The sequence below is a fragment of the Ictalurus furcatus genome, chromosome 6 (genome assembly GCF_023375685.1).
Source record: "Ictalurus furcatus strain D&B chromosome 6, Billie_1.0, whole genome shotgun sequence".
NCBI lineage: Eukaryota > Metazoa > Chordata > Actinopteri > Siluriformes > Ictaluridae > Ictalurus > Ictalurus furcatus.
Window position 1 is genome coordinate 13,938,391 of NC_071260.1, and position 144,179 is coordinate 14,082,569.

General features: G+C 37.7%; 3 protein-coding genes and 1 long non-coding RNA gene across 9 annotated transcripts; 2 read left to right on the top strand and 2 right to left on the bottom strand.

The window, feature by feature from the left end:
* The first annotated feature begins 4,745 nt into the window (after positions 1-4,745).
* On the top strand, positions 4,746-55,390 carry st6gal2a (ST6 beta-galactosamide alpha-2,6-sialyltranferase 2a). Its single transcript, XM_053626597.1, has 7 exons — positions 4,746-4,953; positions 32,221-32,273; positions 33,648-34,541; positions 45,386-45,483; positions 46,340-46,441; positions 52,428-52,602; positions 54,522-55,390. Exons 3-7 carry the CDS (start codon positions 33,695-33,697, stop codon positions 54,767-54,769), a joined length of 1,470 nt encoding a protein of 489 aa, XP_053482572.1. The 5' UTR covers positions 4,746-4,953; positions 32,221-32,273; positions 33,648-33,694; the 3' UTR covers positions 54,770-55,390.
* tmtops2b (teleost multiple tissue opsin 2b) lies at positions 52,620-66,868 on the bottom strand. Its single transcript, XM_053626600.1, has 4 exons — positions 66,529-66,868; positions 60,702-61,027; positions 59,777-60,007; positions 52,620-54,248 (listed from the first exon to the last, which is right to left on the bottom strand). The coding sequence occupies exons 1-4, from the start codon at positions 66,857-66,859 to the stop codon at positions 54,042-54,044; spliced, it is 1,095 nt and encodes a 364-aa protein (XP_053482575.1). The 5' UTR covers positions 66,860-66,868; the 3' UTR covers positions 52,620-54,041.
* A 9,636-nt stretch (positions 66,869-76,504) lies between these two features.
* Positions 76,505-107,532, top strand: uxs1 (UDP-glucuronate decarboxylase 1). 5 transcript variants are annotated; one of them, XM_053626607.1, is made up of 16 exons: positions 76,518-76,664; positions 78,125-78,361; positions 84,657-84,684; positions 85,479-85,527; positions 87,675-87,718; positions 88,398-88,458; positions 89,040-89,220; positions 91,651-91,755; positions 93,401-93,460; positions 94,068-94,189; positions 98,903-99,022; positions 99,162-99,205; positions 103,050-103,110; positions 104,244-104,301; positions 104,435-104,538; positions 105,801-107,531. In XM_053626607.1, exons 2-16 carry the CDS (start codon positions 78,274-78,276, stop codon positions 105,930-105,932), a joined length of 1,257 nt encoding a protein of 418 aa, XP_053482582.1. In that variant the 5' UTR covers positions 76,518-76,664; positions 78,125-78,273; the 3' UTR covers positions 105,933-107,531. The 5 variants fall into 5 exon arrangements, with proteins under 5 accessions (XP_053482584.1, XP_053482582.1, XP_053482583.1 ...); XM_053626608.1 differs by lacking the exon at positions 76,518-76,664 and adding an exon at positions 77,593-77,933; XM_053626609.1 differs by lacking the exon at positions 78,125-78,361 and having other exon boundaries at positions 76,505-76,664; positions 105,801-107,532.
* A 1,131-nt stretch (positions 107,533-108,663) lies between these two features.
* Positions 108,664-124,100, bottom strand: LOC128608691 (uncharacterized). Of its 2 annotated transcripts, none has more exons than XR_008386106.1 (5): positions 118,967-124,100; positions 109,902-109,971; positions 109,523-109,687; positions 109,096-109,132; positions 108,664-108,943 (listed from the first exon to the last, which is right to left on the bottom strand). It is a non-coding gene; the product is annotated as an uncharacterized LOC128608691 (long non-coding RNA). The 2 variants fall into 2 exon arrangements; XR_008386107.1 differs by lacking the exon at positions 118,967-124,100 and adding an exon at positions 115,500-115,566.
* Between the last annotated feature and the right edge of the window lie 20,079 nt (positions 124,101-144,179).

Genomic DNA, 144,179 nt, shown 5'->3' on the forward strand with positions numbered 1-144,179 from the left:
TCACACCAAAGGTATACTCAGAATTTGGCAAACATGCTTTTTCTTTTTATGCTCCCTGGGCCTGGAACGATCTGCAAAATGTAGATAAACTAGAGATATTGCCGCCTCTGACTACTTTTAAACGGCTTTTGCAAACAGTGTTAAAGGAGTCTTGTAAGTGCATTTCTTTATTTTACTCTTATTCATTGTTTTTTATGGGTATTGTTTTCTGTGATTATCTCTGTGGGAAACTGTGCTGCCGTCTTGAGCAGGTCTCCCTGGAAGAAGAGATTGTGATATCTCAATGGGATCTTCCTGGTTAAATAAAGAATAAATAAATAAAAGAAAGTGTATATATGCATTGTAAACATGAGACTTAATGTGCAATAAAAAGTAATATATGCAATGTAAACATGTGTAACGGCCTGTAGAGGTAAGCTCAGTAGTGGTCCATGATGTTGTTCTCATCTAAATTAGTGTATGGGTATGAAACAACTATTGGAGGGGATGAAACAACTATTGTTTTAATATATCACAATAGATTTACATTGTGAGTGGTATGTCTTTGCAATGTCTTTCAGTTAAGTGTGATAGCAAGTTTCAGCATACCTTCACCCCATTTTGTATTCTGCATTCACATAGCTCTAAATATAATCACATTAAAAAAAATATTTACAGATTAGTTAACATTACTCCAAACCAAACATGTTTTGACATAATACTTGATAATATATGATTAGTTTGATTCTAAATCTTAAATCAGAATTACAAAATAGTAAATCTTACAGCATGTTTTGTTCTTTGCTGTGTAAAATTACACCTCTTTGTTTAAAATGGTTTAAAATCAAACTACTCCTGTTTCATTACTGACCAGAATACTCGATAGACTTTTTACATTTTTATTTAGATCAGGTCATAGTAAGCTTGCATAAAATGTGTCTGACAAACCTGGGTGTGTGTGTGTGTGAGCGCATTTACAGTGTCTTGCGAAAGTATTAACCCCTCTTGGCAATTTTCCTATTTTGTTGCCTTACAACCTGGAATTAAAATGGATTTTTGGGGGGTTTGCATCATTTGATTTACACAACATGCCTACCACTTTGAAGATACAAAAAAAAATTTTTATTATGAAACAAACAAGAAACATGACAAAAAACAACAACAAAAAAAAAAAAAACAGAAAACTTGAGTGTGTTAACCCATTGTGTCTGTTGTGTGTATAGCATGATATATACACTGCCTTTCTTTGAATAAAAGATAGATCTTTTGAATTAGAACTTTGTGTTTGTGTGTCATTTGGCAAACTCTCCCAAGGTCTTGGTGTGGGAAGTATGTGACGGAGCAAGGGTGCCGTCTTCTTGTGTACGTTCGATTTCTCTTTTCCTAACATCGCAAACCTCTATTCACAAATCCTAACAGTTTTATGGTGGCTCGTCCGGGTTATCAATTCACAAATCCTAACAGTTTGTCATTGAAATTGATTGTTACACCCCTAGACAGTAATATGATGCAGTTAAGTCAAGTAAATAATGTTGCTTCCTATAAATATAGCTAAAATTATATAGCATCCAAAAAGCGAAATGTTACTGTTAGCCATTCCTGCTCCTGTGCGTAATCGGAAGTGCAGGGGAGATGTTTGCTAATGCTAACCACTTTTACTTTTCAACTCTCATTAGAACTGAATTTCTAGTTGAGGTTTTGCTTAGTGTCTGTGGAACATATGCTGGTATATGTGAATGTACTACAGAGTATATAAAAAATATTTATTTATTTATTTATTTTATTTCAGGTCATGTGGAAAGACTGTGCTTGTGGAGATCTACAGCAGATGCCCATGGTGTGGAAGAGTGTATATTTTTTAATCTGAAATCTGCATAGTCAAAGATGGACAAGTCTTCACATGATTGCTCTGAAAGTGGCAAAAAAATTAAATCTATACTGTATATCCATTTTCCAATAATATACATTATTATTTAACCATTTGATCCTTGTGGAGCCACTGTGGCTGCTCAAGGTTTGGTACTGCATCAGTAAGACCTCCATCTTGTGAGCTTTGGTTATAAGGAAGTAAATACAGTGCAAATCGAATTGATTTTCAGGAATTAGTGGATCAAATTTACTTTTTTTTTTCTACTTGCAGAGTGATTGCATGGTGTCAGAAGACTTGCATTATAATACAACCCGTATGGAGTCATTGTATGGACATTTGTTTTTTGAAGCTGAAGGGCTGGACTCCATTTACCGCAATTGTTTGGATGAAAGCTCCCTTGGCCTTAATTTTTGTCTGAATTATAACTTTAATCACAGTCATAGCCCCGTTCACTGTCCTGCCTAAAATTTTAATCTGACAGTCTGATGACATCTTCATTACCTTGTCTTCAGGCTTTTTATCTGTGACCTTCACTCATTGGTGAGCATAGCCTCATACCTTTGATTTAACATCTGGACCGGGCCACTTCCCTTAAAGTGATATTGAACTTTGTTGAAGTTTGGGTTGTGGAGTTTAGTGGCCATGACATGAGTCCAAATATTTATAGTCATCATCAGCTGCTCCTGTGCTAATCTTGTGAGAAGTTTGCAAAGGGATACTTTTAACAGAAGCCACCCAGTTTCTTTTACCTAGCTGTGGTGTGCAACAGCTGCTGGAGAAGATATTTTGGACTTGCAGCATAGACAGTACAACACAAAGTTTTACCAAGATTCAAGATCACTTGTGTAGTGTAATTTTGTATTTTACTTATTGTAAACATGGCCTGTGAAAAGAGGAAAAACTACATTGCTTTTCTATTACTAACAACTATGGTCCATTTTGCTACCACCAAAAATACTTTATGGACATACAAGTTACACATAACTTTATTTATGGACTTTAATGTTGTGAATTGTTTATATATCCGGATTTCTTGAGTTAAAACTGATGTCTTGTGAAAATTTCATGTGAATAGCCTCATAGGAAATATATTTACTGAAAGAAATGTTGACATGTCCAATACTTATTCCTCCCACTGTATGCTGAACAGCAAATAGCATGAATATGCTTGTTCATGTAATTTGACATACAATGCTTAGTTATCATTACAATTCTCTAAAATGACTAACTAATACTGTAACTGTGCACATTGCTTTGATTAAAAGTACATATTCTGTATTTATACATACAGTTGTAATTTTGTTTACTTGGAGAAACAGAAATCTTACAGGAAATAACTGTAGATAGTCAGAGCAGTTGCTTAAAGTAACTATAAAATACCTTGAATTTACAGAGATTGGCTGTAAATGTTTGTAATGTTTGTAAATATTTTTAATGTACTGTTTTAAAAATATAATAGTTCTGTAAAATGGCTGATTAATAGTATAATAATAATAATAATAATAGTATAATAGTATATCTAAAAACATTTGTCTTTGTTTTATATGGTTATTGTATTTTTATAAATATTTTAGTTATTGTACATGAAAAGAGTTATATTTTAAATGATTTTAGGTAGACAGGTCAGTTTCATAAAATAACTACTAAATACCTTTAATTTCTTAGTTATGGTACATGGAAAAAACCCCTATATTTTAAAAGTAAATTACTGTACATATACAGATCAGCTTCATAAAATTATGAATAAAAGCCTCTAAAATCTGCTCTGTATTTTTACACTTTGAGATGAATGAATGAATGAATGCTCTCTACCAGAAAATCCTAAAGGAGAATGTCTGGACTTCAGTCTGTAAACTGAATCTCAAGTGCAACTGGATTATGCAGCAATACAATGAACCAAAGCACAAGAGTAAATCCTAGTCCTAGAAGTAAGTGAAAGACTGATTTCCAGTTTGGTGTTTGGTTGCAGTTATTACTGCTAAAGGTGGCACATCCAGAATTTAAGTTTAAGTGGGCAACTAGCTTTTTCACATTGGTGATAGATGTTGGATATATATGTTGGATCAAAAAATATATTTTGATAGATGTTGTATATATATATATATATATATATATATATATATATATATATATATATATATATATATATATGGTCATTGTTGACAACTTGATGTAGTATACGTGGAATAGAAGACTTCGGGACATGCCGTTACAATAATATAAATCCTAGTCCTAGAAGTAAGTGAAAGACTGATTTCCAGTTTGGTGTTTGGTTGCAGTTATTACTGCTAAAGGTGGCACATCCAGAATTTAAGTTTAAGTGGGCAACTAGCTTTTTCACATTGGTGATAGATGTTGGATATATATGTTGGATCAAAAAATATATTTTGATAGATGTTGGATATATATATATATATATATATATATATATATATATATATATATATATATATATATATATATATATATATATATATGGTCATTGTTGACAACTTGATGTAGTATACGTGGAATAGAAGACTTCGGGACATGCCGTTACAATAATATACACAACTTCAGGGTGGTAATTGCATCACACCTCTCTGTCATTGATTATTTTACTCAAACGGATCTCCCTGTCATGGTTTATTCGTCATCTATGACTTAGAAACAGTCTCCCAGTCTATCAGTCCCCCTCCCCCCCCCCCCCCAATTTCTCCCTATAGGGCAGCAAAGTGGGTTAATGTCTGTGTAGAATTTCTGTGTGGTTCCTCTGGGTTCTCCAGAACTCTGGAGTACCAGAACTCCACCGCTGATAAAGCGGATATTGATGATGAAGGAAGGATTGAATCGATTTGTCCTCAATAACCTAGTGAGAAAAATTTGAGTCTGGCAACCCTTTATGTGCGGCGCAGAACTATGCCCTCTTCCGGCCGAACTGGGAGCGCCTGCAGCGTGTCCTCCCCCACAGCTGGATAACAGTGCGATAAAGGCTGGAAAACACACATGCCCGTCTCAGCATGCTTCTCACTCACTGTACCAGCACGCGCACGCAGTAACAGAGCGTGAAGGTGGAGGAGAGCTGCAAATACATTTAAAGGACAATGAACGCGGGCTGATTTCAGGTAAGAGGCGCGTCCATGGCGTTGGTACTGAGTCGTTCAAGGCCGGCCGATAACCGCTTTGTGCTCGCAAATTACAAACGAATTGCGGGGGGAAATGGACGCAAATCCACAGATACCAGATCCGTCGCGCGTGCACAGTGGCAAAGCAACGTGCTTAGAGTCTGGTCTGTTATCCATTAAGGGACATTGGGTAGATATTAGGAAACGTGCAGCCACGAATCCACGTCCTCTAATAACCAACTAACTGGATTGCGGCTGTATTACGGGCATTGTCTAAACCAGGTAGAGCATCGAGGCTTTAATTCGGAGCCAAAACAAACAAAGCAGGATGAGTTGCAGTCTGTGTTTCATTCATTCATGCATGTTTGTAAACGCTTGACTGATGGTACTGCATGTTCCGAGTTGTTTTGTGATAATCACTGTAACTTTACCATAAAGACGTCTAGCATTGTGTAGCGTTGTTGTTGTTTTTGTTGTTGTTGTTGTTGTGTTTTGTTTTTTACACTACTGTATTTTACTGCTTTTGGTATATGACCATACAGCATGCACAGTTCCCTGTAGACTGAAAGTGGGCGTTGTTGCAAGCAAGCGTCAATTAGGACATTTAAATTATATTGAGTCTGGATTTGAATTTCTGTCCAAAATGCACACCATGGAGCTGCTTTGAAAGTCATATTGGATAGTCTTTAAACAATAAATGTTTGTGGGGTTTTTTTTTGTTTGTTTTTTGCATTTTATAGAAACAGGATGTGATGGATCAAAGCAGCTTGTGTTATTAAACAAACAACATTAGATTGGAGGCCATAATCTTACATGCTCATGATGTGAAACTGAAACTGGTCTCTTGCTCATGACCATTTACTGGTTTTAACATGGAAAATTCAGCTTGGTCTGACCATCTGCTAGAACGTTAGCCAAGCTTGTCATCTAAACTGATCAATAAATGTTTGCTATTGCCTTATTGTTGTTATTTTCTTTAAAAATGATTTGTCTAGGATGTATTATCAGCGATAATTCAGAAGCTGTTTCTGTTCTAACAGCATGTACCAACTGGCAAAGAGGGTGTACTAGTCAAGATTTTTCAGTAGGGTTTCCAACATAATAATTGTGCGGTGTAGCACATTGATAGCCATCTTTCTCAGGTACTCACTTATTCTGATGACCGTTAATTTAATGAAAATAACATTTATTTCCCACTGAGTACTGTATGAGACTGTGGGGAAAGTTCATGGACATTCTGTGCTGTGCCGGTTTGGCCTGACTAAAATTAGCCCACTAAATACTTCAGTCAGTCATAATTAACTTTGTCATTGAAAACTAATTTTTTCTCTGTGAAATGTTCCATTAATGTCAACTAATGTGTGTTTAAAAAAAAAAAAAAAAATGATAAGGCATGCACACTCGATTACTCCAATGGGGCAAATAGTTGTAGAGAGTGGGTAAATAAATAAATAAATCCTTTCTCACTAAACATATGACTACTCTTGGATTACTGCAGTTGGTTTTATGCTGACAGGAGCTTACAGCTTGGCGTGTAGTGTAGACACGTCCATACACGTGTACAAGTTGCAGAAACTGTTGAAGTTTTCATAGTCAAAGTAAGTTATCAACAAGTTTGCTTTTGATGTTTAGTTTTCTCCTGAGAGAATTTGCAATGGAGGGAGTAACAGCAGTCATTATGAGAGAAATACTGGGCTATTTGTCCTGTTGTGCTGTTTTGTACGCTGCTCTAATTATTTCCAGAAGTGGGTTTGTGGTGGGAGCGGAGGAGAATTTTCAGGCTTCATTCAGAGTGGCCTATACTAGCTCCAATAATTGGACAGCCAATAATACTCCTTCATCAATATTTTGAGGTACTGGATTTTTGATTTCCATGAGCTGTTAGCCATAATCATCAAGATTAAAACAAAAAATTGCTTGAAATATTTCACATTATGTGTAATGAAGGTCGAATATATGAAATTTCCACTTTTTGAATTAAATTACAGGGGAAAAATGAACTTTTCCATGATATTCAAATTTTTTGAGATGCACATGTAGTTTTCCTTTGCAGTTAACATTTATTACTAAAGAAATGTGAGTTCTTTGCTCTTACAATATTCAGTTGTTTATGTCCCTTTTTATGTTTCCATACATCTAATTGTGAAGAGAACTTGGTGCTAATCATTCATCCAGACATGCCAGAGAGAAGTCTGGTGTGGTGTAGGTAGGACTGGAATAGACTTCTGTGTAGGCTGACGGGTTAAGGCCAACATCTGTAAGTCCTTGATGTCTTCAGCTGGGGCTCTGAAAACTTGCAATAAAAATAATACAATTCAAAAAAGTCATACCCATTACAAAGTATCTCATCTTGTCACTGGAGTATTCCCATCACTGTGACTCTTGTGATGCCTATAAACTCCAACAAAGGTTCTGAATATTCCTTTAACATGGCATGTTATGAGATGTTCACTGACCTTGACGTTTTAATTTACATGTCATTTTTGTTCCAAGAGTAGACAAATTCATATGCATCAGTTAATGCGCAGGAAACATATGTTTCATTTTCACTGACACCTGTTTTGAGGGTGTTATTCTGTACCATGTATGTTTCATGCATGCATTTGTAAATGCCACCTGAGTAGATACAAAAGCATACAAAGATGGAAAACTTTAATCAGTGTTATACATGTGAAAGCCTTTACCATTCAGTAATGTGCTGTGATGCGGCTCTGTTTGAGATTAAAAACACATTACAAGTTACTACAATGTAAAATATTTTCATCTACACTCACTGCCCACTTTATTAGGAACATCTGTACACCTGCACGTTCATGCAGTTCTCTAATCAGCCAATCATGCAGATACAGATCAAGGAGTTTAAGTTAATATTCAGATCAAACATCAGAATGGGGACAAAATGTGATCTCTATGATGTTAACCGTGGCATAGCCGTTGCTACTAGATGGGCTGGTTTGAGTACTTCAGAAACTTCTGATCTCCTGGGATTTGCACACACAACAGTCTCTAGAATTTGCACAGAATTGTGTGAAAAACATCCTGTGAGCGGAGGGTCTGCAGGCTGAAACACCTTGTTGATGAGAGAGATCAGAGAAGTCTATAGTAATTCAAATAACTACAACACCAGAAAACCACATCGGCTCCTGTCATCCAAGGACAAGAATCTGAGGCGATCATGGGCACAGACTCGCCAACAAATTTTTCAAATCTTCAGCTGTCCAGGTTCGGTGAGTCTCTGCCCATGATAGCCTGTTCTTGGCTGGCAGGAGTGGAACCCAATGTGAACGTTGTATGCGTTCATCTGAACTGATTTGCTGACATCAAAATGTAGACGGTGAGCGCTAGCCAATGGGAGTTCTGCTTGCGCATTAGTTCCGTTCGTTAGTTCCGGAGGCTTCTGCTTGGTCTTAAAGCCTTCGTTTTTCGCGAATGGCTACATTGCGATTAATCTAAATAAACTTTATTAAAATGTAATTATTATTTCTCTAAATGTGAGCGGGACATGCCTCCTCCAAGCTATAAAGGTTTCTACACCCCTGCCCATACACCATCGCAGCCTTGAGCGAGCGTCATTGAGCTTTTGATAAAGGCATTAACAGTTTTGTGGCTTATTTCTGCTTGAAATGACCTTACTGTCTTAAAGTTTAGAAAATAATAAAGCTATAAAGTCATCAATGTTACGTCTGTGGTGTTGAAGTTGCCAATTTAAATTGTTAAAATGAGTCCAAGATTTACCTCAGACTTACCTGCTGCTTTAGCTCACAGTGATAAATTACAACATTATGAAATAGAAACATTATAAAAGCTTCAAAATATAAAGCATTACCGCTCTAAAATGATATTTAACATTAAACGTGGGAACCACTAGCTGTATTATTGTGATGAACAAAACGTGGCAGTTGGCCGGACGTCTCTTTGCTATCTGGGATATGACAGCATGGCTGTGGCAGTATTCAGAAAATTACACACGAAGACACGTTCAATATTTCATTAATTTTTGCTGACTGACTACTTAGCAGGATTTGCAAGGAGTCTTCCAGGTGGTCCTCACCGTGGTGTTTCCTTGCTTGTTGCCACATGTTGGGGAGAGAGAGAAAAGCAGATTTCCATCTCTTTGTGCGTGATTGTTAATTGTGTCCACTTGCTCAATTTCTTAAGTTGTTGTTGTTAAAGATGAAGAATATTGATATGGAATGAGTAATAATTGTAGTTCTTGAAACTGATCAGTATAATTACTCCATTCTCAAATATTTTGATGGAAATTTACAAAAAAACTTAAAAATATAATTTGTTAGTCAAATGCTAATTTCTTTTTGTGAAATAAACTTAAATAATATATGTAAATTTTAGACAAAATTATCTGTACGATTTTTAGGCATTTATTTTGTTATGTCCAACTCAAAGAATCACTTAATTGATATTCAGAGATTTTATTAAGGTAGTATAGCTTTTTATTCTTGTGATATTTACAAAGCCACTAAATTATTTTTTTAGAGTGATGATGCTGCTAACAAAATGCTTCACCATGGGGATGGTGATCTTTTGGTGGGGCTTTTTTTTTTTTTTTTTTTTTTTTTTTGCACCATACCTTTTGGAATTATGGAATTATTATACCTTTTGGAATTGATCTCATCAGACCATAAGGTATGCCACATGGGTTGGGGTGATTTAGTTGAGCTTGGATATATATTTTTTTTTGTGAGAAAGGGCTTCCACCTAGCCATCCTACCCCATAACCTAAACATCTGAAGAATGAGATATTGTCACATGCAGAGAGTAATCAGTACTTGTCAGATATTCCTGCAACTCCATTAATGTTGCTGTAGGTCTCTTGGCAGCCTCCCTGGTAAGATTGTGTCTTGTCCTTTTTATATATATATATATATATATATATATATATATATATATATATATATATATATATAAGTATTGGTCACATCACTGTGGTGCTCCATTTTCTCTATGTGTTGATGATGGCCTTCAGTGTTCCATGGTACATCTAATGTTTTCGAAATTCTTTTATAACCCTCTCCTGATCGATACCTTTCAACAAGTGAGATACCATGCGCGATTTGTAAGCTCTTTGCAGACCATGGCTTCAGCATTTTGATGAAACCAAGAAGATGTGAAGAAACTCCTACAGAAACAGCTGATCTTGGCGTTAATCAGAATACTTTAATGACAGCAGTATGGTAATTACTTTTGAAAATGACATTGAATGTGATTGGTTCAACACAGCCACATCCCCAGTTATAACAGACTGTGAACACTTATGCAACCTGGTTATTGTAACTTTTTTACTTTTCATATTTTTCACAAAAAGGTTTCTGATTGTCCCACATTGAGGGTGGGAAATGTTATGGCATGATTTATCTTGGTTTTGTTTTTTTACATCACAAAAACCTGCCATTTTAACAGGGGTGTGTAGACTTTTTATATCAACTGTAGTTTTAGTATTGTTTTTATGAGTGTTGGTCTTTTTTAAATTTTGAAAAAGATGTCAGTTTGGGATCTTCTGAAAAAAGATACGTATGGATGTTGCATATTAAAAGAAAAGAATTAGAAGCCCCAGATTTTGACTATCATGTAAACAGTAATATGGTGAAACAGTCCTCCATTTCATGCCCATACCAGCTTGGATGCTGTTACCGATCAGTACGTTTCTATAACTGCCTTTTGTGTGCATGTAATCTCTTCTTTAATTTCCTCTCCTTCATAAATCAAAACAAACAAAGACAGTATCAATATAAATCTTAACACGGATGCAGTAAAGAAACTGTGTGACTCCACTCCTCTTATGTGTATGAGTGTCCTCTCAACTGTCCCCTGTTCTTAAAGGGCCAGTACCCAATTTTCCTTTGGTATCTATTTTAATGCAATAAATAAGGAATATTCATTTAAGCAATAAACGTGTAACAAAAATGGGGTTTACAAATGTAAACATTTAAAGGGCATTCATGTATTGTGAAATAGTCAAGCTTAACAAGCAGCTGAGCTTTGCAAATAGGCTCCTACAACTGCCTGTTTACTGGCTAATGTCTTCCACTTGTAATGTTCTTTAAAATAACATATATTAGAAGCCTGGAATGAGATTCAGAATGGCATTATAGCCCAAAGATGATCATACAATGGCAGATGGTGTAGTATTTGGAATACTTAACAGTGAACAGAGTGCGATATTTGATCTTGGGCTCTGTTTAAGAGTACATGGCACAAAAATGTGACAAAGCATGTGACAAATGTGGTGTTTTTTTATAGTGATTACAAGGTGTGGCAGTTACAATCAGCATGATTGAAGAGGGAGTCATCATGATACTGATTTCATACACTGTGGCCAAAAGTATGTGGACACCTGACCATCACACCCATATGCGGGCCTTCCCCAAGCTGTTGCCAAAAAGTTGGAAGCACTCAATTGTGTATATAATGTCTTTGTATGCTGTAGCATTAAGATTTCCCTTCACTGGTACAAAAGCGCTCAAACCTGTTTCAACGTGACATTGCCCCACGGACAAAGTGAGGTGCATGAAGACATAGTTTGCCAAAGTCCTTACCTCAACCCCACTGAACACCTTTGGGATGAATTGGAATGCAGACTGTGCACCAGGCTTACTCGCCTGACATCAGTGCCTGAATTCACTAATGCTCTTGTAGCTGAATGGACATAAATCCCCATAGACACATTCCCAAAGCCTTCCCAGAAGAGCGGGAGCTGTTATAACAGTGATTAGGGGATCAACTCCATTTTAATGCCCATGGTTTTGGAATAGACACATGTGGGTGTGATGGTCAGGTGCCCACATACTTTTGCCCATAAAGTGTAAGATACCCGTCACCCTCAGATCTGAGAGTGGTCATGGACATGTAGCATTGATGAGTGCCATTGTGCATGATAGAAGGGGTGTGAAAAGCACAAATCATTCTAGTGCGGTTCCCTCTAGACAACGATGATTCATTTGTTTAAAAGATTATTGCTTGACTAAAATTTATATAGTCACTCGCCTTGAACTTACTGATGTATTCTTTTGTATATTTACTTATTTTCTTTCTTTTTTTTTTTTTTTTACAAGTGAATTCAATTTAAATCGTATACAATTTCCCAAATCTAGCTAGTTTTAGATTGATCAGTCAATCATGTTATGGATAACTGACTGATGGCGACAAACACAAGCTCTTGCTCAGAAGTTATTTTTCTATATTTGAAACTCAATAACTGTGCCAGTTACAGTATTTTGCCCAATTAAGTTCTTTCGCATGTTGTGAGATATGAAAATCTAAGGAGATTAGAAGTTTCTGAAATATTCAGACCAGTCTGTCTGGAACTAATAACCATGCCATGTTCAAAGTCACTGAGCTCACATTTCTCTCTATTCTGAGATTTGATTATGAACATATAAAATTCCAATGTGCATATTTATGGATATAAATATTGTGTGTGTGTGTATAAATAGTATTTTGCATAGTGATCAATAAAACAATGACACAAATAAGAGAATAACAGATCACCTGTTCTAGAAATTTTTATAAAAGCCTTTTTTCTTCACCGGCCGTCTGTCTTCATTTTCGTTTGTTGTTCGTATTTGAGGGACACAGAGACACTCCAACTTATTTCTCCATTATCTCTTTGTTTATGTAATTTACCAAGCTGCTGTTATGGGTTTCACCAACCCTCAGTAGTCTCTATGATTTTCATGACAAAGAGGAGGTGTGTGCAGAGAAGCGGCAATTAATGAAAAGGTTATTAAGGATTTCAGTTTGATACAAAATACTGTAATTGTTTATAAAATCTACTTAATATGAAATGCCATGCTGCTATAGAAGCCAGTAATGAGACAACATTTGCTGAAGGCCATTCATAGCGTCCCTGTGTTTGTTGGGTGTGTGTAGAACTGCAGTCTCTTCTGTCATTGCAACTCAAAGACTGACACCTCAGACAGTCTTTGTATGCTGCTGCCTTCTCATTTCTTTCTCTCTCTCTTTTTTTTTTTTCCCTTCACTTTTTTTTTGTCTAATGGACTGTGTGGTATTAGGATAGTGTTTGGCATGCAGCACTGGGCAGACTGGCTGAGGCACAGAGAAACTTGAGATGGAGACTACAGAGCAGCCGCTATGAGCTTGGTACCACCAGGGTAAACTTATCCGTGCCTGCCGAAAGCCACGGTTCTCTGCCTTACACAGACTGAATGCACTTCAATTAGAGGCACACAAAGGAAGTTTAATGGAGTCTTACTAGAAACTTGTAAGCATTTGCCCTGGGTGTAATGCCAAGTCACACTACAGTTTTCACCGAACATCTTTAATTTTCTGAAAATATTTCATGCATCATCCAGCAGGAAGCTCTGTCATAACTTGTCTGTATCTGATTTCCTCTACCTTAGTGCTGACTGTTTATGTGGTTTATGTTTTAATGGCAGCTCTGCTCTTAAATTCTTTAAGTTTATCAAGATATTTATTTATCATTCATTCATATTCAGTAACTACTTTACTGGTACTGGTTAGGATCATGGTGGTTCTAAAGCCTGTCCCAGAAAAACACAACAGTAGTATAAAACAAACCTTGCTGACTGGACTCAGCCAGGGATTTAAAAGGTTTACCAGAGCCTATCATGTTGTATTCTGTTTGATGAAAGTCTGCTGCATGGCTCACAGTAAAGAACTAGTCTAAAGAGACCAAGCTCACTTTATCTGCAAATATTCTGCTGTAGATACCTTTGATGCAAGAGAAGAGCATGGGACTGTGGTGAAATCTGATAAATGACCTTTTGTCAGTATGAATAAAAAAAAGGTTGTCATGGAAGAATGACTTGGGGGGGGGGGATATATAGTGTGTCTTTGTACGTCAAGCCAAGTGTTTTTTTTATTTTATTTTATTGTCATTCCTCTATTATACATCCTCTTGTATACGTTGTAACGAAATGGCTTTTCTTCAGGACCACGGTACAACACGGAACAGTACGCAAGACTACATAAAGTGCAAATACACAACAGTGTGAGGCGAGTGTAAAACAATAAATACACAGGACATGGACTGTAATTGTAAACATGGACTGTACTACCCTCTGTACTGTACAAACACTTGATTACCCTAAAGGGGAATAAAAATTCATAACCATCAACATGATGTACACAAATCTGCAGATTTCTTGCTTGGTTGCAAGTACTTACATGCAGTTCACATGATAGCAAATCTCACACATTCTTAGTGGTCTAGTCTATTCACTGTTTTTATGGTAACTAAGGCGATAGAAATCCAATTTTTTCAAGGCTCATTACAACACCTAGTATACACTTTTTAGTTAAAACCATGACAGGAAAAAACAGGAACGAAGTCAAAACACAGGAACAAGGAAGTAACCACATGAAACCTCAGGTACTTTATTACATAGGGTTGACAATGAAGTTATTAAAATAAATTAAACCAGTTAATTAAAAGATGATGATGATAAAACCAATAACATAATTTTTTTAAATATTACATGCAATTACAGTCAATAAAATGTGTCTCTGACATACACACACACTATTTCTTTTTACACTTGGCTCCTTGCTCAAGAGTGGGGGAGTGAGCTGGGATTAGTAAGGTGAGATAGCTCAATCTAGGCTAGGACACAGTGCCCGATCTGGGCTTGAAGGGATATAAACGCAGCATGTCTATGTGTGTAATTATAGGCCTGGCTCTGAGTGCTGCAGTGCTGGGCAGCAGAGCTTACAGCCATCACTCCACTGTGTGTGTTCCAGCCAGGTGGCTGCTATAATAAGCCCTCATTTGGTGTATGGTGACCATGACGGTGGTGTAGTTGATTGTGTCTAGGCTGGTTTGTTCAACAGATGCTGATTTTGGTTGTTTGTGTTGGTTTTTGCCTGATCTATAAAACTGCGTGTGTCTGTATGTGTGCAGTTACCGTTTGAAGCAGGTTTCCCAATTTATTTGTACCTGGCTAGCCATTTATCCATTTTCAAGCTAGATGATGGAAAACATTTATAGTAATAACACAGTATGCACGTCACTTAAAAAAACAATAGATGCAAACAAATTAAAAAACAAACAATAATTATGGAGTAACATCCTGTCGAATATATTTTTGCTCAATACCTGAACACATTAAATACAGTAAAAATGAAATGGTTAACTTGCATTGGCCATGTAGAGGATGTAATCCAGGTATTCACAGCTCACTCCCCATGAGTCAGGGTTTCTGCTTGAGTATTTACTCATCACACAGTCAATGAATTGTTGGGTGAGGCTGCTGATAAAAATGAGGGAACTTCCATGAAGTTTGTTCCTGGCATGCAAAGCTAGCCACATATTTGAATTGTAAGCTGAATTTGACACTTTTTAAATACAGAAACCTCAATTAGGCTTTTTGTTTATTTTGATAGCAGTGTGTCACATGTCAGTTAACAGTTTTATTGTTAATTGGAAGTGCTGCATTTCTGTAGATACCCAGAGTGGAGACAGTTCTCATCATTGTCTGTGAAAATTATGTTTGTGTATATTTTGTACCACACCGAGAGCCAATAGCCAAGCTTCTGCGAGGCAGAGTGTATGAATGCCTTATCAATGTTCTGGGCGTGGGCTGTAATTAACTTATTCATTAAGAAGTTTATGTTCAGTGACTAAAGCCAGGTTAAGACAGTGCTATGACACTGGTCTTAGTCAAGTTTATTACTTGTCACACTGTATGAGATGATCCAATTCAAATCTGAAGCTGAATTCTATAACTGACTATGATGACGTGTTCTCCATGTAAGGTTCTATTATGAAGATCCTGTAACAATAGGGTTAGGCAGTATGATGATCTGCCTACGTCAGCATTCAGTGTGATCATGCAGATAATGTACCCACATATCGCAAACAAACATTTTTCAAAGGAAGCTTGAGGCAAGGCCGGATTAACAGTATATGGGATTGGGCAAGTGCCCTGGGGCACCAGCCAATGGGGGTCACCAAATGATTTCGATAACAACTAGACCTTTAAAATATTTGCCATACTTGTATGTAATATATTATTTGCAAACAGATACAAAATTAACAGTTAATACATATGTGAGAGAGAGACATGCTGTTGTCGATTTATTCTTTGTGGCATTTGTCTTTTAACTAGTTGCTCAGTTAGTGGTGCTTCTGCAGTGTAAGTTTCGCTGCTGTACGTCTCTGTGGTGCTGAATTCAGCTGTTGATATGTTGCTTGCAATAGTCTTTCCTGGGATTAGCTTATGTGGTACATGTGTGCAATGTTTTTTAAGACATACTCTTTAATGGTTTTGCATGTAGCCCTAAAACAGGCCATTTATGATGGAAATAATGCTATTTAGCATAACATGTTGCATTGGCATGTGAGTTGCATTCAGATTTGAGCATCAGTAATGGCTAGGATGCCAAAGGCTCATGTCTATGTGTGGTGCCATTGTTTTTGGTTGAGTCTTACATTTTTCTGTAGTATGTGTGGTGAGCCTGTACTTTAGCTATAAATTAATGTAAATCTATGGTCTTTATAGCCATAGTAAATTTAACTTTTTTACATGTAAAGTGGGCGGAGGGGGGGCAATTCAAGTGTGTTCACCCTAAGACACCACACTGTGTTAATCTGGGCCTGGCTTGAGGTAATTAGGATATTTTTTGTCAGTTAGCATGTTTCATATATATATTCGGTCATTGCCACTACTGTATTTGTATTTTGTGAGATTCGTGTAATCCTACAACCCCTGGCAAAAATTATGGAATCGCCACACTTAGAGAATGCTCACCCGGCTGTTTTTTTACTTCGTAGCAAATAAACAATTCACAGCTATGATGCAAAACAATTTTTGTTTAATAGCTGAACCTTCTGGCTTTTTGAAATATACCTCAAACAAATTAAATGAAATTATTTTAATTAATGGCAATGGCATTCTCTCATACCCCCCGATCAAGTACAGGAAATAATTATGGAATCACCTTGTAATTTGCGTTTCTAATACAAATACCAGCACAAGTCTAAAAATGCTAATTAGCGTGCAGTTAAAAAAGAGTGCTTACAGACCTTTACCTGGCCCCAACTAGAGTGGTCAATTGAAACCATGTGGCAAAAGTTGGTTGTTCCCAGCTAGCTGTGTCTAAAATAGGGGTTGTGAATAAAATCAGGGGCCGGACCTATATTTAGAGGATTCTTTAGTTTATAGAGGAAATATAAGTGTACTAGTATCTGTATAAAAAAACGCTCAATTCATTAAACAACATTTTCATCAAAATAACAAGGTTTTAACAAGGCTTCATCTGTCTACCTATTTATCTAATTTATGTACCTACCAGGATCTACCTAATGGTAATATTCCCAAATAAATAGCAACCTTCATCCATTTCCCAAATATCCATCTACCCATCTATCAATATATCTATCTAATTTCCTGTTGTCCTACCTCTCTATGTGGCTCTACCTAACGGTAATCTACCAATATAAATAGCAAACCCTATCTATCTGCCTATCTATGTATGCACCCGAATCTACCTAACGGCAATCTACCCATATAAATAGCAGCTATCATCTGTTTCCTATCTATCGATCGATCAGTCGCATGTATAATAGCAATTTCACTTAAATAATATAGCCCCCTCGATCTGTTCCACTAGGAGAAAAGTAAAAAGAGAGGGAAGGGGAAGAGAAAAGGAAAAAAGGTGAAGAAAGAGAAGGGAAGGGAGAGAGAAAAGAGGGAAGGAAAAAAAACACTAAGTCTCACAAATACTAATGATCTGCTGTCCAGCAGACACAAACACTCTATACCTTAAAACTACACAGAATAAAACACCCTGGTTATAAACATGACTGCCGTATATAAATTAACTGCACTGACATCTCATTCCTCTGCCAGTGTTCCCCAAAAAACACCACACCACCACCTTTTACCCTCTGTTGTTTATTGTGGTTCTTCTTCTTTTTTTTGTCCATGCCCTTGTTGTATGTTTTAGATACACATCACCATGCTTACATACAAAACCACCCAATAAAATAATACTAACAAGAAACCTAGTGGCTTCACAGCAACACCCACATAATTCCATTAGCATAACATCTGACATTTACACATCAACAAACAAGTATAGTACATCACTGATAAACACAGCAAGAAATCTCACAAAAACATGACATCAATCAAATTCCTGACTTGGAACATTTGTGGTATTGGCTCTCCAGTTAAAAAAACCCAAAGGACTACAGCATCTCACTACACTTAACACAGATATATGCTTACTTCAAGAAACGCATCTCTCAGAATCAGACAGTCACAAACTGCACACTCCACAATTCGACCACATTTTCTCTGCCCACTACAGCACCAAGAAAAGAGGTGTAGCAATCTTGATGAACAGAAAAATCATATTTAACCACAACACTACTATTAACATGACCCCGAGGGGAGTTGCATTATAATAAGCACCTCTATCAACAACACCCCAGTAACTGTAGTAAATATATATGGACCAAATATAGACAACCCCTCTGCCTTCTGTACCCTTTTCACACATATCGCCAACTTACTGGACTGCCCCATCATAAATGTTGGTGACTTTAACACAATCATCAATCTAGAATTAGACAAAACCACTATTATACAAAAGACACGGAACTGGCAGACCTCCGAAACAATGACAATATATGTCAGGCTTTGGACTTGTTGGTTGTTGGCAACTGCAACACCCAAAGGACTCCAAGGAATGCACATATTGCTCACCGTACGCACTCTCGCATTGATTACTTTCTACCCAGCAACTCATTAATACTAGCTGTATCAATCACACAAATTCACTCCATTACAATCAGTGATCATTACCCTGTATCCTTCACCTGGAATAGAAACTACCTTTAAAAGTTTTTAGATGCCGCTTTAACACATCACTGCTCAGAAATCTGGAAATTGATAGCTTCATCAAAAGAGAATGGGCGTCCTTCATAGAAATAAATGATTCACCAGAAACCCCAACAACACTACTATGGGAAACAGGGACAGCTGTTCTCAGAGGAAAAATTATATCCTATGCATCATATAAGAAAAAGAAAAACACTGAAAATGAAAAGAAGACAGAACAAAGAATTAAGGACAATTTAACAGCAATCAACCCGACAGAAAGCACAGGAATGGAATAAAGGAAATTCAAACTACAATATAATGACCACATAAATGGAAAAAAAAAAACCCCAATTCCTAATACAAAGATTCAGACACAAAAACTTTGAATATAATAATAAATCTGGAAAATTCCTAGCAAACCCTCATAAAACGAACAACTATCAAGAATTCAGTAGGAAAGACCATACAAACCCCAGAGGGAACTGATAATACATTTAGATCATTTTTTTCTAAACTTGTACTCATCACCTGCAGATCTGGACACAGAAGACATTAATAATTTCCTAAATAATATCAAATTACCAAAATTAACCAAAGAACAAACAATTTCTGTAGATAAACCAATAGAACCAGAAAAGATCTGTAACGCCTTTAACAGCATGTCTGATAATAAAGCACCAGGTCCTGACGGTTTTCTGGACAGTTCTGGACTATCCTGGCACCACTATTCAACAGATTAGTATGCGAAATTAAAAAGAATATGGCCCTATCGACAGAAATGAATACCACCAGTTCACCCAAAACCCAACAAAGACCCCACTTTACCCTCTAGTTACTGTCCTTTATCACTGATCAACACAGACACAAAAATAATAAGTAAGCCTATCTAAACCCTAGCTAATAGAAATGAAACAGTTATCCCTTCAATAATTAACCCAGATCAAACTGGATTGATTAAAAACAATCAACCACTAACATGTGTAGATTCCTTAACGTGATACATTGCACATTACATAAAAATCTAGACTCAGCAATAGTAACACTTGATTCAGAGAAAGCCTTTGACAGTGAACTGGAAATTTCTACTCACCATTCTTCATAAATTAGGTTTTGGTGAATCATTTATTTATTGGATAAAAATAGTCTACACATCACCAAAGGCCACAGTTATCACTAACGTAGTGATATCACAAAGTTTCACTCTACACAGAGGCACTAGTCAAGGATGCCCACTCTCTCCATCCCTGTCTGCCATTTTTATAGAACCACTAGCTGCAGCAATAAGACAAAATGCAAATATTAACTTGTCTTTTTAAATTAATATTGTCTTTTATAATTAATGTCTATAATTAATTAATTAATTATAATTAATGTCTTGTCTTGTCTACTCCATCTTGTAACTGACCTCTACATGCCCTGCACCCACCAGTCACCCATAATAACCGTTGAATACAAAGCATGAAAACATTAATAAAATAAATAAAGTCTTAATGGTCTTCCAAAGTGTGTGGGGGGCGGCGACGGGCCCAAAAACAATTGAAATACCTTTATCGAGTTTCGCATTTTAGTGATCAGCTGCTTTTTACCTTGGAGTTTTACATTAAAAGCACTGAGGTGCTCTGTTATGTCACAAAAAAATGCCAAGTTGCTCAGCCATTTTTCATCCTCAAGCTCGAGGATGACCTTTTGTTTGCTTTCCATGAAACGAGCAATCTCAATGCGGGTATCGTAAAATCTTCACAGTACTTTACCCTGACGTCTGTGTGTTATGGCACATCCTCATGCACAAAGTCTTCCTCCTCTAAAAGTGCCCTAAATTGCCGGTGATTGCCCTATGAACGAATAAAGTTTACTGCTTTCTTTACAACTGTCATTACATGTCCAATGCCCAACGCCTTTCCGTCAGGTTTTCTCCCATGTTGCCCCACCTTTACTCTAACTAAAATGACCAAACCACGGACCTCCCTGCACATCGCAGGTTCACCATTTGTTGTTAGCCCAACAACTTTATTCCACCGCAATTTCATGTCATTGATGCACTGCTCCACTTGTGAGAAAATGTCCTGTCTGGTTGTTGTCCCGTGAATCACTCTTAAATCCTAAAGTTCCTCAGTGATGGAAAACTGAGCGTCTACCCCTTGAATTAATATAGAGAGCTGGGCAGTGTCCGACCTGTCTGCACTCTCATCTACAGCCAGTGACTATGCAACAAATTCCTTAGCTTTATCTTTTTAGCTGGATCTGTAAGTCAGAGGTCAGCTCATCCACCCAACTAGCCACGGTGTTTTGAGAGGCTGATGTTAGTAAAGGCTTGCTTTTTGTCATACCTATTCAATACAGTTTTTAATAAATTCCCCCTCTGTGAACGGCTTGCGTGCTGTCTCCGCTGCAATTATGAAGCTTGTCTTCACAGCTCCCTCACTGTGACTGTTCATGTAAACATGTTTTGCTGTTGCTAAAGTTTGTTTGACTTTTAGCAGCCGCAGTTCCATGTCCATGCTTCCATATCCGTCATGATTCGTTTTGAAATGCCTCCTAAGATTATACTCTTTGAAAACTGCTAGTGACTCTTGACACATGAGATTCATTGGCTTTTCTTTGTATTCACAGAATTAATATTCTGTTTCCTATCTCTGTCGGAATTGTCTGTTCACTGTCCACAGATAGCATCTACAATGTATACAGTTATAGCCGTATTCTCTGATTAAAAATTAGTGAGTTAAGTTGAGTGGAGCACGACAGCGCCACCTGCATCTCAATGTTGTATTGTTGCGGACGTATATTTAAACAGCACACGGGCCACATTAAATTGATTACCAGAATTTGTTGGCATGCCTGATTAAATGTCGTGGCAGGCCTTGTAATTGGCATGTAGTCTAAAATGTGGCAGAAGTATGCACGAAATAGGAACGTTATAAAAGGAAAACATATGGGTAGGAAGGAAGACGTCAAAGTGTCAGGATAGAAAACTCCAAGCAATGTGCCTTGAAAATAGAAAATGCACAACAATACAAATGAAAAACAAATGGACGGAAACAGTAGTCGATGTTTGTGACAGAACTGTGAGAAATCGATTGAATGAAATGGGATTTACATATAGAAAAGCCAACTGAAAACCAGTACTAATACCTAAACAGAAGAAAATAAGGTTACAGTGAGTTAAAGAGAAGCAATGGAGTGTGGATTATTGGATGAAAGTGATATTCAGTGATGAAACATGAATCTGCATTGGCCAAGGAGAACTTTTGTCTGGTGCGGTTCTAATGAAACATATAAAGATTACTTCCTGAAGAAAACAATCAAATTTACAGCTTTATTTATTATATGGGGTTGCTTGTCAAATAAAGGACCAGGGGAGACCTCAACAGTCAATGCACTGGTACATTGAAATTTTGGAAACTTTTCACACTCCATCTATAGAATATAGGTTTGGTGATGGTCATTTTTCAGAATGATAATGCATCTTGCCACGGAGCAAAGAGTGTTAAAGCTTATCTTCAGGAAAGGCATATCAACTCCATGACATGGCCAGCAAACAGTCTGGATCTAAATCTGACTGTAAATTTGTGATGGCAATTTTAAAGAATTGGTCCATGACAAGGATCCATCCTTGTAATCGAGAAAGTTGGAACCAGCTTGATGGAGCATATTGTTTTTTCATTCATAATATCCATGCCTCAAAGAATTCAGGCCATCATAAAAGCCTGAGGAGGAGTAACAAGGTACTAATTATGTTGATTTCCATAATATTTTCCTCAACATTGAGTGATCCATAATTTTGAATTATGTTTCACGAAGCCAGAATGTTCGGCTATTAAAAAATATATAGTTTTGTGTCATATCTGTGATTTGTTTATTTGCTACGAAGTTAAAAAGCCGGGTGAGCATCCTCTAATTGTGGTGATTCCATAATTTTTGCCAGGGGGTTGTATGATGTCATCCTGTGGGTTACCTTTAAACGAGCTTTGTAGCCATGTTTTACACATACAGGTTTTGATCAGAAGTTTCGTACATTGCCAGAACTTTGTTGTCAGCTGTCAACTTTGTTTTCATAAAACTTACAACAATAAAATCATGCCAAAAAGTTTATAGCATAAATCCAGCTTGAGGGGAATATTAGTTGGAAATAACATGACCTATGTAGTTGAGAGTAATGAAAACAGCTGCACACATGATTAGACCACACTCAGACTTGCAGTAGAATATTTTACTACTGGATATATGCTAATGTGAGAAACTATCCATCCATCTTCTACAACTTACTCCTTCTTCAGGGTCGCAGGGGAACCTGGAGCCTATCCCAGGGAGCATCGGGCACAAGGCAGGGTACACCCTGGACAAGGTGCCAGTCCATCGCAGGGCACACTCACATACACACTCACATTCATACACTACAGACACGCCAATCAGCCTACCATGCATGTCTCTGGACTGGGGGAGGGAACCGGAGTACCCAGAGGAAACGGGGAGAACATGCAAACTCCGCACATAATGGGGAATCGAACCCCAGACCCTGGAGGCGTGAGGCGAATGTGCTAACCACTAAGCCACCGTGTGCCCTCATGTGAGGAAACTACTGCTTTTGAAATTACTACTACTCAATTTAATCTATCTGAGGGTGTAAGGCACATTGACTGTTTACTGTCTTGACCCAGAGTGTGGTAAAAAGCAAATAAGTTCCAAATATCCTATATATTTATTTGCAACAACAAAGATCAAACCACAAACCTTCACTGATTCAACTTTCTTTTTCTTCTTTTCCTTTTATGGTTCTAAATGATGCCTGACCATGATTCATTTACCATTTGAGTAAGTTTGAATGATGTTTTATGTAATTGAGTGGGTTTTCAGGTACTATTGCTATTGATTTTGAAGAGGGCAGTATGGTAGGAATTTAAATGCGAGTGCAATTATCTCTGTGACGCATATCCCCCATATCCCTGTTCTGCATTATCCTTTCCTGCAGTGTCGTTTACTTGTGAATGAGCACTCAACTGAAGGGAAATATTTAGCTCTGAACATTTTGCATCCTTTTTGCAACCTTTCTCTACCCTTTTCACATATACATCATCATCTTCCATATATTCACCAGGTTTATTACATGCAATTTTGCCAAAAAGTGTCAATTCAAACTTTATACTGCATCGAAAGGCTTGATGTGCTAGATGAGATTGCAAAAAATAAATCGTGCTATTTTTTTTTCAACTTTATGAACGATTCTTGATTTTGATTTCTATTTTTTTTAATTTATTTGATGTGTATTTATTACAAGTTTTGTATTTGTTAGAATGGACTTTGGAAAAATAGTAACAGCCCCATCTATAGCAAATAGTACAAACAAAGGTTCTTTTTAAATAAAGATTTTTTTTTTTTTTTTTTTTTTGTTTTTTTAGTCTAGTTGGTTGACCATGTGCTAATTTTGTTTCCTTCTAGAGTTTGTTGCAATGGTGTCATTTTGTTTGTTTTATTTCATTGCAGTTCAGTGTAGCCTTCAGGTTTGTGAGTTTTTATGCTTCTTGCTATGCCTTCCACATAAAGCTTCTTCACTAACTGACAGAAACATTTTGCTGCATTGACGTCAAAATTTTGTTTGGCATTAAACCTCACTTATAAGGGATTACTGCATTTCATGCTCAAGTTGCAAGGTAAAATCAGTACCGTGAGCCAGTACTTTACTAGAAGGAAAGAACAGAGAGATCATTTCATGCAGAGTCAGGCTGCATTTTCAAAACTAATTCCACTCTTCGAATGCTTTTTCTATTTGGAAAATGTATATTTCTAATCGAATATTTGCATATTTGTAGGAAGACATCCACATCCGCATGTTTAGAATTCTGCTTTACCTTCTGCTTTACCTTCAAAATCTGTAGACACAGACACACACTCAAACTTTTTGGTTAAGTGACCTTAAGTGACTGACTGAGAAAACCACCTCCTATTAGCACCTTCTATGATTCTGAAAACTGTGTCAGAACTCTTGCTCTCATTATACTCAAACTGAACACCTATCAACACAAAATGTAGTCATTCATAAAAGAAAGTGTCATTTCTCATCTTCACCTGCATAATGAAACAATTTATAATCCCACTATCAAGTGCCACCCAGAAGAGGATGAGTTCTCTTTTAAACCTGATGCCACTCAAGGCTTCTTCATGTTGAGGAAGAGTTTTTGCTGTCTCTGACTACGTTTACATGGAAAGCAGTAATCTAATTATTGACCTTACTCTGAGTAAGATAATAATGTGATTAAGGTGTGTACATGAGTTGCTTTTAGAATACTCCTTTCATGTACCCGTTTTACATGTTCTAGAACATAATTTGATTAACGGCACACGTCATTGCGTCACCGCGCCTCGACGTCCTCCAGAATTTCAAGTATCAACATACAGTTCGTCTTCGTTATGGTACCGTATACAGTTTTGGGTGTTTTTATTTAATTTTTTTACGAACGCTTTAAGTGCAGTTAATTATTTGTCATGCTATACGTGCAAATAGACAACTGCTTGAAGTCTTGGGCTGCGTCCCAAACCGCGTACTTACCGTCTATATATTAGCTGAGATACATGTATTTTTCCCCCACTACAGGCCTATAGTAGGCAAGTATGCGGTTTGGGACGTACCCGTACTCTCTTGTTCACCGTGAAATATTGAGCACTGCCGTGTGTGATCGTGTCGTGTCGCAAAATGCAGTGAAAACTCACACGACGTTAATAATGTGATTAAGGTGTTTACATGTCTATCATACACGTAGATAATGCGACTAAAACAGGAATACTCCACCTGTCTTAATTTGATTTGTGTTTACTTGGAGTATGACTTTAATCGGATTAAGGTAATAAAAAATGTCTGTTTACATGCTAGTTTCTTAATCAGAGTATTGTCTTAATCGGGTTCATATTGGATTATTGTTGTCCATGTAAATGTACTGAATGTTGCTTCTGTCTTGTTCATTCAGGATTCAAATTTAAATACAGATTTCTGTAAAGCTGCTTTACAAAAATTACTTATTATACTTAGTATTACACAAAATTAGATTAAATTCATAATTTATGGCAAATATTTTTTTCATGCATTTTTAAAGTATGTATAAATTAATTAAAGAAAAAACAACAACAATGACCATATGGGTATGCGAAACTGGTCTAATAGTTGTGTCAGAGGCAATTATTAGCTTGAAACTGCACCAAGTCACTTCGAACAGCATTGAACCAAAGCCTTCTGCAAAACCCCTAGAAAGTATACATTTAGACTATAATGTTTTATCTAGAATTCTGTTTTGGATCGTTATCATTTTGCAATCCATTATCTTTTGCCTGAAGGTTGTATTTCAAGGTCTCTATCATTTTAAGCTGCAGGACCAGGTGTAATAATCATATTGCCCATCTCTGTCACTCTGTCACCTGTAATGCGGCACAACCTCTTTGGCCCGACCCGTTTCCTGGAATGAGAAGATGGTGTGCGGCTTTCTGAGGAGTTTTAGGTGTCTCGTCCACCATTCTATCAGCATATAGGTACTTGACAAGCAAGGAAGTAAATGCTTAACTATACTACTTTAAGAGAGTTCTGTCTAATTGCCTCTAAAAGCTCACAGGTTGCTTATGCCCATGGTTTTCAATCGTCCTCTGAACAGATTGGTAAGCTCTTTAAATATTTGCTCCACCACCTTTTATTTCTGTGTCAAAATTAAAAATCAATACCTGTTTATGTCCTCTGAAGCAAATCGCTGTCTTGTCACGATGAAATTATTCAGCCTCTTAAACCTTTGTTGTGGCCTAAATCAAGGAAACCTAGTGCATGCACAATTAATTGATTTGTTTCTCTGGGCTGGGGTTTTCAGATTCAGCCAGTGTTTGTCTCCATATATTATTCCATTTACTGTTTGGACAGTCAGACCAAAAGGGATGAATAATGGATGTGCTGAAATGGGCTTGTTGCTAATGGAGGTGTGAATTCAGCCTTGGAGCTGATAACTTTCACAAGCTGCTGCTCTCCCACCCTCCATACATTCACAGCCACTTCATCCCACTAGTTTTATTTTCACTCTGGCTCTTCTTCCCTCTCTCTCTCTAAATCACTGGTAAGTTCCTCTGAGACACCTTTTTCACTGGGATACTCAAAAGGCACTACTGCAGCTCTGCATTCCCGCTGGCATATCCTTGTATCTCCTCCTTACTGACTCTGGCTTAAATTATAGGCAGTGCTTTGTTTAATTTAACATTTTATTCTAGCGTAATAAGAGGTTGTGCACTGCACTGTGTGTATCTACCAGACATGTTAAGAAGTCCCTGAGGTCCACGTCAAGTCTCAAGTCTTTGTTCTATTTTTAGCAATAGTTCTTTCATTTTACCCTCCACTATGAGAGCTTTTGAGGACTAAAAGGTGTGGCATTCAAAAATAATGGTCACTCAGAATGAAATTTTTGTGTCATTTTTATTGGAAATTCAGTTCGGTGCAATCTTATAGCATGACTAGCTTGATTACTCTCCCTTCAAAGCGCCCTTCGGTGGGGATTTATACCATTTGGAGTGCAGAGACTGTCACCACGAGAAAAACAACCAATGGGTGATGAACACGCGCCTTCAGATGCGTCACGCATGTATATAATAATGCTGGTTTGGTGTTTTTAGAGATTAATTGGTGTGATATTTGCTGCTGCATCACAAAGGCTACTGATAGGGAATGAATGAATGAGGAATGTGGTGTTTGATGCTGTCATGTGGGGTAGTAAGGAGCGAAGGAATCAGGAATGCCAAACCAAAATGACTTGTGTTTTTCACAAGTCTTTGTCTTGATGTCCAAGTTAAGTCGCAAGTCTTTATTTATTTATTTATTTATTTATTTATTTATTTATTTATTTATTTAAATTTTTTGGGTGACTTAAGTGTGACTCAAGCCCAAGTTGCAGACTCGAGTTTCCATCTCTGGTATCTACTATGTGTTAAGTTGGTTTGTTGTGTGCCTCTCTGCTGTCAACACGGTGCATGGCTTCATTAATTACAGAAGGGTGGCCCTCTGTTAGAAATAACAGAAACTAGAAGGAAAGGAATTGAGGAAATAAATCTGGGGAATTTGGACAGACATTAGGCGGAATAATACTATAATGTTTTTCAGTGGGTTACTCAGGTTTACTAAAAGTATTATGTTATTAAAGCAGAGTAATGGAGAGGCTGGAGTCTTTAAGACCCTCTCCAACCTCTATTGGTATACCATTTACAAGAATATGCCCCTATTTTTCCAGCCTGGTAACAAAATGGAAGGTGCCAGTTATGGTCATTTTCCAGGTTGTTCAAGGAAGCCTTTTATCTCTTTAGTTTTTCTCCCTTCTATAATTTGCATTGGGACCTTTTTTTTTTCCCCAAAGAGCTTTTAGTGCATTGAACATTTGAGTAAAATGGAAAATTTAAGAACCAATGTACATGATTTAGGGGCAAGAATATTCTATATAGTCCTTTTATATTAATGTAGCAATTCCCATAAAATGCAATGTTCATATTCCCATGGCTGTTTTAAGAATAGTAATAAAGCTGTGTGTGTGTGTGTGTGTGTGTGTGTGTGTGTGTGTGTGGATAAAGAGTAATGTGTGCATGTGACTGGGTTTGGGGTTTTGTGATGGTTGTGTGCTTGTGTGAACGACTTGCATAACGATCAAGAACAGCCTCACACAACACTTCCCATGCAGTGTGAAGCTTTCTTCTAACTACATAAATAATAGAGTGCTAGCCTCTTACATCCTCTTTTTTTCTCTTCTGCTCTTGCAGCATCCTGCTGCTTGTCACATCTTTTTCACACGTTGTGTGTGATTGGTTGTGTCTGTGGTTATGGCTACCTCACACCTGTGATGGAGGATCAGTTACATAATATAATGTGTAAAGCAGTAAATCCATGTCAGATCACTGGAGATATTAATTTCCTGTTCTTGTCACCCAGGAGTATTTAAAAATGTTAAATATCAATGGGAATATACTTTGTGTGTGTATGTATAAATGTCTGTGTGTGTGTGTGTGTGTGTGTGTGTGTGTGTGTGTGTGTCTGTGTGAAACCCTCTTTTACATTAGGTATCAAGTGATCGTGATTTTCATATGTGATTTGTGCTTGCTATTTAATGCACTGTGAACACCTCTGAGACAAGAAGCAAATCTGTTGTTTTCAGGCCACCAGCTTCGTCATGAAACTTACCTTTGTACTACTTAATCCTTTTCCCTAAGGGGATTTTTCTTATCTGCCCATCTTGCCATCTGTGGCCTTCATTTTAGTAGTCACTGAAATGGAAAATCCCCCACCACCTGTGCATAGCCATTCCACCACGCGACACACGCACGTATGCCAAAAATGAAAGTTAATGCTTATATAAGAGGTTCTTTTTTGAACCTAATCAAATATAATTCTCAAGCTTAAAAGAGCATCCACATATGAATAAAGCTGGGAAGATGAGCTAGTTACAGGTTGTTGAGTACACACAGCAATGTTGGCATGTAGATATAAAATGTGCATATCCTGCTGTCTACAATTTGTAAAGTGGTTTTCTGAGCTTTGTGTAGGCAAAAGATACTAATTCAAGCATGCCTAAAGTACTCATGGTTAATATGTACTTCAGTGAGTATTTTTGTTTCCTAACCAATGCTAAGTAATTAATTCATTAATTCTATGCCATAATGTATTTATTTTATAGCTTGAAACTGTCACTTTTATCTGTCAGGATTTTGACTGGTGCATCAACCTGATTACATTATTATTATGCCTTATTCACTATGGATGCACTTGGGATAAATGTGTACAATATTTACAAGATTTGCTTAAACAGACAGAATATTGCATACAAAGTTTATATTTTGAAGTAAAAATTATGATGCTCAGAGAAAAGATCACCTGCTTTTTAGGAGGAAATTTTTACACCAGCTGTTACAGTGTATGGGGTCAGCCCTATTCTTATTGCAACCATAGGTAATGCTAAGCAACTATAGTAAAGGGTGGTAAAAGCAAATAAACAGCTATTATGTCAACTTAAATTATTTATGGTTTAAATCCTAATTGTTCCCAATGTGAAAAATGACAAATTAATCAATTTTATCAATTTAAATTAGGGCTGCAACTAACGAATATTTTCTTAATCGATTATTTGGCTGATTTGTTTTTTTTTGTTTGTTTTGTTTTTTGTCCCCCCCCCCCGATTAATCACATTTTTTGACATTTGATTGTTGGTGTGACATTTAATTTGGCTCTCTGAATTATCTTTTGTTTATTTTATCCATCAATGCAACACTTGAACTTCTCTATCACTCATAGGTTTTGGCAAATTATCATTTCATTGGTAAATAAATTAAAAAAATCAATCCATCAATGAATGATCATCAGCTCAGAAACCCCAAAACTTCATGAGACCATGAGTAAGCAAAAATCACATTGAACTGATCTTAAATGGTTGAATCATAATCATGGAAAATAAGGAAAAATATTTCGCACTGAAAATCATGTAATTACCATCCAATGTCAAATGAACTGTCAGAATAATGCACTACACAGCAACAAGAGAGCAAACTTGCAGATCCACAATGATGTCATTTAGTGTTTATAATATTAACAATATAATTAAAATATGCCTATATAATATTGATATAATTTGTGTTGTTGCAATAGATAAAGCAGTACTGAAGGACAACCCCAATTCCAAAAAAGTTGGGATGCTGTGTAAAAATTTAAATAAAAACAGAATGCAATGATTTTGCAAATCTCATAAACCCATATGTTATTCACAATAGAACATAGAAAACATATCAAATATTTAAACTGAGTAAATGTACCATTTTAAGAAAAAAAATAAGGTCATTTTGAATTTGATGGCTGCAACATATCTTGAAAAAGTTGGGACGGGGCAACAAAAGGCTGGAAAATAAATACTTCTGCAAAAGGGCACAATCAATTTGTTTGTTTTACATGTATATTGATTTGTACAGTATGTCACCACTCTTTCGATCATGAAAAATGCAATATTGGATGGATTTGATTCAAATCAATTGAGTAACTTGAAACTTGAATTGATTAAAACCAAAGACAAACCAGATACTGATTAAATACTTCATATGCAATAAAAAGGGGGTAAAAGTGGTTTTCTGTTCATGGTGCTTGGCTGGGATTTTTTTTTTCTTTTTTATTCTGTCTTTCTGCACCTCATTTCACCTTTTCTGTCCTCCACCTCTGTGTGGACTATCGTAAACAGACGTGGATGACTGAAAACATTGCAAAACCTGTAGGGATGCACCGAAATGAAAATTCTTGTCCGAAGCCGAAGCCAAATATAATGAAAAACTTGGCCGAAAGCCGAAGGCCAAATACGGTTACGTTTTTTCACGTTTTTTCTATTTATTTTGCCATTTTTTTCACCATTGCATAAATTAAATAGTCAAAATGTGCTTTTTACTGTTTTGTCTTGCTTTTCAAAGAAAAAAATCAATTACAAAACTACAGTTTCAAAATATTTATTTAACACTGAACATTTTTTTTTCATTCCAGCAGGCATAGGCTACCAACAAGGCACAATATAACATTAAATAAATAAATGAGTAAAATAAAATGAATAGCCTATGTTAGGCCTATAACTGACTGCTGAAAGAACTTAACACTCTGTAGCCTACAACAAAAAGAGCATTAAAAAGTGCATTGACAAGAGTGCAAAAAATGTTTTTATTCTGTTATATACGGCTGATTATATTGGGGATATTTACCACTCGCTCCCCTGTACACCTCGCGGAGTATTATAGTAGATATAGTATAGTTAGATACGTTGTTAATGTTATGTTCCTTTATAGATTTAGTTAGTTTAAACTATAGATTAGTTCATTTAGTCCCCGCTGGTTTTTCCGCTCCCAGTCCATAGTACTAGTTCACGTTTTGTGTTTTGATCCTGCTTTCTGTGACCGTGACACTGATTCCTGCTTTGCCCCGTTTATGCCCGTTTGCCGATAGCCCGATAACCCTTTGCCTGTCCTGGCTACGTTTTTTGGATTACGATTTGTCTGCCTGCCTTTAAATAAATACGTCTTTACCTGCTTCCGTACTCTACTCCCTTACGTCTCGCGACGTGCCAGAAACATGCTCCGGAACAGAAACAAAATAAACGCACATGTCCACAGTAAACATCCGGAGAGCACGTAGCTCGTGCATGCGCGCGCCCCCTCATCAAGGTCTCACTCTGGTTGCTAGGCTATTTTGTCATCGCGTCATCAAACACGTCATTGTTCGGTCAAATTTATTCAGCTTTTTCACTTATTCGGCCGAACACCGAAAATGCTTTTTTTGCTAATTTTGGTTGCTGAACATTCGGTGCATCCCTAAAAACCTGTGTATATACATTTATATTTACTGAAAGTTACGAGCATTTAAAGTTTTCTTTAATTAGGTCAGTACGGTTTCAAACCTCCTAACTGGATCCATTTTAATTTTCAGAGCCTGACTGTATGACAAAGGGATGGCATCAAGCCAATAGGATATCAGCTGAGGTGAGAATTGTACTCTTCTGTAATGTTCTTTATTCTTTCTTTTTCTTGTCACCTCTGTTTCCTTGCTCTATTTTGCATGCCAGAAAAATTTGAAAAGAGCTTTTAAAAAGCTATAGAAACAGTAGAGTGCACTGTACAACAACAGAGGATAAGACTAACCATTGATCTGTAGTGGTTTGCGTTTTATACAAAAGTTCCTGTTTTGAATAAAGCTGTATCAGTTACAATCCAGAATAGTTGTACGTGTCAGACCACTGCATTATAGGAAACTCGGAGCATAACAAAGAGACAGTGACTCCTCCATTACCTCCATTCAGATCTCATATGTTTACCCAAGTCCCCTCCAAAAGTATTGGAACGACAAAGCTAATTCTTTTTCTTTTGCTATACACTGAAGACATTTGGGTTTGAGATCAAAAGCTGAAATTAAGATGATAGATCAGAATGTCAGCTTTCATTTCCTGATGTATGAATCTAGATGTATTAAACAACTTTGCAGCTTTTGTTTGAACCCACCCATTTTTCAAGTGATCAAAAAATATTGCAACATGTGTTTGACAGGTGTTTCTTGTTGCCCAGGTGTGCGCTGTTAGATTGATTGTTTAAACAATTAATAGCTCTGAATGTCTAGTCTTAGTTTGACCTCTGGGTTTTGTCTGTGAAGACAGTATTTGTTCTTGTTAGAAATGATAAACCAACATGAAGACCAGAGAGCTGTCTTTGGGAGAATAGCAAGCTATTTTGAAGCTGAGTAAAGAGGGAAAATCTGAGCTATTGCACAAGCATTGGGCGTAGCCAATGCAACTATCTGGAATGTCCTGGAAAAGAAAGAAACCACTGGTTGTGAGAGTTATGAAGAAAAACAAAACAAACAAACAAAAAAAACAATTCGGTGACATCAACCTGATTTAAACCTGTATTCTGTGGGTTATTTGTGATATTAACATAACAGTTGATGTGAGACACTGTTTCATTTAAAGGTGGAATTGCATTTTGTCCCTGTCCCCTTTAAAGCCTATTGTAAAAAAAAAAAAAAAAAAAAAATCAAATATAAGATTACTGTTAAATCCAGTATTAAATTATGAAATCTGTGTCGTTGTCCTTGATAAGACCGAGACAAAACATATCTAAACCACTTTATAAAAGGCATGCCGTTACATTTGTCTTTAACTTATCTTTCATCTGTCCATTTTGCCCTCGAGCATTACTATTCTTTTTATGTGTGAATTATTTTATCTTATAAATGGAGCACAAAAGCCATTCTCACTGTTGCAATGTGATTAACAGCGACTAACAGCACTTTCTAAGAATGTATCATTCCAGATGTGCCTTAAGTCAATCACTTTAACCAAACAAACCTGTCTTTTTAATCAGGCCCCCTGCTGAGCTCTCTCCTGTTGGGAACAGAGGGCTCCTGGGAAATGAAGGCCAGCATGAAGCAGTGGCGTCTGGCGCTGGGGCTCATGCTCACCTGGGCGCTGCTCTTCCTTGCCCTCTTCTCCTACTTCATGGAGTCACGTGTGGATGAGGCCATGGCGCTCTCGCATGCCGATACGCGCCGCCTCACCTCTGTGCAGGGCAACACTCGCAGTGCTATGATGATCCCTCGCCAGACTTTGCCTGCCACCTCAGCATCCACAACCTCCAGAGCTCAAAAGGAGCGGATACCCAACAGCGAGCAGGAGGCCTACGTTTACCCTGATGAACATAACCTAGCAACCTGGTCTGTAAGATCACGCTCAGGCACTGCAATTCACACTGTTGAAAAACAGGAAAGCAACCAAACCTTTTCTCAACTGGTAGAAGAGGAGGACGAGGAAGAGGTGGTGGAAATGATTGATGAGGAAGACAGGAGCAGAAGGAATCAAAGAAAAACCAACAATTGGTTTGATTCCAATCCAGAGGAGTTTTACACTATTAAGTCAACGTCAGTGGTGCAGCGTTTGTGGCAGGGCAGGGCCTCACTGGACATGCTCAGTCCACGCTTGCAGAAGGCTGTAAAAGACTACATGAACGTTAATAAACATGGAGTGTCCTACAAGGGCCGACGGTCAGCAGGGATGAGTAGGACACGCCTTCTGTGTGAGATGAAGAGGAAGGCCAAAGTGAAGACACTGAATGGGGAAGAGCGACCCTTCTCTTCACTGGGCTGGCAGAAGATCGTACCTGCTTTGCCCCTTGAGCGCCTCTATGGCCCAGGTTTCGGCTCCTGTGCTGTAGTCACCTCAGCTGGTGCCATCCTCCACTCCGGACTGGGAAAGGAGATTGGTGAGTAGACGGATGTCTTATAATTAATGTTAACACTACTACTAACTAATATCTATACTGGTGAAACTTGTTTGTTTGTGTACTTAGTTACTTACTGACTGGGGCCTTTCCCACATATTTTTTGAAAACATAGTTTTTGCAATTCTGTTTTCATGGAAGTGAGAAATTCATTGGAATTTAGTGCACATGACAAAGTGACTTGACTCATAAATATTAATAGCTGCATATTGAGTAGAAAAGGTGAAATTCATCTTCAGTAGCTGTCAGGGTCAGGGTTGGACAAACACAGGATTTATGCGTGACCTGACAATGATGTGGAACTACTGCTTAATGTTAGACTTGGATCGTACCCGAAATATCCGTTCACAGAACGAGTTGTAGCACCAGAGCTCCACTAATATTGGCACCCTTGGTAAATATGAGCAAAGAAGGCTGTGAAAAATTGTCTTTATTGTTTATCCTTTTGATCTTTTTGTTTAAAAAATTCACAAAAATACTCTGCTCTCATGGATATCAAACAGTTGCAAACAACACACAGGTGTATATAAAAAAAATCTTTGTTAAATATAGGTGTGCCACAATTATTGGCACCCTCTTAGTCAATACTTTGTGCTATCTCCCAGATAACAGCTCGGAGTCTTCTCCTGTAATGCCTGGATATGAGCTTTCTTTGCTCATATTTACCAAGGGTGCCAATATTAGTGGAGAGCACTGTATCATATTCTGGCACTTTAGCACAAGGGTGTAATATTACAAAAAAGTTTGATTAAATTACAATCACATTATCAAATAAAAAATTACAGCCCACAAAGTAACAACTTTATCAGCAGGCAAGGTTAAGTAAAAAAATCCTAATGCTTTCATAAAATGTAAAACCGCAATGGGCGTGTGCAGGTTCATGCTGTGACATCAGTGGTTTTAAAATATGCATTTTACATCTACATAAAAATGGAGTTTTAACAATTCTGCCCCTTAGAGGGTGGTTTGGAAAGTTTTGTGTGGCTGGGAGGTTTTTTTTGTTTATTGTTTTCAAAAATATCTATATAAGTGTGGACTTTCTAACTGACTTACTTGTGACTTATTGACTGTCTGACTGAATGTTTGACTTGCATATGTAAGGAATTATGTACAGATATATTTACTGAATTACTTATGTACTGACTTACTATCTTACTTTCAGAGTTATGCCTGGTTTACATATACTCCGTTTGCAGTGCATATTGCAGTACGTATACGGTGCAGAAGCAGCAATCACCATTGTGCTTTCACATAAGACGCGTTTGCAGTGCACTACTGATCTGCGGCGGAATACATTCAGAAAAGGAGATGAAGGTGAAGGAGATGAAGGTGGAGGGTGACAGGACTTGTGAATGAAGTTTAGAGCAACACAGTACAGTAATACAATCTTTCATAGATGAATTGATATTTAAACACAATAAATATAAATAACATAATATTCCATTCATTACATCTATGTATATTGCATTGCTCAAGCAAATGGCAAAACATTTAAACATGGTACTTCTCTTAAGTGAGCAGGTAGTATTATAAACATTTTAATATGAAAACTTACCATCCACACAAACAGCTGAGGAAACTGCCTCCCATGTCTTTACTTTTGCATTTAAATCTTTATTCAGGAAATCCTGTGCATGAATCCTGTGCATGTCAAACGCAACTTTCTCCCTTGATTGACGCTTTCTGCTGAGATGCAAGTGATTCTCACCCCCTGCTCCCCACCTACGCACAATATAAAAAATACAAAAAAATCTATTTCACATTAAAATATATACTTTAGCTCTAATTTCGCATTACTTATTTTTGCAACTCCTGGTCAGCGTTTTGGTTTTCTTTGCTTTACCCCGGGCTTAAAGTAATAAGATGCCTGTGAAAAACAGTAGTATACTGTAATTATATGCATTTATGGTGAAATGACTACATTTTCGTGTCAGTCCGTGTTCATTTTGACCACCAGCACAGCAAAAATAGACTTGGTGAGGAAACGATTGTAGCATCCGTGTGCAGTGTGAATGCTCTAACCTTTTAACATGGGCACGGGGGGGAACACACCGCAAACGGAGTATGTGTGAACTTACGGATTTACTTCCTGACTGACTGATTTACTAGTTTATTACCTTTAAAACTCTTGGTATCGAAGTCAAAATTCTGGTGTCATGATCGCCCCAGAGAAAGAGATGAAATTTGCTTGTTTGTTAGCTCTGCTGCTGTTCTGTAAACACAGGTGTGTCTGTTTATTAAGAATTCTTGTAAAGAGAATTAGGCAATGGAAAGGACTTTTTTCCAGGCCTTGCAGTAAACCAGTATTGATAAACATGAAACAGTGTTGATTCACATAAAACAAACATGCAGGCCTGTGGTATGCAGGATGGTTTTAGTAACAACGTAACCTATTTCCTTGTTTTGAATTAAAAGTTTTGAACATTGTGAGCAAATGTTTTCTGACATACAGTATCTCACAAAAGTGAGTACACCCCTCACATTTTTGTAAATATTTGATTATATCTTTTCATGTGACAACACTGAAGAAATGACACTTTGCTACAATGTAAAGTAGTGAGTGTACAGCTTGTGTAACAGTGTAAATTTACAGTCCCCTCAAAATAACTCAACACACAGCCATTAATGTCTAAACCACTGGCAACAAAAGTGAGTACACCCCTAAGTAAAAATGTCCAAATTGGGCCCAAACTGTCACTATTTTGTGTGGCCACCATTATTTTCCAGCACTGCCTTAACCCTCTTGGGCATGGAGTTCACCAGAGCTTCACAGGTTGCCACTGGAGTCCTCTTCCACCTCTCCATGATGACATCACGGAGCTGGTGGATGTTAGAGACCTTGTGCTCCTCCACCATCCGTTTGAGGATGCCCCACAGATGCTCAATAGGGTTTAGGCCTGGAGACATGCTTGGCCAGTCCATCACCTTCACCCTCAGCTTCTTTAGCAAGGCAGTGGTCATCTTGGAGGTGTGTTTGGGGTCGTTATCATGCTGGAATAATGCATACTGATCATGCTCTGCTTCAGTATGTCACAGTTCATGTTGGGATTCATGGTTCCCTCAATGAATAGCCGTATGAGTGCTGCCAGTATTGCTGCAGAGGTTGAAGGGGTGGGGGGTCAGCCTGTCAGTGCTCAGACCATACGCCGCACACTGCATCAAATTGGTCTGCATGGCTGTCGTCCCAGAAGGAAGCCTCTTCTAAAGATGATGCACAAGAAAGCTGGCATACAGTTTGCTGAAGACAAGTAGACTAAGGACATGGATTATGAGACCAAGATAATCTTATTTGGTTCAGATGGTGACAAGTGTGTTTGGCGGCAACCAGGTGAGGAGTACAAAGACAAGTGTGTCTTGCCTACAGTCAAGCATGGTGGTGGGAGTGTCATGGTCTGGGGCTGCATGAATGCTGCCGGCACTGAGGAGCTACAGTTCATTGAGGGAACCATGAATGCCAACATGTACTGTGACATACTGAAGCAGAGCATGATCCCCTCCCTTCGGTTACTTGGCCGCAGTCCAGTATTCCAGCATGATAACAACCCCAAACACACCTCCAAAACGACCACTGCCTTGCTAAAGAAGCTGAGGGTGAAGGTGATGGTCTAAACCCTATTGAGCATCTGTGGGGCATTCTCAAATGGAAGGTGGAGGAGCACAAGGTCTCTAACATCCACCGACTCCGTGATGTCGTCATGGAGGAGTGGAAGAGGACTCCAGTGGCAACCTGTGAAGCTCTGGTGAACTCCATGCCCAAGAGGGTTAAGGCAGTGCTGGAAAATAATGGTGGCCACACAAAATATTGACACTTTGGGCCCAATTTGGACATTTTCACTTAGGGGTGTACTCACTTTTGTTGCCAGCGGTTTAGACATTAATGGCTGTGTGTTGAGTTATTTTGAGGGGACAGCAAATGTACACTGTTACACAAACTGTACACTCACTACTTTACATTGTAGCAAAGTGTCATTTCTTCAGTGGTTTCACATGAAAAGTTATAATGAAATATTTACAAAAATGTGAGGGGTGTACTCACTTTTGTGAGATACTGTATAAACATTATTTAAATTTTTTTAAATGTATACAGTGATTGCTCAGTGGTTAAGGCACTTAACGATCTCTACTCCAGTATGTAACTATACTGTACTTGTATATACACTCACAGAGCACTTTATTAAGAACTCTATACTAATACTGGGTAGGGCCTCCCTTTGCTCTCAAAACAGCCTCAGTTCATCGTGGCACGGGTTCCACAAGATTTTGGAAACATTCGTTTGAGATTCTGGTCCATGTTGACATGATTGCATCACACAAATCCTGCAGATCTTTTTAGTTTATTTTTTAGACATGCTGTGACCTTTCTACCACATCCCAAAGCTGTTCTACTGGATTCAGATCCAGTGACGGGGAAAGGCACTGAAGAACACCGAGCTCATTGTCATGTTCATGAAACCAGTTTGAAAAGAATTTGGCTTTATGACATGGTGCTTTATCATACTGGAAATGGTCATTTCCAGTGCTCAATGCTCAAATAGGCTTTGGCATTCATGTGATGATTGATTGGTCATAAATGGCCCAAAGTGTGTCAAGAAAACATTCCTCACACCATTACACCACCTCCCCCAGCCTGGACTGGTGACATAAGGCAGGCTTGGTCGATGGATTCATGCTGTTGGCGCCAAATTCTGACCCTACCATCTGCCTCAGCAGAAATTGAGATTCATCAGACCAAGCTATGTTTTTCCAGTCTTCAACTGTCCAGTTTTGGTGAGCCTGTGCCCACTGCAGCTTCAGCTTTCTGTTCTTAGCTGACAGAAGTGGAACCTGATGAGGTCATCCAGTTGTTGTAGCCAATCCGCTTCAAGGTTCAACTAGTTGTGCATTCTGAGATACTTTTCTGCTCACCACAATTGTACAGAGTGGTTATCTGTCAGCTCGAACAAGTTTGGCCATTCTCCGTTGATCTCTCTCATCAACAAGGCGTTTCCGTCTGCATGAAAATCCCAGATGATCAGCAGTTATAGAAATACTCAGTACCAGCCCATCTGGCACCAACAATCTGATGGTTGATGTGAGTATTACCCGAAGCTGCTGGCCTGTTTCTGCATGATTTTATGCATTGAATTGCTGCCACACATTTGGCTGATTTAGAGAATTGCATGAATGAGTATATGTAAAGGTGTTCCTAATAAAGTGCTCAGTGAATGTATGATATTAAAGCTTACATTTTCCCAGCATTTTGCTTTATATACATTATAATCTGAGCTAGTCTTAAAGTTTTGTTTAGTAAATCTAACACTTTTCACAATTTCCATCTTCAGCACCAGTCCTTCAATGTGACATTATACAATGTACAATGTAACATTATAACCAATGAAATTATTTTTTTTAAAAATGCAGATAAAATTTCAGAATTACTTTGGTGTATAAATGCCTAGATAATGTTTTTAAAAGTGCAGCAATTCATTTTCATCCAAATGATTTGAAACCTGCTTTATTGAGTATAGTGTTTAATACCTATATCTCAAAAATGTAACACTGTAACACTGTCTGTGACACTGATGACAGGAATTCATTATGGAAACTTAAAATTTAAAAACACAAATCTGGACAGAGACTGTTGCATGTTTATTTTGTTTTCAGCAAAAGTTTAATGGTAGGGTGAAACTGATTCAAATTTTGGCATCACCACTATTCATTCATTCATTCATATTCAGTAACCACTTTATCCTCATGGTAGATCCAGAGCCTATCCCAGGAATAATGAGTACAAGGTGGGTGAATTTGCCCCAGATGGGATGTCAGACCATAATATTACTGTACAATAATATGTACCGGCTGATATTGCGACACTGAGTAACAAAGCAGGGGAAGCGGGCATAGCTGAAGGCATGTCTGCTTTCCATGAAGGTGTCCAAAATTTAAGGAAGTCCTAATTAAATAGAGAGTTAAATGGTTTGTTGTTAATTGTTATGATCTAATTCTGTCTGTGTGTGTTAGTGTTCTTTTGATGGCATTTTCAGCTATGTGACATAGACCTACTATTCTATTGTTACAGTATACTTAAGAGTGGCCTATGAGGCATTCCTCATATTTGGGAATCTACAATGCCAGTTTTTTGTGATGTTTTTTTTTTTTAAAAAAACTTTTTCTTGAAAATCTTTACATACAGCATGGAGTCTTCTTCTGTCATGCTTGATGAGATTGGAGAATACAAAGGAAGGAATCTGAAAACACTCTTCAATACACAATCTCTCCAGATCCTTCAGGATCCCCTCTGGTAGACACTCCTCTTTAAATCACTCCACAGGTTTTCACTGAGGTTTAATTCAGGAGACTGGGATGGTCATGGCCAAAGCTTGAATCTTGTGGTCATTGTGGATGTTTGGATCAGTGTCTAGATGGAAGATCCCACCATGACTTATAACTTCCTGTGAAAGGCTAAATCATAAATTAACCCAACATCCCAACCCCACTAACAGTGGGTATTACTGCTATTTTCTGTTTTGACCATCCTTCTTTTTACAGTTTCATCTTTATCTGGGGTGGCAATCATTCTGGAGCTGACTGTAACTAAACGTGTCCATTTGAGATCAAGTTAACATTTTAGCATAATTTCAGGCAAATGTGTAATGACTGAAGTATGCAGTTTTAATAAACTATGACCATGAACTTTTATTTGTTCACTGCATTGGCCTGTAAACTGAAGGCAAATTTTAATGCAAACTGAATGCAAATCTAATTCACCAAACATGTCTAGCCTGAAAGGTTATAATGCAGTTAAGGGGAAATAATGTGAGTTTCTATTAAATGTTTTCAGTTATCTTTCTGTGGAAGCAGGGAGCTTGAGAAACTGTAGAACTGTCTTACTGACCTCTTTTCTTGACTGAATTTGGCTTTGCTCTCCTTTGCCTGCTTACGTTAGTGTTTCAGATTGTGGGATCCTCATGCCCTTTGCTATTATCCTGGGGCCTTTGGGTGCATGGTGCCAGCCTTGGCACCCACAGTAGCAGAGCGACATTTCAATGGGCAATGGAAGTGAAATTGTTTCCATGACAACGGCCCAACTCTCTTTGTTCCTCCCTTAAACATGTAGTGTGCCATTTCAGGAGTCACTCCATATTGATATTCCAACTTCATCATGACCCTTTACATAAAGAGATGAACGAGAATGTATGTCTGTCAGCCAGTCACTCCTTATACTTTTAAGCAGCAAGTTAATTTGTGCTGCGCTTCATGGATTTCCATGTGTCTCTTTCTATTAGTATACTAACTGTTTAGGATTTGTGCAGTGTTCTCTGAATCAAGTTTGTTTACAGTACATATTCTATTGCCATTAATGACATGTCCTGAATATGTGTGCACTGTATATTTATGAAGAGCTGATAGGCCTGTGGTTCTCTTAAGCCTATTAGACCTGCTCACATCTCAAAATAATTCCTATGCCATGCTTGGCTTTTCCTCCCTCCTTTCTCGGTGGCTTAAACCACTTAAGAATAATGAGGAAAGCCATCAACAGCACAGCCAAGAGTAGACATGAGAGGGCTTCCAATGAGGGCAAAGATACATGCAGAGAGCAACACTGAATCTAATATATTTCTGCAGACTGATAAATTGAGCAACAGTCTAGTTCAGTGAAGTATCATTGGCAGTGATTTTAATCAATATTAGCCCTCGTTGCCTCAAACATTGGCTCTAAACATCATTTGAGTATCCACAGAAAAAAGGTGTTTTTCTGCCACTTAGTGGTCATAAATTTGTGTTTAATAGCATTGCTCTTCTATGAACTCTCCTTTTACTTTGGGCTTTTTGCTTTTAAGGAAAAAAACAGTAAATACCTCCATGTCCGAGTAGGAAAGGTTTGTAATGGCCCACTAACTCTCAAAATTGCTCACACAACACCAGTACATCTGCCCTACATTACTCCACACTCCTGTATTACAACCATTAACTCTATCTGCACTGCTGACAAATGAGAAAACAAAATATAGCCCAATCATTTCATGTTCAGCCTGAGAAAAATGGACCATGCATTTTATTTTTTATTTTTATTTTATTTATTTATTTATTTATATTGCCCCAGCAGTTGTGAAGCTGCTGGTCTTCATATACAGTCGGGTCCATAAGTATTTGGACAGTGACTCAATTTTCATAATTTGCCCTCTGAACACCACCATAATGTATTTGAAATGGATCACTGAAGATGTGATTGAAATGTAGACTTTCAGCTTTATTTCAAAGGATTTAAAACTGTTTAGGAATTTCAGCCATTTGTTTACATGGTCCCTCCATTTTCACAGGCTCAAACGTAATTGAACAGTCGACTGATAAGCAGTTTCATGGCCTGTTTCTTTGTTATTTCATGACAAATTAAGGAGATAAAAGGTCTGGAGTTGATTCCAAGCATTGCATTTGTATTTTGTAGCTGTTCATAGGAACTATGTGGGCCAAAATGGTGTTGATTTCAAGTGAAGGATAAAACAAAACAGACCTATCAGAGAGATGGCAGAAACTTTAGGAGTGGCCAAATCAACAATTTAGTACATTCTTAAAAAGAAGGAATGAACTGACATGCTCAGCAACAGCAAAAGGTCTGGAAGACCACAGAGGACAACTAAAGTCTTTCCTTGGTGCAGAAAAACCCCTACACAACATCTAGGCAAATCAAGAACACTCGAGGAGGTAGGTGTATCAAAGTTTACAATCAAGAGATGCCTTCATGAATATAAATACAGAGAGATTACCCGAAGAGTATAGAGCTATGCTTTCTGCTCAGATTCAGTCAAATGCTGCAAAACTGATAGGACAGCGCTTTACAGTACAGATGGATAATGACCCAAAACATAACATGAACACAAACCCAAGAGCTTCTTAAGGCAAAGAAATAGAAACTTCTTAAATGGCTGAGTCCGACACCTAACCTCAACCCAACTGAGCATGCTTTTCATTTACTGAAGACAAAACTGAAGGCAGAAAGACCCACAAACAAGCAGCAACTGAAGGCAGCTGCAGTAAAGGCCTGGCAAAGCATCAAAGCAAATAATGAGGAGGAAACTCATCATTTGGTGATGCCCAAGGGTTTCAGACTTCAGGCAGCCACTGAGTGCAAAAGATTTGCATCCAAGTATTAAAAATAATACTGAAATCTGTGTTAAAACCCGTCTGTATTGGCATTCACCACTATTTCTTCAATTTCAGTGTTTGATCACTAGAGGGAACCGTTGTCTATTTAGTCTACATAGGATTGAGCGTTTGAACATGGCATTACTGTGTATTTCAGATGTAAAGTGTGCAAACCCAGAAATTAATGAAAAATGGTGGGGAAGCGCATCTCTACTTTCATCTCTTTGTCTGAATCATGGCCACTCTAAACATGATGAATGTGGCATGTTCACTGAATAGCAATACATTGGTTAACATCCCACATTCATCATGTTTATATTGACTCTGAAGATCACCTTCCAATAACTCACCTATTAGTCATTCATACGTCATTTGTTTTTTTCCCTGCCTCTTTGGTATTTTAATTTGTTCAAAGGTAAAAACAGTAAAAGCCTGGCCCACTTTATTGCTGGAAATTGAATGAGGCAAACTTGCTGATTTAGAGTAAGGCAGGAATATCCGTGCCTTACTCTAAACATCTGAATATCTGTGCAGCCGTGTGGTTATGTGCTCGTCTTGATCAGGTTTGAATGAGACTTTGAAATGGAAAAAACTACTTTTAAATGAGCTTCCCTGCAGGTGATGATGGTGAAGTCTCTGCCTTACATATCCTAATTAATAAGTCCTAATTTTTTTGCCCCATCTATTTGTCACATTGTAATGTTGTTCTATAGATTATTCTCTACTGTAGCAGTAGAAAAGACGCCTTACTTATGGAGTATATTTTACATTTTGAGCTCAAACATACAGGTACATTGATGGTTTTATTTATTTATTTTTTAATGTAAATAGGGCAATCCTTTCTACAACACACTGATTTGAAAATTATCAGCACCCTTACGATTAATATTTTGTGTTGTCTGTCCTGGCAGAACTCTTCAAGTCTCTTCGTGTGATGTCTAACAAGGTTGGAGACGCATGTCTTATGAACTTGGTCCACTCCTTCAGGACATTAAATCAGTCTTTTGTATTCTTAGCTTTGTATATGTGGACTTTGTGTTTCTTTAACAATTTCTGTGTTGATGTGGAAGTAAGTTTGGCCTATCATCTTATTGAAACGTTCTAACTATGGCCATGTCTGAAGCTCCTGGCAGAGGCAACCAAGGTTTGATCGGTAATGTCCTGGTAGTTAGCAGAATTCATAATGCCATCATAAACACTGAACCTCCAGCGAGGTGCTAGATATTTGCACTGACTCATTTGCATGTGTTTGGAAAACTGACATTTTGTACTGATGACACAAGGATCTTTTTATTTCATTTTGTTTAAGTCTATTGGTCCAAACTCTTTATAACGTGGTCCGTCTGAATACTCGATTCTGGTTGGCTGGAAGGTGTGCATTCAAACCGTATAATATACAGGTAGTTCCAGTCAGTTTAATCACAAGGGCTTACATATAGGCTCTACTGTCGACATATTGCCACTAAAGTAGTGTTTTAAAGTAGACTGGAAAATTCACACAAGAACCTGAAATAAAAACATTTTTTTTTTAAACTTCTGAATCACTTTTTAAAAATTTTGCGGCTTTAAAACACCACGATTCATTAAGGTGCTGTACATGTTTTATGAGGGAGTTTAAAATACAACACATGCTCAAACGTGTGGGTATATAACACTTAATTAAAATAAAATAAGGGATTATTATATGGATTTTGCTTTTCTAGATTCCCATGATGCTGTTCTGAGGTTTAATTCAGCCCCTACCAAAGGTTATGAAAGAGACGTTGGGAATAAGACTACCATTCGTGTAATCAACTCCCAGGTAAGATCATGCTTACACTTGTTGGTTTCACTGGGTTTGTTTTTTTTTAAATGTGTGTTGTTGTTTTTTTAAATTCACAAAATAGAATGTTATTGTTCTGTGATAGACATTCCAGAAGCACAAGTATATAAGGAATAAAACACACTGGGGTGTTGTGATGTCCCAAAGTGTTTTTTTCCTCTTTACATCACAGCAATTGAGCCATTCAAGGTTACGGAACACCAGTGAGACAAGTTATTTTCCGTTATTGCTTGCCTTATAGCAGCTATATACACTCGTTCCCTCACCATCTTCTCTTTTTCCTCTCTTAAAGTTAATAAGACACAATACACAGCTTGTCAGGTTCCCAAGAAACCAGAATGTGCCACCTCGTCTGTACTGAAGACTCCAGTGTTGGGAAAACATTGTTGCAAGGCATTGACATCTGAGACCCCTTCCATAAATGTCAAATAAATGTCTCCTAAGTGAAAACTTCCCCACATCAATGTTTATACATTTCTCGTTGTTAAATTACAAATTGTTTATTAAATATAACATTAAAATGAGCATATTAATAGATGATTTGAGTCACAGCCTGTTAGAGCTGTCCTGTGATGAATCAACAACTTCTGACCAATCAGTTTGGATGATTCAGCAGCACTGTGGTATAAGTGATTTCAGTGGTTTTGCCTTTATCATAGTGTATGATGTGCAGTTATTTTGTGCAAACAACTGAGGCTTGTATGGAGACTGGATATGATTAATTAAACACATGCTTTATATGGGTTTTTATTTTGAGATGAATTTTTTTTTTTTTTTTTTTTTTTAATCTTTTTAATATTACATGTACACTGTGTTTCTTCTCTTTGCTGTATAGATCCTGGCTAACTCCAGGCACCAGTTCAACATCAGCTCACTGTACAAGAATATGACACTGGTGGCCTGGGACCCTGCGCCCTACACTGTCAACCTGCATAAAGTGAGTACTGATGTTGCTTCCATGTCACAATTTTGATCCACTAAAATAAAAGGTTTGGAAGAAATGTACCTGACATTTCTGAATTTGTTCTAAGTAAGAGACTTGAAATTCATTAATATCTTATTCTGTCTTTGGTGTCTCTCTCTTATCACATGCACACTAAAGCCTGATTGTGATATTAATCATTTTAACAGTTAGTTGAAGACGGAGATTTTCTATTTTTTATACTTCCAAGAAGGAAATGTAATGAAACTGTACTTGTTTGTATGCGTTGTGTGTGTGTGTGTGTGTGTGTGTGTGTGTGTGTGTGTGTGTGTGTGTGTGTGTGTGTAAGCTCAAGGCTACATAATGTTATGTTTTGATGATGATGTAGACATGGTGCAGTTTGTAAATCCATACTTTACTGACGAGGAAAACAATAGAAACAGCTATTTAAAGGTATGGGTTAATACTATAGAACTTGGTGCTTTTCTCACTCTTATATTCTCTCTTTTCTGACATGTCAACACTTCCCCTACTTCACTCAACCTCTGGGTTTTTTTGTTTTGTTTTGTTTTTTTCAGTTTTACAGCACGACAGATAAATCAAAACACTGCCATAGATATTTAGATCCTGATTCATTAAAGATATGCAAGTGTAAAAACTAGGAGTGGGCAATCTGCAATTTTTGTAATCTATTTTTTTAGGCTAGATCACATAAGATCCACCATTTTATCCTGTTTGGTTTTCAAGTTGGTTTTTAAGACTATTTTGTCATTTAAGTTACTGTACAGAGCAACCAAACTCATTTTCAGACAAATTTTAATAAACAGCACTTCTCAACAAAATGTAAACAATTATTTCTACAAAGAAAAAAATCAAGCATGGATACTGTATTTTTAACAATGTTAATAAATCACCTCCTACTAATGTCTTCTTTATTTATACGTGCAATAAACGGAAAGGTGATTGACAGAGGAATGAGTATTTAAATATGTTTGAAAACTGAATACATTACCTGAGTTGGTTTATTTTCAAATTGAACAGTTTCATTGTCGTGGTTTTTATTGCACTTCTTTTGGGATTCTGTGTACAGCTGAGGAATGGCAGTGTTTTATTTACATTTTTGCGACTTGGCAAGTCATAGTGAGGATAAACAATTTTAGGCTACGTCCACGTTAATCCAGATAGATCTGTTCACTGCATTTTCATTTAAAACCGCTCTCCGTGTACACTGCCGTTTTCAAACGTTTTCCAAAAATTGCTCGTCCACACTGAAACGTCTAAAAACACTTACTGTACATCCATATGCTGCACATGCGTAAAAACGTAAGAAGCTTTGGCCTGCGTCATTTCAGTCGGGCGTTGATTTAAAAAATAAAAGAAAATAAAAAAGAAACAATCTGAAGGTTGACATTAATATTTAATAACGCTATGAAACTGGATAGCAGTACATCTTCCATCATCTTGTGGTTGAACAGGTTGAATGGGTCACATGACTGCTTCACATGGCTAAAAATACATTATCGTGTTTGAAGATCTCTGTTTTTCCAGCACACACGACGACAACACACAAATTTATCCACTTGGGAGAGCGTTTTTGAAAAGCTCTGTTTTCGCTGGACAGAAAAAGATACGTTTTCAAATTTATCCAGATTTATATGGATGTAACCTTAGTAGTCTCTTTAAAACCCTTGTTTCAACCATTTTAATGGGTTTTATATTCTTGGCCAGGTACAATGGTATGGCATTAGACTTACCTGTTTTCACATAAGTAGTGCTGTTTATGGCTGCAGTGTTTTTACGCTCGCTAGCACTTACCTGGATTTTAGCACACTCCGTTTATTTTCAGGTGGTTAAACAAGTTTGCAGTGTTTCCGTGACGTGTCAGTTTTGCTTTTGCATATTTTTCAAACAACTGAGGGTTGTGCTGTATTTGTTTGGTAAAATCCATCAATTCCATATAACTGATGTTGATTTTTTTTATTCACCATACTGCTGTGTTGCCAAGCAAAACAATGAGGAAATGTAAGCTAAAGAACTGCCTACTCTTGTTTATTATTGGGTTGTTCGTGTGTTTGTCAGGAAGAACACCGGCTGGACTTGTGAATAGAGTAAAGTCTGGTTTATAAATCCATGCCTGAGCTTTTTCAGCACACTGACAAAATGTGTTTTGTGTCGCAGTACTCGAGCTCTCTTTGCAAAAATGGATCCTAGAGACATTTGACATTTAATCGTTCTCTATCTAAAATTTGTCCCACCCCGTGTAAAAATACACTCTTAATATGACTGAAGACCATTTCTGTTTTCAATACAATCATTTAAAATCTAAAAATGATGTTTTTTTTTAAATTTGCATCTTTAAGTAACATGTTTTTCACCATTATGACAGCAATAAAGTTTCATATTTAATGCATTTGCACCTCCAATTCCAGTCACATTTAAATATGAAATGTGAAAAGTTCATATTTACCTTATCAACAGCATGCACTCTGTCACGGATTTCCCCTCAGTGAGCACTTCCGGGTCACCAAACTTTGTTTAATTTTGGACACGTGTGTTTTGTTATGGTGTTTGTCTTGTCTCTGCCTCTGTCTTGTGAGGGTTGTCTCCCTCACGTGTCATCATTATTCACAGCTGTTTATGTTTTACCTTTGATTTCATTGATATTTAAACTAGAGATGCACCGATACTAAATTTCTCAGCCGATACCGATAACCGATTATTCAGAGTGATATCGGCCGATACTGATAGTTCTGCCTTCTTTTAAATGAATAATAATTAATTCCACAATTCTGAAAGAATTGCAAATAAAAACTTTATTCTCTCCATTTCAACAAGTTGTTTCACGGTAACTGGTCTCATAAACAGAAAACACATTACTCACATTAACATTCTAAAGATTAAAGTAAGATTTCTTAACTTATTGAATGCTATTAATTCATATTAACATTGACTGAATTCTAAAAAACCTCCTGTTAGTCTCACATTCACTCACCACAAACAAAAACATTTCTACTTCATCATTGAACATCAAACTGGTAATATATATATATATATATATATATATATATATATATATATATATATATATATATATAACCTTTTTTATATATTAACATTAATTGGATATGAAATATGCTACTCTACAAATATATTTCTCTCAGCTATGTATTCTTTTTTGTCAACTCATCTTCATTTAAATCTTTCAACTGTGTACTAGCGCTTTAATTCAGCGTGAGCAGCTTGGCAAAAAAAAGTTTTAGACTTGACGCCGAAACTCCCGCTTCACTGCTGCAGCGTCCAGTGTAAAATATTACCAGTGTAGAGCTTACAGAGCTTAAAGACTGCAGTTTTGTCATCATTCCACACAAGAGACATCATCTTTACACACAGCACGAAATCCGTGTGTTTTCCTGCCCTCTTTTGATTGACAGGATATAATCGGCCCGAACATCAAATTTTTTAAACTATCGTCCAGTGACCCATAGCGTGAAAAATAGCCTTTATCGGCTGATACATCGGTGCAACTCTAGTTTAAACCCTCGTTTGTCTTTGTTCTGGGCGAAGTATTGCGTTTCTGTTGCCGCCAGAGCCATACCAAAGCTTTTGATCTTTGTCCTCATTTCCCAGTACTTTAATCCTGTTCTCGCCCTCGTTTCTTGGTTTCTTATCTCTGCCCTATTTATGCCCGCTTGTAGATCGCCTGACCCTGTGCCTGCTTTTTGACTACATTTTTGCCTATCGATCGTTACATGACACATTCTCATGTCTACACGCTTTCATTTTGCGAGAATATTACAGGGTTTCTACGGGTCCTCAAAATGTCTTAAATTCCTTAATGTAAAAAAATAAGTCCTTAATTAGCATTAAAATGTCTTAAATTCACGTTTCAAAGGTCTTTAAATTGCAACCGTACCGACACCGTAAAGCAGATTTAGATTTTATTTTCGCTTGTCACTGTTGGTGGTTGAAATGGTAAACCCGTGTGACTGTGTGCAGCTCATCAGTGTTCTAGAGTGGCTCGGTTCACAGTAACTGCTGCTCCACATCAACTTCTGTGCCTGTCTCTGTCTGTGCTGTGAGTTTGAGTCGCTTTTAACATGCATTTAGACACAACACATGTCATATTCGTTTTGGTTTTACATTAGTGTAATCTCAATCATTTTTCTGTGCAGAGGTCAACAGTATTTCACCTGATTGGTAATGAAAAGAGAATTTTAAAACACTGTTGCCAACTAAAAGGAGGTCTTCCTGCAGTTTTCTGCCAAAATAAAAGCCAGAAGGTCTAACACATAAAAGTGAATTAAGTCAGAAATGTATTACTATTTGTACCCAAATAAAAATGTATTATTCAGTGCAATACTAATATTACTAAATAGCAAAGTTTTTTTTTTTTTATATGTATATTTTCTTCTTTACAAACTTTTCTGTAGATTTATAACACTACCCTGGCGTAAATACAATTTTTTTTTTTTTTATAATTACAAAAAAAACTAGTAAACACTGCGGGGAGGGGGTTTCTAATACAGCTGCTGGGTAGTGATGGTAAATTTGACATCTTTCACTCTTCTGACTGCCATAATCCATCTCTCTCTGTATATTTTTTCCTTTCTTGGAAAGTCATGGGAAGGAAATACTGGATATTTTCTTTCTTTCACTGAAGCAAATGTTAATGCAAAAAATATATTTGCTATGGTCTCCCATATACCTCTATAGAAGTTTACCCTGCTATAGTTTACTTAAACCCAGAAATGGATGTATATGCATGAACACAATCCGTTATAGCTGATGTATCGTATAGCATGATTGAAGTGACGAGCAGGTCTTCAATTTTTTTTTGGAAATGTCTTGAATATGGATTAATGCATAAATAAATGCATGCATATACAATGCTTTGCAAATATATTCAACCCTTTAAAAGTCAGCAGATTCATTTGGATTACAAATGACACTGACACAGATTGTTCCAGTCAGTATTCCTATTGCAGCCCAATATGCAAATGGTCCAAATTCACTATTTGTCAGCATATCTAATAAAAAAAAATTTTAACTGAAAATGCTGCTTGTGCTAAGTATTCAACTCCTTCAGACGAGCACTTGGTAGAACTACCTTTTGCTGCAATAATAGTTTTAAGACTGTTGAGGTAAGTTCCTACCAGATTTACACCATTTTTTTTTTTTTCATATCCAGTTAATGTTTGGGGGTGATTTCTGCCCATTCTGACTGATTTGCTCCAGGTTCTTCAGTTTGGTTGGATGTTCTTGGATGACTGTGGTTTTGCTTCCTAATGGAAGTCAGATCTAGACTTTGACTTGGCCACTAGAGAACATTCACCTTTTAATCAATCCTCCATTGCTTTGTCATTGTGTTTGGGAACACTGTCCTACTGAAACTGTGAAGTTTCAGCCAAACTTAAAATTTTTAAGCAGACTAAAATGGGTTCTCTTGTAATATCCCCCTGTATTTTGCTCCATCCATTCTCCCTTCAGTTTTGACCAGATTCTCAGGTTCTGAGGTTGAAAAACATCCCCAGAACATGATGTTGCCAACTCCATATTTCACCAGGGATGAGGTTAATTGAGGTATTGCCTGCGTTAGGTTTGCACTACACACTGTTTTGAAACTTGCCCAAATAAAGTATCTCAATATTGGTCTCCTCATACCAAAAAAAAAAAACATCTTCACTGGGTCACTCTCATACTTTAATATGGCTCTTCTTGAGCAGTGGTTTCTTTCTAGCCACCCTTTCATATAGTCTGAAATACAACTACTAACAGGAAGAATATGTGTATTTATCATTTGTTATTCAGACAATTTTGATAAATTCAAGCCATTAATTTTGATGTGAACTCTGTTTTTCTAGACAAATAAGACATAGGAAATGTTCTCAGTACATTTAAAAAGTCTGCTGTATTGCAAAAGTTTAACAGATATTAGTGACTTGATAATAGAGAATAAAGAACTAACTGGAATCAAATTAAATTCTGTATATTTTGTGTTCAGTGGTATAAGAACCCGGACTACAACCTGTTCACTCCCTACATGAAGTACAGGAAGCAGTTTCCTGATCAGCCTTTCTACATTCTGCACCCCAAGTTTATCTGGCAACTATGGGACGTGATTCAGGCCAACACCCTGGAGAACATTCAGCCCAATCCACCTTCATCAGGGTTCATTGGTAAGACATTTACTCTTATATTTACAGCATTTAGCAAATGACTGTAACCATGGTGACTTACAGAAGTGCTCGATCATTTCTTCGTGCTACATATTTGTGTAAGAATATTATCAGGCTAAAACTCTGTTGGAGAAAAGTACTTGGCGAAGAGGTAGGTGTTTAGTCTTCATTTGTAGACAGATAGTGATTCAGCTGAATATATGCTAGAGCAGGGGTCTTCCCAGGGGTGGTGTGGCAGCAGACACACCTGATTTTCACTTGTTTAATCAGTTCAACTTAGTCTCCCATCAACTATCATGTGTGCTTCCAATTCGGCAGTAATGAAAGCCTGCAGCCGCACCAGACCTTTGCTGATAAGACTGAAGACCCCTGTGCTAAAGTATTGATCATGGAACAGAATGTGGTGCAAAGCGTTTGTGATACTGTGGTTAATAAGTGGAAAACTGACGCATGACAATAATCAGCTTAGAGAAGAAGAATACAAAATTTGGCACCAACAGCATAAATCCATGGACCCAACTTGCCTTGTTTAAACAGTCCAGGCTGGTGGAGGTGGTGTAATGGTGTGAGGAATGTTTTCTTGGCACATTATGGGCCTGTTAATACCAATCACTTGAATGCCAAAGCCTATTTGAGTATTGTTGTTGACCACGTCCATCCCTTCATGGCCACAATTTACCCATTTAATGGCTACTTCCAGCATGATAATGCACCATGTCACAAAGCAAAAGTCATCTCAAACTGCTTTCATGAACATGACAATGAGTTTAGTGTCCTTCATTTTACTGAGGAAAGTGAAACAACTCTGATCAGTCTTGCACTCACACAACATAAGATTAATAAGGACAATAATAAGCAGTTTAAAGGCAATTTTATTTTCAGAGAATGTTACCGAATACTATAATTTTCAATAATTACAGTTAAAGCTAGACCCATCCAAACAGCACTGGAACACTGGATAAATGCACCCCTCGTTCATTCTTCTTCAGTTGCAACTTCATCCTGATGTTCGTCTAGATCCACAGCCTATACTGGGAACACTGGGTGTGAGGTGAATACACTCTGTCCTCTGCTGGCATGTTTTTGGGAAGTGGGAGGAAACCTGAAGTAAGCCGAACTCTGGATCGAACCCTGAAGTTGTTAGGTGGAGATGCTACTGTGCCACCCACAAATGCTTCTGTCTGTTATCAAGGGAATGGTACTTAATTAGCCATAGTGTTTAAAAAGTCTCCTGGCAAAAGAAGTTACTCTCAAAAGACAAACAAGAGCATGTCTTGTAAAGTGGGAAAGTAGTGTCTGGAACACTATTGTCAACACACAAACAAAGACTATGACCAAAAAAAAAAAAAGACACCAGCAAATTTGGAAACTAGTCTTTGACCAAATTACAGACACAGAGACCGGGCACAGAGACTGTGGTATGGAACATCAATGCCGAGTTAGGCTGTGCTGCTTTGCTCCATAGTGACCGTGCTACACCTGTGTTCCTGCAGAAGGGGGGGTGTATGTGCTGGAGAGGGCACAGGGTTGTTGTGCATGATGCATTTGAGCTGGATCGCAGTGTTCTTGGTGGCCATTAAAGAGTGGTCGTCAGGCACTGCTGACCTTTCCTTATAACCTAACAGTGTCCGGAAACATCTGTAGAACTAAAGAGGAGGGGAGAAAGGAGAGAGATGAAAGTGTAAATGAGGACAGGAAACAAGGGATGAAGAAAGAATGGAAACAAGGGGTGAAGAAAGAAATGAAACAAGGGGTGAAGAAAGAAAGGAAACAAGGGGTGAAGAAAGAAAGGAAACAAAGCATTAGAGACAAAATAAATGGTACAAGGACATTTTATGGTTTAGTGTCTGTATCCATCAGAGTGTGCATGCGTGTGTAGCTTCTGACTTCATTTAATACATTTTTGCTCTGCATTGCAGGCATCTTGCTGATGATGTGGTTATGTGACGAGGTTGACGTTTACGAGTACATTCCATCTCTAAGACAGACTGACTTGTGCCATTACCATGAGCGCTACTACGATGCTGCATGCACACTGGGAGCCTATCACCCTCTGCTCTATGAGAAAGTACTCATCCAGCGCGCCAACTCCGGATCTCAGAGCGACCTTCGGAGGAAAGGCAAGGTCACACTCCCTGGCTTTAGGACCATCCACTGTAACCCCTGAACTGCTCCCTGGAGGAAAGGTTGCAATAATTGGAAAGCAGGTTTGAGGTTCACCTGCAGGTAGTCCACAGAGATAGACTCTGCTCTTTTGGGCAATTTTTAGTTGCGTTCTCTGAGCCTTGTGTGATGTAGAGGTCATTGGGTAGCAATAGGTTTGTGATAGAAAAGCTGTTTTTAGGTATCTGGTGATTTTGCTGTAGCTAGCCATCATATGACAAGACTGATGGTGTTTGTGTGCCTGTGATGGAATTGAAGAATAGTCATTAACAGTTAATGTCAGCATTATAGACACACACACACACACACACACACACACACACACACACACACACGTAATATTAATTAATGCTCTTACTAAAAAAGGAATAATTTTTTTATTGCTATAATGAAATATACTCTTTTACCAGTGATGGTACCTGACTTTGAATAGTATTTGGAGTGGATATTGCTTTCTGTTGTATTACAGTTTTCTCAGCTGTTCACAAATGAAAAAATGTGGTGCATGTCAGAGTTCTGCTTGGTCTGTGCCATATATTGTCTATATTGTAAATGACATAACGTTTCTCTCTTGAATGTTAATTTGCCATGAAATGATTGTTGAATGACAACATACAGGTGAAACCACCGAATGCCATTCCATATTACACGTCATACAGCTGAGAAAACAAAACTTCCAAACAAAATGTTCTGTACAATACAGGGACCGTCTTGGTTCAAAAACATCGGAAGCTGTTAGTGTGTTTGATCCATTCCCTACTCGGCCAAATCTATGCTCACTTCTTTTGTTTCTTTTTTTTCTTTTTTTTAAAAAAAAGACCTTTGTTAGTATAACCAAGCGGTGGTTGTATCAATTGTGTAATGTTTAAACCAGCACAGTCTGGTTATTTTCTGTATCTTGTCCAGGAGGTAACAGGTCTTCATACACTCCCTACGGAGCAGTCAAAAGCGAATGAAAACAAATTTCCTTGCATTGTATTTTGAACATTTTTATTTGAACCGATTTTTACCTTCACATTGTGTTTTATCTGTGTAAATAGAGCTTTTTATATCAGTAGAAGTACAAGGTGTTATCTCTGACGTGTATACATTTGATTTCCTTATGTGCCATTATTCGGTAAAGGAAATGACAAACTGAGATTTGTATGGACTGAACTGAAGTTGTGTATATCTGCAAATTGTGATGGTAAAACTGGGAACTGCTGTTTGCTCTCAGGTTTCTGGCAGACTCTTAAACGCAGCCTCTCTATTCATTTGGTTGTTAAACATTTAAGAACCACTGATGGTATTGTAATATTCAATTGTGATAAATACCTACAGTTGCAATCAAAATTATTCAACCCTCATTGCAAATCAGGTTTATTGTCAAAATTTACAGACTGTCAGCAATGAACAAATCAAACAAAAGCAATTGAAATAGTTGGTTTCCGCAAATTCAACTGAAAATGCGACATTATAATGACTTCCCCAGTTATAAATTATTCAACCCCCTGAATAGAATCCCTCACAACAGCACAAATTTGCAAAACAGGTGTTGTCTCAAGTACACCTGATGCAACTAATCAATGGCTTCATTAGTTGCACCAGGTGTGATTGAGCAACATGAAATACCTGAACTGGCTAGGGGCAGAAAAATGAAGCTTTCAATGGCTGCAACCAGATTTCAGAGAAGGAAAACCCTCGAGTGACTGCCTGTTGCCACCAAGTCTTGCTGCAGGTCTTTTGCACTGAGGTTTCAATGAGCACAGTAAGGTGCACACTAAACACAGAAGGTTTCCATGCCAGAACTCCAAGACGTACACCATTACTGACCCAAAAGCACAAGTTGGCTCAAAATCATATAAATAAGCCACAGAAGTTTTGGGATTCTGTTCTGTGGAGCGATGAAACAAAACTGGAACTTTTTGGCACCATGTATCAGCGGTATATCTGGAGGAAGAAGAGTGAAGAAAGAACACTCTGTCCACAGTCAAGCATGGTGGTGGCTCTGTGATGCTCTGGAGCTGCTTTGCATCCTCTGGCACTGGAAACCTGCAGCATGTGGAAGGCAAGATGGATTCATTGAAGTATCAGCAAATCCTAGGAGAAAACGTCATGCCGTCTGTGAGGAAGCTGAAGCATGGGCATCATTGGAGCTTCCAACAGGACAATGATCTCAAGCATACCTCAAATTCCACCAAGGCTTGGTTGCAGAATAAGTCCTGGAAGATTCTACAGGACCATCACAGTCTCCTGACTTGAACCCCATAGAAAATCTCTGGTGAGATTTTAAGAAGGCAGTTGCAGCACACAAACCCAAGAATATTACTGACCTGGAGGCCATTGCTCATGAGGAATGGGCTAAGATTCCTCAGAAACGCTGCCAGAAGCTATGCATCTTGTTTGCAGCAGGTCATAACAGCAAAAGGGTGCTCTACTGAGTATTAAAGATGCTTGCCATGAAGGGGTTGAATAATTTTGAAACTGTAGAAATCATGAGTTGCATGTACAGTTGCATTTGGGGAAACCACTTGAAGCATTCGTTGTGTTGAATTATTTCAATTGCTTTTGTTTGATTTGTTCATTGCAAACAGCTGAAAGTCTGTACATTTTGACAACAAACCTGATTTGCAATGGGGGTTGAATAATTGCAACACTACCTGCCCTATGTTGGGGTAATGTAAACTGATAGAGTGAAAGTTTTCCTTCTTGTCAGGATGATTTAATCTGTAATACCACAACACATCCTTTGCTCTGCAATTAGGGTCATCCTATCAATGTGGTTTTTTTGTGTGTGTTTTTTGTTTTTTTTAATGTTGTTTTTTGTTTCAAATAATGTTACTCTGAACTCTAAAGACAAATCGTATATATCTCTGTCACACACCATCCTGTGCTTCCCCGTTAGAGAGGTATATTAATGGTGACGAGATTAGAGGGAAGTGCAGTAGAGCCCATAGAAGGCTTTTTTTCACTCTTACTGCAGGGAATGTATACAGGAGTGCACTACTGATCACTTACTGAATGTCTAATAAGCCTGTGATTAAATGCATGAGCACCATCGGTCACAAGAGCCGCACGCTGCACCCTGTATTGTCTGTGCTTTCAGAGCAACACAATTTGAGCTGACTTTTGAGAGATTTGTATTACAATTTGCCACTCTATACGTGCTTCCCTAATTTATATATAATCCATTATACAGAAATCTGTCCAAAACACAGAAACAATGAGTTTACATTAATCTTTTGTGGAAACTGTTTTTGATGTGACTGACTACTTTTACTTTTCACAATAAAGTCCTAGCTATATAATTTTAAACTACAAAGTGGTGGGGGGATGCATGCTGAGTAGTGGGGCTTGTAAGCTCATTGTGGTAAAGATATTTATTTGTTAGTGTAACACTGCTTAAAAAAAAAAAAAAAAAAAAAAAAAAATCCAAGGCTAAGTCTAACTTCTTACTTTAAATTTGCTGAAGTTGTTTTAGGTAAGCGGAATACAGTAAGCTGTAATGGGTAATTTGGTCAGATTATCAATGCACCCTTTTGGTTGTTGGCAATACTGTGCCAAATAAGTGTTCAGTGTTTTTATGATCAGGTTGTAAAGGCCTCTGTGTGATTGGGGCTGTAACTTTGGTGCTGTGAATCTGTACTATGGGCTGGAACTGTGGTGCTGTGAATCTGTGTTGCGTTTCTTTCTTGCTAGCTCACTCTCTTTATCTGCTGGTCTATCACGTCCATAAATTATTTGACACCAACAATTTTTGGTTGTCTTGTTGGCCAGGATACAGAATTTGCAGTGAAAACATGGGTGCAAAAATACTCAGTCCACTTTAATTACTACTGGGTGAACTATGTATTTTTATACACATGCCTAATTTCAGGGGTCCTGAAAGTGATAGTAAAAAAAAATAATAATTATAAAGTTATGACTTGGTTGTAATTTGTTTGAAATGAATGACTGGCTGGATATCCTAAATTAATTCTGATCTCCTAGTGCAATCACTTTCCTTCTGAATTTGCGATTCAGTCTTCAGAAAGTGAAATTGCATGCTCAGTGGTGTTTAGCTGGGATTATGGCAACAGCAGCTCTAGATGCGAACGCTGCATTAATTCAACAGCTGTCTGTTGGATGTGATGCCCTAAAAATAATGATTTGCTTTTTGTTTCCACTTCAAATTCAATGTGAAGGTGAATCTTGCCAAAACAACATAAGTTATCACTGTATAGCTATTTATGGACTCTCTCTCTCTCTCTCTCTCTCTCTCTCTCTCTCTCTCTCTCTCCCTCTCTCCATCTTACAACCACACAGCCTATTAAAATGTGATCTGATGTTGTATATTTAAAGCCTGATCTAAAGAGTGTACATAGTTAAGCCAGTTAACCTTCAAAAGCCATTGGATGCTTTTGATGCCATTTGTTTGTTCCTTTGTTATTACAGATTTGATTATTTTAATTGAATTTGTGTGTTTATCATTTTCTAACATGACAATAAACATGCAAAAGCAATGAGTGTATTTTATATTATTGATATATTGTCCATATATATTGACAATGTTGACAAGATATATTGTTACTTGGGCCAATTGAGTTTGTGACAGAAATAATATTGTCAAAGGGAAAACATATTAGATAATAGCCTTATATAATCTATTTGCTTTTTGTCTTTAAAGAAACAAACAAAAAACTGTGGTATCCCATTGTTCCGACACTTTTCAGTGCTATTTTTGGTGCATGTAGATTGTGCACAAGACCTTGCTGAAAATCCAAGATTTCTGTATTATGTTTTTCAGTAACCCTGTCCAGACCTCAAAAATAACATTGTGATTAAAGCCCTCTCTGATCTCGTTTTGTCTTACCAAGTTGGATTCTCTAATAAAGCCTTCTGGTCACTTCTGAGTAATCACTTCTCCTTGTAGCGTTCAATTTCATACGTTCTCTTACAGCATGAAAAGGTTATATTTAATCTACACTGTAGGCTGTGTGTGGAATTAGAAACATTTCCAGTGTGTGTCTTACTTATGATTACAGTTTCTTACCTGTTTGTTCATGAAGATGTATATAACTGGGTTGATGACGGTGCTGCTCTTGGCAAGTAGAGAGGGAATTATGCTTGCAACAGGTGTAATGATTCCCGGTCGGCCAAACGAGGCCATTAAGGCGACCACACTGTATGGTGTCCAGCACAGCAGATAACACACCACTGTGGTGGTGATCATAAACAACAGGTGGTAATCTCTCCTTCGAGCTGTCTTATGAATCTTCCCTAACTGAACGTAAGAAAGAAGGAAAAGGGTCCACATTTATTCATGAATCTACAATGGAGTGAATTTTGTATTTCCAGCTGTTTATAACAAGTAACTGGTAATTCTCAGTTAAATGTGGCTGTTAAAGTTTTGATATTTGCTCATTTGACATGACAACTGAGCACAGACATGTCTCTTTAAAGCTGTGATGTAATAAATGTTACAGTGGTATTTGTAGAATACATAAATAAGTTGATGAAGGTCAATTATACTTTGGTCTTTTATAGCTACAACAACAGCGCATCACCTGTTAGGAAACAAAACTACAGAGCAAAATGTAATTTATTTGTATTTGTAGATCTGTAAAGGTAGAAAAGTAAGAATTTCAGTTTGGTTAAAAAAAAAAAAAAAAGTTAGCATAATTTATCAGATGTGCTAGTCTTTGTCCTAAAATTTGAATGACTTTGGACTATTTGTATTTGCATGTATAACAACATTGGACTTGTCAGGAACACTAGACCAGTCACATCAATTCACACCTCCAGATTTTGTCTTATGACCTTCATGATATAAAATGTGTGAATCACTCACAACAGTTTAAATGTCACTGAATTTCACAACATTCAGATCAACTGATGGAGTGTTTAACCAAGAGCTTCATCAGACTGTGCCTTCTGCAGATAGTCTCTCACTAATGAACAATGAGTCCAGATCTCACCTGTTTGACAGCATATAGCAGCCTGCCATAGCTGTACACCATCAGCAGCACTGGCAGACCCAGACAGAAGATGAACAGGCAGATAATGTAGGCATGGGATTTGGGGGAGTGATCGGTCCATGACACTGAACAGCTGGTGCCGGCTCCCTCTAACCCGTAACTACTCCAGCCCAGCAGGGGTGGCACTGTCCAAATCAAAGAGTACAGCCATGACCCCCCAACTGCCAGCAGGTGTTTACGGTAGTTTGGTCCCTGGTTGTTATACACTGTCATTGTGCTGTAGCGCTCATAAGACAAAATCATCAAGGATATTAGAGACACAATACCTGAGAACGAGAAGAGAAAAGAGAGAGTGAAAGAGTTTCACACCTAGACTAAGTTCAGGTTTCACACCTAAAAAGATATGCAATGATACAAGCTGACAATGAACAAACAGATGAAGTAAGAGAGAGAGCAGAGCTTTAACAATACAAGTTAAACAATACAAATACATAGACCAATTACCTAAACAATCAACAGTAAATATTATTATTGTTGTTATTGTTAGCTGTTGTAGTAGTAGTAGTAGTAGTAGTATAGTAATATATTTGATGTTTTTGTGCTATGTTATTACTCAATAAATTACTTTGTTTTCAGATTTTGTGAATACAAGAACTATGAAAAGTGCTATTACCAGTGTTATTCAAACAAGCAGTTTTTTCTCAATCATAAAGATATTTTTTAATGGAAAATGAGTGAGAAATGTTGCATTTCTGAAGAGAAAAAAAAATCTTTTATTTTTGAGTCTAAATATTATGTACTTACACTTGTACTTGAGAGCACACAATTGTCTAGAATGTATTTGTATGCTGTAGCTTTTAGATTTCCCTTCATTGAAACTAAAGGGCCCAAACCTGCATGACAATGCCCCTGTAGAAAGCAAGATTCATGACGGCATGGTTTGCCAAGGCTGAAGTGGAAGAACTCGAGTGGCCTGCACAGAGCTTTGACCTCATCCCCACTGAACACCTCTGGAATATATCATATATTTTCCATCTACTGGTTGTTGCACAATAACTTTGGACAGCATATAGTTAACACAAGCATATACTGGCATTTTTAGTGCCATATTATTAAATAATAATAATAATAATAATAATAATAATAATAAAGAAAGAAAGAAATGCATCTCTTGTTGCTGAACTGAAAATCCAACCTTTACTAGATAAATCACTCCACATACAGCCACAATCTGCACAGGACTCATGCATTACTTTTTAGCAGGGTTAACGTTGAAATTACTGCCACAGTGCCCTCTTCTGGTCAGTGTCTACAAACTGTTTCACATCGTTGAACAACTGTACTATACACTGATCAGCCCTAAAATTAAAACCATTGAAATGTGAAGTGATTATCTTACTAAAATGGCATCTTTCATGGGATTGGATATTGTTATATATTATACTGATGAGTTGGAAGCAGGAAAAATGGGCAAGCGTAAGGATTTGAGCACTTTTGATAGGGGCCAAATTGTGATGGCTAGACGACTGGATCGGAGCGTCTCCAAAACAGCTGGTCTTGTGGGGTGTTCCTGGTATGCAGTGGTTAGTACCTACCAAAAGTGGTCCAAGGAAGGTGAATCAGAGACAGGGTCATGCTGTCTCTGATATAAAGCTGATATAAAGGTACCAGAACACACAGTGCATTGAAGACACCAACTGGTCAGAGTGCCCATGCTGACCCCTATCCATTGCTGAAAGCACCTACAGTGGGCACGTGAGCATTAGAACTGGACCATGGACCAATGGGAGAAGGTGGCCTGGTCTGATGAATCACGTTTTCTTTTACATCACGTGGATGGCTGGGTGCGTGTGTGCAGATGGCCCCAGGATGTACTATGGGAAGAAGATAAGCCAGTGGAGGCAATGTGATGCTACGGGCAATGTTCTGCTGGGAAACCTTGGGCCAGGGCATTCATGTAACTGTTACTTTGGCATGTACCACCTACCTAAACAGTGTTGCAGGCAAAGTACACCTCTTCATGGCAACGATATTCCCTAATGGCAGTGGCCTCTTTCAGCAGGATAATGCACCCTGCCACACTGCAAAAATAGTTCAGGAATGGGTTGAAGAACATGACAAAGTGTTCAGGGTGTTGACTTGGCCTCCAAATCCCCCAGATCTCAATCCAATCAAGCATCTGTGGGATGTGCTGGACAAACAAGTCTGATACATGGAAACCTCACCTCACAACTTGCAGGACTTAAAGGGTGGCTATGGCTCAGGTGGTAGCGCAGGTTGTCCACTAATCCCAGGGTTGGTGGCTCGATTCCCGGCCCACGTGCCTCCATGTGCCGAAGTGTCCTTGGGCAAGACACCAAACCCAAGTTGCTTGTGATGGCAGGCTAGCACCTTGTCTGTGTGCGTGTGTGTGTATGTGTGTGTGTGTGGATGAGAAAGAATGTAAAGTGCTTTGCAGAAGTGCTACAGTTAAAAGGCACTACATAAATGCAGATCATTTACCATTTAAAGGATCTGCCGCTAACGTCTTGATGCTACATACCACAGCACACCTTCAGAGGTCTTCTGGAGTCCATGCCTCGACAAGTTAGAGCTGTTTTGGCGTCACAAGGATTACACAATATTAGGCAAGTGGTTTTAATGTTATGGCTGATCAGTGTATTTGGTAATGATGAGACTACACAAGTTTTTGCTAATGAACTCATAACTGTAAGTCAAATTGATTTCTTGTATGATTTAGAAAAACACATCATCGTAAACTGATCAGCTTGAGGAATCTGGTGTCATCAGTATTATTTTTGTGTTATAAACAGAGCAAGAGATATACAAATTTTAGCAATTCATGTCACATATACACCATGCAAACTAGATTTAGCTTGTGTCTATAATATACTGCAATATTTTATACATATATTTTGTTCATATTATATTGCACTTTTAATTGTTGTGATTTTGCCATTTGAGCCAGACAAACTTCAGCCACACTGATTGTCATGTTACAGCCAAACTTACCCCCTCTAAGCACGTGGTGAGCAGCACAACCATAGATAGAGGAAATCTACATGCTGCATTAGCAGCTGTTCCTAACTACGTTTATATGTTAGTGTCCCTGACATATTAGCAGTGGCAATTAAATGCAAGTCAATGCAAGTAATTGCATTATGTTCAACTGATATTTTGCTTTGTTACAGACATTTCTGCATCTGGCAGGTGATGTAACTATAACTATACCAACTAGCTATGCACCGAAATGAAAATTCTTGGCCGAAGCCGAAGTCGAATATAATGAAAAACTTGGCCGAAGGCCGAATACGCGTTTTTTTTTTTTTCATTTATTTTGCCATTTTTTTCACCATTGCATAAATTAAATAGTCAAAATGTGCTTTTTACTATTTTCTCTTGGTTTTCAAAGGAAAAATCAATTACAAAAACTACAAGTTCGAAATATTTATTTAACACTGAACATTTTTTTTTTCATTCCAGCAGGCATAGGCTACCAACAAGGCACAATATAACTTTAAATAAATAAATGAGTAAAATAAAAATATTTTGATGTGGTCATCTTTGAGCCCGCCTTGAATAGCCTATGTTAGGCCTATAACTGACTGCTGAAAGAATGGAACACTCTGTAGCCTACAACAAAAATGTGCATTGACAAGAGTGCAAAAAAGTGGATGGAGCCACAACAAATGAATAATTGTCCTAGACATATGCCTACTTCTTTAACGGCCATTCTTACATCTTTCTCTGGCACTTTAAAATGCTTCCACACTGCCAACATGTTTGCTGCAATTAAAGCTTCGTGCGTCTCACTCTGGTTGCTAGGCTATTTGGTCGCGTCATCAAACACATCATTGTTCGGTCAAATTTATTCGGCCTTTTCACTTTTTCGGCCGAACACCGAAAATGCTTTTTTTGCTATTTTCGGCCGAATAATTTTGGTTGCCGAACATTTGGTGCATCCCTAATACCAACTGATCCTATGATTGACTCTGAAGGCTAATGTAAATGTACGATCACAAACCAAGACCTGTCTGTCTTAAACAAGTGTTTGGCTGTTATTGATACACTTTTTAAGTCTTCTAACACTCATTAAAAACAACTACAGTAGAAGCCTAATATTAATCAATCATATTAGAGATTCCAAAAGTTATTTTAAAATCATATGATCAGTGGTAACAAGATTACAAGCAATCTAAAAAAAAATACTCATATATTTACAACAATGTATTAACCATAATCGACCAAGTAAAGCATGACAAGATTAATGTTTTGTTTTTGTTTTTTTTTCCCATCATCATCTGAAATTCCACTGGGTGCTCCATGGCAGTACAGTTTACATATTTTCTCACATGCTGGCTTGGCTCAGATAAACCTCTGAACCGACCACTGTGTCAGGGAGTTGACCAAAAATCATTTGATCTGAATCATTGAATCGCAGCTTCACATCAAACAGCAGGAGACTGGCTTAAGGGCTAATCAGACCTCGTTATCGTGCTTTCACATCTGAGATTTCATGTAACATGACAACAGAATGCTCATCATTAGGGCATGCTAATTGATGTCACACATCATGGTGCATTATTGGATGGCTATGCCATTTTGGTAGGATGTGCTTTCACACATACTGCAAGAGCATAAGAGATTGCTGTTTATTGTGGATTTTCAGACTTTAAAGCAAGTCAAAGGAGTAGGGGCTGTATTGTGACAGACTTCACAGGAATGCCACGAAAAAAGTATATCATCAAAAAAAAAAGTATATAACGAAAAAAGTATATCACAGCATCTTACTTATGCTGTGGATCCATGCATACTCCCAAATACAGTTGATATGCTACCTCATCTTACAAATCCAGACATTGCTTATCTGGTGTGCTGTTCAGTGCTTATTGTTTTGAGCAGTTTAACAATTTCAAATCACCTGAAGCCCATGTACAGTATAGCAATGAATGGGTACAGTGCTAAGCTCCCTTGTATGGAGTAAATCTAACCTTTGCCATATATACCGTCTTATCCCCATAAATGCCTGCACTAACTCCCAATCTGGGAACACTGCTTTAAATACATCATCGGTTCCATCATTGGAGAGGTGTTTTGTCACTGTTCTTAAACCCCAAATGACATCTGCCTAAAGCCTCTTAGTGTTGGCATTTAACCACAAACAAAATGAATGTCAGATGCTGCTCCTGCTGCTGCTGCTGCTGCTGATGATGATCTGTGTAAACTGGCAAACTAGTTGACAGTAGAAAAATTACTATCGTTTGCTCAAATGCACATTCCTGCGTCGTGCGAGCCACCAACCCGGAATAATGCGCGTGCGATGTGATGGCAGGTGAATACAAGTCTCAGATACAGAATGTGCAACAGGTCTTCTTCTTCAGCCCTGTACAGTGTTAACAGACTGAATGATATAATATTTAGGCTACAGTATTACTAAATTGAGAAATTATCATCGAGCCATAAAGCATAACACTTCATTGTAAATAATAATAATGAATATTATTGTTGTTGTTGTTGTTGTTATTGCTATTATTATTGTTGTTGTTGTTGCTGCTGTTGTTGTTATAAAATAAAGAAATAAATACTTAAAAACACTACTTATCAAAAGATTTGCCATATCAACTGACTGTAGTTAATAAGATTCATTTTTTTAATTCCACCGTACCAAAGTACAACAGATTTGAGCAAAAAGGGGGAAAAACAAAGGAACAACAACAACAAAACAGGTGCGTTGGCCCATGCATAATAGCTTTTAATGACATTTCTGTTTTTGAAATGATATTCATAAGGTGTAAGCGAAATTGCTTTGATCAGGGCAGTTCCTCACCGAAGCAGGAGTTGATGAAGCCGTACCACATGCATCCTGTCCTCCCCAGCAGCCAGCGGCCGCGCACACTGGACGCGAAGCTCAGGCTCGTGCCGCATACACACACCAGCATGTCACTCACACTGATGTTCAGCAGGAGCATGTTCACCGGCGTCCTGAGCTTCTTAAATTTACAGAAAAGCACCAGGACGATGAAGTTGTTCAAAAAGCCTAAAGTCATTATAAAACCCAAGATAACGGAGAGCGCAATGAATCCCGCGGGGGAGAGCTTCGGCACCGGAGAGTCGCTCGAGCTGAAGTCCAGAAAAGTGAGCAGGTCCTTATCACTCATAATGAAGTTTAACTCGGTCGAGCTGAGAGAACACGCTGTACTCAGGCTTTACTAAAGCACACTACGGGGAGAAACTTGGTGCCGCACTTGCAGCCAATATGATGCGCTCAGGTATTGCTGGGAATTCAAAGGGTCCTGTTTCAGTGAGTCAGATCATTTGGCTCAGCTCACTAATAAGAGTCGACTCTTTTTCCTCGTTGCCTTTTTTTTCACTGAACAGGACAAAGTTTCCATCATTTGACGGGGGATTATTCTTTTTCGCCCAACTAGGGCTGATAGTGTTTCATAAAAATCTTACTCCATTTGATCAAAACAACGTTATGGCATTTTATAAAATCTATTTAAATAATTGTTTAAAAAATGTGCATTGATAAATACAGACAACATCCTTGCATTAACATTATTGTAGGCTACCTGTTGTTTCTGTGTACACAATTTCTCTTTCTATTTCTATTTATTGATTGCCTCCCCTACATACAGCACAACAAGCAGGAATGCAGCGGATCCTCCCTCCATCACACTGCCTCATACACACAGCTGGGAGTCCATCACGTCTCATTATTCACACCTATGAAAAGCTGGGATGTTGAAAAGAGGTTTCCAGGGAAGCATTTCGATTATATTTCACTGCAAGGCTCATGTGGTTCTCAGTGTTCAGCTAAGAAGAGCCGGTTCATTCTCAAACTGCACATGACTATAACTTAACATTAACAACAACAACAAAAACATTTATTATTATTATTAATATTATTATTATTATTATTATTCCTTTATCATGTTCCACTTTCAAACTGAAATGTGTGCAGTTGTGTAGATCTACACCAACTACATTAACATAGTTTTATGCATGAGAATTGTGTTTTTAAGATTGTGAGAAAGCACGGTTGTAACCTGTGGTACAATTGTAATACCTGTTATAATAATGCATAATCCTGCTTGAGAAGGTCTCAACATGACAAAAGACATGTGCACCCACTCTTTTCTGTGCTTTTAAGGATGAACAAGGTTTGTTATCCTTTTATAGTTACGGTTATTGTGATGTAAAAAAAAAAATGAAATTGTAAAAAAGAAAATGGGGAGAAAAAGGATGTCTTTATGAATTCTGCATCATCAGTTGCATTGTGTATCATTATGCATGCATCTTTATGAGGGTAGAATTTTCTGAGTACAGGCCAGTGGTTTTCAAAGTGGGGGCCGCGGCCCTCTTGGGGGCCGCCAGGGGGCGCCTGAGGGGCCTCAACAATTTGGTGTGCCCATCCCTCCCACGAGTGTTTTCTCTACACACAATCAATTCCTAATGCAATGTAATGTAAAGATGTAAGATGTAATTATCAATAAAAAAAAGGGGGGGGGGGGTATTTCCAGAAGTCTGTATTTTTAATGTGTTTTAAAGACATCTGGCAAAAGGGAGGCCTCAGTCAAATGTTAATGCCATTTGGGGGGCCTTGCCCTGGAAAAGTTCAGGAACCCCTGTGCTAGGCAACAGCTATGTCAATTGCCTGTCACTTTTTTTTTTTTTTTTATCACACCAGCTTTTTAAATGGTCTTCCTTCTCAGAATGTGCAGCATTCTCCAAGCTACCCTCAAAGATATATCACAGAGTAATGAATGTGAGCACACATGGCATACAATTCATGCAGACAGTTCATTTAACATAGATTTTTTCCTGATGTAATGATGGAAGTTTACAGATTTTTTTGGTGTTACAACGGACCCATGCAATGTTAAAATTGTTCCATTATGCTGGTATCAGTGAAAATATAAAAGTCAAGTCAAGATAAGTGGGTTCTTAATTGACATTCCTCGATACAGCTTGTATACATTGGAATAAAATGTAATTTCTCCAGGACCGGTGCAACACACAACACTACACAAGACTACATAAAGTGCAGATACACAAAAGTGTGAGATGAGTGCAGGACAGGACAACTTCTACACAGATTAATGAACACACAGGACAACAAAACAGAATTGTAGCTACAGTAGTCACTGACAACTGACAAACTGCCACTTGACAAACGAAGCAAATGTGCATTATTTTGAAGTGAGTCATTCAAATGATCATTGATCAACACTGATCGGGACTCAGAAGAAGTCTAAGAATTCACAGTACCATTTCCATGTCAAAGTTGTTTTCCATGGAAACCAATGTATTATTACTAACTCTTAACCGATAAGAATTTTATTTCCTTACTGAAAAAAAGGTGTACATCGGTTCCACATGACTGAACTGAGTTACATGAACACAATTTTTTTTCGTCCAAACAACAGGATTTGATCATGCAATTCCAAAGCCCTTAATAAAAATCAAACCCTGTGCTCGCAGTGAGTTCAAGATCGAAGAGATTTGATAAAGTAATTGTTAATCACATTAATATTGCTTACATTAATCACGTTAATATTATGTGAATTGATCACATTCACACTACATAATTCAAATTAGTAAATAGAAATGACGTTTAGTATAAGCAATTAAATCATATTTCAATGAGAAACTTACTATTTTTATGTAGAGTTGCTGTCTCACAGCTCGGCTTACTGTCCATGTGGAATTTTGCATGTTCTCATATAAACTGCCTCTGGTGTGAATGAGTAGGACTCAAAGTAACCAGAAGGTGAAAAGGTGAAGAATACAGTGCTTTGCGAAAGTATTCACCCCCTTGGTGTTTTTCCTGTTTTGTTGCATTACAACCTGGAAAAATAGTCAAAACTGTTGAAGTGTAATGGAAAAAAATTACCTTATTTAAAAAAAGAATAAAAAATCTGAAAAGTTTTGAATGTATAAGTGTTCATATGTATTCTTTGTTAGTCAGTTACAGTTACATTTTATATATCGCTTTCCTATACACTCAAAGCACTTTACAATGTATGGGGGAAATCTCCTCAGTCACCACCAGTGTGTAGCATCCACCAGGATGATGTGACAGCAGCCATAGTGTGCCAGAACTCCCACCACACACACAGCTATTGTTGGAGAGGGGAATTCGAGGACGGAGATTATTAGGGGGTCATGATAGATAAGGACCAATGGGGGAATTTTGCCAGGACACCAGGATTATACTCCTACTCTTTAGGAGAAGTGTCCTGGGATTTTTAATGACCACAGAGAGACAGGACCTCAGTTTAACATGTCATGCAAAAGACGGTGCTGTTGTGACAGTATCCGTCATTATACTGGGGCATTAGGCCCCACACAGACCACAAGGTGAGCACCCCCTGCTGGCCTCACTAATACCACTTATAGCAGCAATCTTAGCTTTCCCCAGGAGGTTTCCTATCCAGGTACTGGCCAGGCTCAACCCTGCTTAGCTTCAGTGGGAAACCAGGTGAGAACTGCAGGTTGATGTGGCTCTGGTTCCTTCCTACGAAACCCCTAAATAAAATCTGGTCCAACCAATTAACTTCAGATATCACATAATAAATATAATAATAAGGTCCCTGTGCAATCTAAGTTTCACATGATTTGTCACATGATGTCAATATAAATACACCTGTTCTGAAAGGCTCCTGAGTCTGCAACACGACTAAGCAAGCAACAAGAAGACCAATGAGCTCTTCAAACAGATCAGAGACAAAGTTGTGTAGAAGTGTAGCTCAGGGTTAAAAAAAATATCCCAAACTTTGAACATCCAATGAAACACCATTAAATCCATTATAACAAAATGGAAAGAACATGGCACCACTACAAACCTAACAAGAGAAGGCCACCCACCAAAACTCACAGACCGGGCAAGGAGAGGATTCATCAGAGATTCAACAAAGATAACACCAACGGAGCTGCGAAGAGCCACAGCAGATATGGGAGTATCTGACCATAGGATCACTTTAAGCCGTGCACTCCACAGAGTGGAGCTTTATGTAAGAGTGGCCAGAAAAATGCCATTGCTTAAAGAAAAAAAAGAAACACATTTGGAGTTTGCCAAACCGGTTTCAGTCTGCCAGAGATATAAGACTGGATAGGGAGGTTAAAATTTCAGCAGCACAATGACCCAAAACATACTGGTAAAGCTACACTGTAGTGGTTTAAAAGGTAACAGTTAGATGTGTTTGAATGGCCTAGTCAAAGCCCAGACCTCAATTCAATCGAGAATCTGTGGAATGACTTGAAGATTGCTGTATACCAGAGCAACCCATCTAACGTGAAGGAGCTGGAGCAGTTTTGCCTTCAAGAATGGACAAAAATCACAGTGGCTAGATTAGCCACAGTGCTAAACTAGAGAAATACCCCGAGACTTGCAGCTGTGCCTGCAGCAAAAGGTAGCTCTACAAAGTATTGACTTGGGGGGGGGGACTTATGCACACTCACGATTTCTATTTTTTGTCTTCATTATTGTTTGTGTCACAATAAAAAAAATATTTTGTGCCTTCAAAGTGGTAGGCATGTTGTGTAAATCAAATGGTACAAACCCCTGTCGTGGAAATTAGACAACACTCACAGACTAGTCCTCTGAAGGTAAAAAAGGTTTATTACAGAAAGATAATTAATACAGGATAGAATAAAGTAGGATAGAATAATGAGAGCGCTCTAAAGCACTTGTGCTGTAGAGCCCTGTGCAGGACTGATTTCTTAATCCCGCTCCCGCTGAATTTCTGACCATTACCAACCGTTCCCGCAACATGTGTGTTCCACTCCCAACCACACCCGCAATGTTTGTATCCACTCCCTCCCGCACCTGCAAACATTCTGTCACAGCTTGTTGATAATGTGAAAATTTTACACAAACGTTAGGGCTATGCTAAACTTTCAGAATAACAGACATAAAACATTGTGTTTAATTAAACTGACCATAAGTAAAAAGCACAAGTAAAGCACCACACGGGACAAACACATTGGGCCAATTTTTTTTATTAGCCTTATAAAACTCTATCAACTTTTAAAACATCACAAAGCAGAGCCGGGGCGCACGGTGGTTAGCACATTCGCCTCACATCTCCAGGGTCCGGGGATTGAGTCCTGCCGGGGCCATGTGTGTGCGGAGTTTGCATGTTCTCCCTGTGCTGCGGGGGTTTCCTCCAGGTACTCCGGTTTCCTCCCCCAGTCCAAAGACATGCATGGTAGGCTGATTGGCGTGTCCAAAGTGTCCGTAGTTTATGAATGGGTGTGTGAGTGTGTATGTGATTGTGCCCTGCGATGGATTGGCACCCTGTCCAGGGTGTACCCCACCTTGTGCCCGATGCTTCCTGGGATAGACTCCAGGTTCCCCGTGACCCTGAAAAGGAGTAAGCGGTAGCAGGTGGATGGATGGATGGACAAAGCAGAGCTTAAAAACGTATTTAAACGTATGCATAACACACACACACCTAACAATAGCCTAATAGTTAAACATTGGTAACCCAACAAGGCACAATATTTAATTGAATTACTTATAAAATAAATATGAAACAAATTAAAGATAAAAAGTAAAAGAAATAGGAAATAAAAATCTCAGAAATATCCACACACTAAAGGCCCTCTCTGAGGGCGTACTAGATGCAGGGATACTCAAAATGGAAATCTCTCTCTGTTGAACTTCCACCATTCAAGCACAATGTCTGGATCTGGGTTGTCCGTGAGTCAGGTGTTGAGATATTCGGCTATTTCAGCATTGACAGGCTTTGGTGCTGAAACGAAGGATGCACCCTGGAGAACAGATTGGGTATGTCGCCTCAACCCAGAGGTGCCAGTTTTGTGCCTGTTGTAAACAAATACTTTCGCACATTTATCACAACTTACAAAGTTAATTCTTTTCCATTTCTTTCAGTAACAACTGAAATTTTTTCTAAATGTTGGACTTGCCTTGCTTTGTTTTTGTGAAGTAAATAGCCGCTTTAATTTTCTTCTCAACTTCATTTGTTGACTCCATTCTTGTTACGCGCCAAATCCCGGGACCCACGCTATATTTTTTGACCTGCCTTCAATAATGCATTGAAATTTGGTCTAATGCCCTCAATAGCTTCTGATTTAAGAGGGTATTGAGATTGTCTGGGCCTAAAATCAGATTTGGGCATGATCACGACTGGTGGTGCACTTCTAATCAGGCCTACGTCATGTTTCCCTTGGGCCCACAGCCCGAGAGGCACCTTCTTCAATTGTGGGTGTATCTCTAGGGGTGTAGGGCTTGTCCCACGGTTCATAAACATTCCCTTGTCATGACAAATTACATCCCGGTTAACCTTGCACATTTCCTGAAAGAATGTTTCATAAACTCCCAGCGTCGGGCTGTACCATATGTTGGAGGTAGGTTCATGTTCCCAATCTGTAATTCTTTCATTCTCACATAATTTGACCCATGGTCCCACGTCTTTTCACTGTTTGTTCTTTATTTTGGCTAATGAGACGTGAGGCGCTGATTCTGGGACAAAAAATACACACAACTGCGTGTCACTCAATTTGACTGAACATGCACAAAATTTGTCACACCAATATAGGTACAGCTCTTCGCTTCCTGGGATATCAATAAACCATTCTTTCTCAAAATTAAAGTGTCTTCCTTCATGCACTTGCGCTGTACAATGAAGGGCAGAGGACAGCATAAAATCAATATAGTTGTCCTTCATTTTATCATGTGCCAATGTCAACAAACGAGCACAGGCTCTAGGCTTGTTATGCTTGGACGACTGATAAACACAGAGCTCTATATCCCAATGATGAATCATCAGTTATTGTTACTCCCTGAGGCGAAGACATCAAATTCAAGTGTAAAACACACATTAAGTCCCTGCCCATTAGATTGTCTAGACATGAAGATGAAATTAGGAATTGCTGGGTTACTCTTTTCCAATTTTCACATTCACAAACTAGCGGTTCAGAGAAACGTTCTCATACTGAATGTCCTGTTACATCCATGGAGCACAGTGACCGTGAACTCATTTTTGGGGATTTTTTTAATTCAAAGTGTTTTATTACTGAATACGTTGCTCCTAAATCTACCAAAAATGTGACACTTTGCCCATTAACTACAAGTGATATACATGTTAACTGTGTAAAAGGAGAGGCATTATACTTTAAAAGGTTAATGGTCATGACTGGATCAGACATTTTTGAATTGTCAGTCTGACTAATGTTGGATGTGGGTGTGTGCATATATTCCTGTTCTTTGTGAGCTAACTGATAGTTTGGGTGTCTGATGCCACCTCTTCTGTTCCCAGGTGCCTCACCCTTCCCTTAGCTCCACCTGTCAGTTTGCTTTTGCTCTGGACAGTCTCTTGCAAAATGTCCAACTTTTCTGCAGATAAAACATGTGAAGTTGTATCTATGGGGGTTGCCACCTGGCCTCCCTCGTCCGTGTCCTTTTGATTTTCCTCTCCATGCCATCTTTCTTTCCTTTTCCCTTCGTAGGAGCTTCTCTGCATCCTCTCCACTTGTGTGAGGTTTCCGGTGTCCCAGTCGATACATTGTTGTTTGACTATAGTGGCAATTCCTGATTTCATGCCATTCATAAATCTATTTCTGAGATGTGCCTCACATGCTATTATGGCCGCCTACCCATCTGCCAGAGCATCGGGTTTCTCCAAGCCTGAGTTTGCGTCATGGATCTCAGTGAGCCTGGACAGGTACTGTGATACAGTCTCTGAGTCTTGTTGATTACACTTTGCTATTTTTGTCATGTCCAGTCGCACAGGAAAGGTGTTCGTCAGCCACTGCTGGAGCACCGTGATTTGTGCTCTGTACCTTGCGTTGACTCCATCATCCCACTGTGGGTTGATCAGGCGGACATCGTTCTCTGGGAATTCACGTGAAACCTTGACCAAGTCCGTGCCAAGTTTTGCCATGAGCAGTTGTCGTAGTTCACGAGTGGTGGGTCTGAATTCTCTGCAGAATATCTGAAGTTCATCCACAAACTTTCGTCCTCCTACTTCGCAGAGTGCCGGCAGATGCGTCACGCTGCTCCTGAAGTCTTCCAATGTACAGGGTCTGTGAACTAGCATAGGGCCTCCTTCTCTGGCCACTTATAGCATTGGGGCATTTACCATGGCGTGCATTGTCCCTTCGCTGTCCGATTTTGTTGGTCTGAAGCCCTCAGGCAGCAATGTTGTTGGTCCCTTCACTTGGAATCTCGTGTGTAACGCCCCCGGTGAAGGTAGGACAGCTGGCACATAGTTCGGTGGGGGTTGTGGCTCAGTTCTGACAGGTTCGGATAGAGTGGCGTAGGCTGGGCTGCTTCATTGTGAGGAGGTGCCTCTGAAACTGCAGGTTGTTCCCTCCTTACTGGCTGTGGGTGTCGCGGTGGGGCGGAATCCAGGTCGGGATCGGGTTTCTGCAATTTAGCACACTGAGAAACAGAAGGGGGCCCTGCCTGACATTTTTTCTCTTTTTTATGTGCCACGCTCTGCCTTTCAGCAAATGCCTCCCAGACAGTCAAAAACTGTGCTTCTTTTTTTTTTACTTTTAGGAATATCTCTCTACTTTGCTTCCAAATTAAATTTCTGTTGTTCTAACTGTCTGAGACTAAAACTACCTTTTTCAAGGAAACCACATTCTTTAACCTATACATCATATTGGTTCAAACATCCTTCCCCATAATTCACACACATAAATGTGACATAAGGATCAACATATGAGCACCCTGTACATACCAGCATGTGTCACAGGATGTGCTTTGCTCCATGTTTTTCCCATATTTTTCTTTTTTTTACAGCGTCTATAACTTTCAAAGTTTTAATCAATTTAACGTGCTATGAAAATCAAGTTAATATGCTTTCTCGTGCACAGACAGAAAAGGTTCAAAATGTGTGCCATATCTCTAGACATTCAATTAATCATATAACCTATAGGTTCAATAACGCAAACCTTAAGAATGTAAAAGAGTTTACCTGTGAGGGCGAGTCCACATACAGCAATTTGGTAGGACTTACAGTTTTCTCTTCCCTTCTTTTTTAAAATAATTTATTTTATTATTATTATTATTATTATTATTATTATTATTACTATTATATTTTTTATACCAGTAAAATTTACTTGTGCATTAAATTTGCCAAATGTATTGTGTACCGCTGATATGATGGAATGAGTCAATGGGGCATGCCACTTAATAATAACTCGCCGCAAAAATACTGAGCCTCTTGCACTTCTTAATAAGTACTCTCTTTACTTAGCAAATATTTTTACCGTTATTATCTCTCTCTCTCTATATATATACCCATTGGTATATCTCTTAGTTTTGAAGCTGTGATCTAAGAAACACCAATATCTCTGCCGTTGCAGAGGCGAAGTTCCTGGAACTTCTTATAAGAATTTGCTCCATGTTATACTTCTCTCAATGTCATACATGCATTTCTTATATGGTCTGCACTTATATGGTAAATGGTCTGCACTTATATAGCACTTTTATCCAAAGCACTTTACACTTTGTCTCACACCAATGGTAGCAGAGCTGCCATGCAAGGCGCTAACTTGCCATCGGGAGCAACTTGGGGTTCAGTGTCTTGCCCAAGGACACTTCAGCATGTGGAGAAATGTGGGCCGAGAATCGAACCGCCAACCCTACGATTAGTGGACAACCCGCTCTACCACCTAAGCCACAGCTGCCCCGTCATCATTGACTCCCTTCCATACAGACAAAAATACACAATGACTTCATAAAATTCTAATTCTAAATTCTTGATGATTGCTACCAGTCAGTAGTGAGGCTGCATCGGTCTTTTGCTCTGCATATTAAAGGGCAAACGGTCTGCGTGTCAACACGGATTTCAGGGTGAAACTTTTCCACGAACGTCCTCTGGTTTGCTTGTTGTCCAGAAAAGCTGAAAAGACTCCTGTAGCCCAGCCAGGAGACGCCAAATTGTCATGGAAATTAGACAACATTCGCAGACTCGTCCTCTGAAGGTAAAAAAGGTTTATTACAGAAAGATGGTTAATACAGGATAGAATAAAGCAGGATAGAATAATGAGAGCGCTCTGAAGGGCTTGTGCTGAACCACTACTATATATATGAAACGCAGAGCATGACACACTTCTGTGTACGGATAAGAAGTGGTTTGAGGCAGTTCAAACAGATTTGTACTTTGCACTATGCCAAAATATTTGTGTGTGTGTGTGTGAGAGAGTGAAAAATCACTAAGATATTTAGCAGTAACAGAGTTGAATCACTAAGTTTGACGAGATTTAAAGATGTGGAAATATCTTATCAATAAAGCACATACCTGTAAATGCTATAAATGCAGCAGTTAAGTCTATATTAGATTCAATGTCCATGGGTTATTTAGTTATCTAATAAAAATATAGCAGTCGATCTCTGACAGTCGGTTTTGTAATACTGAAAACTGGCCTCCTAATTCCAGATAGTTCTGAATGATTGCAGATCTGCATTCAAATGTATTATACACGTGTGTGTGCTTTTTAAATACTCGCCATTTATAATCACCATCTAATCTAAACATTTAAACGCATGTGCCTTTCTTTATTTAGGACAATATTTCATTTCACTAGCATAACTGCTGGTGTAGGGAAAAGTATGTGAAATGGAAATTTACTGTAAGAAGTAGCCTATGTGTGAATTGAATACTGCTGTGCTGTCTGCAGTCCATGAATGAAGCTCTGTTCTCATGGTCAAGAAATCTGTAGTCGATTGCTTTCCCCTACCACCATACGCACTCACTTGTGTAAAGAATTCGTTTCTTACCTTTAGTTTTAAACCAATATAAATGAAAAACATTTGTGTGTGTTTACAAAGTGTTTATGACTTCGCTATAATACACAATACACGCACATTTTGTTCTGCCCTTTTAGCTAAACCTTGTTGCTGCCGCGGCAGGACAAGCAATCGATAGCTGACGTCATCGCTCGTGTTGTGTGTACGGCCGCTTCTGAAACCTTAGGGGCGAAAACGGCGTGTGGTTGCACTCTTATTTCGGTTATTAATAGCTGTTGAAGAAGTAGGTCGCAGTAGCAGATCATTTCTCGAAACCAGGGTCTATTTGAAAAAGTGAAAGAAACAAGCAAGTGAAATGTCTTCGTTGAAGTCATGCGTAGTAGGCTAGCTCGCTGTCGACCTGACTAGCAAGCTAGCAGGAAGTTCTTGTGTGTACCGATAAGAATGCAACGTTTTTTATTATTGTTGTTGTACCGGTAAATGGGACGCACGTACAAAAGACTGTGAGTGTTTAAACAGTTTATTTGCGAGATAAAAGTTTATCGGTCACTGTTTTAGCCTGTTAGTTAACAGCTAGCAGCTAACTAGCAGCGCAGAAGCCTGACCTGTCTATACATGTACATGCTGTGGACTCCTGTAGTCGCCAGAGCTATAAAGCGAGTTCTACTTCTTTCTTTTCTTTTTCTTTTTTTAGAGAGGGAGAGAGAGAGAGTAATAGAAGTGAGTGAATGCTAGAGATTTAAGTAAGAGCCGTGCTGGAGCGTTTGTCACTCAGGACGGAATAATGCAGTGGCTGTGAGGGAGTTCAAGGTCCGGCCTCGGTGCTGCATGTGCTGGATGTAGATGATGCGGATGCACTGGTTCATTACTGTCATCAACCGAAGAATTATGAAACTCCTCGTCGCCCTCGGTCTCATCGCATACATCGCCTGTGAGTACATTACATGACTACTTGTTAATGTTATTCCACAAATGAAACTTTTAAAGTCCCCCTGAAATCAAAATGGACGTTTTGTGGATTTTAGTATGAATGTCAGCCTTATAGATAACCTTAAAGTGCACCTATTATGGTTTTTCAAATATTACCTTTCATGTAGTGTGTTATAGAGCTGTTTGTGCATGTAAAAAGTCTGCAAAATTTCAAAAATCAAAGTGCACGAAGAATGGAGTTATTAGTCTAAAAGAAGGAACCGATTCTGAACAGCTGAAACGAGTCGTTAGTAATTCCAGACTTACTTCCTGTACTAACCAACATAGGTCTGTAACAAAAAGCCCCCCCTCTGGTCTTCATTGGCTGCTCGCTGACAGTGGTAGACCAATCACAACAGACTGGCACATCTGACCTATCAGAGCAGAATATACACTCTGAAAGGAGGAGTTTAGAATGAATACTTTAGAAGGGGTCATTTAACTAGTCGTTTGTGACACTGGGGAAAAAGGTAAAGCTGCCATTTAAATTATGAGCACATTAAAGTGTTTTTTGATCTTGGATGCATGTAAATCTATTGAATGAAACCTCTAAAACAAAATTAGGCATGTTTCAAAACCATAATAGGTGCGCTTTAAGGTTATCTATAAGCTGTTGTGCTCCAAAACAGTGACATAATTCACATTTAGAAGACATACGCTTTCAAAATTTAAACTCTCTAGCCACCACCAATATGAAGCAATGAGTTTGATGACATCATTCTGCACTTCAGTGTCTCATCAGATTTTTTGTCCAATCAAATGCTCTCTAGAATCTGAAGTGTCCCACCCCAAACAGTTGTAGGTTTCCTGGCTGTGAGATAAGCTAAACGCTATAGGCTGTTTAACCCTTAACCCTCTTACCCCGTATGGCCGAAAAACCGGCTTGCCCGTCTTTGATCTATTCCCGTAAGGACAATATACCGACTTGGTCGTCTATGCCAAATACCCATAAGGCTGATATAGCGGCTTTACAGTGTAAACGTTATCCCCGTAAGGCCGGTGTACCGGCATTACTCTGCTATGATTCCTTACTTATTTAATTATTATTTTTTAACCTGGAAGGTTTATGACATCATGACGTCACCACATGATTACGTTATTACGCCGGCATTACGATGAAGATCCAAGCGTGAATATTGGTGTAATAGTAGAAGTGAACTAAAAATGCCAAAGCGAGAAGCTAATTGTGTTCCAGCTAAAGTTACACCTACAGTGAACACCGGTACATCTAAAACAGTGAAAAAAAAAAAAAGAAAACATACACAGTTAAACAGGCGAGAGCGAGGATTCTAGATAGAGACGGCAGTGAAAGTTCAGGCGATGTTGAAACCGAAACTGATAGAGACGCAAACTCTCCTGATTCAGACCCTGATCTGTCTTCATCTTCAGCATCAACCAGTGCGACTGACACTGCAGGGGTTTGGAGTCATAACCTGACCATCTCTGTGCATTCATGAAAACACTACCTGCAGGTCTGATTATCACCAGAAACTTGACTTTTGGCGCTAAAATGCATTTATTTATTTATTTATTTATTATTTACTTGAATTTATTCAAAGGCATTGACCACGCTGATGCTCGTATGGTACTTCTAAATGAGTATAAGGATTTTAGCGAGCATTTTTCGTCATTTCTCTAGTTAAGAATTGTGCTCTAAGTGGAGTAAAAACACTGAACTGCTTCATTTTCAAAGTAATATTACACAATACATTATTATAAGTTGTTTCAAGGCCTAAAAATGTTAAAATTAAAATGTTGATTTTGGGGCCAATTTTGGCCTGGGAACTCAGGGTTGACGTGCTGTTTCTATGGGGAATATAGGGTTGTGGGACATAATACTGTGGGAACTAAGGGGTAAGAGGGTTAAACGCATACCTGGGGTCATTAGCGAACCGGGAAGTCATTCAGTCCCATACCCATTCATTTTTTCACTTTAGACCTCCACCTTCTTAGTATCCCTCAATCTATTTATTATTAACAATATAACAAGAAAAAATATATACAGTTGTTGAATATCTGTTTTATAATTAATTTATTGTAAAAAGTCTATAGGGACGCTACTGACCTGAGGTATGTGATAGTGTAAGTATATTTTTCTGTGCGACAATATTGAATTTCTCAAGGCTCAATAAGGGCAATTCTCTTTTATTCCTCGAGGAGGGAATGTTTGGTAAACAATAATGATGTAATGTGTCAATTATAATTGATGTAAAAAAAAAAAAGTTGCAAAACTTGACATGGTTCAGTGATTTGCTGCAGAACAAGTTTCTAATCGAATACTACCATCGTTTGATGGTGAATCTGATGATGAAGCTGTCCGCGAACAACTTATTGATTTTGATGATAATGAACATGATAATAGCCTCGATTGATCCAGATCCTGAGTATGAGCCAGATGCTGAATTTACCAGGGGAAGCACAGAATATATCACATTTGCCTATCGTAATATTACTTGATAATATTGTTTTTAGATTATATTTGTTTTAAGATCTTTTCTTTAGCCCCAAATAAGTCTCCACTTGGTGCAGTTTGTCACTACGTAACTGAACGTCAGTAAAAGACAGCGGTGTTGTAATTTTATATCTTCAGTGAATGGAAGCAAGATTAGTCAGACAGGGTTTCCAAGAAAATACATGGAAATACTCGTGGTTGACAGCTCTCAATTCATCCAAACGCTAGCAAATGGTGCAATATTCGGAGGAGCTTGCAATATTTTCAAAAATACAGAAGATTTAGGCCAAAACGCATCATGTGACGTCATCACAGCTTATATTCAGGCAAAGCCCTCTTAGATTCAAGTGCATCAAACATGAGTACAGCTAAAAGGTCTCGTTTACCAACAAACATCACTGCAAAAGATCGTGTAAAACAGTTTTTCGTGCAATTACAATTTTGTCAATGCAAGTAGTTTTCAGCAAAAAAGCTAAAAAAAAAAAACAACAACAAAAAACACCAAGTTGTGTTGCAAATTTTTTAAAAAATCCCCAGCAAAATCAAACATTCTTAGCAGCAACAATCACAAAAAAACGTTTTATGGACGTTTTATGGTGAACGTTTTATGGATACACTGATTGAATACTGATTATCAGTCTCAAGCCTGATAGTAACAAGATTTAACATATTTTCTGATCAGATCCACACATATGTATTTTAGCCTGAACTAGCTTGATGTTCAGTGAGGGGGAAAAAAACAGATCTGGTATGTGAACACAGGACACAAATTGTAGTAGCCTGTCTGTTCAGGCCCTCTGTTGCTGTAGAAGCTGGCATCTACAGTCTTACTATCAAACAAAAATAGCTTTCATATAAAGAAAATAGTGATGGCATCAACAAAACAAAAATAAATTGTCTATCTGCATATGAAATTTGAGCTTTGTGTCACCTCGGGACTTGTTTACAGCCTGCTGGAACTCCCCACATAACATGGCCAAGTATTTGGGACATCAGACACCAAATACTATACCATCAAAAAATTGTGTTCCAACAAGGCAGCAATAAAATACAGCTGATGAATAGAAATAATGATTATATCATATTATTTATTAAAAGTAAACATTTTTAAACCATTATGTATTGTGGGACACGTCTGTCCTTTAATTTAAGTGAGTCGTGATTGGTGTGCAGTGCTTACATTTTGGGATAGTAAGACTTAAATTGAATCAGTAAACAAACAGGAATTTACCCTATGTTGTCCTATGAACAAATGGGTAATGCATATTGCCATCACACTTCTGATGGTTTGCATAACTCCTCAACAGAAGCTGGCAGAGAGTTAGTTTGATTAGTAGGAGAATGCTCATCCATATCAGATCAGCATTGGGCATAGCTGATATCAGTATAATATCAAATATTATATCAAATTATTTGTTTGCACAGAAACCGCATTAATTAGGTTGAAAATGGAAGCTTAAGTTAATGTAACAACATGAAGAGCTAGTTAGCTAGCTTGTTGCAATAATGCGTTAATACAGAATAAGGGAAACAGTTATGTACAGTGCCCTCCACTAATATTGGCACCCTTGGTAAATATGAGCAAAGAAGGCTGAAAATTTTTCTTTATTGTTTAACCCTTTGATCTTTTGTTCAAATTCACAAAAATACTCTGCTCTGATGGATATCAAACAATGCAAAAGCAAAACACAGGTTTATCAAAAAATCTTTGTTAAATATGGGTGTGCAACAATTATTGGCACCCCTGTAGTGGAGGGCACTGTATATGAATTCCAGGAGAGGGGATTGTGTTGCCCTAGTCCTTATCCTCTTTTAAACATCTGTCTGCGCATCATATTTGGACTCTTGACCAAAAGTCGGAAAGTTGTTTTTCAATATTTTCTCTGAGATGTGGTGTTCTGTCCTCGCATCGCTTGCTCTCACCTGCATGAGAGTAAAATACTACATGCCTGCATGTTCCTGATTCTGAAAAGATCGGCTATCATCCATGCATGCTGATGAAAAAAATTGTTCTACCACCAGCATATTTTACCTCAGTCAATGTGTGTAGTGCAGCAGGTAGCAGCATTCAGAATGTTTAGCTGCACACTATAGCTGCTTTTAAATATGTGCGATCTAGCCAAATTTTTGTGCATACCGGACAGTCATTCCTACATGTGCTTGTTGAACATCCCACTCCAGATTTAGTCCCCCTTTGCTGTTATAATAACCCCCACTGTTCGGGGAAGGCTTTCCAGTAGATTCTGTAGCGTGGCTTTGGGGATTTCATTCAGTCACAAGAACATTAGTGAGATGAGGCACTGATGTCAGAGGAGGAGTTTTCCACAAACGTGTATTGTACCAAATGGAAAAATGGAAAACTATTTGAATTGGTGAAATTGCAATTGTACAAAACCATTTTGCACGGACTTTCGCAGTGATGTTCGTTGGTAAATGAGACCCTTTAGCTGTAGTCTTGTTCGACACACGTGAATTGAACAGGGCTTTGGCTGGATGTGGGTTGTGATGATGTCACATGATGCATCTTGGCCCAAATCTGCGGTGATTTTGAAAAATTGCAAGTTCCTCCAGATATTGCGGAGTTTGCTTGATTTTTGTGATCATTTCTGAGATCACAAAATCCTGGGACTAATTAATACTTAAGCTCAGCTGTTATGATGATCAGTTGCTCTCCATGGTGCTGAACATCTTTCATAGCTGTTTATGATTTATCATTGTTTTTATGCAATATGTGATTAAAGTTGTTGATGGTTAATGACCAAACCCTTGTGATGCTATATCAGGATTAAATTATAGGAGCACAGAGAAATGGCTTACTTTTTTTTAGTAGTAAAAATTTGCCTTCAAAATCTGTCAGTTTCAAGTCAAGGGGCTTTATTGTAATTTCAACCATATACAACTGGTACTGTACCCAGTGAACGAAACAACTTTCCCCCAGGACCATGGTGCTACATAAAACAACACAGAGCTACATGAAACGACACAGAACTAAATAAGACTCCAAAGAAGTACAAAGGATTACATATAGTGCACATGTGCAAACAGCACAAGACAGTACAATTATTCATAATGCGTCAGTACAATATTCAGTCCTGTTTCAGCTACCAGAATAAACTGTATCTTATTGATACTGCAGTTTTCATTAGAAATCGGTAAATGGTATTAGTAGTAAAGATGGACTTGAGGTTGTGAGTTCATCTGTCTGATCTTTAAAATGTATTGATTATTAGGAATCACCTGATGTATCAGTTGACCAGTAAAATTGACTGGCTCCACAGACGTATTGCATTAGTGCACATAATGCTGATAAAGCACAGAAAACATGTCCAGTGGACGGTGTGTCCTGGCACGGCTCTGCAAATTACCTTTAATCCTCTACATTGTTGCTGTTTCCGCTGTCATGAGAGCTGGCCTGTACTTAAGCACTATAGAATTTAAATGGGAAAATCATATCGTGCTTTTTTTAAAATTGAAATTCATGGAATGTCAGTGGATTACACAATAAACAGTAAAAATAAGAGCTCATATTGTAATACATAACATAGTATATCATATATTACACACACAGATAGATAGATAGATAGATAGATAGATGAGGATGGCTGAGGTGTATAGCCTATTATGGAAGCATTTTCATTTGTAAACAGATGCTTATTTAATCCACAAAGACAGATGTATAGTTTTTTAGGTGACTACATATTGCTTGCAGATTCAAATAAGACTTCTGATGTGTTGAATTGTATTGGTGACATGTTATTAATGTTATTAATGTAAGTTTTCCCTCCCCCCCTTTGTTTTTTCAAAGCTGTCTGGGGAACCTACACCAACATGAGGTAAAACTGTAAATCTGGGTTATTCCTTTTTGATATAATTTATTTTTCTCTGTTGTATAATATATTTTAGAAGAAAGTTACACTCGGTCCAAGTAATTCAAGATTGTCATTATGCTAATGTACAAGTGTATAGTAAAAGGAAACTGCAGCTTACCTAAACCTATGACAAACCTTCCAAGATGGTTTGCTTTGTGCAACATATGCTGGGTCGAAAAATAGTGTGCAATAATCAAGACATATCACAAATGCATAATGTACAAGATAGATGTATCACAAGACATGTATCACAAAAAGAATTTGGTGAAAGGAGGATAATAATTGATCTTTTAATGAATGGTTTAGATTCAGCCATTACAGTGTGCCTTATGCCTGTCTCTTTATTGCTCATGTAGATCAGGTGAACAAATTTGATGTTGGAATCAACATTGGTTAAAATCTCACAATAAAATTGCTGCACCAGTGCATCCAAGCACTTGTCTTTAATAATGTGTGCCTAATTTGTTTAATAAGAATTATTTTAATTGGACTTATTCACATGACTACCATAGACCCATAAATGCACCTGGGCGTTAATTAACCAGTAGATAAATATTTGACTCACTATCAACTACAATGGATCAATCCATCATGTGGGCTGTATATTATGATGCAGATTATGAGAACTGTGATACCTTTATGCTTTCACAATGTGTTCTCATCATTAATAAACTGTCCTGGATATTCTGGCATAAAGAATGTATGTTGGTATGGGCATAATTGTGCCTTAAATGCGCTGCTGTTTCTCTTTCACACAGGTCGATTCAGGAGAATAGCGAGCTGAAGATTGATCAGAGGATAGATGAGGTTGGTGAAGACGAGCTGTTTTTTTTTCCCCCACTCTGTCACTCCAGTTTATTTCGACTGATACTCAATGAAAAACTATCTAGACATATTTTGGTTTCTTAAAAATGATATGTATATGTCTCCTAAGGTATTGGGACATTACCCTCATGCACTACAAATCTTTGTAACACATACAAGATGGGGTTATCGAGTGATAATTGAAACACTACACTCTATACAGATTGACGAATGTTATTCAGTTTAGGTGGAATATAAAATGATTGTGACATGAAAGCAGTTCATTGCTGTGAAGATGTTGAATGTAGGGAACCGTGTTTGAGGGGTCGAGCCCTGTGGAGAGTTTAGTGTGGTAATACAAAATATTACACTTTTCTGTGCTGATTCTGTGATATCTGACATAAATGACATAAATTTGAATTTTAAAAATGCCTTTCTGGAGGTCTGTTTATTTGTTCATTATGCCACAGCCAGATACTTATAAATATTGTAATTTAGTGCTCCATAGTCAATATACATGCTTGTATTGTAAGCCTAGCTAAACTTATCAAAAAGTTTAAAGAAAAAAAACTGATTATATGAAAATTAGGTCACCAGAATTGTAATCTCAATTAAAATATGATTAATTGGTCAGCCCTAGACTTTTCTTAAAATTGTTGATTAAATGTGGTGTTTCTCTCACATATATTTTTGTAGAGGCAGTTCAGGTGTGGGTGCTGAAATTGTGGAATGATGTAAACATACCTTACAAGCATACATTCACCAAACACTTTATTAGGAACACTGTACTAATACTTGGTAGGGCCTCATTTTGTTTCGCTCTCAAAACAGACTCAATTTTTCATGACATGGATTCCACAATATGTTGCGAATCTCCCGTTCTACCACATGCCTTTTGCTTTGTGACATGGTGCTTTATCATACTGGAAGTAGCCATTAGAAGTCGGGTAAATTGTGGCCATGAAGGGATGCAGGTGGTCAGCAACAATACTCAAATGGGCTTTGGCATTCATGTGATGATTGATTTGGTATTACCGGTCCCAGAGTGTGTCAAGGAAACATTCTCCACATCATTACACCACCTCCACCAGCCTGGACTATTTAAACAAAGCAGCTTTGGTCCATGGATTCATGCTGTTGGTACCCTTTTCTGACCCTACCATCTGTGTGCCTCAGAAGAAATTGAGATTCATCAGACCAGGCTATTTTTTTTCCAGTCTTCAACTGTCCAGTTTTGGTGAGCCTGTGTCCACTACTGCCTCAGCTTTCTGTTCTCGGTTGACTGAAGTGGAACCCGATGTGCTCTTCTGCTGTTGTAGACAATTTGCCTCATGGCTTTTTGTACATTTCTAAGATGCTTTTCTGCTCACCACAATAGTACAGAGTGATTATCTGAGTTACTGTGGTCTTTCTGTCAGCTTGAAGTAATCTGGCCATTCTCCATTGACCTCTCTCATCAACAAGACGTTTCCATCTGCAGAACTGCCGCTCACTGGATGTTTTTTCTTTATTGCACCATTCTGAGTAACCTTCAGAGACTGTTGTGTGTGAAAATCCCAGAAGATCAGTCAGCAATCATGCCATGGTCAAAATCACTGATCACATTTTTTTCCCCATTCTGATTGTTGATGTGAACATTACCCAAAGCTGCTGGCCCGTATCTGCATGATTTTATGCATTGCCCTGCTGCCACATGATAAGCTGATGAGATAATTGCATGAATGAGTAGGTGTACAGGCATTCCTAATAAAGTGCTCCGTGAGTGTACATTAAAGCCAGTCACCACTATCTTTTCATTTGCAGCATCTGCTCAACAAAGGAAGAAACTGATTAGCAAAATGTGGTGCTCATATCTGCCTGACCTTAGGGATTAAACATATTTTTGCATGCATATGAGGTGGCACCATTAGTGATGTTTGAAGTTTAAACCTTAATTATTCACTTTTCATATCTGCCTCAGTTTGGCGTCCATCTGCAATTTCACTTTTAATTAATTTTTTGCTAAACCATTACATGTATTATTCTTACGCATTCACTAATTATCTGTTGAATTAATTTTCTTTTATATACTGTTCATGATTATATTATTTTATATGAGTCTTCTGTTATTTTGCTAACTTTTTTGATTTTTTTTTTCCTTCTGATTACAGGCTGTTGCACCTTTGAGAGAGAAGATTCGGGATCTTGAGCTCAGGTATATTTGCATTCAACTGTAAGTCTAGTTTTTTTCCAAACTGATTGTTTAATTGCCTTCACTGACATGCAGTGCGTTTCTCTATCCAGAGCTTTCTATCTGTTTTTTGGCTTGGACGAATTAGAGTATGGTCAAGGTGCATAGAATTAACATGCATAGAATATCTAAAGGGTGACACAGCACCTTGTTGTGGACACAGTTGTTCAGGTGTATAATAATATTTCACTTTTAATAAGGTTATTGTGGTTTCTGGTACTAACACACTTGACAGCCCGCTGTTTAAAATGCACAAACACGAAGATATGCAAGTGCCTTCAAAAGGGACTTGAATTATTAAACACTTTGTGCTTTCTCCATCAGATTAGCCTGCAGACTAACAGGCTTCAAGGGACAAGGGCATAAAATACAGAAGTCCAATTAAACTTTAACATCCCATCAGAGATTCTCGACACGTAAATGATGTGTATTGGCAGACTAGCAAAACATGGCTTGACTAATCTTCAGACATGTTGAAATCTGGATGAAGTGGGCTTCATTAGTTAGCTAGCTATGATGGTTTAGTCCATGCAGGTGATTTAGAGCTCAAGGCCATTGTTGATGCTCACCAGCTGCAACTTCTTATTACACAGGCTTTCAGTTGGGAGCAATTGTTTCTCAAATCTTGATTGTTGTTTTCCAGTTTAACACAAAAGTATCCACCGGTGAAATTTCTCTCTGAGAAGGATCGGAAGAGGATTCTGGTAAGAATGCAACACGTTCTCATACAATTTTGTTTTGCTATTTCACTAAAGTCCAGACTGGAGGCCCAGGAATGTTATGCAATTATTAAGGCAATCTGTATGATGTCATATATGTGACACTCAGAAATGGAAGATATTGCAGTAGAAAGAAGTCTCCAAATGAAAAGGTTAATGTGATATTTGGCTTCAGTACAAGTGTGCTTGCCATTTTCTCCTACAAATTGAATTAGAACAAGTCAATACTGAGGGCTTGTGCTACCTTGTAATTGAAGTGTTGTCACATTTTTGTTGCTTCTGCAGCAATTTAGTGCACTAAATGAATGAATCAAGTGAACAGATGGTGAATTGTAGTCTATAGATATGGCAAAGAGAAGTGGCAGGGATGCGAGGAAATTAGTATAATTTGATTTGACATGAGAGTAGTACATGTCTGTACGGTATGTACATTTTAATAAAATGTAAGGATGGCTGGAAGACATAAGTAGTGTCACATGCTAGGATGGTATTTGCTGATGGAAGCTAGCCCTTAGAAGCAGCAGTTGTTTTGAATAAATCATTTAATAGACTTTCTCCGGCTGTAGATCACAGGTGGTGCAGGCTTTGTGGGCTCCCACCTGACTGATAAACTGATGATGGACGGTCATGAGGTGACAGTGGTCGATAACTTTTTTACCGGCCGCAAGCGCAATGTAGAGCACTGGCTTGGTCATGAGAACTTTGAGCTCATCAACCATGATGTGGTGGAACCACTCTATATTGAAGGTGAGTATTCCCATGCTCCTGCACTATTTGAAAAAATTAAAAGGAAAATCGTCTTGGGTTTTTAATGAGATCTTAAACTCTTTGCAAAGAGGGATATATGGCTGTGCCTATGTAAATAACATTACTAATGAATAGTTGTAATCCTGTCAAAACAACATAGATCATATACAGTGATTAAGGTATTGTGATTAACGATTATACAAAAGATTTCCACATGGAACCGTACAAGAAAATAGTTTTCTCTCAAATTGTGTCAATAATACTACATTAGTATGTCGTTTGAAATTAGAGTCTTGTAAAACTAACGTTACATACTCAAATAGAAAATGTTGATTTTGTACTTTAATTTTTGAACAAATTATTTTACCTGCTGAGTCAAAGAAAAGGGACAGTGGTTGTTCTTTGACATAAGTTTATGTGGTGTACTATCGGTAAAACAGACATTGTTGCTTTCAGATAAATTCTTTCTTCTCAATGTGTTCAGACATTCTTGTATTCATAATGTCAGACTTTTATATTTAGTTTCTAGGGATGGGTACCTATACTACATGTTCACATGTGGTATCCATCTGAACACATGTGAATGGGTACAAATTCATTCTGTGATGGGATTTGCATGTAACAGATATTTTTTTATTTATTTTTTTATGGACTGATGTATTGACTGATGTATTGCATACATTATATGAATTCAGTTCTCTATGTTAAAAGGTACATACTTGCAACAACATGTCTCCCAGTCCCCACCAGGATTTTGCAATCGCAGAAATTAACACAAAATCAAAAAAAAAAACTCCACAATATTAGGAGGAACTTGTAATGTTTAAAAATTTCTGCAGATTTGGGTCAAGACGCGTCATGTGACATCACAACACACATTCAGCCAAAAGCCTCTTTGATTCACGTGTGTCAAGCATGAGTACAGCTAAAAGGTCTCATTTACCAACAAATATCACTGCGAAAGACAACAAATTCATGCAATTGCAATTTCGCCAATTCAAATAGTTTTCCACAAAAAACTCAGCAAATTGCCTTGCGAATTTTGAAAAAAGCTGAAGCAAAATCAAGCATTTGTGGCCGCAACAATCACAAAAAAACTCTGAAATCCTGTACGGACGCACTGGTCTCCTCCACATACATTTCTTATTATTATTCTTAGCATGATCTCTGCATGGTACTACTGCATATAGGCTCTTTATGTGGATTGGTCTACTAATTCGTGCAGCTATTCTTTATTTATAACAATATGCATAATTATACCAGAGAATTTTAGCATCTTGGTGGAATAATGTTTTAAGAAAATGGCATGTTTGTATTAAAGAAGTATTAATCATAGCACTCATGATGCATTCAAAACACATGAACATATCAGGTGTGAGCAGCTATCCGTCTTCTCTGTCCACTGAATGTGCCTGATGCCTTCTTTCATTTTATCACAAATGTCAGCCTTGATGCATCTCTTTTATATTAGTGAATCCAGAAATTTGCATGCCTTTAATTGTCACCTCACCAAAAACTACACCAAGAATGTTTTTTTCTGTCTGACATTGATTTGTTTTAACATTTGTGCATCGTGCATTTATGCAACTTATACTCGTGCTTTACCACCAGTCTGTCCACTACAGGCCTGAATTATCAGTTACTAATCCATAGCTGACTTTGATCATGGTGGCATGATGCCTCCTCCTTATAGGTATTCGACTTAAAACGGAATGTGCCCCCCCCCCCCCCCACACACACACATTTATCCCCCTACGCATTATATTTATCAGTCTTCCTTCTTTTGCCAGTGGGCTTAGTGAAGAGGTGTGTGTGTGTATGTGGGTGTGGGTGGGTGTGTGCGTGCGTGCGTGCGTGCGTGCGCACATACTTCCAGTACTGACTGCACTTGCCCTTGTGAAGGTCCTCTTGTTCCTTCAGTGTTCCACAATTGAAAGAGTATTCTCACAGTCACGATTCTCCAATAATAACTAAATATGTTAATAAAAATGATGACAGAACCCGTCTTTTTTACACCAGATTAGATTTCAAATTGAAATAGCTTTCCCTGTATGCCTGCGTCTTGGTACACAAATTAGTCCAGATGATGCAGCTGTTTTACAGACTACAGTAAATACAATGATGTTCCAAGACAAAAACTGGTATTATTTGATTTGAACAAATTCATCATTTGGGACAAGCTATGATCCCATCTTGTGTTGTTCTTCAATATTCATTGCAAGCCTATATGGAATTAACCAAATGGCAATAAAAAATTGTCCATATCGTTTACACCATATGTGCTCCTGTTTGGATAATTATTTCATATTTAATATACTATATGTCTAAATCTGTGAGTTTGGCAGCATGCCGCTTAAGAGAAGATAACGATGCTTTTTCCATGTATATTGAAGCCTTTTGCCATTCTGTTTTTCTTTTTTTTCTTTTTAGTGGATCAGATCTATCACTTGGCCTCTCCTGCATCACCTCCCAATTACATGTATAATCCCATCAAGACCCTAAAAACCAACACTATAGGCACTCTTAATATGCTTGGTAAGTATTGTCACACAGCATTCACAAACTGTGATAGCTGAGTGTACGCTGTGTATTTGTATTTGTGTGTGTGTCCTGGAAAAAAAAAGACCTTCCTTCTAACTTCAGTAGTGATCTTCCTTTACTCTCCAAATTACCATTCACCCAATCCTTTATTAGCTTCTCCAGCTGCAAACAGCAGGAAGAAGGAAGCCACAGGAATTCTGTGCTCTTTGTTAATTTATCTTCTATTGTACTTGGTACTGAGATTGTATAGTGTTGTATAGTGAATTATTGACTGGTTTAAAGCTCATTTTACAGTAGCTGTGCCTTGACTCCTTGCTTAATCTTTGCATCACTTTGCCTTGCCCTGATGTAGTGTAATTGTGAGTGCAAGGACACTACATCCTTTCTACCTGTATTTTTCCTCCATTAGTAGAACAAAACACTTTATTACACAAGCAGCAATGTTTGTTTCTAGCAAGTTTCATGATCTCGACTGTAGCGATATATTTTGAGATAAGAGCTATAAAATATGACCAGTTGCCTGATTTTATTCAGGCTGAATGAAAGGTTATGGTAAACAAATTCCCAGTATTTTCATATTAGATCAGTATTATGTATGTTAATATAAAGCAATATTTGATTAATATCATGATTGACTTTAGATTTCAAAATGCATCACTAGTTCTATCACAAGTGTGCAAAAGTACTGATACCTTACTTTAATATTTTCCCCCTAATTAATCTCGGTTGCTGTCTGAATAAAAGATGAAGGAGCAATAATTTTAAGAGAGGTCAGAAGGCTAATCATGGGTTATTTTTGGGGGGAAAACACTAAAGCAGGTTTAAAGCATCCATATCATTTTATCATTATGAAATGAAGCTAAATTTGCTAACCTACCTTTGTGATAATAATGCAATGGAGTATTCAGGAAAATGTAAGAGAAACCAACAGGAGTTTCTAGAAAAACTTCAGTTTTACTGTCGGGTATAGTTCTGCATTATTAGGGGGTGTGTATATTTCCAACTAAGACAATACGGACCTGCCAGGCTTTACACATTTTTTGTGGGAACTCTGCAGTCCGTCATCAGCGTGTGCCGCTTCATGTTATCACTCAAAAATACCTAAAACAATAACAAACAATAAAAATGGAATCTAGAATGATTTGTGCAGTTGTATTGCATTTTATTTTGCTGCATATATTTATAATAATAACTAATCCCTAGTTATCAATCCCTAATTAATATTATTAGGTATACCCCTTAAAACTTTCAGCTGAAAATAGTAAAAAATGGCACATTTGAAATTATTTAAGGCTTAAGATATAATTTCACTACTAATTAGAAAGTGATTAAAAATGTGGTTTGCTCTCCTGTCCCGCTCGTCAGCACAGACTCAAACAGTGCTTTCAAGCCCCTTGCAAACTGTAGTGTGCGTATAGGGTTTACATTGGGAGAGATTTGTGCCTTCTGGAATTCTAGATGAAAATTCACTGAAACATATGTCTACTTTAAGTCTATTTTTTGTTGGTCTTGCTTGTCATTTATACTGATTCGGGGTTAGTTGCTCTTGTGGCTCATGAATTGCTGAATTTAGTTTAATAAAGCACACAACTGATCCAGCTGACCATAGAGGATTTTTTTTGTCTCTCTTTATCATCAGGTCTGGCGAAGCGTGTGGGTGCTCGACTACTACTTGCCTCCACATCAGAGGTTTATGGAGGTATGGGAGTATCCTTAAATAATGAAAGTATTATTTTAAGTTTTGCACATGTAAAGACAATCAAAATCAAATAAGGTGCATAACAATGCCCAAGTACATCTGACATCTTTAAACAAAATTTATCATCATGCTTTTTTTTTCTTCATGACTTCCATTTTTTTCTCAGTTTGCTTAGTTTTGAGATGATAAGACATGTCAAAAACTGTGCCTTATTCAGATGCAATTATTGCCTGATTTCAGTTAAGCTTTTGAGAAAACTGAGCTTTAGGACACCCCTCTGATTTGAAACAAAGAGACAAGTGTTGTGCGGTGAGCTGAAGCTGGAGGACACAGTTAATGACTATCTCATTCTGACATTCAGATTGACTTATAATGAGACACACACACACACACACACGCACTGTTGCTGTTTCACAGCCTCCCCTCTCGCTCTCTCAGTGTATTGTTCAGCTGGCTAGGCCCAGCAGGGTGTGTCAACGTGAGCGCCCCAGGGCTGTGTACTGTATTTGTGTACGCATGTTCATGAGTTTGTGAGTAATTGGACAGCTTATCATATCAAATTAACATGTAGGTAAATGATTTGCCCTGTGTGTTTGTATACATATAGATCCAGAGGTGCATCCTCAGAATGAAGACTATTGGGGTCATGTGAACCCAATTGGTCCGAGGGCTTGTTATGATGAAGGGAAGCGTGTGGCTGAAACTATGTGTTATGCATACATGAAACAGGTATGTCTGATTCTGTTACTAATAGTATAATAATGATTAATGAATTTCTATAATATCATTTTGCTGGGAGAAATAGATGACGGAGAATAGAGGGTCTTTAAAGGGGGCAAAGAATACTAGATGAGCAGACTAATGAATTTTAGCAGGAGTTAATCTCATCATGTTTATTTGATCGCAGACCAGTCAACCTTTTATACTTTGGATAAAGAACATCTGCATGTTTTTTTTTTTTATTGTTTTCTTGTGAAAGTTAATTTTTATCTTGTTACATAAGAAAATGTCAAAAACAAACACTGTTATTACAGTAACAGCAATCACAAAAAGACATCACAGCAAATGGAAAAATTAAAATACAGCATATAGGGTGGGGTAGAAAGGCCATAAATTTCAGTTGTCACTGGTTAAGTCCTTATCTGTGTCCTTTCTGTAGCTAGCTTGGCCTTATTAATCACAGCAGTGCTTTGTTCTAATGAAACTGTGTCATAATACAATAAAGGCCATTACCCAAGTATATTTATTCCTGAATTATTTAGACCTATAAAATGGTCTTTTTTTGCAGCCCTTATGCCAGAGAAAACACTTCTGAGTCCGTGTAAAGATTAGAGAGCTGTCATCACGTAATAAACAGGGAATTTTTCCCTAAGGGTGTTCTTATAAGAATTTATAAGGCTCTTCCATTATTTTATCAGCTACCCACCAAGCCTTCTGAGTAGTAGTAATAATAGGACTAAGCGAAAGATTTGTTTGGTCAAGGCCAGTAGAGGGTAAATCCTGTAGTCTGTGTGATTTCACCACAGCATAAACAATGATTGCCAAGGATCTCTAGAAATGATGCTCACCCAGACAAAGATTGACAAAGATATTTGTATTGATCTGGCCAGAGCATTTATAGGCATAAGGTTTGACTTAGTCCAGTTGATGTCAAAACCAGAGAGGGTTCTGAATTCATCACATAGTTGAAGAATGTATTGAATAGTGGAGTAGACATGGGATAGGTAGCACATCATCTGCAAATAGGGAGATGCAGTGGTCGTTGCCATGCAAAGTTATGTACTTTATCAGAGAACTTTGCTGGTAGTAAGCCTGTAGTGCTAAGCTCAAAGCAAATAGGCTGCGTCATTGTCCAGATTTGAGCTTGTGATGTATCTAGCACAATTTTCCTAGAATAGGAAGAAAGAATGTAAACTAAACATTTCTACTCTTCTGCATGTGAAATTTCCTAGTGTCTAAATCATAACTAAAACAAATGAGCCTGCTGGTTACCTTATAGAATTGTAAGGTATATACACGCTCTACAGTTTGTACCTTAGACAAGTGATTTGCTCCCAAACAACCCCCTTCTTGCCCCCGGGACTATGCATTATTCCTCTGGAAGGTTGCAAGTTCTGTGTTAGGTTTTTTTTGCTATACATGTAACTTTGCTTTACTATATTGACTCTTTTTTGCTTGATTTAATAACAGTGTTTATCTGGTGCTTTTCAATCTAGCCAGATCTGTAAGAAGAATTCAGTTGAGCATTTCATATGTGTTGGAGCCTTAGAGTTGCAGTGCAGTCTTACCTTGAGAGAAAAAAATACTGTACCATGATTTGGCTACAAAAAGTCAGGGAAGACAAAATCACATTAAATATATACACCACATTAAATTCTCTCTCTCTCTCTCTCTCAAATCCAAATGAAATGCAAAATTTACTTTCATCTTCCCCATGATTGTGGTTGTGTGTATTGAACCAGACTGAGAGATCAAAGGCTGAGGAAAACTTTGCAGGCGTTTTGAGTTAATTAGCTGATTAGAGCTCTTCTCAGGTCGATATTTCTGTATTATAAATTCTTTATTCTAATATTTTGAGATATTGGATTTTTGTTTTCCATGAGCTGCAAGCCGTAATCATCAAGATTAAAACAAAAAAAGGCTTGAAATATTTCACTTTATGTGTAATGAAAGTTCAACTTTTTGAATTAAATTGTGGACAAAAATGAACTTTTCCATGATATTTACATTTTTTGAGATGCACCTGTACACTGAAGACATTTGATTTTGAGATCAAAAGATTAATACGATACAATTGATCAGAATTTCAGCTTTCATTTCTTTATATTTGCATCTAAATGTGTTAAACAACTTAAAACATGGCACCTTTTGTTTGAACCCACCCATTTTTCAAGTGATCAAAAAATATTGGAACATGTGACCAACAGGTGTTTCTTGTTGCCCAGGTGTGCTCTGTCATATTGATTTTGAGTTGATTGATTTAAAATGTTTTGAGTTTAAACAATGAATAACTCTGAATGTCTACTCTTGGTTTGAACCCTGGGTTTTGCCTGTGAAGACTTCATTTGCTGCAAAAAAAAAAAAAGATAAACTAACATGAAGAGCAGAGAGCTGTACATGGGAGAAAAGCAAGCCGTTTTGAAGCTGAGAAAAGAGGGAAAATCAGTGCCATTGCACAAACATACTTCCAGAGGGGACGGTATCTGGCAGATTATATTACGGCTGACCTGCTGATTTCATTTCCTTACTGTTGATTATTCTTAATGTTGATTATTCTTTCTGCTGATGGCACTATGAAATGAAACAGTTTTATTTTACTCTAGGAAAAAGGGACATGTGATTGAGGTATACAAGATGTTGTAATTATGGATTGTTTAACAGCTGTGGGCTGTGTGACTTTTCATATGTACTGAAGCCCTTGCGGAATATAGTGAGCAATTTAAATGCTAAGTTTGGTGCAGATATACATTTCTCCCCACTGTGAAGGTTTTGCTCTCCCATGTTTTTTATTAAAGAAATTTTTTTTTTCTTGGCAATCTTGGTCTTGTTCAAAACCTTATCTGTGAATATCCATCTGAGTGATTGGCAGCAGCCTTTGGTGGATCAGGCTGGATCTGGAATCTTTTCATCACTTCCTCAGTTGATTTCTTATCTGATTCACCCAGCCAGAGCCATGTTGGGCATGTAATGCCATCACATTCTTTCCCTCAGCTTTTCATAAATGCTTAGAAATACATGACCATCATGGGAACATTTTCAGAAAGACAGATATCAGAATAGACCACAGTTTATCTGTAGTCATTGTCATATTCATGTCTTTGCCACTAATGCAAAATAGAGATGTGGCTAGAATGCCTTTGTTGAAACTGGAACAAATTTTGATGGAAAGTTATGTTTGCTGACTTTTAGAATTGAGTTCAGAGACAGTCTACACTGACAGTCAGCACAGAGCTGAATGGGTCAATTTTTTTTCTTAATATTTTCCTAATGATTTTCTGAAATTAGTCAAATCCCCAGCTATTTAAATATCCACAAATCATCCATTTAAATCACCCTTTTCCCTCCTTTTTTGGATTCTTCATTAACTGTTTTTGGCCATGTCTTTTTTTTTTCTTTTTCTTTTTTAAATGAGATCCAAAATTATAATGCCAGTATTACTATTACAGTGTATTTTAGGTATTGCTATTACTGTGCATTTCTCTCTTCTTTCCTTTTTGCCTTCCTTTTTTAATCCTCTGTTAAACTAGAGAATGTATTGTAGCAGCAACTATAAAAAACATGTAGATTTGTCACCTGTGAACCCCCTTTGTCACCTCAGGCTGGTCTCTTATTAGCAAACTGTCATCACCTATTTCAAGTTCTCCTGCCATCTCCTTGTCTAATCAGGTTATAATCAGATTACATCTCACATTTATACTACTATACTATACTCGCCCAAGTGTATACACTGACATGTATATATTCAAAAACATACACCACATATTCTGACCTTATTATAATATGAATTTTTCCATTTCCATGGGTACGTTACAGTACTTAATGGTAACAGTACACTGATCTTCTTCAATATCGAATGTGATTTACCCGACTGCCCTCCTCCTGGCACATCACTACATTTTTACACTACAGTCTACTGTATGCCTTGACCAGTCTATAAAGAAGCAATTTTTTTCATTGGTTTTTATTTGTTTTATTTTTTATTGTTTTCCTTTTACATTTAATATACTGCTAATACATACAGTAACCCATAATGTCACTATATGTATGTTAAAATTATAACATTTCATAACCTTTACCATATGGGGGAGGGAAAATGGCTAATTGGGCCCAATTTTGACATTTTCACTTAGGGGTGTACTCACTTTTGTTGCCAGCGGTTTAGACATTAATGGCTGTGTGTTGAGTTATTTTGAGGGGACAGCAAATTTACACTGTTACACAAGCTGTACACTCACTACTTTACATTGTAGCAAAGTGTCATTTCTTCAGTGTTGTCACATTAAAAGATATAATCAAATATTTACAAAAATGTGAGGGGTGTACACACTTTTATATATATATAATGAATTTCCTCCAAATAACTGGATGTCCAGTTGTTGTCAGGTCAGTCCACCTCCTGTGTTCACCTCTGAATGTCCTGTGACCAAAGAGTGCTACCACACACAGATACACAGCTTCTTCAAGGTTGGATTTGGTCGAGCTGTAAACGTCCCCAAAACATACTGATTAGATAACTAAGAATAGTCAGTAGGCACTTGTAAATCTCATAAGCTTGAAGAAGCCATTCAAATCATTTGATATTTTGAAAGATTAATGTTGATTTAATAACTCATTACAAATCACTCAAAGGAGATGTGTGTGTGTGTGTGTGTGTGTGTGTGTAATAAAAAATTCTATAAGAATAAAAATATATTTTCATATATATGTAATTTTGCCCTTCAGGAGGGAGTGGAGGTGCGAGTAGCACGAATCTTCAACACGTTTGGTTCTCGCATGCATATGAATGATGGCCGGGTGGTTAGTAACTTTATCCTGCAGGCTCTACAGGGGGAGCCCCTGACGGTGAGCTTCTACACACACTGCTCTAAAATAACATGCTGTACTGGTGGCCCCAGTGTTGCACCACAATTTAACGTACCATAATAACACTCAATTAATGTTACTCATTTTAATGTATGTCGCTCTTCTTTGTTTTCTTTAGGTATATGGTTCAGGATCTCAGACCAGAGCATTTCAGTATGTCAGGTAAGCCATCAGAAAGTTTAAGATCAATGTTCACTCACATGTTCACTGTGGTCTGATTAGCACTCTGCTGTGCTGTTTGTTCTGACTCATTAATGTCACTGGCTATCTCAAGCACGTACTGTATGAATGTATATAAGCTATGAAGAAAGGCTAATACTGGTTTGCTAGCTAGCTAGTAGTAGTAGTAGTCCTACAGTTCATAGTAAGAAATAGTCCAAAAATTGTTCCCCAGAGACTGAGTTTGCTGTCAACCTGGCTGTGTGTAATCATAAGCTTTTGTACTGTATGGGCACCAAAGCCTCTGATTCTGGTATTTGACTGACTTAAGTAGCTTGTGCCATTTTAAAATTTTGATTCCTTCATTAATTGTAGTCAGATGTCTTTCCTATATGTTCATGATATAAATAATCTTGTTGACTTGAGGCAACAGAAGTTTGACTTGAACTATTCCTTGTGCAGCATTGTTGACTGAAAAAAAGAATGCAACATAAGGTCAAAACTCATTCTTTTTTTTTTTTTAAGTAATAGAAAATGCAATTGCTTTTGATGGATTATTGATAAAAGACAGTTCAAAGACAGAGCTGTTTGCTTTGATTCAAAAGGTGTTGCGGTAACTGTATGTAGCCTGATAATACTTTGCTTTGATGGAGAGAAATGTATCTGTCTGTTAGCGGTTTGCAGAGGAGGACAAGTTGGTCTATGGAGACAAGAAAGGGAGGAGAAATTATGTTATCTCTATTATGTGTTGTGGCCACAGAAAAGCAAGACATAATGCCAGCGAATCTGAATGTGCCAATACTATAGTTGCATGTTGCATTTTTCAGCATATGCTCATTTCAATATTTTAGTCACAACCAACTGTCATGTTTATAGTGTGTATGTACAGCATTGGATAATAATAATAATAATGTGCAGTAATAAAGATTTCTATTTCTGTTTGAATTTGTATTTTTAATAATTGAATCATTCAGTTCACCAAACTACTGAATAATTTGATGGTTTATGAAAAATAATCACTGGAAAGTTCACATTAATGAAATACTAATAAGGCAGTAGCTGATGAGTTAGGACTAGTAGTCAACAAAAATCCTTCACCAATGGCAAGATAATGTGTAAACCTGCATACAATTTTTTTTTTTTTTTTTTTTTTTTGATTGTTGTTTTTTTAAGTTGGTTTTTGCTCTAAAACCATTCAATTCTAGATATAATGTTTTGTAGATAGAATGTTTGCTGCCTGTATGAAAACAAACACATTTTGCTGAATAAGTCTACTTAATACAACATACTCTTACAGACAGAGTTTTATATGTTTACCCTTGTACTGACAGCAGATGAGGCCAGCTTGGACCTCACAAGCGCTAATTCATTCAGAATAGGCAATCTCTTTGAACAGTGCTCAGATAATCACATACAGTCCTGTTGATCCCTTCAGAAATCAGTCAGATAATGCAGTAGATTACCTTACCCTGCTTCAGCAGCTTCACTTGCATTTCTCTAAACCCAAAGACTGACTTATGATAGCTTGCTTCCAATTTTGCAATAAAAACAAATTACCTGGTTGCCTAAATGGGGCATGTGACTGTGCTCAGAATGTACCAATCACATTCAGACTCATGTTCAAAAGTAATTATCATACACCTTTCATCAATGAAGTGATTCTGATTAACCCCAAATAAAGATCAGCTATTTCTGTAGGATTTTCTCAACATCATCTTGGTTTCATCTGACTGACTGAGATCTCATTGTCGAAAGATATTGATCAGGACAGGGCTACAAAAGAATTTGCAAAACATTAGATGTACCATGGAACACCACGAAGGCCATCATCATCAACAAGTGGAGAAAATGGGGCACGACAGTGACATTATCAAGAACAAGATGTCCAAATAAACATCCAAGCCCACCTCAAACCATGGGGCAAAATATTTTATGCTCTGATGGAATCTGCATAGAATGTTTTGAGCATAATTCTAAAAAGATATGTTAGGCACAGAAAAGATTATCACTCAACAAACACCATACCCAGGGTGAAGCATTGTGGTGGAAGCATCATGCTATGGAGCTGCTTCTCTTCAGCCATGACTGGGGCTCCAGTCAAGAATCATGGATATCAATCTATTTTTGGACACAAAACCTGCAGGTCTCTGTTGGACAGCTAAAGATTTAGTAAAATTTCAACTTCATGCATGACAACATCAACACAGGAATGTCTTCAGAAGAAGATGATCAAAGTTTTGGAATGGCCCAGTCAGAGTTCACATCTAAATCCTATCAAAAATCTGTGGATTAACTTGAACAGGGCTAAGCACAGACTATCCCCTCACAATTTGATAGGTATGGAGCATTTTTGAAAGGAAAACGGGAATAAAATAGCAAAATCAAGATGTGCTGTGTTGGTAGACTCTTCTCCAAAAAAACCAAAAAGGTTTTTGGGACAGTCCTGTGAAAACTGCAGTAAAGCGCGTGTGTGTGTGTGAGTGTGTGTGACGCTTTTTAAGCCAAGGAGCCTATGAGGACTACTAAGGCTTTTTTGATACTGGTATCTGGTACAGAAAAGAAAATTGCTTTGATTGCTTGGTATAGAAAAGAAAATTGCTTTGATTGTTTGGTATAGAAAAGAAAATTGCTTGATGGCATTTGGTAGATGACCTTTAAGTTTTTGTTGAGAGAAAGCAAGAACAGTAGTCAAAGGAATAGGGACAGGAGACTGTTGTTGTTTTTTAAGATAGAAATGTTTGTCATTGTAGAGCACAAATGAAGTTTTTTTTTTTTTTTCAATATTAAGTAACAGACCTTGATGAGTTAGTAATTATAATTCCCTTTATTTATGTAGCGTTGTTCATTTTCATATTCAAGGTTACTTTACACTAGTGAATGGAAAAAATGTAGCTCTGATAGCCCTAATACAGCTCTGTCCACGTGCCTGTCTGCCAGTCTGTCTGCCTGTCTGTGGTGAGGCTACAGCAGTTCTGTGACTATTGCTGAAAAAACTACTTGCATGCACTGACAAACTGCATATCGACAAAAGACCTAAAATACTATAGGTATTTGTATACCTACGCTCAGTGGTCATTTTAATAGGAACACTTGTACCCCTGCTCATTCAGCCACTCATCTGGCAGCAGTGTAATGCATATAACTCATGCAGATACAAGTTAATCGTTTCAGTTAATGTTCAGCAGTCACTGTGATAACATTTTTCCCCTTTCTGATGTTTGATGTGATCACTAACTGAAGCTCTTAGCCTTTATCTGCATGATTTTATGCATTGCGCTGCTGCCACAGGATTGGCTGATTGGGTAATTACATGAATTAGCAAATATAGAGGTGTTCCTAGTAAAGTGGCTGGTGAATGTATATTGTAGATGTACATTTAAAAAAATGATTTATGGTCATTGGCTCTGTAAGCATGTCATATATTATTTGAAATGCATCCACTGAAATGCATCCAGTAGTTATATTAGTGCAGGCCTACTTGGGATGAGGACTAGACACTTGGAACTACACTTGTCAAGTGTCATAGAGTTGATTACATAATAACTAAGACTACAGTACAAATAGTAAAACACAATTATTGATTGTTTGGCTTCGTTACAATTGTTGAAATAAAATGAAGGTTACCCTGGAATGACGTCTTGGGTGGAAAATAAAGCATGTGCCATTATGAATTCAGTTTAGGAACTGAGTGATCACATGAGCTAAATAATGTTGCTGTACATTCTTAGCGTCATGAGTTTTTCAACTACCATTGCTACATTATTGTTTATGTTCTGTCCATTATTTTTGTATTGTACAGTATTGCATTGTAATGCTTTTTTTGTATGTGTTTTTTTCATCCTTTCAGTGATCTCGTGAATGGTCTTGTAGCCCTGATGAACAGTAACATCAGCAGTCCTGTTAACCTGGTGAGGATTTTAGTCATTAATTGGTCGATTGACTGACTGACTGATTGGTTAACTGATTCATTTATTGACTTTCGTAATGACATATATTACTCACTCCATACAGGATTCTTTATCATCACGGCATTTTTTTGTTATCGTTGCGGCCAAAAATGCTTGATTTTGCTGCAGGTTTTTTTTTATTATTTGCGATGCAATTTTTTGCAGGGTTTTTTGGGCTTTTTTTGCGGAAAAGTACTTGAATTAGTATAATTGCAATTGCACGAAGTTGTTTTGCACGGTTTTTCATAGTGATGTTTGTTGGTAAACGAGACCTTTTAGCTGTACTCATATTCGACGCACGTGAAACGAAGAGGTCTTTGGCTGAATTCACGTTTTGATGATGTCCCATGACTAGCCCAAATCTTTGGAAATTTAAAAGAATTGCAAACTCCTCCAAATATTGTGGAGTTTGATTGATTTTCCATTGATTTCTGCGATCACAACATTGCAAAATCCTGGAGGGACTGATTATTTAGAAAGTACAGAGCAGGGCCTCAACAGCTATATAGGGAATATTTGCCTTCTGGCTAAATCAAAAGTGGTTCGCACATGCATATTGAATAACACCTTCAGTATTTGATTGAATATGGAATTTTGAATATTGTTCTTCAAATATTAATTAATTAATTGTGTACTTAGTTAATCAAGTAATTAATTAGTTGTTTCATTAATGATTTAATGCCTCACTAATAATGATGTTTTTTGGTCAAAATTTTTCGTAATTTTTTTTTTTGTACTTGATATGTAGCGTGTGTAGATTTAATAGTACTGCGCAATCCTCATTGGCATTGATGAGGACTGGACAAATAAAGTAATCAAGTATGTTATATTGAATTTTTTTTTATTTACTTTTTTGCATTTGTTAAAAAGAAATTGAAAAACTCCTGACAATTTGTAATTCAATAATTCATTCGTTCATTAATGATGTAATACTTCACTGATAATGTCAGACAGCAGTTTTCATTTCAAAGCATTTTATATTTGTCCGTGCAATTTGTCAGCACTTGACACTGAGCACATGAACCAGAGGATAATTTACAGGGCTGTCACTCTCACATTTCATTTCTCACATTTCATGTTTGCTCTGCTTTCAGGGAAACCCTGAGGAACATACCATATTGGAATTTGCTCAGATGATTAAAAGCCTGGTTGGTGAGTAAACCAAGTTATGTAAAAGACAGCTAGGATCACATCCTCGCACATGCTTATGGCATTTATGTAGTCACTCACAATAGCCATCATCGTTCTAACTCTGATTCTGTAATCCTCACTCCATCTCTTTCAGTGAGCCGCAGTCATATTCAGTTCCTTCCAGAAGCACAGGATGACCCTCAGAGACGGCGGCCAGACATCCGCAAGGCAAAATTGCTGCTCGGCTGGGAGCCTGTGGTGAGCACTACACCACACTCTTAACTGCCAGAACATATACCAACACATCATTTTTTTGGACTTGAATTTAGACTCAAAGATGTAGTTTATGATAGACTTGTGATATTGTGTGAAATATTCTAGCAATTGCATGACTGATGTATGGGGTTTACTGCTTCCATTTTCTGTGTCTTTCCACGCTATGCAAAATACTAGCCTTACACCCCACAATTGGAGCACTGCATGGTAGCTCTGTCCTACTACTTGATAGTACAAGTGGTCTGAAAATTCAGGAGCCAATAGGAATACGTTGAGGAACTATGTCGACCCGAATATGTTGAATAAAATCCACGAAAACATGAGCAGCTGAGGAAATGCATAGAGCTTAAGGGTGAACATGTAGAGTGTCTGTTGTAAATAATAAATAAAAAATTAGGTATATGTAGTTTTATTCTCATTGGTTCCGGACTTTCAGACACCCTGTAGAAATGGAGTTTTCAACTAAATTCTGCAGCACAAACAGCGGTGTGTGTGTGTGCCTTCAGGCGAGCACACGGCCAATCATTTCCAAGTTGAAAAGGTTTTCAGTTTCTTCACCCCATAGATATAATTTATATTTTGCTGAAATAATACATGAAAAGTTGGTCAGACTTCCTTTTTTTTATTGTATTTATATTCAAAAGTTTTATGTAGTTTATAGGTTTAATATAACTGCATAGTCCTTGTTGGTCATGCACTATGTTCACCATTGCTGTTACTATGGTAACCACATGAGCAACACAAGCAATTTTCACTTTTTTTTTTTAAATACTAGCTAAAGACCCACCTCTTATGTGAACACCTAACCAACCCATAAAAAAAAAAAAAAAAACATTTAAAACCTTACTCTGGCACTTACATCTCTACTCTGCGCACTTTGCTTCTTCTGGAACTCAATTAATGGATCTTGTACGGTAGCACTACTTGTATTGTTCTCTGCTTGATATATCGCTGTGCATGTATTTTCTCATTTATACATCGCTTTGGATAAAAGCGTCTACTAAATGAATAAATGTAAATGTAAATACAGAGAGTCAGGGGAGCAGAAAGAGATTTGCTGTTTGCTGTACCTAAAGCCTGTAAAGTTGCAGAAACCTTTTCTGGCATTTAAATCCCAATACTCAATACTGTTCCTCCGACCTGATACATACCTACCATCCCCCTAAAAAACTAGTCCTGGGTTTTTGGTTTTTTGTAACATGTAATGTGTGTGTATGTGTTTGCTTTTTTTTTTTTTATTGTAGGTGCCATTGGAGGAGGGACTGAACAAAACTATTCAGTATTTCAGCAAAGAGCTGGAACATCAAGCCAATAATCAGTATATTCCCAAACCCAAGGCTGCCCGTATGAAGAAAGGCAGACCAAGACATAACTAGAGAACAGGCTTTCTCTCAGGGATGCTGGGACAAGGCCCATGTGGCCTCTAGCAGCCATTTTACACTGAGGTATTTTCTCCCCATAAACCGGGTGATTTGGTATTCTTTTTTTCCCTCAGTTTTTGGAAAAGCAACTCTAGCGAGAACTGTCTCTTTTGTGCTTGCTTTTCAAAACGTGTGCCTCAGAAGAAAAAAAGAAAGAGAACAACCAGACGCTAAATCCCACGTCTTGCACTTTGGAATTTATCAATTGCCTATTATTTAAGAAATTGTTGAAAAACAGCTCATTGTGCTTTGTGCATTTATGCCATGCCATTTTGTTTGATGTGATAATTTTTTACCAATGTCTTTGTTTCAGTGTTGAGATTTATTATGGAGCATAGTGATATCCACTTTATTTATCTTAAACGCGCTGCAGTGGGAAGGCTGGCGCTATTCTGAAGAAAAGACAAAACTATGTGAAACGTGTTTCCGCTTTTTTTAAATGTCATTTTGAGCCAAGTCTACTGCTGCCATTGTCACACTTCAAAGAGAACTCTTATGCTTTTTCTGATTTCAGGTGAAAAAGGCTATTTTAATAAAATATTTACACTGTTCGGTATTCTGCTTTTTAACTCTCACATTCTTTCATTTGTGTTTGGTAACAGGTGGGGAAAAAATTATGATGATGGAATTTGATTCAAGGATAATAAGTCTGATAACCAGGTTTATTTGTTTTTGTTTGTTTGTTTTTTTGTACATAATATTACCTGGCTACTGAATGGTCATTGAACAGAAATACATGCACACACAACAATAGCGGAAAACACATAAAAGCACTGCACTGTGAAGTAAAAGCAGTTTTGTGGACTTTAAAGTTGAGGCATCGGACAGGAACTAGCTTTATTTACTTTTTTTGTATGCTTTGTCATAATTTAGGTTACACTAAGCATAAAAAAATAAATGTTTTATAAAAATGGTGTACTTATCTACAAGCTACATATTGTTTTTCATCATAGCATGCTTTTGATTATTGAAGGGAAGATGATTTCTATTATAGCTATTAGTATTGACTATATATTACTGTATTACAGGTGACCAAGATAATCAGTAATGTTACACATTAGATTGCTCTGGGGAATAAAGCAGCCATGTACTAAAGTCATCTGTTCAGCTACTATTGCAACAAGGTGACATCCATGAGAATTGTCGTTACTGAAAAAAGAAGCATAATGTCTGCACAACGAATTTACAGCTCCGAACAACTATTTATTGAAAATGCAACGTTTCGACTGTCAGGTCTTCATCAGGCACAGTACCCATGTGGAATAAAATACAACTCTTTGTAGGAGCAGGTAATCACCTTGATTAGACTCGCACTCCAAAACACGTGACAATCAATTCAAATCATGTGACACACACACACACACCCACAAAAGAATTACAATAAACAATCCACATAAGGGTAAACTCTGCAAGAATATATTAAATATTTCACTCCCTTGCTCATAAGGTATAATATATTATAATGCAATATCAAAAAATTATAATAATATCTTTATTATTAAAAACTACATGTTAAGTATTCAGCATTAGGTGCGGAGTTCCGTAAAGTATTAAATAGGCATTGGCATATTATTTCTAGTGATCCTAAATTATCAGGTATTTTTAAAGACTTAAACATCAAAATAATCTCAGTGACTTGCTTGTTCAATCTGAATTTCCTTCTCGTGCAGTAAAACTAGATATTCTGGCTCTTCAGGTAATTATAGGCATGGTAATTGCACCCAGTATGCTTTTACACACAAATGTAATTATTTTAATCATCCGTCGTAATATTCTGAGACGTGGTTCTATCACCTGTTACTCTACTCATGTGATCTAACTTATTCTGCGTCCTTGTGGTCTTGCATATGTTGGAAAAACTTGCAGACCATTGCATACATGCATTAGTGAACATCGTAGCAATATCAAGACTGGAGATATGCACAACCCTATAGCGTCATGTTTCAGATAAGCTGGTCAAAATGTTAGCGCTTTAATACATAGGTATAGAGAAGGTAAAAAATAAACCCTTAAGAGGAGGTGATTATGAGAAGAAACTGTTACAAAGGGAGTGTTTTTGGATTTATACTTTAAATATTTTGTCACCCTTATGGCTGATTTTTTAAAATAGTGATCTATGTATTCCTTCATCTGCTGTTATTATCAAAGATGTAGTTTTTAATAATAAAGATATTGTTATACTTTTTTGATATTGCATTATAATATATTATACCTTATGAGCATGAGTGAAATATTTAATATATTCTTGCAGAATTTACCCTTATGCGGATTGTTTTTTGTTTGTTGTATTTTTTGTGTGTGTGTCACATGATTTGAATTGATTGTCACGTGTTTTGGAGTGCTAGTCTAATCAAGGTGATTACCTGCTCCTACAAATAGTTGTATTTTATTCCATATGGGTATTGTGCCTGATGAAGACCTGACGGTCGAAACATTGCGTTTTCAATAAATAGTTGTTTTGGAGCTGTAAAGTCAGTGTGCGGACATTACGCTTCTTTTTTTCAATATTGATTTTTTTTTGTCCTGCACCTGAGCCCAGTTCGGGTGCATTGGATGTGCACACCTTTTGTTATATTTTAAAAGTCATTATTCAAATCATATTGGTTATAACATAAGATTCATTACGTTTCATATCTGCCTGTAAGGATTTATTCATTATTTAATGTTGTATAGGGCGTAAGTGGATTATTACATTATTGTAGCTCATAGATTCTGTAGTGTGGAGAAATTTGTGTATCATAAGGGGCTCTACTCGTTTACAAAACTGCATTCACTTTATTGGCCTTGATGAGGTCATTCCTAAGGAGAAAGAAAAGCTATTAGTAGTAATAGTTGACTTTCGCTCCATGTCTGTAATGGGTGGTGTCGCAAGGACCCATGAGAGAGTGCTCATTGTAGTGATGCTACCATCCCTGATCTGTGGTATGTTTATGGTACATCCGGTATGCCAGGTCAGCTTCTAGTCTCTGAAAGGAAAATAAAACATCACCCTCAGACACTGAATGTTTCTCGAGGGCATTCAGCTTCTCTCTGGTGTTACATAAACGTCACTGAATTTGAAGAGATGCTGTAACAGAGCTGCATGTGTCTCAGAGGAAGTGTGTATGAAGTCACCCACCCTGATTGGTAGTTGAAAAGACAGAGGTGGTTGGGAACTGGCAATGACAAACATATGGGAATGAAAGAAAAAAAAAATCCAATCACTCAAACTGCTTGAGATGTAGGAAGTGTGCTGTAAATGCACCCATCATTCCAACCCACATTTGGCAACCAAAAACCTGCTCAAGACCCTCAAAATGTAGTGTAGCTGAGACACTTTTTTTAAATGTTTAAGCCTCGCCTAAAATATTTCCAAATAGTTATTGTTCATAGTACATCAACAGCACACATAATGCAGCCGATCAGGCCATCTAAGTGTATTTATATTTGACCTCCATAAATTAATTCATAATTATTAAGTCCTGCTTACTTAAATGAACACTCTCGATGTTCACAGACATCATGAACTTATTCATGGAGTCATAGTGTTAAGACCTTTAACTCACCGCCTCGTAATTAACCCATGTACATGAACTACTGGATCCACTGTTGCACATCAGGACGGCTACGGTTCCAGATGTTCCTCTTAGGCCTTCGGAGAGAAGCCAGAAACTGTTTGGCCTTAGAGGGAGGAACTGCCACAGCTGCTTCTGCCTTCACCTCACCCTCCACTTGAAAGAAACGGAGAACAGAGTGTTCAGGACAATCGTGGAAATGGATTCAACCGTCAGATTACAGGCATGAAAAGGAATTTAATTGATATAAGTCTTAAGGAAAAGGTTTGAAAGATCAAAACTGAGAGAGTTGAGAGCAGTTAAAGTGAGCAAAGTTGAGCTCATGAACAGCGGACTATGACAAATTGGCTGACATCGGATATTCAAGCACCTTCTCTCTTCTTCAGAATTTTGTGCAGACTGCTCTGGCTGGATACATCTGGAAACATCTTCAGCAAAGTCTTTAGGAGGAAAACACAAGTTGTGAGAAGGCTATTTTACAGACTCAACTGAATTATTCCATTATTCATGAGCACTGATTTCCATCAAATTCACATGCTGCACATTCGTGAGCAGTGAACACACAGTTACTGGCATATGGAGGTATTTAGCAGAGATTGTTTACAGGTGCCCCCCAAAAAGCCTGAACAACAGTTATATAGTAGTGTAATACTCGAATAAAGTAATCTCAGAATCGTCTTGGTTTCACATTATTGTTATACTTTTTATACTTTTATAATTCTAAAACACACAGAACTGTCAGAAACCTATAAAGTCTCTTCTTTCCTTTCCCTTCTTCAAAAATTCTACCCAGATTTTTTCCCCATATATTATTACTGAACATCAACCAGCAGTGGCTTATGACCATACAGTAGATTTTGTTGGAGCAGGACGACATTAAATTTTAGGGTAATCCTGTAATAAGCAGTTGGAGAATCAACACCACAGAGTCATCCAGTTACAGACTAGCAGCTCATTTTGAGTGGTTTTTAGACATAACTTTATTCAATTATGTTCACAGTAATATCATTAATCAGGGCTGACAGATTTCAGCACCATTTAAAATCACACACACAAAAGACCTGAAATGAGCCCAGACAATTTAGGCATTGGAAAAAGGAGAACATTTTCTTATTTTTCTAAGCCTTTGCATGGGAAATAAGTATTTCGCACACATTCCTGATATACAGATATTATCCACTTCATAATCCCCCTTACCCTGTTTATGCCTATCTTCAGTTGACACGTGCTGGAAATGTAATGAAGAGGGCACTTATTTACATATGATCTGGGAATGTTCTTTAGTTCATCCATCCTGGTGTAAAATTCTAGGAGTACTGGAAGAGTGGATTGGGTCTAATTTACCTGTGGAACTACAACTATGCCTTCTTGGAGATAAATCAGTGGTACCCAATATAGCAAAAAATGCATTTACCATTATTAAGATTGGTTGTATCACAGCTGCCAGGATGATTTTACGCAATTGGAAATGCCCTAAAACCCCAGACCTGAAAGATTGGATTGGTTGGGATGATTGAAATCGCTTCACATGATCGCATGTTGGGAGACTGCATAGTGAGGGAGAAATGGAAAAAAATATGGGATAATTTCTGGCAGCATATAAAAATGGAGTGAATAAGTAGGACTGCTTAACAACTGTTAATTTTCATATGTCTTTGTTTTGATTGTATTCCACTGATGGTGATTAGTGGCTGAATATGTAACTGCAAAGGTGATTACTGAATACTGTGGTGATGTACTTTTAAGTTTTGATTGTTGAACAACAACAAAAAAGTTTAATTATATATAAAAAAAGAAGTAATGCACCCATCCCCCTTCATCGTCCACCATCACCTCACCCCACCCCAAACAATAACATTTTCCATTTAGAACTTAAAGCAAGTTCTTGGACTATTTGGGAACTTTAAGAAAGCTTCCTGGGTGGCTGTGAAGTTTATCCATTAATGCATACTGAAGCTAATTACCAAAGGCTACAGCTCTTGCCGACCATTGCAGCTGACAGCTTGCTATGCCCTTATTGTCATATCTGTATCTTTCCCAGCCTGCTGTTGACTACACCACTATTATAATGCAACGTAACCGAACCAGTCTCTGACAAAACTTCAATTCATCTTCCATATCTTACTGCTCAGAAAAAAGGCCTTGGTCCCTCGAGGTGTGTTAATGTGCAGGTTTATTGTGGTGTGCTCGGTGCTGAATTATTAATATACTTTGTGCTTTTCCAAGTGCCCTTTGAAGTCACCACCATATCTTGTGTAAAGAGCAGGCAGTCAATCATGTAGGAAACTTCCTTATCGAAAGTCATGGAGACAAATATTTTTATACACCTGGGTAACCGTGTATCCAGGAAAAATACAATGTAGTCATATATTCCATGCATTATTTCACTGTTAACATACAATACAAGGCTTTGCCTCAATGCTCTTAGACATTTTAGGTGAGATGGAGATGATTGACACATCCTTGGTATCTCTGAATAGTAAAGTAACTTAATACTTAGAACATTTTATGGTCTTCCAAACAAGGTTTGGATTTTTGACTTTGAACATGTGGCCATAAAGGACTGTTATACTATCTTGTAAATGTGTTGTTTTTTTGCGGATGCTGATGCCAATATCTTGTTTTAGAGCAAATTGGAATTAAAGCGAATACATTTCTGCAAAAAGGCAAAGTATAAGTGTAGACTGTGTTTCTATGATACACAAACCCTTTTTTTTTTTTTTTTTTGCAAGCCATAGTTCAAAGATTGTGAAAGGGTTATCACTTGCATTGAATTTGTTCTTAACACAGTGCCTAATCTGCAGATACTTCCAAAAATTCCCTTGGCCCCTTATCCCTTATATTTTGTAACCAATTCAGAGTATGGCATAAAAATTCCATTCTCATACAGATCGCCAATTACGGTTACCCCTTTAAGTTGCCATAGTTTCCAAAACACCCCTTCTTTACCTATACAAATTTCAGGATTATTCCACAATGATGCATATGACTATCTATAATGTGATGTCCGGCACATTTTATGAATTTTGCTCCAAACATGTCGTGAATGTATTTTCACTGGATGTATTTCCCATTTAGCTCAAGAGCATTGTGAAAGAATGCTAATGGGATGAAGTGGTGAGGCTAGATTCTATTGTATCTTGACCAGTCCAATTCAGAATCTGTCTCGTCCCAATGTTTAGCCAGTTTGGCGGTTTCAAAGGAGAAATTATACATCCGCACATTGGGTAATCCAAGGCCCCCCTTGTCCTTTGGGGAGGTCAACCTGCTCATTTTAATCCTGGGTCTTTTTCCTTCCCATAGAAAATCCTTGATAATTTTGTCATATGTTTTAAAAATAGGGTCTGGAATGTTCACAGGTGTCATCATTGATATATGATTGAACTGCGAAGCAATAACCATTTTGAATATATTCACTTTACCCCATAGAGACCTTCAGCTGTTCCCATTTGTCCACATTATTATATATATATATTTTTTTATCTTTGACAGCAGTACTTCATAATTCAACATCATTATATCCTCCAAATTCTGCGTTAGTTTAATGCCAAGGTACTTCATACCCTTCAGAATCCATTTAAAGCCAAATTAGGTCACTGTATGGGAATGACATGTTCTAGATATTGGCATAGCCTCAGATTTGCCTGACAATACTATTGCTCCAAATTTACAATTTAATCTACTACCTGATCAATGATAGAATTCGAAAGCAAGAAAAAAGAGTGAGATTTATGGCAATGAGAAAAAAATGAACAACCCCAATTCCAAAAAAGTTGGGACGCTGTGTAAAATGTAAATAAAAACAGAATGATTTGCAAACCTTATAAACCCATATGTTAGTCACTAATTGCATTCTGTTTTCATTTATTTACATTTTACAGCGTCCAAAATTCTTTGGAATTGGGGTTGTATGCTCTCTTTCTGTTGGAGTGACCAGGCGCCATATGTCAGTCAATCCAATATCCTCTTTTAGCATAAGAAGGGAAGATCTATCTCTTGGTATAGAAAGTCCTTGATATTTACTCTTAACCAAAATCCCATCCATAACCTGATTAAATTCCTCAGCCAAAATTATTTGCCCCTCTTTGTCACCAAGATTCTTGTTTACTTTATTAATAAAACCCGGATCTGTATTAATAGGGGCATACACATAATATCACTTTAGATTATATGCAATGTATATGCCTTCCATTAATGAGGGTTTCTATACACATAATCCTCTCAACATCGACTTTAGTTTCTGTTATCATTACAAAATTCAGCCTCTAATTTATCAGGATCATTACTTAATTTTGTTTGCTCATAAATAATGAATAAAATACATTTGTACGGAAGCCCTAAGCGGCCATGCATTATTAATTTTTTTCTTTGTTGTTTTCTCGTGATCTCGCCTTAATTTTCTCGTGATCGTGACATAAAAAAAAGCTGTTTCCTTGTGACGTAAATTTATCACGAGAAAATCTCACGCTTTGTGAATGGGACTGGTGTTACATGCAAGTTGGCATCTACACCATTATAAATATAATAATTTCCCGTTGTAGAGATGGACTTTATCTCCACATTAAGAGAGAGGGATGTCCTCTTCTCAAGTGTCGGACACTGGAGTGGAAGTCGTCAATCCTGCAGGGATGAGGTATATTTTTGTAGGCCAACCCGGAAGTTATTATCACCCTGGTTCCCTCGACAAAAATCCAATAAGAGTTTTCCAGTGAATTTGGATTATTGCAGAAAATAAACACTGTGACCAACAAAAGTTTATGATTCTTACAGGTTTCGTTCATTAAGATAATCTTCACAAATGAGCACAAATTTTATGAATTCTGAAGCCTAAATACACTCACCAGAAGTAAAAAAAAAACCAACCTAATGTTAGGCTATAAATGAACTACACCACTGTCGCATGACTTCCATGTCACCAGCTTCCGAGATCTTTCAACTTTATTTAAAAAACAATTGGAAAATGCTATAAACTGATAGATCTACAAGTTGGAACAGTTTGTGTTGCAAGAGGGCGAGTATAAACACAACAAGGCTGTAGTAGATTAGTTTTCCTGTTTGGCGTGATGATGTTTAATGTCCTCGACAACCTCTGTAATACCATTTAGCCACTTGTTAGCAACTGTCTCTTTCAAGACACGTAAAAGCTTTAAAAAAAATCCTGAGTGGGGTATTACTGATGTGTTTTAGTGGTTCACAAACTGGGGTGCGTGAGGTGACGGAGGGGGTACGGGAGCAAAAGGCTGAGATTTACTGTTCATTTAATTCCGTCTCACTAAATAACATTAAAATTCTAATCCATGTTTTTCTCACGGCCAAAAAATAAACTTGTGCCCCCTCCAGTGTACAAACAGCAACATTGCAATGTTCTAAAGGTCAAATATATGACATCCAATCAAATTATCCTGTCAAAACACATTCTGTTAGACTGCAAAAGGTATGAGGAGGAAAGAACTGAGCTAGAGAGGCAGATTGGAAAACAAAACATGACACTAGAGAACTTGCTGGGGAAAACATCTGGGAAAATGCACCGCCCCCTAATAAACTATTTAAAAAATGCTGGGATAAGTGAGAGACTTTAGTAATCTAGTAGGAATATCTACTATACAGCTATTTATCTCTGTATTTTCTTTTATTTATGTATTATTGTGTTGGTATTATTATTATTAGTTTGTTTATTTTATTTTTTATTTTATTATATTTTCCTTATTTATTTATTTATTATTTGGTTGTTGTTGTTTTTCTTTTCTTGCCAAACTACTGCCCACACTCCAGTCCAGTAGGTGGCGGTAATGCACCTTTAGTGGTTTGCCAACCGCCATTAAAACATGAAGAAGAAGAAGAAGAAACTATCCTGTCTTTCGCGGTCAAAACTGCATCCACTCACAATTATGCGTCAGTGCGCATCTTACCGCATGTCATTTATCACCAGCACACGGCTATATGATGAAGTTAAGTAATAGCTCGTAACCTTAAAATGGAGAAGTTGAAAGATTTCGGCCCGCAACCACAGCAAGCACCGCTGATCCCCAGTCCTCAGACAGCAGTGGCCCAGGTCCCTCTAACACCGCATCCGTAGCAAGTGTAAGTGTACTCATTGCTACTAGCCCAGGTCACACTGATGCAGACAGCGATGTACGAGTTGAAACGCCATCTCTTCTTCACCAGCAGTTCGCAGAAAAAACATCAAAGATGCGCAGATATGATGAGAAATATATTTCTTTGGGCTTTACATACGCTGACAGTGAAGCAAACCCCCAGCCACAGTGTGTATATGTGCAAACGTACTCTTTCATAACTGCATGAAACCAGCAGTTTCTGCGCAGACATTTAGAAACAAAGCATGCTATTTACTTTTTGCTAAATAAACCTCGAGAGCTTTTTGAAAGAAATTTAAGACAAAAGTAGTAAGACCCTCATAACAGTGTAGGAAAACCTAAATAGGAAGGGTCTGGAAGCATCCTACATGGTGAGCTACAGAGTGGCTGAGACAGGAAAACCCCATAATATTGTGGAGGACTTCATTCTTCCTGCTGCAGCTGATATAGCTGGTTTAATGCTTGGGGAAAAGCCCCCAAAACAAAAAAACAATAGAGAGGATGCCATCCTCAGACAACACAGTTTGAGAGAGGGGGTACGCAAAAGGATATTAAATTCCTGGGGGGCACTGTCAGTATAAAACGTGAACATATCTTAAGCTTGTGTTCACCACAGACCTTATTTCAGGCATTTAACCAAAAACCCATTCAAACCCCCATTGACTTCGGGACGATGGATGTCGAGTACACAGGAAAAAATCACGAGAATATAACTTTTGTTATGTCGAGATCACCAGAAAACAAGAAAGAAAAAAATAATAATGCATGGCTGCTTAGCGTTTCCCTATTTAATTGCGGTTGACAAGCCAATTAATGGTATATTACCGCCACCAAGTGGACTGGAGTGTGAAGCATTAATAAGAAGGGGTATATAATATGTTTATTAAATTCTATGTTCCAATCCTATTCTCCTGAGATAATTAAGTATTTCTCTTTGTATTTTTGACTGTCCTGAAGCACAATTCAATAGGTTTGGTAAGGTGAAATTGATTAAATTTATATTTCTCAATTTATTTAATCACTCCTCTCTTTCCCTTGTAAACATTACACAATCATACATGTTCAACAGTCTTCACCACATGTCAAGCATAAGACTATTACATGTGATGCATTACGACCCCTCTTACCTAACTGCTCTATCAAGCAAAAAATCCTTTATCCAATTAAACATTCTACCTCAACCCCTAGATGTTCTAACTTTATTAACAACCCCTCCTTCCAAAGCATGTCATATGCATTTTCAATATCGAAAAATATGCCTACTACAACCTCTTTATTTACTTTTCTTATGTCAGTCTCTAAACATATAGCAGCATCTACTATACTGTGTCCTTTATGGAGCCACTCTGGTAAAGTGATATAATCCCTTTCCTTTCAAACATGTAGTTCAGTCTACATACAATCAACCGTTCCATTATCTTACACAAATTACTTCCCCAATTACTCTCTTTAATTCATATAATGAGAATTTCACATGAATAGGGTCACTAGAAGGCCTTTTCCTCACCATAATATTTGGATGTTCCTTTCTACTCTGTTCTCTAATTATTTTAATTTCTTCTGATATATTATTATTAAAGTACACTTTTACAAACACCTCTGCTAACATTTCTGCTTTTTCGACATTTGTCACAGCTATTCTTTCCCCATCACTCAGAACAGGTAGACCTACATTTCTTTTTAAACCACAATCTCCTGTCTCCCCAATAGAACTACAATAACTTCTTCAGTAATTCTTTTTAGTGTCTCGAATTACCCTTCTCACATTTGTTTGTGCTTTTTTTTATCTAGAATGAGGTCATCAAATATAAATGTCTTCCTAACCTTTCTAAAGGCCTTATTCCTATTCTGTATTGCTGTGCTACATAATTCTGACCACCATGGAACTGATTTATTTCTTTTTTGTTCCTTTATTTCTCGCAATGACTTCATCTGCAATATTATACTTCACATAATTTCGCATTATAACTTTCTACATCCTCCATTTCCTTATATAAATCCAACTCTTGTAACTTCACTTCACTAATATACTTAAATGCCTCCCAGTTTGTATAACTTATCCTCTGTAATCTCATTTACATCCATGCCTATTTTACTGCAAATAACTTAATGATCACTACCTATTGTAAAATCCTCCCTAACCTCCCACCTACATATCCCTGTTATGCATTCTGTCACCAGTGTTAAATCTATACAACAACCATCCATTGTCACATCAGTTCTAGTAGTTCTACCATCATACAAACGCACCAGAGCCTTCCAACCTATCATTTCTTCAATTACCTTACCATTGTGGTCAATGCTATCACGTCCCCATAAAGTATTATGAGCATTAAAATCCCCACACCATACCACTTTGTAATTACCCATTCCATGATCTTTTCTAACGCTTCATTACTTAACCTATTGCATGGATTATGAAAATTAATCACCGTAACACTGTTCTCTCAAAGATATCTCTACTATAATTTATTCATATTCATCACTCACTTCTATAATCCTATGTGCAATTTCATTTTTGATACATATCACCACCCCACTACCATTTCATACCATTTCTCTGTGTCTTAGCACTCTCTATGTCTCCTAGTGCTTTTTTTTTATTGCTTTGGTAATTTTTACTGGATTGACCATATAATTTTCTGCAAATTTCATCAGTACCTTAAATTCCTAATTGTTGGTCCTGTCTGGTACCCTTTGTTTTTCACTATCTGTTCCTGATTAATGTCTACAAGTTTTCTTCCTTTTACAATTGACAATTTTATTCCAATCACCTACTCAATTATTCACAGATAGTTTCTTCCTCCATCTCTGGATCACTTCCAGTACTATCATCACTTCCTTCCATCAATGCTCCAGTCTTTCTCCACTGCTGTTCATCCCAGGTGACTCATCACCATGTCAGGATCTTGTGCTCTCCCTGGACAACTCTCTGATCCCACCTTCGGTTACTGCAAACAGCCTTTGGGTAACCATGGAAAATCAACTGTCGCTTTCCTCTCACATTGCTAATCTGACACGCTCATGTTGATTTCTTCTTTACGACATCAGAGAAATTCGTCCATTTCTGTCCATACAGGCCACTCAGGTGCTGGTTCAGTCTCTTGTCATTTCGAGACTGGATTACTGCAACTCGCTCCAGGCAGGTCTTCCTCTGGCAGCCATTCGACCTCTGCAACTGATCCAGAATGAAGTTGCTCGACTTGTTTTCAACCTTCCTAAGTTCTCCCACACCACCACATTGCTACGCTCCCTCCACTGGCTTCCTGTAGCTGACCGCATCAGATATAAAACACTGATGCTTGCCTATAAAGCCAGAAATGGGCCAGCATCCACTTACCTCAAATCACCTTATCACACCCCACACTGCACCACGCTCCCTCTGATCCTCTAGCACCGCTCGAATGGACCCACCATCTCTCAGGGTACAAGGAAGGCATGCATCATGGCTCTTCTCTGTTCTGCCACCTAGGTGGTGGATCTTCCCCTAAATGTCCAAACAGAGTCACTGACGGTCTTCAAATGATGTCTGAAGACCTACCTCTTCCTAAAATACTTTAACACTTTTCATTAAAAAATACATAAATTGTTGTGTTGTCTGTGTTTTTCTTACTATATTACCTCCCAACAGAGTTTTTAGACTGATGGTATTCTTAGTCCGTGACCTAGTGAACCAGTATCAGGTTGTATTTATTGATAAAGACAAAACACTTCTGTAAGTCGCTCTGGATAAACACATCTGCCAAATGCCATGAATGTAAATGTAAATGCAATGTTTTATTTTGATAAACATGACACAATATAACATTAAGGTCACATGAAAAGAGTTTTCACTGATAAAGAAATACGGATTTGTGAGCCTTAGCGGAACTGAAGCAGTGAGAATAAACATGAAAAGCACGTCATCGTTGTCGTTGGTGAGTCCGGCCATTCGTGAAATAGCTGTGTCGTCATCAGAGCTCGTGCAGCCACACTGGAGAAGCTGCTGGCTGAGGGAGCCGACTGCTCCCATTTTTTTCTCTTTTCTTTTTTTTATTCTTTTTTTATTATTATTTAAAAAAAGAGAAAAAGTTACAGATATTGGAAATACAAGAAAAGACAACCGGCTGCTCTCGTGTCACTACCGCGGTACTTTGATGCCATACGTCACAGTGACGTGGCGTCAGCACCGTCTCAATTCGGATAAAAATTCTAACCGGCATGCACTGCTTGAACTAGAACAAATACCGTTATAAGATACAGTTATAAAAATACTTATAATGACTGTTTAATTGCTGTCTGGAAAGCATGAATCACAGATGGAGCTTTGCTGATGTAAATGGTGCCATGGAACAGTTAAAACGTAGTCATAATAATCACTAAGGCCTTGTATATATTTCCAGGTTGCCAATGGCAAACCCTGCTGTATGTTTGGGTTCATGTATGTTTCAGTGACAGCAGATGGCAGTGAAGAGAAGCAGCGTTATTAGATTAGACGTTCCCAAAGTAGATGCTGTGTTTCTGGGCAGTGGGGATCTCTGATGCGATCGTGATGGGACACGTGATAGGACTGTCGGAAAGTCCCAGCTTTATTTATACTCAACATCATTCTGGATTGTTCCCCTCATACCAGTCAACGCTTTTAATAAGAAGAATTTGAACCTGTTTCACTAAATTGTAATGTTTATGTGCGTCAGAACCTTTTTTTTTCAGCACAGATAATAAAAAACTGCACAACTTAAACACCGAGAGTAGTGTATACATGCACAAGACTTTTGTTTATCAGAAAACAGAATTGTTATAAATAAATAAGTAAATTGTGGTAGTTTGAGCTAGGCTAATTTTGTTGCCTCACCTACGAAAGGGTGGTTTCCTTTGATATTTCTGTTGCTGCCTCTGGGACTAAATTTACATGCAGAAAGTTGCTCTGTGGTATTTCAATGCAAATAGAATTGCATTGAATTGGGTGAATTTTTGCTCAGGTAAGTGACACTCAATGCCCCTGCTTTCTTTAAAAGTTATCATTTGCTAGAAAAGAAACTCTCTAGATTTTACCGGGCTGATTGCTCAGATTTATTACTTCCTACACTGTCAGTCAAATGTTTACCTTTTTTGGTTAAACTTTTCTCTCTTAAAGGGAGTGCTCCTAATCTCAGCTTGTTAAAATCAGCAGGGGATCAAATACTTTTTTCCCTCACTGTACACCTAAACAGTTCAATAACAACTCACCATATACTACAAGTCTGAACACTGATTATTAATTATTAACCTCGAGTTATTTTTTATGTCTTATCCCCAGGTGTAGGATGTAAACTATTTAAACATAGCATATCTAATTATTCCCCTTTCATACAATATATGGCCAAATGTTTGTGGACACCTGACCATCACAGCCATATGTGGTTCTTCCCAAAACTGTTGCCAGACAGTTGGAAGCACACAATTGTATAGAATGTCTCTGGATGCTGTAGCATTACAATTTCCCTTCACTGGAAATAAGAGGCCCAAATCTGCTCCAGCATGACAATGCCACAGCAAATGGGGACTAAAACTGGAAAGGAATGTTCAACAAGCACATATGGGTGTGATGGTCATGTGATGAGAGGCTTTTCTCACTTGTGCACACACTGCACACTAGAGCTGCAACAACTAATCAATAAAATCGATAATAATCGATTATGAAAATCATCAACAAATCTCATTATCGATTAGTTGGTCTGCGCATGGCACAGGGGAGATTTACTCATTACGTTACTTCCATCCATCCATCCATCCTCTATATCGCTTTATCCTTTTCAGGATCACGGGGGAACCTGGAGCCTATCCCAGGGAGCAATGGACACAAGGCGGGGTACACCCTGGACAGGGTGCCAGTCCATCGCAGGGCACAATCACATACACACTCACACACCCATTTATACACTATGCACACTTTGGACATGCCAATCAGCCTACAATGCATGTCTTTTGACTGGGGGAGGAAACCGGAGTACCCGGAGGAAACCCCCGCATCACGGGGAGAACATGCAAACTCCGCACACACAGGGACACGGTGGGAATCAAACCCCTGACCCTGGAGGTGTGAGGTGAACGTGCTAACCACTAAGCCACCATGCGCTCTCATTACGTTACTTCTGTTCCGAAAACAGACGAGGACTAATTAATCAGAAAAATAAATAAATAATCAGCCAACTAATTGATTACGAAAATAATTGTTAGTTGCAGGCCTACTGCACACACATGCATTTTGCAAACTAATGTGTAACAAACCAGCTGAAACAATGTTGCAAGACCTTCAGTGAAATAACCAAGTAATTCGATTAAGCCAGAGGTTCTCAACCTTTTGCAACTAAAGCCCCCTCAAAACCTTCCCTATCATGTGGCACAAAAAAAAGTCGCTAAAGGGGTCTGAAAAGTCGCTAAGTTGCCAACAGTGGTCTGCACTCACAGCTAGATAAAAGGCAGGCTAAGCTCCACCTCTCCCCAGCAATAAAAAATACAGAGGGAGAGAGAACGCAGAGTTTTTCCATTTCTGCACATTCTATTTGAAAAGCAGTAAAATACACAGAGTACCCAAATGATGCCCTGTCTGTGAATTCTAAAAAATTTGCGCCCCCCTTCTGGTCTCAGCACTCCCCACTGGTTGAGAACCACTGTATTAAGCTATTTAGGATAATGGTTAAGTTTGTTTAAGTGTCTGTATAATCTCCATATACCATGCAGGTGTAGTATACAAAATATTTACAAAACAAATACATCTAGTACTATAATGTCCACATGCAGCTAGAACTAAGCTTTCTGATTACATAGTAACTCTGGATGGCCTTTCTGTTTCATCATGTGCAGTAGTAAAAGACCTTGGTGTGATTATTGACTCCAGTCTTTCATTTAAAGCTCATGTAGATAATATTACTAGGATGGCCTTCTTTCATCATAGAAATATTGCTAAATAAGAAATATAATGTCACTACACAAGGCAGAAAAATTAGTTCATGCTTTTGTTACCTCTAGTTTGGATTACTGCAATGCCTTACTGTGTGGATGTTCCAGTAGGAGCATAAACAAACTCCAATTAGTCCAGAGTGCAGCTGCAATATTCCTTACTAGAACCAGAAGATATGACCACATCACCCCTATCTTATCCATTCTACAATGGTTTCCACTCAAACTTTGTATTGATTATGATCAATATTATACTGAATAGTCTCACTCCACAGTACATGATCAAACTTTTGGTACTTTATGATTCACCATGTCTACTCGATCAAAAGGTGCATGTTATTTGTTGGTACCTTGAATAGTGAAGGATACAGCAGGGGGTAGAGCTTTCTCTTACAAATCCACACAGTTATGGAACAGTCTTCCAATTAGTGTTTGGGAATCAGATACAGTCTCAGTGTTTAAGTCAAGGTTAAGTCAAGACATTTGTGAATAGTATTTTCTTAGTTAAAAGAGCAGTTCTGGAGGGTTCATGTGCAAAATGTTGTGGTGAATTGGGATGTTTGGATGCTGTCGCCCCCCACTCTTACGTGTTCACTCACACTTTATGTCCCAGGATGCCCTCATGTCTGTGTTGCCTTCTGGCTCTCCCTTTTAGTTATGCTGTCATAGCTAGTCTTGTTGGAGTCCCTGCTTGCACTCTGCACACAAAGTACATTGTCCTTAACCATTACAAGACAATAAGCCAAAAATACCTACTAATCTCCTGTTTCTCTCTCTCTCTCTCTCTTTTTCTGTCAAGCTACACATGCTACTCCTGAGATATCAGTGATTCTGCTCTAAGGACCTGCCTGATCCATCCTGATGCCCTACTTCTAGTTGGAGTTCTCATCAATTGGACATTACTTGCTGCTGCTGAGGATGGCCCCACATGGTGCAGCCTAAAGATAATTTAGATTACTGAGTATGGTACCACTTAAACAACCATGAAAATGGCTCTGGGCCACAATTCATATAAACAGTTATGCTATGATGGCTTAGGACTACAATGGCTATGATAGCTTTAGGACTGCAATTGCCACAAACAGTTTTGCACTCCAAGTCTATCAGTCTATCTTTTCCCCTTGTAACACAATTGCATTGTTTGACCATGTAGTGCACAGTTAAAGTCCTCATTCATAACTCCACACATTTTCAATTAAATTGAAATACTAATTCTCTTTTGAGTGACCAGCAATTTGTAAACTTTTTTATTTTGCTATTTGACAGTTCCATTGATTTGATCACCTTTTGCACAATTGCCCATAGAGTTAAGCACTAATAGCAGCCAATTGGGGAAGGAATCACACTGTTCCATTCTCACACTATAAACATTTTCAGTGGAGGAGGAGCATCACTGCCAAGATCTTGTTTTTATAGCAAATGGTCTGAATCAAATATAACAGATGTCTATAAACAAAGGCAAAAAGTAAGTGCAGTATTCTATGATGTACAAAAGTATTTCTATTTTAAGATATAGATTGTGAGCGGGAAAGGGAAACAGATAGGGAGTAGATAATGTCTGCACACCAGAGATATATATATATATATATATATATATATATATATATATATATATATATATATATATATATATATATATATACCTCGGTAACCTTATATCCCACACAGAGGCTGAGAAAAAAGAAAAAATGTGTAGCAGTGTCAGATCTTTTGTGTGGAATTTGAGCTGTAGTTTGGTTAAACGATATCTGGGTGTGCCATGCACAATGTGACACTGTGATGCACAGCTGCTCTATCAATTACAGCTGAACAAAGGTACACCTATATAACTGTGCTGAATGACTATGTTGTTTATTCTCAACTACGTATTATGAGGTAACTAAAAAAAAAAAATCAATAGATAGTAGCCTATAGCATAAGTCATGTGTGATAGCTTCTCAGATTAATTTTGCTATTATAAATTTTATCCTCCCCCACCAAAATCTAGAGTCAAAAGTTGCTCCTATATATGGGACCATAAGACAATAACATCTATGTGCAATGATCCACTTTAATCATTAGTTGGTTTATTATCTGGCATTATGGAAAATAAAATAAAGGCCGAACTAGTCAAGCTGGTATACAATCTTTGACAGCTGGTAAATGCTGTTAGAAAGAAAACAATAAAGCAGTTTGAAAAACTCAAAAATAGTCCAGTCTGCCTTTAATCTGCATTGTCAAAAGGTTCCCATAAATCCCATAGCAACATATGCTGAACCCAAAACAGCATATACAGAGAATCTTAAATAAGCTTCTCCCTTAAAAACCTATAATCCCCTCTGAAAGTACTGGAATGACAATGCCAATTCTTTTGGTTTTGCTATACATTAAATATATGGATTTTGTTTAAAGATATGGCTTTTCTTTTTGCCTTTTTAAAATGATAAAAAATACTGGAACATGTGGCTGACAGGTGTTTCTTGTTGCCCAAGCATGCCCTGTTAGACTGATTAATAGCTCTGAAACAATTCAAAGCTCTGAATGTCTATTCTTGGTTTGAGGTCTGGGTTTCACCTGTGAATACTGCATTTGTTGTTAAAAAGAATAAACCAACATGAAGAACAGAAAGCTGTATATGTTTGATAAGCAAGCCATTTGAAGCTGAGAAAAGAAGGAAAATTCATCAGCACAAGCAATAAAAAAGAAAAAAAAATGGTGTGTTAAAAACCAGACATTGTCTGGTTTTTAACAGGTCAGCCAAAGAAAAATAATGGCAACATGATGACATACATTGCAAGAGCAGTGAAGAAAAATCTAAAAACAACAGTCAGTGATGTCACCAACAACCTCCACTGGGCAGGGGTGAAGGTATCACAATCCAGCATTTGAAGAAGACTTCCAGAGCAGAAATATTGAGGTCATACCACACAATGCAAACCACTCTAAGAATCAGAAAGCCAGATTGGAATTGGCAAAGAAATACAGAGATGAGCCACAAAAGTTCTGGAACCAAGATTAACCTCTACCAAAGAGATGGAAAGGCCAAAGTGTGGAGAAAGAAAGGATTTGATCCAAAACATAAGCGCACCTGTAAAACATGGTGGAGGTAGTGTCATGGCTTGGTTGCAAGGCTGCATCTGGAACAGGCTCAATAATCTTTATTGATGATTTAACTCATGATGGAAGCAGCAGAATGAATTCAGATGTCTACAGAAACAATCTGTCTGCCAATTTACAGAGAAATGCATCCAATCTAAATGGGAGGAACTTCATCATGCACCAAGACAATGACCCTAAACACACTGCCAACACAACAACTTCATTAGGGGAAAAAGTGGAAGGTTTTAGACTGGCCAAATCAATCACCAGACCTTAACCCTCCTGAGCATGCCTTTCAGGAGGAGACCGAAGGGAGAATATAAACAACAACTGAAGGAAGTTGCAGTAAAAGCCTAGAAAAGCACCACACAAGAAGAATGCAACAGTTTGGTGATGTCAGTTGGTCACCAGGTGATGCAGTTATTGGAAGCAAGGGATATAGAACAGAATAGTAAATGTTATTTACTTGAAGACTATCTGTTCCAATACTTTTGCTTAACAAAAGAATGGGATGGTCTGCCACAAAAGGTGCCATGTTTAAAGTTGTTTAAAAAATCCAGTTGTAAATACCAGGAAAGCTGAAATTCTGACACACACACCATTTTGAACAATGTAGGACACTTCATTGCCACATTTTAATCACATTTTAGTAGAAGCAGGCATAACCCATGACTTCTTTCATTTGCAGTGTGTCCCATGGCATTTTGGAATTTTCTTGCGTGTATGTGTGAGACCTTGCCTAATCATCTAGGCCTGCAACCTTGTGACACGATTATCCATGTGAAATACTCTTTGGAAATCGGTTGTGATTTTCCCAATAAGCAAGAAGTCAGTCCACTGCAGGGCACCATGGTAGACACAATTCTAGGGTAAATTTTCACTAGCCAACCCACATACACTTTAAAACTCTACACAGACAGAAACTAAAACTAGATCTAAATCCACTTCCTGACCAAAATCTAAAACCCCTTATGCTACACTGTTAAAAGTGCTAAACAAATAAAATTGAACTTCCTATTTCCTGTAAATATGTTTCATTATACATCGTAAAACCCAAGTGTTGACAAATATTAAAGAAAGCAACATTAAACACCTATCCTTTTTGCTGCCTTAAAGGCTTTTGTTTTGGACCAAAGAATCCTCTTGCTTCCTATTTTGTGTCTCAGGCAGCTGTCGGGCAGGGCTAAGCTGGCATGATTCAATACTGTAGCAATTTACAGGCTTTAGTTTGTGTCTAGCAGCTGTCCATTTAAATATCACTCTTCACTCTTTCTTTACTCTTTAATTTTGAGCTGGAAAGAGGGAAAGAGGAAGAAACCTTGAGATAGCAGTCGACTGATATTGGGTTTTACTGATACTGAAAACTAAGTTGGACATTACCTGCCAATAACCAATTAGTCAACCGAAAGTTTTTAAAATTGATACTGAATGAAAACATAACACTGTATATAAGTGAACTTTATCACAAAAATAAACAGAACTGACTGTACCATGAAAATGTATTGTATTTTTTTTAATGAAATAAATATATAAATATGAATTTATATATTAACTATTAATAAATATTAAAGTAAATAAAAGACATACATCCAAACAGAACCAAAAGTAACACTCCAAATAACAAATTAAAAACAGAGACATGCAAAATTAATTAAAAAAAAAACAACAACAAAAAAAACACACACACACTTCAAATAACACAACAAAAATTTTCAGTGATAGTTTTGTTTCACCTCTAGAAGGCGCTCTTGTACTGTATAATGAAAGCGGCCCATACTCATTGCTTCCGCAACGGATGCAACCGGGAAAAACAATTGGCGTGGATTTTTGCAGATAACCAATAGTTCCAGAAATCAGTTATCTGTGCCGATTAATCACCAAACCCGATCAATCGGTCGACCTCAAGAACCCAACTTAAAAGGGAACCCATCCTCTTCTTGGTGACACCCAATGTTGGGGTTATAAATGATTACTTTTCCACAACTATATTTTATAAGGGCAAACAGTATTAAATGTGTTAAAAGGCTATTCAGTATGAGCATATTGTGAATAAATGTCCTCTCATAAGCATAGGAAAGTCTTTTTGATTACAGCAGCAGTTTAATGTCTCCAGTGTCACTCCAGAATAAACCGTAGTCATGCCCAGATGCAAGGTTTCCTAATCCCTGATTACCTCATCAAGCTCATCAGCTCATAATTAAATCCTTAAGGAGCTGCATCAGGTGTACTGGGAGTAGCACAAGCAGGAAGGTGGATCCTGAGATAGGGTTTGTAAAACCCTGAGTTAGTACAAGCCAGAATATAATCTTTTTAAGGCTGTGATGACTGAAAGAGGATTGTTGTATAACTGTCTGTGGTTGCCATTCTCATGTAGGCAAGGGATCTGCTACATGCTACGGGTCCCGATACTGTGGTCATCAGCTCAGACCTGCTCTCTCCTCTGGGAGATCACTATCTAGTGGCCCTTGGGAGCCAGAACACAGGTGAACCCTACTGTTCCTCTTATAAACTATTTATAGTCTAGGTGCATGTCAGGAAGTTATATATAAATAAAGTAGTACATTAGTACAATACTTAAATAAAAGAAAATCTGAAAAAAGACAGTCTTAAACTTGTCCCGTTCTGATCCAAGAACTCTAGCCCTGTATTTAGTCTGTGGTCCGATGAGCTGCCTTTAACAAAATAATTTACATAAATTCAAGTGATTCTCTTTAAAAGTCACAAGAGAGGATCTAGAGAAGCAAGCTGGTTCATGTTTAGAAAACTAAAGTTGCTGAACTATGTAAATTTTTATACATTTATTCGCTCTGTTAGAGTATATGAAAGTACTGAAATACTTTGCTGGGTCTGCATCTGGAACTGCAATTGTTGTGCAGCTTTCACAACGCCATGAAACTTAGTAAGACGGTGCTTCTCATTTCTTTAACTGTACTTTCGTGTTTCATGTCCTTGATTAGAAGCTCCATCTGGCAATCCAAGTGTACAAATCATTAACAGTTGAGTTTGCCAAATGGAGCATCACTTTAAAGAACTGTCCTTTACTGATGACTTGTACAGCCTTATTTCCCAAACCAGATCCCCTAGCAATGTCTACAACTCTCATTCTCACTTTGTCTCCCTCTCTGCAACTACAGTGGATATAAAAAGTCTACACACCCTTCTGTGATGTAAAAATAAAATAAGATAAATCATGTCAACCTATAAATTAAAGTGAAAAACAATAAGAATAATTTTAGGGGGGAAAATGAAAATATGTACAATAACCTGGTTGCATAAGTGTGTACACCCCTAAACTAATACTTAGTTAAAGCGCCTTTAGATTTTATCACAGCATTCAGTCTTTTTGGGTAAGAGTCAGTCAGTTTGGCACATGATAAGATTTTGCCATTCTTTCTTGTAAAAGCATTCTAACTCTGTCAGATTGGCTGGGCATTACCTGTGCACAGCCCTCTTCAGGTCACCCTACAGATTTTTGATTGGATTTAAATCTGGACTCTGGCTTGGACATTCCAAAACCTTGATCTTGTTTTGGTGAAGCAATTCCTTTGTTGCTTTGGAGGTATGCTTCAGGTCATGGTCATGCTGAAAGGTGAAATGTCTTCATCTTGAGTGTTTTAGCAGAAGCCTTACGCTTTTACAATAAAATTGACTGGTATTTGGAGCTATTCATTATACCCTCAATCCTGATTAAAGCCCCAGTTCCACCTGAAGAAAAGCAGCCGTAAAACATGATGCTACCACCAATAGCTTTGCTGTGGGGACAGTGTTCTTTTGGTGATGTCTTGTGGGTTTATTTTGTGCCAAACATATCTTTTTGTATTATGGCCAAACTTTGGGCTGATCAGACCATAACACATTATTCCACATGGTTCTGGGAGATTGGATGTATTTTGTTTTTTTGCTGAAACTTTATCCAGGCTTAGATGGTTTTTTTTTTTTGGGGGGGGGGGGGGGGGTTAAAAAGGCTTCTGTCTTGCCACCCTACCCCATAACCCAGATATATAAAGAATTTGGGAGATTGTTGTCACATGTAGGGTGCAACCAGTACTTGCCAGAAATTGCTGAAATTATTTTAATGTTGCTGTAGGCCTCTTGGCAGCCTCCCTGACCAGTTTTCTCCTGATCTTCTCATAAATTTTAGAGGGATGTCCTGTTCTTGGTAGTGTCACTGTCATGCCATATTTTCTCCACTTGTTGATTATTGTATTCACAGTGTTCCATGGTATGTCCAATGCCTTGGACATTTTTTGTAACCCTCTCCCGATTTCAACAATGAGATCCTGTACCTGCTTTGTAAGCTCTTTGCGGCCCATGGATTTTCTAGTTGGATGTTACCAAGAGGATGTCAGGAAAATCCTATAGGAACAGCTGTACTTTTTGGGGGGAAATCAGTCACTAACTGAGGGCAGGTGTATGCTAATTAGTATTTAACATGAGTTTGAAAGTGATTGGATGATTCTGAACACACATTTCCAATTATAAAACACTGTGCACACTTATGTGTAAGCTGGGTAGTGGAAGTTTTTTTTTTGTTTTTCTTTTTTTTCACCTTAAAACATTTCTGGTTGTTTGTCACTTTTGATTTTTTTTTTTTTTTTTTTTTTTATGTTGCAATTTCACAATAAAGGTGAAAAACATTCTGGCATGATTTAATTGTTGGTTGGTGGGAAAGCATTTGCAAATTGTACATTAAATGCTGTTGTTAGTGGTGAAACTTTTGTTAGTGGTATGCTTAAAAGAGAGTGGGAAATTATGCCGGTCCAACCCTAAAATGTGTTTGTAGGAATATTCCAGTTGGGATACTAAAACTAAGGTTCATCAGTATTCTTCCAGCTTTGTTTCTGGAGAAAAGCATTTAATATTCTTGGGTGGTCTTTACAGTAATACATATTAAAGCATTTGTATTTATTTAAGGGGTGTATGTAGCAGGCTTAACAAGTAGTATGGTTAATGTGTGCACATGCATTATTTGGTGCATAGTTATGGCTAGTTTAACGTTTAGTTACACGTGAACAACATTTCTGCTGTATATTTCTGCTGAACATTTCTGCTGAACTAAACATTTCTGCTGAACATTTCTGCTGAACTAAACATTTCTGCTGAACATTTCTGCTGAATATTTCTGCTGGACATTTCTGCTGAACATTTCTGCTGAACTAAACATTTCTGCTGAACTTTTCTGCTGAACTAAACATTTCTGCTGAACATTTCTGCTGAACTAAACATTTCTGCTGTACATTTCTGTTGAAAATTTCTGCTGGACATTTCTGCTGAACATTTCTGCTGGACATTTCTGCTGGACATTTCTGCTGAACTAAACATTTCTGCTGAACATTTCTGCTGAACATTTCTGCTGAACTAAACATTTCTGCTGAACATTTCTGCTGAACATTTCTGTTGAACATTTCTGCTGGACATTTCTGCTGAACTAAACATTTCTCTGAACATTTCTGCTAAACATTTCTGCTGAACATTTCTGTTGAACATTTCTGCTGAACTAAACATTTCTGCTGGACATTTCTGCTGAACACGTCTACCAAACATGTCTGCTGAACATCACCTTTTTTCTTCTCTCCTCCCCTCCCTTTCCCAAATATTCCATTGAGAAAAAGAAAAAAAAAAGAAAAAAAAAAAAAACAAGTCCTGTACATTTATGACCTCTGGTAACACTGTCTGATCTGAATGTGTGATCTTTCCTGGAAGTTGTCTGTCTGTGTGAGATAGAGACGTGTTTTCTGGGGTGGTTTTGCTGTTGATGAGACTGTTGTGAAACGTGTTTCTCCTGGTATTAATCACACACAAATGTATACCTTTTTGTGGTATAAGAGAATGTTTGTTTCTGAAATTACTTTTTGTTTATTGTTTTATTTTGAAGCTTAAGGATGGTTTAGGTGAAATATGTCTGATATAAGAAAAACTGTATCAAATGGTTAATATTGGGTATATGTGTGTTACTATGTGGGGGGTTTTGTTTTGTGTAACTGGCTGACAGTCAAGTCGTGTACATTTATGACCTCTGGTAACACTGTCTGATCTGAATGTGTGATCTTTCCTGGAAGTTGTCTGTCTGTGTGAGATAGAGACGTGTTTTCTGGGGGGTTTTGCTGAGCAGAATGCTTACAAATGTGTTTATGTTAACGAATTAAGGAGAGAGTCGTGCATCTCAGTGTTTAAATAATGGTTAAGACGTTGTAGTTAAAACACAGAAGAACCTCTGCAACGATCTGTTACAATGTCTGCTCTGAGAAATCCTAATACCCCTAGAAGAATGCTGTGTATTCACCGACAAGGGGACCTGTTGAAATGAGAGAGAACCTGACTTCTGCTCCAAGAAAAAAACCAAGATGTTAGTTTGACAATTTATCCATGAAGATATTGTAAAGATGTTGTTGTTTAACCCTGAGCAGGGCGTCAACAACTCCGAACATCGTCTCTTAAGTCCGAGGGTTCTTTAGGAGGTAGAAAAAACATTTAAAGATGATGTTTTAAAAGAAACAGATGTTTTGTCCATAATGGTAAAAGAGAAAAATGGTTGTACTCCAATGTGAAATAAATTAGTGGAGACACACTGATTACATTTCTGTTCCACAGTCTAGAAGGATCCCCACCCTTAATGTAGTGTGAAAAATGTACACACCCTCCGTGACTACATTACTTGAGGTTTAAACATTTTTATTTTGTGATGGCAGCAAGACAAAACTGCTGTACATTTGGTAGCAGTCATATACACTACAAGCCAAAGGTATAGAAGCAATCGAGTTATTTTTAAAGGTTCCAAAATAATTTAACAGTTAAGGCATATTTCCAACAGAACAGAACATTAGACATTTAATGTAAACTAGTGTAAAAAATTTCTCTGAAATATTTCAGTGAAAATATTTTTCCATATTAAATGCATTATATTAGAAAAGATAGTACAGTCTTTGTTGATAAGTTACAAACTCATAATTTATAATAATTTGTTTAGGAGCATCTGAATCTGGCAAATAGCTTTTATTCCATTTTGGCATAAAATAAAAGTTAATAAACAAATTAGGAAGAAATGACTTGTACACTGCTGCTGTGAATATTAAGTGAAACCATTTTGCAACTTCAGCATGATCCATAGAGTAACAGAAACTTATGGCAACTTACTTACAGTTGCAAAGACATGTCCTTGTGCAGGCTTACCTTCACACCAAGATTGCCCCATTGCCCCCTCTTCTCCCGTATCAACGTATAAGAAAAGGCAAAAAGTAATATAAGATATATAAGAACATATTTAATAAAATATAAGTCATTATAAGGAAAAACATAATAATATTATTTAACAAGGTCTGCCATTCAGCCTCTTAATTGTAAGAGCATTATCAGTATTGTACGGCAGTTGGGACAGTAGTTAGCTTTCAGAAGTCAGATGAAAAACAACTTTTTAAGCCACAGTGCCAAACTACTGGCAGAATATTTTGATCCTTATTTTTCAGCCTGAAGGACTGGCATTTATGTAATAGACAGATGGCACAGCCATACACTTGGTCAGAGGATTTAGGAATTTCTTTAAGAAAGGTTCATTGTTTTTGTTCTTTTATCATATCATATATAGTATCTTACAAAAGTGAGTACACCCCTCACATTTTTGTAAATATTTGATTATATCTTTTCATGTGAGAACACTGAAGAAATGACACTTTGCTACAATGTAAAGTAGTGAGTGTACAGCTTGTGTAACAGTGTAAATTTGCTGTCCCCTCAAAATAACTCAACACACAGCCATTAATGTCTAAACCACTGGCAACAAAAGTGAGTACACCCCTAAGTGAAAATGTCCAAATTGGGCCCAAAGTGTCAATATTTTGTGTGGCCACCATTATTTTCCAGGACTGCTTTAACCCTCTTGGGCATGGAGTTCACCAGAGCTTCACAGGTTGCCACTGGAGTCCTGTTCCACTCCTCCAAGACGAAATCACGGAGCTGGTGGATGTTAGAGACCTTATTCTCCTCCACCTTCCGTTTGAGGATGCCCCACAGATGCTCAATAGGGTTTAGGTCTGGAGACATGCTTGACAGTCCATCACCTTCACCCTCAGCTTCTTTAGCAAAGCAGTGGTTATCTTGGAGGTGTGTTTGGGGTCATTATCATGCTGGAATACATGCTCTGCTTCAGTATGTCACAGTACATGTTGGCATTCATGGTTCCCTCAATGAACTGTAGCTCCCCAGTGCCGGCAGCACTCATGCAGCCCCAGACCATGACACTCCCACCACCATGCTTGACTGTAGGCAAGACACACTTGTCTTTGTACTGCTCACCTGGTTGCCGCCACACACGCTTGACACCATCTGAACCAAATAAGTTTATCTTGGTCTCATCAGACCATAGGACATGGTTCCAGTAATCCATGTCCTTAGTCTGCTTGTCTTCAGCAAACTGTTTGCGGGCTTACTTGTGCATCATCTTTAGAAGAGGCTTCCTTCTGGGACGACAGCCATGCAGACCAATTTGATGCAGTGTGCGGCGTATGGTCTGAGCACTGACAGGCTGACCCCCCACCCCTTCAACCTCTGCAGCAATGCTGGCAGCACTCATGCATCTATTTCCCAAAGACAACCTCTGGATATGACACTGAGCACGTGCACTCAACTTCTTTGGTCGACCATGGCAAGGCCTGTTCTGAGTGGAACCTGTCCTGTTAAACCGCTGTATGGTCTTGGCCACCATGCTGCAGCTCAGTGTCAGGGTCTTTGCAATCTTCTTATAGCCTAGGACATCTTTATGTAGAGCAACAATTCTTTTTTTCAGATCCTCAGAGAGTTCTTTGCCATGAGGTGCCTTGTTGAACTTTTAGTGACCAGTATGAGGGAGTGTGAGAGCGATGACACCAAATTTAACACACCTGCTCCCCATTCACACCTGAGACCTTGTAACACTAACAAGTCACATGACACCGGGGAGGGAAAAATGGCTAATTGGGACTAATTTGGACATTTTCACTTAGGGGTGTACTCACTTTTGTTTCAAGCGGTTTAGACATTAATGGCTGTGTGTTGAGTTATTTTGAGGGGACAACAAATTTACACTGTTACACAAGCTGTACACTCACTACTCTACATTGTAGCAAAGTGTCATTTCTTCAGTGTTGTCACATGAAAAGATATAATCAAATATTTACAAAAATGTGAGGGGTGTACTCACTTTTGTGAGATACTGTACTTACTTTGGTTAGTGACTTAAACTGTTTTATTAGGTGGTGACAGATTTGGTTAACAGGGATTGATGATAGATGAAGATTAAGTTGGTATACGTGTACAAAATAAAAACTGTCTATATGTATATTTGTCTGCTATGTATCTGTTTAAACACTACTTTAACAGCGATATAAAGAGAGAGAGATACCCATTAACTAATTCATAGAACCCCTTTCTACCTTTTCAAGTTCGTTATACATGTTTATTTTCAAGCATCGTGTTCAGACATTGCAAATCATTAGTCTGAAGGTTACGGGTTCCTTAGATTTTTGCTTCTTCAGCATAAAAATGTCTAAAGAAAGACTAAACTCAGAAACAATATAAGTGGCTGGCTGTGATCAGAATAAAAGGCAATGTGAAATGTGACTTAATTCCCAATGAGATTTCTATATGTTCCATATGACCTGTCCACAGTATATGCCATTAATTCCTAGTTTCCAGCCATCATTACACACGGGAGAGGAAATCTCGTTCATCAGATGTGTGATGTACATCTAGACAATCTGATAACAAACTACACACAACATTTATGTTGAGAAAATTCAGCTTGCTCTTTGTTCCCAAATAACATTGGACCAGATCCATAGTTTACATCATCTGCCCACACGTATTTAATCCGTATTACAAGTACTGAACAAGTTAGAGGAAGAGAACATGTAGATTTACTGTTCATTGGAACTTTATTGTTTATTTGGATCTGTCTTGATTCATTTTCACATTCAGTTTTTTTTTTTACTCATTTCATTATTATTTTTTATGAAGTACCTTCAACCTAGGAGAGTCTGGCATCTAAGATAACATATGAATGTAGGAACATGGATTTTCACCATGCGCTCCACTGGCCCCCTAGTTGAAAAGAAATTCAAACATGTTAAATCTTCAAAGGTCAGGCAGTGCAGGAGTAAAGAAAATAAAAGCGCATCACCTGTTTAGATTATATCTATGATTAAGTTCACATTCAATTAAGAAATGAAGCTCATGTTAAGGCTATTTCTTGTACAGATGTCTTTAGAAGAAATTGATGACCAATTCCCTAGGCATTGTGCCTCAATTTAAAATAAACACACACATGCAGATACAGAAGGTATGATATTGAGGCAAGACAGGAATATTTTAAATGAAATTGATCATATCTATTAACTATCATATCTATTTAATATATCCAATTAAAAAACTTATTAAGATTACTGTGCTAGTGAGTATGTCAGATGTTCTCTGACCTTTTTTACTTGCTCTAACAATACCAGATGGGAATGATAATTTTTTTTTATGACAAACCTTCTTCTCACTACAATATAGTTCTGTTTAAAAACAGTTTTGTCCTAACAAATCCTTCACAAGATGTGGATATATTTCAACATGGAAGGAAAAGTAAAGAGCTAACTTATTTTGACCCAGATACAGCTTATTTGAAACAAATAAAATCCCCAACAAGGGAACTACTGAAACAACACCATGAACACTCCTAGATTCCACCTGTTTATAATAAGGATAATGAATTGTTGCAATTCCTGGTTGAGCTTTGAAAGATCAGGAGCAGCATTATCAACATGGCATTGAGTATCACCAAAATACTGAGATGTTACTTGAACTTCGTTCGTCAGACAGCCAAGCCTAGTCTACTAGTGTCCTGGAGGACGCTGTTGGAACACTGAATGGGTTTGACAGAACATTCTTTCAACCTCAACTTAGACAATTTTAAAACATGCAGTTAGAAGTGTCATGCCCTCCTCCAGCTAGCTCTAAATTTGTTCTGCTTCCACAGCCTTCTGCTTACCGACTCCTGACTATGGCTATCACAGATAGTTGTGTGTTCATGTAATTTTCTGCAGATGCATGTTGTAGTATTGAATTTATGTTGTCTATGAATCTGATTAATCTCTTGTAGGATGCATTTGGGTGTGTAAATTAACCACTAATAAAGTGTTTTAGTTTACTGATGTTCATTCACTCAGCTCAAGCAGGAAATTCCTGCTGATATCTATATTACTACTTTCCATGCCACGTCATTATCTCCACCACCTTTCAAACAAAGGGATGCCAGTGTATTGCCTAACCCTAACCTTACTGAGTGTGAGGCTCACAATCCTTGTGGACAGGCTGAACTGCAGGAAGGAGTTGTTAACACGACAAGGTTATGGTCTGAACTACCAAGTGGGGGTAGTGTAATAACTCTGAGATCTACAGTACAGTAATGAGTTTATCTATATTTACTCAAACCTCTATATAGGAATAGTAAATTGGTGTGTGATTTCATGAAAATAAAAGTAGGTTCTGTATGAATAAGAAACAGAGAAAGACCATTTTCTGAAAGGAGTCGCATGGAAAGATTGCAGATGGCTAATTCTATGCCAGTATTTGGACTGCTGGGTGCCAAACCTCATGAAATGTGTCTCTGTTGCTGTAAAGCTTCATTATAATGCAAATTAGTTCCATCAATGAATCATCATGCTGTAGAGATTTGTTTAAGTCAATTAGTTTCACATCATATGAAGAAAAACGTAACTCCATACATTAATACATTAGATATATTTTAGACTAACATTACTATACCATTCTGTCTGAAAATTAAGCTTAGTTTTTGACAGGGGTTTGAATGTTTTCAGATAGAGAGTATATATTTATAAGCAAAATGCTCAGCTATAGATCTAATACATTTCCGGACTTTTCTGGGTGTTTAAAACTAGTTGTATGTAAAAGCTTGTTCAAAGTACTCCGAGATATAATTCCACAGCCTATGATGAAAATATGGAAATACGTGCCATGCAAAAAGTAATGACAATGAACTCATTCGTCTTATCTGGACTTCTGATACTTTTCTGGTGGAACAGATCATGGCTCCCAGATCATGGCTCCCATGGCTCAATGTGGTCACATTCTGTGTTATGTTGTTCATAGATGAATGCCCCAGATTATATGGAATCCATGGTGCCAAGGTTTGTGGCACATTATCTGCAATCATGGGAAACATCTCATATCTCAAATTTTCTTTGATTTTTAACATTTATTTATTTATTTATTAATGCAATGCAGATTTAAAGGATTTAAGAAGCTCCAATAAACAGTAAATCTACATGTTCTATTCCTCTAACTTGTTCAGTACTTGTAATACAGATTAAATACGTGTGGGCAGATGATGTAAACTATGGATCTGGTCCAATGTTATTTGGGAACAAAGGGCAAGCTGAATTTTCTCAACATAAATGTTGTGTGTAGTATGTTATCAGATTGTCTAGATGTACATCACACATCTGATGAACAAGATTTCCTCTCCCGTGTGTAATGATGGCTGGAAACTAGGAATTAATAGCATATACTATAAAAAGTCATATAGAACATATAGAAATCTCATTGGGAATTAAGTTAGCTGTCACATTGCCTTTTATTCTGATCACAACCAGCTACTTACATTGTTTCTGAGTTTAGTCTTTCTTTAGACTTTTTTATGCTGAAGAAGCAAAAATCTAAGGAACCCTTAACCTTCAGACTAATGATTTGCAATGTCTGAACACGATGCTTGAAAATAAACATGTATAACGAACTTGAAAAGGTAGAAAGGGGTTCTATGAATTAGTTAATGGGTATCTCTCTCTCTTTATATCGCTGTTAAAGTAGTGTTTAAACAGATACATAGCATATAAATATACATATAGACAGTTCTTATTTTGTACACGTATACCAACTTAATCTTCATCTATCATCAATCCCTGTTAACCAAATCTGTCACCACCTAATAAAACAGTTTAAGTCACTAACCAAAGTAAGTATATGATATGATAAAGAACAAAAACAATGAACCTTTCTTAAAGAAATTCCTAAATCCTCTGACCAAGTGTATGGCTGTGCCATCTGTCTATTAAATAAATGCCAGTCCTTCAGGCTGAAAAAGAAGGATCAAAATATTTCCTAATTTGTTTATTAAATTTTGTTGTATGCCTAAATGGAATAAAAGTTATTTGCCAGATTCTAAACAAATTATTATAAAGTATGAGTTTGTAACTTATCAACAAAGACTGTACTTTCTTTTCTAATATATGGAAAAATATTTTCACTGAAATATTTCAGAGAAATTTTTTACACTAGTTTACACTAAATGTCTAATGTTCTGTTCTGTTGGAAATATGCCTTAACTGTTAAATTATTTTGGAACCTTTAAAAATAACTCGATTGCTTCTATACCTTTGGCTTGTAGTGTATATGACTGCTACCAAATGTACAGCAGTTTTGTCTTGCTGCCATCACAAAATAAAAATGTTTAAACCTCAAGTAATGTAGTCACGGAGGGTGTGTACATTTTTCACACTACATTAAGGGTGGGGATCCTTCTAGACTGTGGAACAGAAATGTACTGTGTGTCTCCACCGATTTATTTCACATTGGAGTACAACCATTTTTCTCTTTTACCATTATGGACAAAACATCTGTTTCTTTTAAAACATCATCTTTAAATGTTTTTTCTACCTCCTAAAGAACCCTCGGACTTAAGAGACGATGTTCGGAGATGTTGACGCCCTGCTCAGGGTTAAACAACAACATCTTTACAATATCTTCATGGATAAATTGTCAAACTAACATCTTGTTTTTTTTTTCTTGGAGCAGAAGTCAGGTTCTCTGTCATTTCAACAGGTCCCCTTGTCGGTGAATACACGGCATTCTTCTAGGGGTATTAGGATTTCTCAGAGCAGACATTGTAACAGATAGTTGCAGAGGTTCTTCTGTGTTTTAACTACAACGTCTTAACCATTATTTAAACACTGAGATGCACGACTCTCTCCTTAATTCGTTAACATAAACACATTTGTAAGCATTCTGCTCAGCAAAACCCCCCAGAAAACACGTCTCTATCTCACACAGACAGACAACTTCCAGGAAAGATCACACTTTCAGATCAGACAGTGTTACCAGAGGTCATAAATGTACACGACTTGACTGTCAGCCAGTTACACAAAACAAAACCCCCCACATAGTAACACACGTATACCCAATATTAACCATTTGATACAGTTTTTCTTATATCAGACATATTTCACCTAAACCATCCTTAAGCTTCAAAATAAAACAATAAACAAAAAGTAATTTCAGAAACAAACATTCTCTTATACCACAAAAAGGTATACATTTGTGTGTGATTAATACCAGGAGAAACACGTTTCACAACAGTCTCATTAACATAAACACATTTGTTGGGGGAGATCCCCCACAATACACAAACCCCCCCACCCCAGGAAAGGAAGGACACAACCCAGACATACATGACCCTCTGATACAGTCGATAGGGTTACCCCCACCCCTGGTCATAAATTAGGTGTGCCTACAGAACTGTTGGTCAGGGGAACACAAAGGGTCATAAATCAGCACACTACTTTGATTGACAGTTTGACAGAAAGTGTATGATATAACTACTGCTACTGCTGTTTAACTGTTTAATAATAACATATAAGCCAAAGATTTACCATGCCATTTGTGCCCTCTCCTTATTAGTGTTGTAAATATACTTAACAGTTTAAATGTGGTCTGAAAAACAAGAATTACAGATGAAGCTTTTGTTGATATAAATTATACCATGGAGCAGTTAATGTATTCATAGTAACAACAAAGGTGTTGTATGTATTTTCAGGTTGCCAATGGCAATCTCTGACGTGTGTTCATGTACGTTTCAGTGACAACATGACAGTAAACAGAAGCAGAGGATCCGATTGGACATTACCAAAGTAGATGCTGTGTTTCTGGGAACAAGGGATCTGTTTGTTGCTATGCAGCTGGCGTGGACACACAAACACCCTAATGACCTCAACGTATGATTCAACTCGAATGCAACATGTTCTGCTTATTATTTTAGCTGATTAGTCATAGTCATCCTAAAAGTCATTTTAAATAGCACCTTCAAAAATAATAATAATCAGTGATGAGTGAGATGGTGCTTCTCAGTTCTTTAATTGTGTCATTTCCTTGATTAACACTCACTTCTGGCAAAGTGATCAGAAAAAAAAACTAATTAACAGTAGCGTTTACCCAAACCCCAACAATGTCTTTATACTGCTTCATTTTTAGCCCAGTGACATGCTTTTTTATAATACATGGTATGGTAAAGAATGGTAGGGGTTAAAATGATTAATATGAGTCAGTAGTTATGACATGTAAATATAGAACATAGCATAATAATAATGTAGAGAAAGCAATTACACACAAACACACTGAAAGTCAGAGAGGGAGCTGCATTGATTCTTCTTTATTTAGTTCAAGTCTTTATTTAAGTCACGAGCTTCAAGTGTGTATGTTCTTCTATACTCTTTCCCTATCACCTCCAAGCATGCTAAAGTTAGTTCAGGTTAATTCCCTGCTATAGCTATGTTGGTAAATTAGTCTTGGTCTACTTACTTCTAGCCCAAATCGAGATCAAATTTATGGGCCATGTCATTACATGTAGTCACTTGATAGGACTTTATTAGAAAGATCTGTACACAGGAGTCATTCATGCAGTTATCCAGTCAGCCAATCATGTGGCAGCAGCACAATGTATAAAATCATGCAGATACAGGTCAAAAGCTTCAGTTCTCTGTAAACTTTAGAGACTGTTGTGTGTGAAAATCCCAGAAGATCAGGAGTTTCTGAAATACTCAAATCAGCCCTTCTGGCAGCAACAGCCATGCCACATTTAAGGTCACAGAGATAACACTTTTCTCCCTGTTCTGATGCTTGACATGAACATTAACTGAAGCTCTTGATCTGTATCTGCATTATTTTTTGCATTGAATTGTTGCCACATGATTGGCTGATTGGATAACTGCATGAATGAGCAGATGTACCTATTAAAGTTGATGACGTGTTTTGTGTTACACTTGACACTATGTCTAATATCAACTGTAAGACCAATGTAGACTTAGAGTAACATCTCCATGGCACCAGTATTTCACTTATGGATCTGTGAAAGATGAAGACAGAAGCCACATTGTAGACAGCAAAGAGCTTCAGAAACATTTGGATCTCTACAGCTGCACTTTAGCTGCAGACATCACACTTTATCTTTTGTGGTGTTTTAACAGAAAGCCTGTGAGAAGACTGCTTCTGTGGTACAGCATGTCATTAGGAGAAGCATCACCTACGCCAAGGGTAGGAAAAAAATCCCATAATACCATAATAAAAAGGCACTGGGCTATAGACAGTGGGAGTGACAGGAACAGAGTATTATGTGAGTGTATTTTTGCCAAGCTCTTGCCTGAAATGATTCTCTCATTTTCACCTTCAGAGGCAGCTGGTCGTGACCAGAGACCGAGCACTGCACAGCTGGAGCTGAGAATGATGCAGAGTAATTGGACATTGAGGATCCTGCTATAGCGCCATGGTGCTCTAGTGTTTCACTTCCTTCCTCGTCCAGAGTGCCCTGGAAGCCCTGGCATGCAAAAGCAATCTCAGTAACCAGATAATAACTAAAGCCAGGCTGGCATTTGTGTTCGACTTCAGTACTGTATAAAGATGGAGCTGTTTTTAATATTTTAATAGAATAATGTGAGTGACAGAAGTCCTGATCAGGATTTGCTGTAACCAGCTGATCATTTGTATGCTGCTAAAAAGGTTTTAATTTAAATAAAACCACACTACTAGCACACCACAACAATTTATTCATAATGCTTCCTCATTGTAAACTAGATGGCAGTTAGACACCACTTCCTGATTGGGAATAGGACATGATTTGCTTATAGTGCACCTGTTCACATTTACAATCATCTCATTGTAAAATAATGATTATTATGCTTCTCCCTTCTCCCCGTCACATGAACCTTGGGACCTGAAAATGCTGCAGAGTATTAAAATAAAATAATAAAATGAATACATGAACCTTTGTACAAGTATTAAATGTCCAATTTACAATATAGCAGAAAAATGACCTTTTTTTTTTTTTTTTTTAGCAAATACATGTCTATAACTGTCTACCCTTCATTTATGTTTATGTGCTGATCCGCCAGATGTTTTGTGTACAGCAAATAAAGATAATTACAAGATAAGATAATTCTACTGTATTTCTCAAGAACATTGTTATTCCTGTGAGGTTAGCGATTCACCTGAAGACCATTTTACTTATAAGGGTGAAGAAATGTAAAGTAGAAAAATAAATCAACTGTAAAATGCTGTTTTGAAATATGCATAAAATAATTTATGATCAACTAAAGCTTGTACTATAATCCAGTGTCAGCATATAAAGAGGAACCCTGAATAGTGGTTATTAATTTTAACTGGTTCCTGTTGGCTCTTCTCCACCTGTGTGGTTAAGAATAACGGTCTTTAACAATGTGAACAGATAGTTCTTTTTTTTTTACGCTGTTCTGTCTCAGGCATTACATGACATTATACTTTAATTACTTATAGTTAAAACATGCAGAAAATCTACCTGCTGAAATTTAAAAAATTATTTTTATAAATAAATTTTTGCTTATTTTCATGAAGGGTGCCAGTAATTCTGCAGGGCATTGTAACACTAATGTTAGCTAGCTGACGGGCCAACTACTTTAGTCTAAGTGGAAACTAGACAGTGAGCAAAAATTTTAGAAAAACACTGCTGACAGCTGTTTGTATTTTTCCCCCTTTCATATACCTTAATCATATCAGCAACCATATATTGGTCATATACACAGAGCAGTCATAACATTAAAACCACCTGCGTAATACTGGGTAGGTCCCCATTGTGGTTCCCATGGACTCCACAAGACCTCTAAAGACCTCCATTTGCTGTGGTATCAGACACCAAGACTTTAGCAGCAGATCCTTTAAGTCACCAAATGTTTTCTTTTACATCATGTGTAAAAGAATCATCACATGATTAATCAGACCAGGCCATCATGTGTAAATGAATCATCACATGATTCATCAGACCAGGCCACCTTCTTCTATTTCTTCATGGTCCAGTTCTGATGCTCATGTGCCCACTGTAGACGCTTTCAGAGGTGTACAGGGTTCCGCATGGACACTCTGACCAGTCTATGGCTACACAGCTCCATACACAGCAAGCTGCAATGCACTGTGTTCTCTGACATCTTTCCATCATAGCCAGCATTAACTTTTTCAGAAATTTGAACTACAGTAGCTCTTCTGTGGAATTGGACCAGACAGACTAGCCTTCGCACCCCATGCACATCAGTGAGCCTTGAGCGCCCATGACTCTGTAACCAGTTCACCAGTTGTCCTTCCTTGGACCACTTTTGGTAGGTACTAACCACTACGTACCGGGAACACCCCACAAGACCTGCTGTTTTGGAGATCTGACCCAGTCGTCTAGCCATCACAATTTGGTCTTTGTCAAAGTTGCTCAGATCCTTAAGCTTACCCATTTTCCT

Coding starts and splice junctions, on each gene's coding strand:
- uxs1 (XM_053626607.1), top strand. CDS start 78,274: ATGATGCGGATGCACTGGTTCATTACTGTCATCAACCGAAGAATTATG. Junction 88,459..89,039: donor AGGATCGGAAGAGGATTCTG/GTAAGAATGCAA, acceptor CTCCGGCTGTAG/ATCACAGGTGGTGCAGGCTT. Junction 89,221..91,650: donor GGAACCACTCTATATTGAAG/GTGAGTATTCCC, acceptor TTTTCTTTTTAG/TGGATCAGATCTATCACTTG.
- st6gal2a (XM_053626597.1), top strand. CDS start 33,695: ATGAAGGCCAGCATGAAGCAGTGGCGTCTGGCGCTGGGGCTCATGCTC. Junction 34,542..45,385: donor CGGACTGGGAAAGGAGATTG/GTGAGTAGACGG, acceptor TTGCTTTTCTAG/ATTCCCATGATGCTGTTCTG. Junction 52,603..54,521: donor ACCTTCATCAGGGTTCATTG/GTAAGACATTTA, acceptor TCTGCATTGCAG/GCATCTTGCTGATGATGTGG.
- tmtops2b (XM_053626600.1), bottom strand. CDS start 66,859: ATGAGTGATAAGGACCTGCTCACTTTTCTGGACTTCAGCTCGAGCGAC. Junction 60,008..60,701: donor TGCTATATGCTGTCAAACAG/GTGAGATCTGGA, acceptor TCTTACGTTCAG/TTAGGGAAGATTCATAAGAC. Junction 54,249..59,776: donor ACATCTTCATGAACAAACAG/GTAAGAAACTGT, acceptor CCTCCTCTTTAG/TTCTACAGATGTTTCCGGAC.